Source organism: Rissa tridactyla, chromosome 5 (assembly GCF_028500815.1).
Source record: "Rissa tridactyla isolate bRisTri1 chromosome 5, bRisTri1.patW.cur.20221130, whole genome shotgun sequence".
NCBI lineage: Eukaryota > Metazoa > Chordata > Aves > Charadriiformes > Laridae > Rissa > Rissa tridactyla.
Genome location: NC_071470.1, coordinates 69,594,730 through 69,738,908, shown reverse-complemented (window position 1 = coordinate 69,738,908; position 144,179 = coordinate 69,594,730).

The following is a 144,179-nucleotide window of genomic DNA, read 5'->3' as shown; positions in this document are numbered from 1 at the left end:
CAAAGGAGAGGCTCTCCAGAACACCTTTTGGGCTGAGGAGGGTGCTGCCTGAAAGGGGTATGGGACTCCTCATGGGATGCAAGGGAAAAACACTGGGGTGTGATGATGAGGCACAGGTGTCTGGTGTCAGCAACTGAAGCCTTGCCTCTATGGGGACACCAGATTCAGCATCTCCTTACCACAATTTATCTCTTGCACCTGAGATTGCAAAAGGCTGCTGTAGAAACTCCACAGTGTGTTAAGCTCTGTTTGAGATGGTCACTGGGATAGAATGTGAATCTACATTATCTACCTGGGAAGCCAAGCCTGTTTGGTGTATACAGCACTCACCTGGGTGTCAAGTCTGAACTTCATACCCAGACTGCCAGGTGACCTGCTGTACATGGTGAGTCTCCATACGCATTTATACCTATTTCCTCTACACCTTCTTTCCATCATTTTTCCTCCTGTGACTCAGGGTAGAGGGATAAATCCTTCTCAAGCTCTACGTTTTTCATTCAGAATCACTGAATGGAAAAAGGACTGATTGTCTAACCTGCAGCTCTGAAGTTACAGGAGCTCCTGGTCTACTCTTATCCAAAAAAAAAAAAAAATCCCTTGCAAAACCAAGGAAAATAACTGGTTGCTTTGCTAGACATCTCACCAGATACTTGAATAGACATTAGACAGAGACTTGTGCCCAGGTAATAGAACTAATGCATCAGAGTTTTTTGGTTTTGGTTGTTTTTTTAAAAAGGGAGGTGACAGAGGGAATTACAAGCCTATATGCTGTTTTGAGATCCGCATGTGGAAATCTTCTTAAACTGGCAGTTCCTAAATCTTGGAAATCACCCAGAGATTCTTGTAAAGAGAGATCATTCATAAATTCTCTTCCAGAAACAGGGGAAAACAGTTGTTTTGACTCTGCTTTTTTTTTTTTTTTTAACTGAGGTAGAAAAGTCCCACTCGCTGCACTATTCTACAACGCGTGCCTAAATCAACTGCCTCATTTCCAGGCTGAAAGGAACTTCTTGTCTCAGCCTGACATGGGAGACCTTACAGGGAACTTCCCTTTGAGCATCAGAAAGTGCCACAACCCTTTATTCTCCTCTCTGGGCACCCTGTTGGCCATGGCCTTTGCTCAAGCTTTCAAACAACCAGTGCCAGTTCTGGAGGTTATCCGATGAAATTCTGTACGCTGCTGCCTACTTTCTCTGTAAACACCTGCCTACTTAGCTGAATACTAACACTACATGCTTCGGAGCATGTTTTCTGTGTCTGGGAATTTGGTATCAGGTGGGCATTGTAGCCTGATGTACCGAGTTGGTCACCAGTGATTGCATCCTTAATCCTTAACACATTTAGCTATGCGGACCTTGTGATTTTTTTTTTTTAATAGTAATAAAGAATAAATCCATGCTTTAAAATAGGTAACATAAGTTTAAAATAGCTTCTCATTTCAAATTCAAGTAACTTTTAAAGCAGTTTCTTTCCCTGGACAGCTTTCAGCACAATATGGTAGTACGTATACTAGAAAACTCTTTATTGCATTAAATATAAGCAGATTGAATCTCTTCTGTTTAGCCAAATTGGTTGTCTTCAGTTTCTAATAAATAAGTAGTGCTGAGGTCTAAAATATCACCCACAGTTTGAGATCATTATTTAATCAAAACCTGGATGTAAAGACAGGCACTTTCTTAGGGACTTCTCCTCTTGAAGGTGTAGAGACAAACTTCAAGCAAAAGCTCTCATTTGAGAGATCAGGATCTTCATTCGCATGTAAGATTCTCCAGTTTTGTAATCCATGTATGTATGGTTGAGATTTTTGCAGGCATGTCATGCTTTCAACTGTCAATGGTACAGAAGAAATGAGTGTAGGATCTCCTTGTGTTCTTCTGCTTTCCAGAAGACAAATGAATCTGACAGGACAAAGCCATCGTCAGGCTCAATGTACGTGTCTGTCCAGAATTCGTCTAAGCTCTGTAGTAGGGGAACAGTATTTCTTGATACTGAAACACACCCCACCACCACCTCTATAGTTTTATTTTAAAAAGCCAACCTTTAAAAATGTAGTACATTGAAGAGTTTCAAGGAAGAGCTTGCAGTTAATACTCTACCTCTATAGAGGAGGGATCCATAATTTTGTCTTGCAGCACTAAGTAAGGCTCCGCAGCAAGGGGCTGGGAAGGAGATTCCTCAAAAGTTCAGTGTTTTGCCACACATGCGAGAGGTCTCACTAGAACATAATTTTTTGACTTACCTGTTAAGAATGAAAACAGAACATGGTGCTTCTGGACAATGTGCAGTAGAAAAACTGTACAATCTTCTCTTTAACCACCCCAAGCTGTACAAGCTTCTCTTTAACCTCCCTTCTTTCTTTTTCTCAGAGACTTCACAGTAGGGGAAAAAACTTTTTTTTTTTCCCCACTTACTGATTCACTGGAAACTTGATTTTCAACTCGTCACAAAACAATATTTTACTTTGCTTACAGAAATTGTCAAAATAAAGAACTGATTTCCACCCTCTGACACCTCCCCTTCCCAGTCAGGTTTGTTTCCAGAATAGCCAAAATGGGTTCTGCAGCTGAGGCTACGCACCTGAAGCTCTTTATCCCTATATAACAACCAGTTCTCTGTAGTTACCAAACTTAAAACTGAAGGAAGTAAAATGCAAATTCTCAACCTAGGAGAAAATGTGATTTTGTCATGATTTAAAAATAAATGGGAAATGGGGCATAGAATTACTGCAGTAATTCTATACTACTATTCTATACTAAAACCCCCCTAAATACAGGGGTTTAAGCACTTTTTTGTTATTGCTCAAGTTTCCAAGAGTTTATATGACAACGTTTCAAAGTCAGATGTCTAGGATGTGAGGTATTTCGTGTTACAAGAAGAAATGTAGTGTTCAGAAAGCGCATTTTAAGCACCCGATGCGGGGGGAAAAGGCAACCCCTTCCTGCTGTGGTTGTAGCAGTGGCAGAACACAAAAGCCCCCTCTGTTGTGCTGAGCCCCTGGGCTGTGGCTGACAACAGGCAACCAGAGAGGGATGACTCTTCTCTGGAACATGGGCAGGAGGTGGCAGGGAACACACAGCTGCTCTTTGGGAAAGCAGGATGACTGCTGTAGCTGAGTCATTCCAGAAGCAGTGTATTCACGGCTTAATAAAGGACTTTTATTCTTCCTGGAGAGAAGGTGTCTGGGCCTCATTTGGTGATCGCTGGGTTGCAATTTGTTTCTTGGCTTGGTCTTGTAAAGTCGCGGTGCTCCTCTTCAACAATGGGCAGATGATATTGGCATAGCATTTCTGTGATTTGTCACGTGTAATTCTACTTGTTAAAATGGGCTAAATAGATATACTTAACTGGTATTTGTCTTGTAATTTATACGGCTTTGTAACGTCACCTTTTAAGTCTGGCTTTTGAATTTTATTTACGTTTACAAGAAAGGCTGTCTTGTTTTGAAAGAAATATTTGAGTTATAGGTCTTCTAAGATAAAAGGAACTGAGGAAATTGGAAGATTAATTGTAACGTTCGTGAGATGTTTGCCCTGAATTGCTGAGTTACGTGCCTGCAGTAACATTGTATTTTGTGTTGATCCTTGGTATGTACTTCAGATTGTACTCCTGAGAAGTCTTTTGGTGAGGAAAACTTCTTTGGCAGTGACTGGGGTTTTAGTTACATGAATGAAAATGCAATTTTAATCATTTACATTCATTTTCTTTAAAGTGTGTTTATGCCTAAGGCTTTTAATTCGGACAACCCTCGCGCATGACTCAACACCACCCTGACAATAGACTGTACCCCACAGATGCAGTGGTATTAATGCTGCCTCTTTGCTGTGCGGGTTTTAATCTGTTCAGAGGAGAATGCCTTAAGTTACAAGTTATGGGTGGATTTGGAGTCCTTAATCAAGGAAAAACCTTTTTAGCTGTCCTCAGAAATTTAATTTAGAAGACCAAAGGAATAACAGAAACTTAATTTGTAGCGAGCATTATACGATGCCTCCCTAGATAAGCTGTGAAATATTTATACAGCAGAATGCTATTTTCTGTGGCAATAAGTCTTCCCTATATATGTGCATGTGCACACTCATACACTAACTTTTCGGCAGTGATCCCCAAGCTAGCACTAACCCGAGCTGACGCTTCCATGGGACGCAGCACTGTGCCAAGAAGATATTAGCCTGATTTCTCAAAGCTGTGTCAAGCCTGAATTAACAATTCCAGACTTTAAATAGGAGTAAGCAGCTGAGATGTTGTACGGCTCTGCGTTACCGTGCCATGACTCTGGTTTGAGGGATAGAGCATCGCTCTCTGCAGAACACACCGTTGTATGTTACAGTCCAGGGCTGGTATGTCCACCTCCTCTGATTGTCTTCTGCAAACTTTTGTCAGAGATGAAAAGCAATCAAAAGAACAGACATGCACGTAATAAAAAAAGTTTCAGGTTAAGATGGAAAATAAGAACTTTTCAAACAAGGGGGGAAAATTGAAATGTACAAGTACCTTAGTTGGTTGGTTGTTTTTTTGTTGTGTTTTTTTAATTTAAGAATTATCTTCGGTTTAAGGTTTAGTGTATTTGTTTGTGGGTTTCTTTGTATTCATTTATTCCCCCACGCCTCCAAAAATATGTTTCCCTTCTGGAAGTTTTCATTCAGTTCCAGTCCTTTAAAAAGTAGAAAAACATCAACAACTTCAGCATCATAGTCTGTTGCTTGAGGCAGGTGAAAAAGTAGAGCCAAGTGCTTACTGGCCTCTCTGTCTGCAATGTATTAACAAAAAATTGTAGGACAGAGCCACCTGAAGCTCCTTACACTTTTGAATCTCAGTTAAAATGCCGCAGATCTGCTGTAACTCTATGAAATTAGATTATTGCTTTTTTTCATCAGATAAGAATGTTGTTACAAAGGACAGGAAAGTGTATATTTTATAAATTGACATAGAGCATATAAGCAAGATAACACTTTCAGTGTTACTGCTTAGATTTTTCTTTTCTTTTGTTTGGAAATGAGAATTTAATTCACAAATGTCTACCTGTTACTGTAGGATTTGTAATATTTTCCTTAAATCCTTTTTTGTTTTGGCCCAAATGCATGTCATGAAATAAAAGATTACTTAATGTGCAGCCTCGTTCAGACACTCTTGCAGTACCCTTTATAGCTTGCATTTATGTAAGCTCTCATACTGTGCTATGCAATAATATCTAAATTGCCAAGTTTAAAAAAGAGATTTTGCAACAGTTTGTTCTTCCCTGTGGAAAACATTTGGGACTAGAAATTTGAACATAACTAATTAAAAAGCTTAATTTTCATCCTGTTTTGCCTTTTTAATCTAGGTAAAGGTGATGTTTGCGTTCGGGGTTGTTTTTTTGTTTTTTTTGGTTTTTTTTTGTCCTGATGCAATAGCATAAGAAAGTGGGTATATGTTTCGGGATGGTAAAACTCTCTCCATAATGGATTACTGGGAGAGGTTTCAATTATGTGTTTTTCACCAACTAATTCTGGGTTCAATCATTCCAGCTGGTTTATGATTGCTAGATGAGCTGGACGGAGCTTGAGTCATCGTAGCTGTCAGATAAACTGTTTGAGGAAAAAGGGCTTGAAGGGTGGAAGCAGAAACACTATCATCGCTCTGCAGCCTGCCTCCATGTTGTGGCGTTGCCTTCAAATCGTGTTGGATCCCTTCCAGAAGCAAAACATTACAACAGCTGGTCCCAATTATCCTAACTACAGTGTGTCTACATGCACAAATGGCCAGCTTTTCTAATTTGGCTCTGTGGTTTAATGAATTAGTTATTTAATAATTTGACAGGAATGCTGGTGTTGTGTTTAGCCACTTGCTTCTGTTTAATCTTATCTTTGGAGCTGAGTTCATACAGTCCTGCCATGATCATTGGCTGCTATTGTAATTTATGTAGGTGAGAAAGCAAAATACATTGGCAATACACAGCATATAGATTTTTTTACATTAAAAGGCCTGAAAGTTGGAAATCTCTCACTTGATAACAGTTCTTTTCTTTACTAGCATGAGTTATCACTCAATACAGCTAGGAATACAGAGATTTGGACCATTTTTTTTCCCCAACTCTCAGAAATTAGAATAAAAAATTAACACGTGAAAGACACACCCACATTCTACTTACCCTTACTCATTCATTTACTTTGAGGGATATATTTTCAGAGGTATCTAGATGTGCTGCAGGAAAATCTACCTGTATGAGCTTAAATAGCAGCTTATTCACGCAAGCAGTGGAGAAAGATGCACAGCTGTCACGCTGGCATAAGCAAGCATTAACATTGGCACAAATGAGAAAGGGTGCACATGCCATGAGCACACAACATAAACCTGCAAAGAAATGGTCCCAAATATCTTGCAAATTAGAATATTCACCTCTCTCCTGTCAACACTTGGCTCCTAATAAATCACCAAGAGGTTATAGTTACCAGGCAACCAAAACCTGTTAATTTATTTTGCAAGACCATGAATTCCAGCTGACTTGTAAGGATGAGTAGGAACTGAATGATGCAACTCAGAGGGAAGGAGGGAGAAAAATAGTTTTGAAATGAGATTTTTTTTTTTTAAATGTCACAGTAATATGAAAAGAAAGCCAATTCACATTCCTTCTGCCCTGTATTGTAATGAAAAAGTTGTACTTTGTCTACGGAGGTGCCAGTGGGTCTCTGATGTAATAGCTGCAAATTACAAAAGGCCTTAAGGGAGCTGAAAGCAGGGTGTGGGGGGTGTATATCTGTATGTACTCAATGTTTTCTGCAGAAATAAGCCTGGAACTGTGGGTGGGTCCATGTTCTTTCAGCATCGTGAAGCTGGGAAAACTGGAGCTGTGCTGTGGCTAAACAGGTTTGATCCCACTTCCTGACGAAGGACTTGGCCTGTAGGATTACTAAAGTTTGCTTGAATCAAAGGCTTTTGCAGATGAAAGATTGGAATAGTTGGAAAATATGACATTTTCATGGTTTCATGACATGTGTAGCTCTTGTGTTGAAAGTCACAAAAGTCGTTGGAGTTGAAACAAGCTTGAATTTAGCCTCTCTCTTAGAGGCATGAGGCAAGCTGCTGTGCCATGTGAAAATCAGATCTGATGCAAATTATGAGCTGGAAGCACAGAAAATTCAACAGCAAACTGACTAACAGAGCATATTATTCTCTAAAAATAACTGGGAACAGGTTGCAACAAGGAAGAAAATCATTTCATCAGCAACAAAGAATCTGTTTCTCTAAAGAAAACGAAAATATTTAAATTCAGTCTCTCTAAATATGCCACCATAATAAGAATAAACAACACTTAGCCAGCAGTAAAAATGAGCAAGTATTCTCATAACAGACTTGGGGCAAAGTTTTTCTTTTTTTCCAATCCTAACAAAACAGATGCAGTTAATATCAAATTCCATTCAACTTCCTCTATTGCCCAGCAGAAAACAAACATTGATCAATTACCTGGAAATAACTATACATTTATTATCTGCAAGTTATGTTGCTTATCAGAGTATTTGGCCCTAACTCATGTCATATCTGAGCTTTTTCAATTATTTAAACCTGCATTTTCAACTAACTTGTGAGTCCTTACAGCAAGCTTGGCAGTGGGCAAGGCTTGTTAAAAGAAATAACAGAAAATGCTAAGAGAAAAATCTCACTGCTTGTCTGTCAAAGACACCTTGAGTTTCCATGGCAGCAGGAGTTTGGCAGGGTTAAAAAGGAATTATGGGTTGAAATGCAATCTCTTGAGCTACAGAAATAACTACACGCGGTATTCCCATGCTAAGCATTGGCAATGGACTTCTCTTTAACCTGAGCTCAAGCTCTTCTCGAAGGAGATTATTTTCAAGTGTTGCCCATAAAGATTGCAGCAATTATTGGGTGAATGTAACGTCTATCAGAAAGCGCATAACACGTCGACAAGCCAGAGTTCACGACTTTGCATTTCATGACACAGGAAGCTCATGAGGTCTGCTTTTTAGCTTTCTTTGTCAGTTCACCTCACTGGATAAGAATGCAAATTATTTCCTTTCCAGAGTTCCATCGTAACAACCTTATAACCAAAGATTAGTATAGAAAATGTCTGACTTATATCCATATAAATGAGATTTATCAGAGCACTGAAACTAATATTGGAACTGATGCTCTGTTGACCCTCTCTTTCTGTGTAAACATTGACAGAAGTTCAAGACTTATAAAAAGGAGGTAAAAATGGTATTGTGTCAGAATAACTGGCCTTAGGAAAGAGACATAAATCACAACCTAATGACTCCTGTTTGTGAGATTCTATATTCCTTTCGGTGTAGAAGAAAAGTCCCTTTAGAAGTGTCGCATCAGAGAAATATTTGTAGAGAAATTAAAAATAATGAACTAGAACAACATGCTGAGCAACTGGAAACATTTGCTTGGGAACAAACATTTTCTTTCAAGTAAAACGCATTTTTAAAACAACTCTTTGCTTTTAGAACGGAACACAAAATAATTTTGAACATGTGGGGTTTATTGTGGTGGAAAAGTTAGTTTTTATGCAATTTTAATTGGGCCACTTGCCACTTACTTCAAAGGGGGTTGTATTGACCACAGTACAATCCAAAATGTGTTCAAAGAATCTAAATATTTATTTGACTAAGACCAGAAACTTTTCTCTCCTGTGGATTTACCATACGCGTAAAAATTGCCTTAAGTAAAATGCCCTCTTTTCAGTTTTACTAGCTCTTCCTTAAATATGTATTAAATAAAGCTGACTGTATGAAAGAAAACTGATGAAGTTGCTTATCATGTAGCCATGAATACAAGGGGATCTAATAATGATTACCCAGATAAACAGTTTAAATTCAATTGTTATTGCTATAATTAAATCCTACATGGCAAATTTCCTTGGGAAGAATTCAAATTAGCCTGCAAGGATGTTATTGGAAAAAAGTTATGTAAACTTTAAAGACTTGAAAATTTTCTTAATTATTTCCCATAATTACAAAATTTTTGTAATTACAGGAAATCTTTCAGTGTTGAAAAGTTAATTTGTTTTTTAAAGTTACAGGGATATACTGCATAAAAGTGGATCATAAAAGGTCATAGGCTAAAGAGTGATTTCTTTCCTGTTTCATCAGTGGGTTTTAGTATTTCAAAGTAATAATTTGTAAGTTGCTAGCTAAAGATGCAAAACAAAAACACCTTGGGAAGCCTAATATTGCAATATATGTGAAAACACAAGGACAAATTTAATTACAAATTAAGACTGCAGTATGCAGCAGAAGATTTAGGGAAATAATTTCTGAGCCATCATCAGTTTCCTTATGTGTGGCTGCCAATCTTTAGCTGGGCAAATGATAGACTTTTAGTTCCCCAATGACTTCAAAAAGTAGAAGGGGTTTTTATGTTCTGTGTTTTCTTGTTTTAAAAACCCACAAAGAAACAATAGGTATTGGCTTACTAAATTAAAGATTGGTTTTGACTTTGGCCTACTACAAATTGGTCAAATGAAGTCGATCCGGTAAAATATATCCAAATTTTAGAATAATGGAGGTGGGATTCAATTCACAGTAAACAACCTACATTTTGGTATCCATGTACAACTGCCCAAACTCCTGCTGTCAGTGGTGATATTGTCAGTACAGCTGCAGTGTGTAGGGCATGACTCAGCTGTCCACGTGTAGGTGTTTGCTTTAAGATGAGCTTGCCTCCCTTGCTTGTTTAAAGGGGCTTAATTATAGTATGATGGCCTAAATTTACATGGTTTGAGCCATGTGAAGTGCCCAAAGGTATTCACAGTGACTGTGAAGTACTGGTAGGTGTGACACAAGGCCTTTGAAAGATCTCTAGCCTCCTGGGTCATCAGAGACCGGGCAGGACGCCTTGCAGCAGCTCAGATAGGACCAGCCACCTGCAGCTGAATCATGACCTTGGCATCTACTCTTCCTAACTGCAACTAAACACTTGGTGCGCACATAGATACCTTCACTTTATTATTCAGCCAAATCCAACCTGGGTGGTTCAATTTCTATTTCATTTTTCATACTTTGTTTTCAGCGAAATCATCCACCCACTCTACCAAGGTTAAAAAATAAAACATTAACAAATATTTTTCAGAGGAGCACACGTGGCACAGAAAATAGATGAAAATATCTCCTCACTCCCCTGACAAGCCCTCAAAATTTGTTCAAATATATAATGAAAGACAAACTAGACAAGACAGATTTGGAATATATTTTAGTAATACTTATTTTGATTACTAGCAATAGTTTTGGAGTTTTACTATGCCCTAAATACATAAGCTCATCACCCCAAAAGGAAAATATCTCATTACTTCTCATATGAAATATTGTTGGAACCTGCTGGCTTTGACTAAATCACTTTTGACCTCTTATAATTTTTCATATCATGTTAACATTTTCAGAATAGAATGTTTCAATCTTCTTAAATTTGACATTTTTTCCTTACTTATGCTTATGTTATAAACAAATAAAATAAATCGAACAATTGAAACAAAACATGCAGATGATCCAAAATTAACTCATAATAGCACATTTCAACTGATCTCAAATGAAGCAGATGAAAAATCTTGATTTTGTTTTTCTTTTTCAACTCAATAGCCTGCTTTTTGCATGTAGACACCTAGTTACATATCAGAATCTATAGCCATAGTGTTTCTAACACCCCCTAAAACATGTAAGTGACTTTGTCCTCCTGTGATCTTAGCTAGAGAAGATGGTCCCCAAAATGGCAAAGGCAAACTGTGACAAAGCAGGTACTTTGATTATCTTCCAAGTAAAACTCTCCTACAATAATCAGACTGTGTTTCCTATTCGTGGGTTTACACACCTCGGAGAATCATTTCTCACCACAGTTTCATCTTCTGCCAAAAGCCATTTTATTTCAAACCAAGAAGGCTGTTAAGATCTAGAGACAAAGTAATCCCAAATTTGAACTTGCATCACCTGAGTGGTGTCTTCCTAATTAATTTTCATAGCAATCTCATTTGGGAATAATGAAAAGTAACAACTAGAACATGGCACTTTGTCCAAATCGCCGGAGCTGAGAATTGCTGGTATTTGAAGTTCTGACTTGCACTTGTCTCTGCATTAGCTGTGAGTTACCACTCACTTCTGGAAGGAAGTATTTCCCAAAGCTCATATGGTAAGGGTCTCTATAGCTGGTTAAATATGGATATAATAAATGAAGTCTAAAAAATTTCTAGTAATGACATGACATTAACTATGCCTGCATTCCAACACCTCCTTCCTCTTCTCTAATTTGCTTTTTCACCAGGACTGGTCCCACATCTGCCTTTTGCTACTGAGGTCCTTCCCCTGCACCTTCTCTGAACTTTAAACCTTGATAAGTCTGTATACGACATGCTTAAAATGAAATGTTTTGTTACACCCCTAGGAGGTCTAATGTCTTCTGGAAAAGATGACAGCAGTCCACAGGACTGGCTGGTAAGATCTTAAAGGCTTACCAGATATATCCTTTACATTTTATCATACGTTATATCACATTCATTTTCAAATCTGTTACAACAAACTTGCCACCTGTTCCACTAGCTACTGCCCAGCTAACAGGAAAGAACTTGCCTCCCCATGTTATATTCAGATAAAATTCTATTGTTCTCCGAGAAGAGAAAGTAAATTAAGTCCTGTCACTGTGATAGCAGCATCTTGGCTTCTAAGGAGATGATTAGTGCACCACATTCGAAAATGTCATGGGTTTATTTCTGGGTGATTAGTGATACCTGTGTCAGCACTAACACTGCTGTGGCAGACAGCCTCGTATCTCAGGAAAATTGGGCAAACAAGACTGCACAGCACTTTTCTCTATAAATTCCACTAAATGTGCAAGTAAGAACATTGCCTGCTTTTCTTCAAAATGTGTGTATTTGTCCCAAAGCATAGCTTTGGCAGAGCAGCTAAATACTAAAAGGTAATTTCTTATCTTAATAAACTCTCCTAATTCTAAATACTAAAAGGTAACTTCTTATCTTTATAAACTCTCCTAATTCCCTTATCCTCAATGTAGCTGTGGCAATTTGCTAGGAATGTGCATCTTTGTCTACATATCTGTATGTATATATAGCTTCTGTGCCGCAAGTCTAACAATGTTCAAGACTTATCAGGCTGCTTGGTTTTGTTTGTTTTTACAGGTCATCAGGATAAAAATTTAAATGTGTTATTTCTAATACTGTTTCCTCTGCTGTGTTGTTTGGAACGTATTAGATTTATACTTCTGAGGTGATTCCTGAGAAAACAGGTAGAGATCTGACACTGCAGAAACTTCCCAGGCTTTATTTCTAGCTAAATACATGCTACTTGTGAATAATTGGGGTAGTATGGCAGAGACCTCTCTGTAACTCTGTTTTGAGAAAAGGAGAACTATGAAGAAGGTTCTCAGGGTTTCAATGGCATTTTAAGATACTTTTTTCAGTGGGGTGGTGTGTGGGGTGTGGTATTTTTTCAACTAAGATGTCTAGGAAGCATGTTAATTTGCAATAATGGCTTAGAGAAACATTGTCTGATTTCGCCTTCAGGAGTCAAGTAGTCAAATTTGACTGCAAAACTCTCTGAAAATAGAAATTTGGAAATTAGAAAATTGGTCATTTGATATGTGGCCCCCAAAATAACTCTATTAGTTTCCCCTGCTCTTCTACCCCTTGAAACTTCCTGGATTCCTTTAACTCTATGGTTAAGTGTAGAGTAACTGATGTCCTTCTGAGAATCCTTTATGGCAGTATTATTCCAAGGTAGAATATCTGGAGATTCATTGGCTGTATCAATCTGGAGCAACAAATTTCTCCTGGCTTGACTGAACATCACTCAGCCAAGGGGCTGCATTGAAGGTACCAAACGCAGACTCTCTGAGCCCTTCTGCATTCCAGAGATCCTGCAGCACCTCAGGAGCTGCATTATGTCTCAAGGGCAGGAGCTGGAATGACATCACACCACCTGAATCTGGCTACACGTGCTGTGTGTCCCAGGTTGACACCTGGGCTAGGTTTAGAGGGACAGTCCTCAAAAACTATTGGTGTTTGTTATTTTCAGCAGTCCTTGGTTATAGTCTGATGGATCTGATGGATGAGATTTGCACATCCGTTAAGGGAACCCTTCAGCTGCCTCCTTTTATCTAGGGACAGTCCACCTTCCCTCTTAAACTAAAAGCGCTCACTTTACCCTGCATTTACACCTGCATGAAGTATTTTAACAACTAACAATTTCTATTCAAAATAGACACTGTTAAAGCTTCTGATATATTTCTAGAGTTCCCAGTAAGTTACCTTACTTTTGTTGGTATAGATCGACTTTTGAAAACTTTTCAGACTTATAAACTAGTCCCTACTGAATACAGTCTATTTTGGTATATAAAAAAAAAAAATCATACACATTTCAAAATTAATTTGGTGTTAACTTGCTTCTGCATCTTTTCACCACTCATCAATTTTCTGAACACTCAAATTTCCAGAGACTGTTGCTGGCACTCATTTGCTCAGAGATGGTGAATTTTAGGCTCATCAGCTAAAATGTTCCCACTGCAGTGTAACATGAAATACAATATTGTTTCCAACAGCTCTTCATCAGAGCCATGAGCAGGAAAAAAAAAATAAATTGATCCGGGCAAGGATCTGAAAATACTCATTATAGCTGGGACAATGCGTCCATAGGCAGTTGCTTTGTGTGAATGAGATCAGAGAAAATTAAATTCTGCACATAATATAGCTTAATAATTTGTGCCTATGAATTTTTACCTAACAGCAAGTTCCTCATAGCTCAGAACTGAGATGCTTCATGTTCATTAAGATGTATTACTGCTCTAGAGCTGCTGCCTGACAACACACACTCAGAGCCCAAATTACTTCCTCCTATTCTAATTCTTCCTCCTTTAATCAAAGGAAAACAAAACTCCACATAACCTATATGAACAGTCGCATTTAACAAAGCAAGCTGAAATGTTTAACATTTGAATGTCAGATGCTCACAACAAATGCTTGTTTGCAGTCCACAGATTTTTTTTTAAATAAATAATTGCCTATAGCCAAATTCAAGTAACTTGAAAAATGTTGCAAAACATTCCAGTAACAATGAGGCTTTTCATTTTAATCTTATGCATAACCACATGTGTATTGAGAAAGACTGAATCCACCTAAATATAAGGAAAAAAAAATGCAACATTAGGGGCTTTGAGACGGAACTATGGACTCCACCTAAATTTATCTTCCAATTCTATAAGCATGACATTTCAAGTCTATCCATATGATTTATAGTATATACCCTGGTTTTAATTTATCTAAACAGAAGGTCTGTTTCATAAACATCAAAGATAATGAAAATACCCTTTTAATTAATCTGTTAGAATCTACATGTTTATTCCATACTTACTTCCTTTATTTGTCAACCTCACACATGAGAAATGACCCCTCCTGTGCTGTCCCTGCTTAATGTCAAAGCTGTAGGGAAAAATGTTTATAACGTTAGCTGCATTCTTTCACTGAGGGCTGGCAATTAACACTGTGTCTGGAATCAGAAAACTTCAAAATGTCTTTCATTACTACCTGTCTGGGTGGCAGGAAGGAAATGAAAAGAAGTTTTCTATTCTTGTCACATCTAGTTGCAGGATTTACTAGAACAGACCTTGTTCCAGTTATAGGGAGGAAGATTATACCAAAGCTGCTGATCTGTTTTCAGAAGAATTGTTACAATCCTTGAGAGAAATAGCTGGGAGTAATAGAATTTTAGCAGAAATGAATCTGTTACTAGCTAAGAAAAAGAATTGCTACAGCAAGATAGACCTGAGGTGCCATACTTGCCATTTCAAGCATGGTAGATGAAATTATGTCTAAGAGGAGGGAAAGTATATTGAAAGAAAGTTCTTCTAATCCAAAACTTAAACCCCCTGTGATTTGCCCCCTCTTACTCCTTTGCCGATGGTTCCCATCAAGCAGCTATTAGACCAGGCAACGAATCTCTCTTTTAAGCCACTTCACACTCAAGCCTTACGCTAGCTCAGCTAATCCATGCGCTGAGGAAGAAGTTGGATATTTCATGCTTCCCTGCTACAGCTTGGCAGAAAACATTTTACCCTCTGGGACCAAACCTGAAGACTTGAGGCTTTGCGAAGAATTAAAAAAAAAAAAAAACAACAACAAAAAAAAAAAACACCCAACCAACCAAAAAAACCAACCAACCAAAAAAAAAAAAAAAACCAGCAACAAAACAGGCCCTACTTGGGTGTCACTTGTGTGAGCCACTTGGGTTCATCTCTATCCAGATTACCAGGCAAATGTTGAATCTGCTTTCTCTGGACCTTAACGTCTTCTGTCTGTCTGTGATCAAAGGAGACCAAGACGGGTGTTATCCAAAGGAACATTATTCTATATTGCAAAGACTGGCATGATTTTTTCTGTTTTGATCAGCACAGAAAATAAATAATTTCCATCAGAAAAATAAAGTGCCTTTTGGTTTTACATTAGTAGCTTTGGCATTTTGGTGTTAAAACAATACCTCTAATCCAAAAGAGATGTTGCTGTTGTGGTGACAGGATGTATTAGCATGCCCATGGTAGGTCAAGAGATCATCTACCTCTCCATCAAAATGTTTACAGTGTTAACTGGTGTTTATAGAAAAAAAAAAAAAAGAAAAGGTTTTTTTTTCTGCATGTAATCTCTAAAACCTCAATTTTTTTTTTCTGTGTTCCCAAATAATGGGCTTTAACTATGCTGCCTGGTAAAAGGAAAGGGAAGTACAAGTTATCCTCTGTGCTCTTGAAAAATGGGCATAGACATTTCCCAAAATGCCTTAGTTTATTGGCTTTAAATAGAACAAAGCAGGCAACGAAGAAAGGTATGGGCTAAATCCCAAACCACGGGTGAGTTCACTGTGATGAGTATAGAAATTTCTAGTCAGCAGCCAGTGAGTCACCATGACTGATGTGCCCACAAAGACGTAAATGCGTAAAGCTAAGAGTACTGCCTCAGGTCCCTGTGCCAAAATGGATGTGCTGCCACAGTCTGTGCATACCAGACATAGTATCGACCACGTTACACCCACAAACATGGCAGGACCTTTGCTTTTGATAGAGCTGAAGGGTAACCGGGATGGGCTATGGGCTGAGGACAGTCTTGGGACTGCATGGTGTCGAGCACCGCCTCAGGACAAAATCGAGGTGAGCAAACGCAATCACATTAGGCAGAAAGAAGCACTGATGGGAAGAAGCACGCAATCAGGCCATGGTTTTGTTACGGCTGGAGATGTGCCTATACTCACATATCCCAGAGTGCTCATCTATTTTCATTTGTATGCACTCTCTCCAATAACATCAGAACAGAAATAGTATGAGTTAACTGCACAGTCTTGGTATCGTTGCTCAGAAGGGTCTACTTGTCTTCTGCCTCTCCTGTGAGGTACCTAGTGATGCACCTAATATGTCACTGAACCGGTATAACTGAGAACAAGTAGCTTTGCATCCCAGGAAAATTACTAAGTCTTTACCTGAATGAAGTCCAGATATAGGAACAAGGAAACGTTGCCAATTTTCAGATAAATACTTAGATTTTATCTGAATTCAAGATGAAATCAGTAATGTATGGCTGATGTCCACAAGAGCACTGATGATTCTAGAGCCCAAAGCCACTTGGATATTTAAAATTGCAGGGTTTATTGGCGCTTCCAGTCAAAATATTAAACAGCTTGGTATCCAGGATGCTGGGTTTTTTGGTGTTTCTTTTTTGCTTTATCTCATGTTTGCAATCATGCTTAGATTCACCATAACTTGATCTTTAAAAAAAATTTTGAAAGGAATCTGTGCAAGACTGATAAACAAATATGCAATACAAATGTTAAAGGGGAAAAAAAAAAAAAAAGAAAAAGATAAATTTCTGGATCCCCATGCAGCCCCAACCACTGTGTTGCTCATAAAATATCCGCACCCTGTTAAGTGGACATCAGCTACATAAACAGATGTTCTTGAAGAGAAAAGGAAGCGTTGAATAGTTGACTTATTTTGTTACAGCTCTGCTCAGACTGACAGTTAAAGGTTTAAAGTGTGTTTGCCATGACCAGCAAATTCAGCCAGGCTTTAAGTGCAGCTAAATCCAATAGAAACTCTCAACTTTACACTTTTGTCCTAGAGACAGCTACAGGTCGATAGTTATTTTCTGAGTTATTTGGGGCTAATCAGAAATGCACATGCAGATGTTGAAAGATTGAATTTATACCTCTGGAATGGATTCAAGTGCTTTTTAAAATATATTCTTATTAATTTTTTTATTATTATTTAATAGGGCTGTGGCAAATCTTGCTGACTTCTGAATGAAATCTAACTGTTTGTTGACTTTCAGTGGACTAAGCAGAAGTATCCTAAGGGCCAAGGAATGAAACAGGATATTTATTGTATAGCAAATCAATACTCCTGTACTTTTCTACAACTTCGTTGTAATAAAATATGGTGTTGCCTTATAAATATAACAGACACTACCTTGCTTGCTTGCTATAGTTAGGATTTATTGCAGTTTGAAAACAGATTACTTTTCTTTTTTTCATTTTAAAATGCCTGCTTTTAAAAATGTCATACAGGCAAATCAAGTTACAAACATGCTAGGTCTAAATAATTAAGAAATACAACAAACTTTATTGTAGGCAACCCTTAAATGTATTCCAGGAGAAAAACACCTTTGGCATATTGAAATGCCATGTCTCTAAGCTTTGGAGCTCTGGACCCGTACAGAAGAATGCGGTTGTGCCTTTTTTTGTTTAACTAAGGGAGTCCTTAGTAAGTGGTTGAAATAGTACCGGGCATATTCATTCTGCCACACAATGCCAATCGGGGAGTGTATTTCAAAGACTTAAAATCTTGGGGAGGGCGAGGGGCAGACAAAGCCCAAGCTGCGTTTCGAACCCGAATGCTAAAAACTTTGTCAACGTTTTAAAATTAAGTTTCATCTATTCATATGTTAAGACTTTAGGGAGATGAATTGGGACAGCTGAGAAACTGATTACAGCCTCTTGTTGCAATTTTTCTCTTTGCTGTTCACGTAGCCAAGCTGACACGGCCCCTGCTGAAATACTTCTATCTCGTGATACATGTATCAAAAACGAATAGATAGGATGGTTGATCTTGTGCCTTTCTTGTTCTGCCACACGCTTTTGCTTCGAACCACATGTCATTAATAGAGCTAATGGGATTTTGGCATGGAACCAAAGGGGTGGGAGGGGAGAGGGGGGGTGGGGGGGAGATGGATGGGAGCGAGATGAACTACGGAGAGGAGCACTGCTGCCTTTCTTTGCACTAAAGCGATGTCAGGTTTATCAGGCTTCTCTTTAGTCCTTCCTGACAGGACTAGAGGCACTTCTCTGTATATGTATGTCTCATGCATTCATGAGCCTCTTTGACACTATTGCATCTTTTGTTAGGAGCTGAAAATGCAGATCATTGCTCTACCCTTCCCTCAGCTGCCATATGGCATTGTGGAAAGGGGCCCACAAAGGAAGGAGAGGGAAATGAAAAAAAAAAAAAAAAAAGGGGGGGGGGGAGAGAGAAGAAATGAAACTACCAGCAGATGAAATTGATTTATTTTCACCCATTAGGGAGTAGGGGGTGGAAGCCTTTTGGAATATAAAACCTTCTCGCAGAGCAGGCAAACAGGCTGCCTGCATGACAGCTCTGGTACATGTTAAAAAATAACATAGCTTGAAAATAGAAGCACCATTGTTTTGCTTAACTACTGTAACAAATTTATATGAAATGGAATGCATCATCTAAAGTGAAACAACTGTCAAGGTTGCAGACTTCTATTTTTCCCCCTTGTCTGCAAGAGGTAAAAACCATGAAACCCCAAATGCTACATAGGTGCAACAGTTTGGCATCACTGCATATTTTTCTAAAGTCTCTCAAAATATCTTTGGTCTGGTCTGCATTTTTGTGGAGCTAAACCTTTCCTAAAGTAAGTAGCAATTAGAGCACTTCATATAATTGCTTTCAAAACAAACCAAAAATGTATTCGAGAGAAAGAAGCTTGGCATGTCAATTCTTTGGTTATTTCTCTGTGGGTCGTTGCTTTATGAAACACTAAATAAAATCTTTCAAAGAAATCCAATGCAGCATGTGCTGTGTATTAGCTAAACTAGGTATTCTTACTACACTAGGTTTACATTCCCTGCTGATATGAATAAACACAACTCAATCTGGATTTAAACAATCTCTACTTTTCTAACTGTAGATTGTAAAAAGTTAAAAATGTAAAATATTACCTACATTAACCAATTTAATGAATTTGCTTCCCTATTCTCCTCTCTCTTAATTTTATTGTGGATTTCAGTGAAGAGGTAGCTTTAAATATTTCCATTGTATACTGGAAGATTTGTCTATATTTTGTGAGGTTTGCTCTCAAGATTCTGTTCAACAAGATATACAAAACATGATTAACTCTATGGAAGTAAGTTTGACCCTTTGGTTTCATTAAACTCAGGAGTGGGTAAGAGATCCAGAATCTTGCTTAATCAAGAATTAGGTGCACAGGTTGTGCAGTTAGTTCACTCGTGTTCAGAACAGTGTTTTGGTTTAACTGTTTTTAAGACTTTTTGGATAGTTTATCTCTTTTCTGAGTTTTGTTCTTCTGGATATTTGGCACGTTCTGTTTCTCAGGTGAATATTTTCTTTGTGTGTATGAAAATATTCCTGAGCAAAATAATATACTATTCAATCTTTTCCATTTGCAAATGTCTAACCACAGACCTTTCAAGTAAACAAAGCCACTAATACCTGTTACATGTGGTTTTGGCAGTTGTACGTGTCTGCCCATGAACTTCCATGTTGTTGTATTCCTGCAGAATTTGAACATTAAGGTAATGATCTGCAAGAGCATGGTTTAATTGCTGTCTCTACATTTCTGTGCTGAAAGTGTTAGTTTTTCTAGTCTCCATTTGGAAAATGGAGTCTTTTCATTCCTCCTTTCCTGAACATATGAGGTACTCAGCCCTGTCAATGATGGGGCAGCACGGCGGGTGGGTGGGTGGAAATAGGCAAGCAGCTGCCTTGCAGTTATATTCTGCAGTCTGTACCAGGTTTCTGTTCCCCCTTCAGTCTGAATATCTGTCCAAAGCCCACTGCACTTTGCTTCTAGCTTACACACCCAGATTTTCCATGGGCAAAAAGCCATTCAAAACCAGGATATAGTGAAGAAGGGGGCAGGATATCATGCATGAGTGAGCCAAATCCTGGGCATGTGGGTCAGTAAGTCCATCTGGAAGCCCCTGTACAGGTGCAAGCTTTGTCTTTAAGTTTTATACCAGGATTAGGTGAAGAATTCTTCCAGGAAGACTTCCACTTTAACTTACTTTCTACTGCTTGTTAGTTATCAGAAGAGTGCATCTTATAGATGCCTAAGTAGTGTGATGAAGAGGAGACTGTCTTTGTTTCTGGCTAAGGAAATGACCCAAGCCATGGATTCACTAAAATTTTATTACTTGGGTTGACGCTGATGCAAATACCTTCTTGCTACCATAATGTTTGCACTACAGTAGTGCCTAGACTGTTGGATGGAGGTTTGATTGCTTTGAAGCTCGGAGCTGTGTTATTCATAACTCACAAATACCGTCAGCTGTGAAGTACTGGTGAACATTTTCAGTTATGCATGGATTTTATTGCAAACTTTTAAAATTTCTGACAAGACTGGCTTATTCATCATGTTTGTATTTAATGACACTTTTGTCATTGGTAGAACAAGGAACATACTGTGACTAGTAGGGAACAATCCATACCTTGATAATTATGCAGGGTAAGTATTCATCGGGTTTTGTTACCAATCTGAAAGCAACTCACATAAAATCAAAGTCCATTCACAAATGAAAGAACAAAATCTATGGCAAATGCTAGTCATAACAATAGTTTACTGCTAATAACGTTAACAAGTGTCTGTGAATCATCAATAAACAAAGGTTATAAATAATTTTGTCTATAGTCCTCATCCATTCAAAATTTTATTTGATGTTCCTTATGCCTCAAGGAGCAGGAATGAAAGAGGAGACAGCCTGATCAAGGTTGAAAGTATGCTTGTTATATTCTGTATGGGAAGACTGGGCATGGCCCCAGCCCTAAACAACTGGTTTTGATTCCGTTAAGACTTTCTTTTGTGTCAGCTTTCTTCAGAAACAACAAAGCTGCCACCTTCAAGGGTGAAACACACAACAGTAGGAGAAAATTTTGTGAGCATCCTCTTCCAGACTGTAGAAGTTTCTTCTAAATGAATGACTACAAGTGTGGTTACAGATTTCACTGTTTTCAAAACAGAACATAAAGCTCAGGTCTTCAGTTTAATCTTCAGTTTAATATCACAGTAAAAATAACAATGAAAAGGAAAAAGCCTGAGAACAAGTCCCATTGCCTGTTTTGGAGAAAAAACAGAGCATGCCAAATCCTACCTGGCTCTCTCTGGTATGGAAATGATCATTAGTAGGATACTTAGGTGCTACTTGTGTGGTTAATCCCAAACACCAATTCTCAAAATGCTTTTTATCTGCTGCCTAACTCTGAAACCCTCCCACTGGAGGTCCTTTGTTTTCAGACATTAAAGGTCTTTGAGTTCCATTGCTTGCAGAACTCAGCACCTAGGATGAAGTGTAAGATGTTGTTCCTATCTGAAGGCCTCACATTGACTAGAATTGAACATTCAGTTTTTGGGGGGAAAGTTAAAACTCATACTCCCTACCTGGGAGAAAAATTCTCACAAATTAATTTTTGACTAAGCAAAATGATGAGCAGTCAAAAGTTTTTTCCATTGGGCACATACAATTAATACTTTGGACCAGCAAGAAAACAAACCAGCTTGATCATGACTATCTGGTTAAAACATTCCAGACAAGAAGAAAGGGGAGAGGATAAGGATTTTTGGATACCAGACTCTCCTGCCTGGATGTTTTTTACATTAGTCACTGGAAGAAACACAGAACCTGCACTGAGGAGGAAGGGGAATGTAAGACCTGCTCTCAAAAGAGTTTCCTATTCATGCTCCAGTTAATTATTTCTCTTATGCAAAGTGTGACAGCCTCAACAGCAGGAATAGAGAGTGCTTCCTTGCAGCAGTTATAGCTGTTCCTTGGAGGTGTGGATTTGAGTTCTGCTATGGCGAAGAGAACATTGTATATGGGGGGGCTCTTGAACCCACTGGAATGCTTTAGCAAATGAATAAAACAAAAGTGGATGTAAGTGTAGGAACAGGCAAAACACCGCCACCACAGTTTCTGGCTGTGATATTTTAAAGAAGACAGCTCCTGGTTTTTGAACAGAAAAGCATAGGCACTAAACTTCAGCAGAAGTGCCTACAACTTTACTTGACGTATGTATAAACACTTTTTGTTTGGTAGAGCTCAACACAAAAAAGCTTAAGGGTATGATTAGAAAAACTCAGCTTTAGAGCAGTTGTGCTGAATTAACCACTTTTTTTTTTTTTCCCCTAATTCTGCAAAATTATCAAGGTTAAAATGGAAGTCAAAGCAAAAAATATTAGAAGAAAATTTTAAACCAGTGTAATCACTTAACTCATGTCAATGCAGTAGCAGTTACTTACTTCTACCTTTGCAGAACTGCAGTGGAGCTGTTGAACACTGAACAGTGAGATGCAGGCTCCAACCTCAACCTCAGTAGTGACCAGAAGGGCTAATCTGATCCCACTCTACATCTCCCTGCTCTGCTTTTCATATACATACTGAACTGAGAGTTGTGGCCGCCATGCCGGGCTTCAGATGCCACGAGATCAGATGCCTGTTGGTACTGCAATACCTAAACCCTCACTTGGAAGTTATTTTTAAGAGTAGGATACAAGAAAAGACAAAGAATATTGAGGCATTACCCTTCTAGTGACATATCAACTCACATAAATTTGCTGTCATCTAGGCCTTTTTAGTTAGCTTAATCTCACTAACTTTGTTGTTGGTTTTATAATTTTACAGAAAGACTACCACAAAAAATTGAAGTGATAGGGCTGATTACACTCCTGACAAACATCTAATGCCACTGTCTACAAAAAGAAAGATACCATCCTAACTACTTCCACATGCCTTTATATTTTGTCAGAGTATCACAGTTTATGCTCATTTTAGTGAGTTGAAGGACCGACATACAAATTCAAGATGTTCTCTAATAAAACCAGTGCTTTAAGTACAGACAAGCTCTGAATAGGTAAAATGTACAGATTATATAGAACTATTTAGGCTTATTCAAATCAGGTAAACCTAAAGATTTTCAGAAAGAGTTCACAAGCCAAGATCTAAGAAAAGCATACTAGTTTCTGCTTATAAATGTTAAGACAATATGCATGTAGAGGATTAATTTGAAATCCTAATACATCTGGATGGGACTTAGAAAAATGGATCCAGGAATTATTGTGTCTGGTTTATTGTAAATCTCTGTCTAGTGTACACAGAAAGAGGAAAAAGTATGTATGGGGGAGGCGGGTGATGAGACTAAACAAGGTTTGGATGAATAGGAATAAGCTTTCAGGCAGATCCTGCAGTCGATAAAAATAGCATGGATGGAAAATATGAATGACCACACCAGCAATGTATTGGGTAGAGATGACTACTTGTATTTATTTTTTTTATGTTTAACGTCTCTTGTACCACTTTGTATGTAGGTTGATTTGATCAGTGAGCAACTCTCATCATTTTTCCTCACTTCTGCTATATTGTTTTTTTTTTTAATCTTAGTATACGAAGTCAACATAGAAAGTACTTTGGAAGTGGAGATCTAGTAGAACCACAGGGGTATTTTTCACTAAGTTTCAGTTGCTTATGTTTACCTTCTGCACTGTTTTTACAGTATGTTAACAGGAAATCTATTGCTGTGTACCTGGTGAGGGGAGGAAACAGTCTCAATGTCACTTGAAAAATAGCCCAAGACACTCAAAACCTCCATGATTTTAGCTGAAGGTGCAGGGATTTCATGTTGCAGACTACTGTAAAGTCCCTAAAAATCCCAGAAAATATAAAATTTAACAGTGGTATGAAAGGCTAGTTCTGAAGAAACTTATATATTCAAATGCATATTATAATGCAGTGGAAAGTGTGTATTTTGCACTTTGAATATCTTCTCCTTGGGTTGAATAAGATAAAAATTTCCTGAGCTCTTCCTCTTACAGGCCTGGAGTTAGAGCATGAGATGTGTCTGGCAAGGTGGCACATCCGGCCCGCTGACAGACAATGCGACAGTATCAGCAAGTAGAAACATGGTTTGACACTCACTTCTGATGCAACTGTCACATCAAAAGATTAACCAGAAACGGGCCGACCATTCGAGGCAGGTTTCTGAATTAGCCTCAAGTTTATCCCCCTTTTCTCCTTCACTGGCAGAGGGATTTGTGGTCATAACTGAAGCCTGCTTTAAAAGTCTTTTCTCTTTTATCTGTTGAGAATTCTGACGTTTAATGGACCTGGAAAATTTAAATGAATGGAGGATGTAGATAGCTCCCCTACCAGCTGAACCTCTGGGAGGTATTAGATTACAAAGCAGTAAGAGAAATGTAAAAAAAGTCATTCTCTTGTCTTTTATGACCTGTAAACACCCAACACTAGAGCATGTTGAAAATAAGAGGAAGACAAGACACAGGGCAACAGAGGGAATCAATGCTTGAAAAAAATGTAGACTTTTTTATTAAAATAAATGAAAAAGTCACACAAAAAAACCCAATGAACTTTCCACCCTGTAAGACAATAATTAAACCTTAGAATTAGTTACAAGATCGTACCACTCAAGTTGCAACACTTTGCTGCTGACAGCTGTAGGCTTCATGGTTTGTTGTCCTCTCTCCACTGTGCCAGTCACTAGGAAGAGTCACCCAGGCTGAACCAGTGGGCTGCACAAGGAATCTACAATAAGAATAATGTCCTTTCACCATTTATTTGTATACCCTAGGTATGAAATTCCTTGCCTTCATGCTAGTAACTAGCTACACAGTATGTGTGAAATTGCTGGCGTATCTTTTACTTCTGTTCATAGAATGTCTCTCGTTGAGATTATGCCACATATTTACTTCTGTTTGCTATATTTCCCACATAACAGATATTGCTAAAAATATTGTTGGTAATGTTAAGCGATTAGAAGAGTGAATACACAGCTGTCATGCACGTGCTCATATCTTTGAAGTTCAAAAGCCCTTGATAGTAGAGTCTTCAGACAAGAATCATGAAAGTCTATAAAGAGCTGTTAGTAAATATATGACTACAACTCAAATTTAGGAAGTCTGTAGTCTTTAGATCCCGAGAAAAGGGGTTTTGTATCTTAGGGGAGCATCATTCTAGTATTTGATAAGCCTCTGCTACTGGCCACTGCCAGAGATTTAGCACTAAGTCAAATACATGCATGTTCAGATTGAGCTTTGGGTAACTGATATTTTTGATGATTTATGTACAGATGGCTATTTAGTATTTTAGCCCAGGGAAGTGGTTGAGTCACCATCCCTGGAGGTATTTAAAAGACGGGTAGACATAGTGCTTAGAGATATAGCTTAGATTAGTGATGGTTTTTGTCAGAGTTATGTTGATGGTTGTACTAGAAGATCTGAAAGGTCCCTTCCAACCTTGGCATTTCTATGATTCTGTTTGCAGCGGTGTTTTGTTGCCATTTTGGGTTTTTTTTTTTCCCGAATCTTTAATAACTCATAATACTGTTCAGTAACTACAGTGAGCTCTTCTGCCACTGGAAAACATACAGAAAGAGGCAAATGTTTCACGCACATCAAGGGGTCATGTTCACCATCTAAAGAGCCTTTCATTTTAGAGCTCTGGAAATACAAAATATAGCCACCAAGATACTAGAAATGTCAAAAAATATCTTTAAAAAAAGTTTCATAACATAGTTTCATAGGTCTACAACAGCAGTCGGCATCTGTGTACTTTTAAGATAGATATCATTTTGTGCATATGCCATTATCGTAATTACAAATACATAAGGATAATAAAAAAATTAAGGATTTTTTTTAAAGGATAATCAAAATTTTATCTTCATCTGAACAAAAGGCTTTATCAACTATTTACAGTCACTAAAGAAATAAAATATCTTTCACGTGTTTTAAGATATAAAGCCCTACTAAAAACTACTAAAATTATTTTCCTTTTTTCCTTTCTTTCTTGCATGAATAACCTTTGCTTTTTAATGTTATTCTTCCAAATGTTTTGCCATTCAATATCAGCCACTGAAGATTGTGCACTTTGTCTCAGGTCCCTTATGCTGAAACAAATGCCCTCAGATTTAGCTTTGAACATGCATGTATATGGGATAAATATGCTTTTGTATGAGAAAAGGGAGCAAAATGAGAGATTCAGTCATTATAAATTAATGCTTTATACAGCCTACAGAAAGAAAGTACTCAAAAGAACAACACTTTTAAAGTTAACTTTGCTTTATGTACATACCAGTGGTGACATTATTGTGATGCTGCTGTAATGTCTTGTGAGAAATCATGTGGGATAATGCAACAACCATGAAATTAAAATGGACTACTTCTGTAGAGCAGACCATTATTACGTGGTGTCTTATTTCTCAGAGGGTCCATTATCTCTTCATCACGAGAAAAATCAGGCTCTGCAATGAAGTGCCACAGACTGAGCCAGAGAAGAGGCAGAACAGTAGTGGAAAGGCCATGGGAGTACAGAATGTTAACAGTGTCACATCTCACCAGCCTTAATTTAGTGATCAGAATTTTGGAATTCAGCAGTTTTAAAAAATTGTTTCATTTCTAAGTGCCAGCTGCTGAAGAAGATAAGGGAAGAAGGTAACCTGTTTAAAGCTAAAAACATACAACCCCCAAACCTCTATACCTGAAAGTACTTTAGTTTGTTTTCCAGCACAGCCTTTGAATTTTAATGAAACATTTGGGGAAACTTGTAAATGAAAATGGAAATGCTGCTTTCTGAGAAGCTGGCCTGGCACCACATGTGAATTATTTAGAGACAACTTGTATTGTTTCTGAGCAAAGAAAATGTTTGGGGTTTTTTCTGTTGCCTTAGTCTTAATTGGTTTTATTTCCTCATCGCTGTTTTTAATTCCAAAATCTCTTCAAAACACAATAGCTATGCCTTATAGTAATTAAATAAAAGTACCTAACATAATAGTGGTACTAAAGTTTTATCTGTTCATCTGCAACTAAAAGAGGAAAAAGAAACTTCTTGATAATCTTGACTGATTGCGTTACAGAGATGTGAAAGGGCCCTAATTACAATGAAGTGTCAGTCCTAAAATCTTGCCTCAGAAATAACCTTAAGTACCCCAATATCCAACAAGGAAAACTAAAGAACTGTTAGTCCAAGAAGTAAAGTCTATAACTGCAACAGTATCTAGAATATTTTTTTATTTACTTACTTTACATTTTTGTTTTCCTTTTTACCTCTGTTCTGTCTCGATTTTTTTTTTTTTTTTTTTTTTTAATTCCCATCCTTCAAGCTTTTTCATCACGCAGTGATATTCCTTGACTGGTGTGTTCACGTATTCACACACAGCTTCACTGCTGACCTGAGTTTCTGTCATCTCTTCCATATCTGTATCAAAGCAGGTGAAGCTTCACCTTAACCCTGTTTCTTTTTATGCAAGCAGAGGTATTTGATTTTTGGCCCAGTTCTACTCACCAGCTTCATAAATGGGGTTTTAAAAAATAAGTAGAATAATGTGTACATACCTGGAGTATAATTTCCCAATTTTTTTAAATTTCTACTGGATTGAAATCAGGCTTTATGTCTTATTGCTTTTCTGACATTTAAAATAAACCTAACCCTATACTAAGTAGGATTTCTTCCTTTTTAAAAAATTTATATTAGTATTAATATTTTGATGAAACAGAAGCAATGGCACTGAGTCACACATCTATCTCTCAATTTCCCTGAGCAGGTTTGGAAGTACTTGTATAGAAAAATATATGTCTATGAAAAATTAATGTCAAGGACAATAAAAATCAAACTAATTCTTACTGCAAGAATGGTTTTGCGGTGACCAAGTTTAGGAGAGCTTCATTGTCTCAGAATCAGGATACTAACATTCACGTGCTCACTTTTAAAGCTCACTTTTAAAATTAAATGCGATTGATTCTGCTTGCATATATATTTGTATTGTATGTCAGAGCTAAAATTTTAGAATTCTACTATACGGTCTATGCATCAGGGGGTAGAGAATCTCTTATTTCTCTGAAAGATTCTGTCAATTAATTCTACACCTGTCTGATTCCAAATCTGCTTCTCTTCTACTTCACCTGGCATTCCTGCAGCGCAGGAGTCATGATTTGAAGATGAGACATATTTGGTATAATATTCCCCAGGTATAAAACCTGGCATATAATTTCTTGGTAAATAGATCAACCAGCAAGAAATCAGCCTGCGAGGAGGGAGACAGTTCAATAATTGCAGAATGTATAACTTACACATAGGAGGACAAGTGACAGGAACACACAGTTTGAAAAGTAAAATTATTACGTGTCCTTACAATTTCTATTGGACCTTTCTCTGTCTGCTTTTTTTTCTTAGGTAAGTTGGGAGAAAAAAAAATAAATCAATTTTAGCTCTAGGAAAGCCCTAACCACTAATTCTGTTCACTAGCTGCCAGTGAGATCAAATTAGAGGTTAACGTGTTTGTATAGTTTCATGTGCTAGTTTCATGTGTGTATACATATATGTACATGCACACACCATAAATGGATAAAGTTTCTTCAAATGTTGGAAGTACCTAAGCATGCTATGACCAAGAGGTTAGATTCCAAAGCATACTTAGTATTTTGCAGAAATGAATGCTTTATCAGTAAAATAAAATTAAAAAAAAATATAAATCAGTCCTAAACGTACCTTATACTTGCTCCATTGTTGGAAAACATTTTGGACAAAGGTTTCAAATCTGTATACTTAAATTTCATCTAAAAAACCTACGGGTAACTACTGACTGCACAAAATCATAACTTGATTTATGTAAAGAGATACTTTAGTCACACTTGGTCCTCATAAAGCGCTTCCATTACAACAATGAAATTGCAAGAGATTTTTTTTCCTTTTTTTTTTTTTTTTTTTAAATGTTGGATGTTTATTCTCTTAATGTTAATGTTCTGAAGAACTGCCAGGGCTACCTTGTCTGGTTGAGCCATGTTTAAAGGAAGACAAGAGAAACTTGAGCAGAAGTAGACTTCTCTGGTTGCTGCCCATGGCTTTATTCACTTGCTCACACATAGGGATCTAGTGAAATCTGAGACCAAAAGGGCACCGGTCACCTGTATCGGCTCATGCAGATGTTTTGGGTACCTTGAAATACCTCAGATGGTGCTAGGCTCCCATGTTTAGGCAAATGAAAGCTTTTTTCACTGATGTAACTTCTTGTGCTATCAAGCAAGGACTGTGAAGTATAGCTTTTAATGCAATAGCACTTGAAGAATCCTCAAGCAACCTGGTAATCAGGACTCCAGGACCTTCTGCAGTGCCAGATGGAGCCAGACAAATGCCCTATATAACCCCAAGTGTAGAGATTCACCTAGATTCATATAAACACTGCGTGATATCCTTTCTTTATGTAACTATATAATTACAGCTGGAGTATTAATTTATGGGGTGGTTTTTTTAGCGTTTTAGCATATGTGTTGTTTATAACTGTCTTTTGCTTTCCTGCTTGTAGATCAGTTATATCAAGACAAGGTAGAGACATAAATGTCTATTCTTTAGAGTATACATTACAAGAAAAAATAGAAGTGCACTCATGGGATTTCAGTAAATACAGTTTTCTGGCAGAATAAAATTGCCAAAATATTCTTTACCTAGCGATGAAAAGCTTGATGCTTTAAACTTTGGTAAAAGTATGTCCTGGTAAGATTATTTCTTGCACATACCGAAAGATCAGACTCTCTCATTTTCCTGAGTAAAGTGCCTTGTATCACCTGTGTACCCCACAGCTTTCTGCTTCACATTTCCTTTCTGTTTTCATGTCTATGGGAATGGAATCTGCTCTTCGGTATTCAGCCAATATGCCTCCTGCTGCTGCTGCCGCTGCCTTTGGCTTAGGCCTGAGTTACCATGTCTTCTTCAATGATGCTGAACCACCGTGAGCACGTTCTGCAGGCTGGAGATTCCAGCACACTTCCCCCTAAAATGGGACATCTTGCTGTCTTCTTTCCAACTCATTTCTCACCGGATTTTCAGGTTCACGTAGGACCATTCAAATCTGTTTATGGTAGAATACACTGGGATAACTCTGCTCAACTCAGTGCAGTTTATATTCATGCAAAGATGATCAGAATAGGGATCAGTAAGTTTTTCTGAGGAAAATGCAAGCTGAAGCCAAGTTGGGAGGATTTTTTTCCTGTGTCTGACAAGGATGCTCTACTTCTATGACATCTCCTAACTAATTATTCCTGTTATAATGCAGATAACATTCCTCCTTCATTTAACATTTTATCGGTCAGGGATACTTTTGTTTATCCTCAGTACCCTCTGACAACATGTGCAGAATAACTGTCTATTTGATTCTTAATGCACTTGGTAGTTACCGTGTCACCAAGGACTAAATCCTACATACAGAAGATCAGAACAAAGTCTGAATTTTCAGTGAATCAGAGTTATGCTTTGCTAATGTCAAGGAAGAGAAATGATTGCTCTGTTTTAGACACACTCAAGGAAGATTATAGTTTCAGAATTGCTTTCTCCAGCTGTCTCCCGTTTATAGTCCGTTTTGTTCTTTATTATCTGTATGTTCTGAATGTTTTGCTCCCTTGCTTTCAATTTTAAACATGGTGCAGACAGCTTACAGCACATTGATGGATGTGGAGCTTTAAACTGACAAACCTTGTTCTTTTTATATCCTCTCCAACCCTTTCATTGGATTTCATGCTTTACCTTTGCAAATATTTGTGAAGATCATAAAGAGATCAGGGAGAGAAGTGTTTCAGAGAAATGTTTCAGAGTGTTTCAGTGTTTCAGAGACCAGTAATTTTTTTTTTTTCCTTGTATGATTTGTTCTTAGTGTAGTCGCCATATATTTCACAAAAAGCTGGGAAGCCTGGACATTCTGGAGCTTACACAGAAACCGTGATATATAATATTATGAAACTTGGTACTGACTGAAGTTACTAAACAATGAGTCTGATGAAAAGTGACCACCAGGGAAAGGATCGGTGGGTGACAGAGAGCAGGAAATTAAAACCATTGGTACACTAATAGGAAGCTGTCAGTGCTAAATGATAATGACAGTTCAGTATGACACTGTAAATAGGTCTGGTGGATAATACAAGAAAATCTGTGTAATCATTAGGTTTGAATCCAAACCTACCTCTGCATCTTGGACCAGTTTTTACCAAACCTTTTCTTTCATGAAACATATTGATGAAATATGATGCTTAATGCAATAGACTATATACCTCTGTTCCTTATGAAGGTTACAAACGCAGAGCTACTGAAATAAAAGGATACTGTGTCAGAAAATGGAGTTATGTGGGAACTTTAGAAAATAAGACGTATAGGCTGGATTCTTCGGTTTAACAAATTCATTTAGCACAAGATTTTCTACAACAGGGAAACAAAGCAGCCCGGGAAGCAGCACTGGAAAATTCCCAGTGGGTAGAGGAATGATTACAAAGCTGGTGAAGGTGACTGTGTCAGAAGCTCTTGTATCACAGGGGTGAAAAGAGATCACAACAGGAAAAAAACATTGAGGAGCATGATACTGCATGGAAGATCCAGGGCTGTGTGGCAAGACGCGGCCTCAGACAACCAAGAGTATAAGAGTTACAGACTTGAATTCATACCCCTTCCTTTCTTTTCCTTATTCTTATATTAAGGAAGGCAAAACAATCTCAGGAATGATATTGCCTGATTTGGGGGATTCAAGCTGAAACTTTGTTAAAGTCCAAAAGCATTAAAAATAAGTTTATGATTAAAATCAATGTATGTTAAAAAAAAATCATGCTCATTCCAACTCCAAAATGTAGATATAAATGTACGAAAATTAAAAAGGCCACCAAGAGAGGTTAGTCAGAATGGGGATTATTCCGGTAAAAGTTTCTGTATTATACAGTATATAAGAAAGTAGATTGTAAACAAAAATACTGTAAAAGCGCATAGACAGATAATAAGTTGCTAGACAGGGAAACAGAAATGAACTTAAGTTTAAAAACCCTAGGCATTAAAAGTGTTCTTGAAGCACTTCTTCACATTAAGGATGATAAATGTGTGGAGAAAGTAAAATATACCCTTATACCTGCAGTGAAGCAGACACACGACACATCACAGAATTTCAGACATACACACCATTTTTTGCAGTTTAAATAAAGAGATAATTCACTTTAACCAAGAAGAAAGGGGAAGAGTAGTTCAGCTGCTGTCTCAATAACTGTAAGAAGCTGGCAGCTGAAAAGAGAGGATCTATTTAACAGTTACACCATTGAACAGTAAATTAATCAATCATGGTTAGTCACCTTGCAGCAGCCTGCAAAATGCCTTTGGCCCATCACTTATGTAGCTACATCAAGATATGTACTGCCATATATTGACCAACAGTAGTCTTACATGAAATTGTATTATACTGGGAAATTGAAAAATGAAACCTGTATATATCAGCTCAGATCACTACCTCTTAATATGAATGAAAAAAACCCCAGGGGTCTAAAACTAAAAGCCTATGTGCTTTTGTTCAGAGACCTCTTGAATTAAAAAAAAAAAAACAAACCAAAAAAAACCACATGAAGAGTGTTTGATTACTAAAGCAGAGACAAATCTAAATAAGCAAAACAAAAAAGGAGGATAGGTTGAAGTTACTTTTTTAGTATTCCTTTACATTTCACGCACAAATTTCATGGGACTGCTAGTCTTGTGATTCCTTACTGTATGACAAATTTCCATAACTATTAAGAATACCTGTGGTGTCAATAGGCAACAATAAGAGTATTTCTAAGTTTAAACCTCTTTTAGTTACAAAAAGGTAGCAGCTCATTCCTTTCAGGAAAACCCACTAAGTGGAAAAGATACCGAAGTCATGCTGCTATGTACTCATACTGTGATCGTACGCGCATGCATTCATGTTTTGAAGATGCTGACATTTTATTATTTTAAGAAGGACCATCTTTGGAACAAGAACTACGTGAGCCTGTTTTCTGAGCTCTTTCACTTTTTGTGACAAAAATACAGGGTTGTGGGGTTTTTTCTTCTCCTGTGTAAATGTGGCTTTTAGGGGACCATGACTCCAATCAGAGACCATGAATATCTGTGGACAGAAAATAGGACCAGCTGGTGCCATTGCCTGGTACTTTTTACGTTTTCTTTAGGGTGCTGGTTGGGAAGGGGGGGTTGGCGGAGAGCTACGCATAGAAGACAAGAAACAGAAGTTGTGACTGGAAAAAGACTCAGAATTGGCTACAGCGGCACTCCACCAGCTGCCATTACAATGTGTATTGTGTACATTTGCACGGTGTAGAATCTAATTCAGTTTTACAGTCAGAAAAGAATAGGAGGCAATCACCAAGCATCCATCACCAAACAGCATGATAAATAAGCTGTTATTTGGATCATGTATTTAACCCAGTCAAGAGATCTGGACTGGAAAAAAAGCAGACAGAAAAGACAGGATCAAAAAACCAAAAACCCTTCCCGTGAAATAAAACAGAAAGACAAAGAAGTATCTTCCCTGCTTTTTGGGCCATAAACACTGACAACTATATAGAAGTAATATATAATTACTGTTTATGAGTTTAATCTGAAACTTAAAACTGCAGTATTATGAAGTAAAAGAAAAAAAAACCAGTTTTGTGAGGGTTCTTTGACAAGTTTCCAGGAAGGTTCTTAATGTTTGGAATAGTGAAACAGTTGCTTATTGACAATACTTTGAAAATCATCCTGCATTTAAGCAAAGATACAGAGGGACATAAATGTCTAAAGAAAATTAGTCTATTTTTCAAAAGTAACTTCTGCACTTATGGCCAATTTTTAATGAAATTTAGCCCTTGACAGATCCAGAGAGGTTGCTGGGTAAGTGTTTCAAAGCCATCTATAAAGCTAGATCCTAAAGGATATTATGCACTTAAGCATTTTTATTTTTGTTTTGTGGTATATCTTTGTTTGGAGACATTTAAACAAAGCTTTACTAATCGAGCGCTATGTGTGCATATAGCAGCCAAGCTGGCTTTTAAAATGGCTAGATGTTGCACTCCTCTAATATACCCTTACCGAATTTTCAAATAATCCATTTGCTCTCACGGCACACCAATGCCTTTTAGTATCTTGCACTTGATAGCCTAGCTGAGAGTTCAGTCCCAAACCCAAATAAATCAAAAAATCCCTATATGTGATTTTAGACGTATGATTTATGCATACTCTTAGCATGTCACAAATTATAAGCAAGACACATTAGCTTATTTTACTGTTATTTAAATTAGCACACATTATATGACAGGTGCTGTGAGCTAGGAAAAAAGCAGATGATTACTCCCAACTCATCTGTTGCACAATAATGTCAGAGCCCTGAGGGTGGTAACAGGACCTACTGGCCCCGACCAGCCTCACCTGGGATGCCCACTCACTCCTCCTCTGCCCATGGGCCCAGGAGCCCCATTTAAGCTCAGCCTATGAAGAAGGAGCGTTGGTGTCTGGTCCTTGCCTCCTGGATGGTCCCTGGGTCTGTGCTGCATGTAGCTTCTCTCCCGTGTACGTCTCTCAGAGAGATACTACTGCTTGTCTGTGGCTCCATCTCTTTTCCTTCCTGCCTGGACCCCGTGGAAGGATCTTGCTCCATCCCTTCTTGTGTCGGGGGCTGCTGATGGACCCTATCTGGGCTTCTTTCCCACACGGAGCTGCCCTGTTCCTGCTGTGCCCTGACAGGTAACCTATTCAAGGTAGTCAACTTTGCAACTAAATATCCAAGTCAGTTTTGGAGCAGACATGAGGATCCTAAATTGTTTCAGAACTTGTAAAAGTTATTTTTTCATGTGGATAGAAGGACTGAGAAAGCTGGGGGGAGAGTGGGGTGGGAGGTGCATTAAACTATTCCGAAAGCACGTGGCTTTGCTAGCAACTATCTATTCTGTCTATATGTTTGCAAATACTGTCACTTTTAGTTCAGTAGTCAAAAGAAATCTCAAGCCTTTTCGAAGGGTGGAGGGAAGCCTTCTGACTCAAAGTGATTTCTTCAATTTGAAATGTTTAATAACTATTTCGGAAAAAGTTATATTTTTTAAAAAAATATAGTGCAACTAAAGATTGAAATGACCGCTCTGAAAGAAAAAAATATTGAAGTTGTCAAAATAGAAATATTATTGGGTTTACACGTATTTTTGCACTGAAGTAGTTCTCCAATCAGAGTTGAACAATGACTTTTCTTCTTCTGAAGGTGCACTCTTCAACAAACTTGCAATATTTACTGTCACTTTTACCTGTCTCCCTGACAGAGAGGGCTCTGCTGGGTGTGTTTTGAATGCATTCTTTACACTTTCAAAAGAAACTGCAAAATACTGAGAGATAATTCTCCATTATCATCTGAAACTAAGTAAATATATCAGATGCTTTCTGCCTTGTGTTTTTTGTAAGCCATTATAGCAAGACCATGCTGCTGGTGAACATGGTGCTGAGGTTTACAGTGGAGATTGTGTATCCTAATCCATGTTTCAAATAAAGTTCTACAGGTTCAACATCTCAGGGTTTTGATTTTAGGAATCTATACCCAGCTATCCCATTGCAGAATCTGAACCTCTTTATATAAAGGCTCTATATAAGGCTAAGCTAATTACTTAAATTCTAATACAAAAAAAGGAGGTATTGAGGTAGTGAAGCTGCAAATCCACCTCCTTCTACTGTTTGTGTCTCAAATCCCAATTCTTTCTGTTTATCTCAGGGCTTAAATAACTCAGCATTTCCTATCCCACCTGTCCCCTGTTACACCCAGAAAGGAGCTCCTCCTTTCCAGCTGCCCACTTTCTCATCCTCGTTCCAATACCTTCCCACACAATTTTCCCATCTCAGGCTTCCTTCTCACCAGCCCACTTGAGAGCCCTTAAAGCTCCCCTCACTCTTCAGCACTTCCTTCCCATATTTTTGTCCTGAATTTCCTCCCGCTCTAGTCACATCCTTTCTCAGCTTACAGTTTCCACTACTGCTATGGTTATTTGCTTCCTCCTGTTCTTGCTGGCTGTGTGTAGCCATTATTCCTTCAGCCTTTCCCTAGCAATACTCTCAGGATGGGCACTTCTTCCCATGGCTGTTGTAGCCAGCCAAGTTCTCCTTTTTGCTTGGCTCTCGGAAAGCATGCTTATTCTGCTCTCCTGGTTTTTCATAAGTCTAGTTGTATTTGATACTCATGCAAAACTCAGGACGGGAGTCTGAGGGCAATAATGGGGAAAATGTCAATCAGAAATGAACCTATGAAGGCTTTAGAGCCACTGAAACTTCACACTCTTTATCATATAACATTTGCAAATGAGTTGGGTTTTATGTTTTAACAACAATTTGGAAACAAGAGAAAACTTCAGGTTGTTAATAATAAGTTGCTTTAAATTAAAACCACAGTGCTTTCTGTAGCAAGTTTGCCATTCTAATGAACATTGCTGCTGTCAAACACATTCAACAGAATAGATTTATTAAACAAACTATGAAGATTCGTGGGAATGTGAAAACTGAGAAATACTTCAGAATATTTTCTACTGAATCTAGTTCTAGCTGTTGGTCATTAGTGATGTGACAGACAGGGTGGGGCTACCTCAGCCTTGCTGGCTGCTAGTTGCTCTAGGGCCCAACTAGGGCAGTACACGCTCAGCAAAACTCCATGACGATGCTCTGCGGAGGGGAAGAAGAACGCAGGAAAAGTACCTCATTTCCCCATATTTCTGCTACGGCGCGGAGCGTTATGAAACGACTTGGGGAAACTTTAAGCGGTGTTCGATGACCTTCTATTTCTAGGCTTTCAGGCAGGCCGCACAAGACGCGTGTCCCCTCCCCTTCCTTCCCCCCCCCGGCCCGGCCCATCGGCAGAGCCCCCCCGTCTCCCCCCCCCCGGCCCGGCCCATAGGCAGAGCCAGAGCTGCCGTGCGGGTGCGAGGGCGCCACCTGGCGGCCCTGCGGCCGCACAGCCGTGGACCTGCGGGGCTGGGGAAAGGCGACTATCAGGCTTAGGAGTTCGTGGGGATCCGTCCCACAGCTTATTTCCGACAGCTATAGGGTAAAGAGAACGATACGTAGCACAATTTAGGCTGTAAATTGGTTTTTTAACACCTTTTTGCTAATACGAATTATTGAATTTATTAGTAAGGGTGGGTGCCGAGAACGAGTCTGCTATTTTTTGTTTTGGGGGTGACAACCTCTCTGGCATTTGATACGATAAAATCACAAGATTACCTTAACTACGTGATAGAGGAAGAAGTAGTTAAACTGAAATAAGGTGTTCAGCCAGTGAAGTCAAATGTACATATACATATGTTTTAAAGGCAAATGTTAAACCCCCAGGAAAAGGCATAAGACTCTGCCAAAAATTGAAGCAAAGAAAAAAAAAAAAGTTGAAAGTCATTCTTAGGTACGTTTATAATGAATTAAAAATAACATAAAAGTAGAATGATCTTTCTCAGAGAAACAGTATTTTCAGGTTTTTGGAAGCCTGAAATCTTGAAATTTCTCCAGACCCAGATTCTAAAAAAAGAAATACCTGAAATCACCAAAACGTTCCTCTTCAGGAACTTGCAAACTGAAAAATGCGCTAAATATAAAAGTACTAAACACTTTATTAAATGCAAGGTAAAAATAGAGTATTCAAAAGTGAAAAAATTAAACTACAAAGTGCATGCTTTGTCTCCAATTCCAAATATTTCCATTTCCCTCAGTTTGTTATATATTAACTTATTTACAGAAATGATGGGAAACACCTGCTTATGCACTACAACACTTAAATGTTAATAATAAGTAAAATGTACAGAGGTATGTCTTAAATATACTTAGTATCTATGTGGCTGTGCTCCGAGCTTTATAAACGTATCTGTATGGAAGTCACCGGTACATTAGAAATACCACAGACACTAATAGGGCTGATCAAATAATGTCCAATTCACTCAATAATGAATCTTTGTAGTCTCATTCAGCTGGTTACATAGCTAATTTGATAGTGTTTCATTGATACCTTATTTCACTGAGGACACTACTGACTAATAGCGTATTACCTTTGAGGTTTTGGGGGTTTTCTGGGTAGCAACTTGTTTGCTATTGTTTTCTAATAATAGATAAATCGCTAGCCAAAGAGAAGTGTGCATCATAGACTTACAGTATGTTTATTTCTATATTGAGGGGTCATTATGCCACGTAATTATCTACATTAGGTGTTTGGAGGACAGTCTCTCTACACCCCTAAGGGAGCAGTCTTAGTCTCTTAAATTTGCATATTTGTGTTACCTTCCAACCCCTCACCGCTGACTCTTGCTGTTTGTGTAGTGAAGGCTCCGATTCCTGTTCAAAGAATGTACGGGCAAAAAGAACGCAAATTATCAGGCCTAGTGTTTTGAGGACAAGTCCTACGTAAACCTTTTGTTCCAAGTGTGTTTTTTGGATTTGATTAATTGACAGCAGTTATATCACAGAACTTGACTCAGCGCAAACGGAAGCAACCCCTTTTCTCTTGACCACTGTAGGCTCAAAGAACAGCATCTGCTCAGTGTGTAGACATACAGTTATTTTTGCTCTGCCTACTTGTTTAACCCCAAGAGTCACCAAACAAACTCAGTCATTTTATAGTGGAGAAATACATTTCTCTTTCCTCAGTCATAATCTCTAGTCTTTCCACCAAATTCTATGAATAAAGTATCAGTCTGAATGTTGTTGAGGTTCCCCAAATCAGGTCCGCTAGTACTAACTACTAGTAGCCAGTATTGGTACTTACGCAAAGAAGCACTACACAGAAATTGCTCTGAAGCAAGGTCATCAACTATTTCAATTGGGAAACACTTGGTAATCTCTTTAATAAGATGTAAAACCAAATCTTTTTGGAGAATTTAACATATTATTTAGAAACAAAGAAAGCAGGACGGGTATTTGGAAATGAATTTTCCTTAATTTTTTTCCTAATTTCCTTAATTTCTCTTACTGCAGTTTTTGCAAAGGAGTATCGACACTTACAGTATGTTGGTCACGTTGATTGGTACAGGAATATATTTAGCTGAAGTTATTTTGTAGCAACAGTGGACCATACCCTCATGGCTTTTACAAACGTTATCTCTGGAGCTTGGGCAGCATCAAATTGAGATTTATGGTAAACTGAGAACTTGAAACTCCCAGGAAAATACTAATTCAGTGAGAATTGTACAGAAAAATGCAGGTGTGCTGAGGTGCAGAAAATGCTTCCTGGTGGAGAGTTACTAGCCAAAAGAGCTGAACTGAACCTGTGTAATTACAGTCTATTTCTCTCTTTCAGGAATTACAATGTAGATCTCATCTGTTTGTTGAAGGGAACATTCTGTAGTCTGGAGACTTCTTACCTGTCCGGTGGATGGCCTGGCAGTGGTTTGATGACCTTTTTACTTACAAAGACATCCTATGGACATAAGTGTCTCTCATGTGTATGCCACACTCCCAAACTTCTATTCTTTGAGCTGCTATCCAATTACCATAGAAAAGCTGAAATTCCTTATCTGTGTAGTTGTTTGGTTTTGCCACCAAATGTCAACAGGTGTCTGAAGTTCTGGTTCTGAACTACACCCCTTTTCTGATTGACCTAAACAACTTGCAATTTGGTTTACGTCACCATTCACAAATGCAACTTCCCCATCTATGAAAAAAATATTCTTTTCATTGCAATTAGCACTTATGGGAGCTGGAATGTAATCAAGTTCCCATAGCCACGGTAGCTGACAAAATCTAAGTTTAAAGATCCTACAGGATATGCCTGAGCTAGTTGCATAGATAGTAAATGTTAACAAAAATTAAATAGTACTGAAGGCACTGAGAAATGAGGTAGATGCAAAATCCGACATTTAAGAACACACTGAACATGAACATTATTTGAGAATGTTTTTAGACTTAAAACCTGTGGTGGTAGTTCAGTAACGTAATTTTTATACTTTCTGTGTGGTGAGGCATAGGCAACTAACACTAATATAGACTAATCTGACAAGGCACAAGCAAACTTCAGCCTGAAACTATAAACAAACTAGGATACAAACTAATGAACCGTTCAGCATTTGCTAAAGTACTGTCTGTTCTGGACTACTCACTCCCACGTATTCAGAGTTTTATGGAGAAAGTTTCCAGTATGTTTCCCCTAGTAATACAGAGATTCAACGGAGACTGAGTAATTGAAATTGAAGACTGATGTTAGCATCTATTAGTGCCTCCGAAGAGATGTATTGAGCTTTTTCGGAGTCACTCTCTACTTGTACAAAATTAACTATTTTATTCTGTAATTTGTTACAAATTGTATAATGCATACCCAGTCTTCCCGGTCTCCCTAAAATGATAAACCAAATAATTTGAGGTCTCAAATCTTACTAAACAGGGCTATAAAAAAATACATAATGAGAAAAGACCAAATATACTCTTAAATGCATGACTATAAGAGGTAGATGTAGAAAGCAAGATGAACAAATGGAAGCCCTTTTCCTCAATGCAAATATTGATGTATCTAGGGAGGTTGGTGGAGAAAAAATCAACAAGTTTCTGGTCACCTGGCCATATTTTCAGGTATAAAAAATGGCATCATGGATCACTTTGGAAGAACTGTATTACATGTTTAAAAAAAAAAAAAAAAAAAAAAACAAAAAAAAACAAAAACAACAACCCCAAACTAAAAGAAAACAAACAACAAACCCACAAACAAATAATAATAAAAAAACCAACAGAGGACTATATTTACTATATTATTAAAGTACTACAAAATCACTTCAAATTGGAATGTCATGCCCTGGGAGGGTGGGGAATAGAGCCGGGGCTTTCCAACTAATTTTGTAAGTGGTACTGAAAACTATGGAAAATCAGAGGAAAATACTGCTGTGTTATTACCATATAGAAGGTGACTTCAGCTGAGTGTAAGTAGGCTAGGACAACATTAGCAAAGAATATAACACATAGGCTAATGCATCATAAACTTGAATGTTATGAGCCACTAATGAGAGAATTCAAAAACGGGAAAGCTTTTCTCGTTTAAGCCCTGGATGAAGATATACTAATGAAAAGCCACTTTAAGCGTAGTTGTAAAGTATTCAAATGTAACACTTTAGTAGAAGCAAAAGAAGTCCACCTAATACTGATTCCAAGTAAAAGTAGAAACTAATAAGGGTATTTATGAATAGAAAATTAAAGAATCAGCTAAAGTAGTTAGTTTTTGCAGGTGTCATGCAGACTGTCCAGGGGGATGCAGCAAGTGAATTACTGGGGAGACATTCTGTACAAACAAAAGGGAGGTAATTAAATTGTCATTGGCAAAGAACGCTGTGGTCACCAAAAATATAAATGGATTCAAACAGTGCCTAGTCAAAATTCATGGGAAAACGTGCTGATCAAGGGCTATTAAACAGTCATCTGGATATAGCATCTGTCTCAAAAAAACATTCAGAATCATTATTTCTCAGCAGTATCAGTAGAAACAGGAGAAACTGATAAATAATTAGTTACAAATTGCAGGACCTGAATGACGTTAACACAGAAGTTTTACAGCTGACGATACATCCTGAAGAAAGTACGCTTCTTTCTCCATAATACAAGGTCCTCTTCCATTACAGAACTGTTTGTACAGCAGCGTGTGTCGTTAAAGAGTGTTAAGGTCAAACCTGCCTCCTCTAGGTTTCTAGGATATGCCTAGAAGATAGATCCAGCTAAATGCTGCTGTCTTCACTAAGCCTCTGGGGGGCAAGAGGCTTATTCTTTTTTCCCCACCATCACCTCCCTACACACTCCTTTAGTAAAATGGTTCCTCTGTAGAAAAATCAGCAAAAAGGAGCACTATTTAAATTAGATTGGACTGAAAGTGTTGGAACAGACCAGAGGTGCCCTGTATCCCTTCTTGGGCGCAGTCTTGAGAATAAGATTGAGGTATGTGACACTTTGTTTATGAAACTACTTTGCAGATTAGTATTTCTCAAAATCCCTAACTTTGTTACATATACGTAATGGACTGTGATAAGTATCTTTTAACAATACATAAATATTTTTTGCTACTAAATATTTGTTTTAATATGTGATGTAAATTGCACACTGAATGTTTATCACTGGTAATAGAACCTTTATACTTTACTAAAACACATCTTGGCCTGTGAATAAGAAAAAGAAAATCTAAGCTGAGTGACAGGCAAGTTCTCCTTTCACCCAGACAAGAACTTATGTAGTGCTTAGTTAATTAATTCATACTCACTTTTTTCCTTGAAGTGCTAGTCAGTAAGTGCCAATGTCTTATAAAAAAAAGTACACACCAGTGACTGTGAAAGCTCAGAAGAGGTGTGACTGCTGGAAGCCCAAATAAAGAGGAAAATGACATGAAAACACATTTCCTCAGTTCTACAGGTGGTGGGAGAAACTTTAGAAGTAATTTTGCTTTGCGGAGCAACTCTGTCCCCTCAAATTATATGTATTCATCGGAACGACCATTTCTCATGCTTGAAGATAGCTCTGCTATTCTCTCTCTGAAAAACACTCGGAATATAATACCGAGTGCTCGTTATGATAGAAGTGGTGTCAAGTCCCCTGACTTTACTTATTCTTTATTTTAAGCCATTTTATTTTTGAAAAATTGTAGTATTTTAGATTAATTCAGCTTTGAACTGAATGAGTTTGACTATGAATGGCTTGAACTGGGGGAGGGAAGGAATAAGGAAGAAGAAGGAAATTACATTATGTGGTAATGGATGCATTTAACAACAAAAGGGTTGTCCTTTTGTATCAGGAGATGTAATAACTTTATGGCAAAATTACTTCAGGGGACATATAAAAGAGCTTCAAGATAAACCTTTTTTTACTGAATTTTGTTCAATGTTTTAAAGCAGGAGTTTCTAAAATATGCAATGTATGCATAACATGCAAAGGAGGTTTTGCTAGTTACATGTATTTGGAAAGACTTTAAAGGCACACAGGTCTGCACCAGCTCCTACTGATGTTTTGTGTGATTTAACATGCTGTAAGTCATCTCTAAAAGAAGCAAGAATTTTTAAGATTAATAGAGATACTTCATAAATCTGTTCACATTTGGGGACTTTGTTGCATTTTAAGGTGGCTAAAAAGCTTTGGTATCATTTCCAGAGCTCTTCCTATATCTTATCAGTGCTGCGTGGCTCTTAATTTGAGTCTTAGAAGTTCCCCTTTTCCTAAGGAAAAGCCACTATTTTTTTTATTAGACACAAAAACAAATACATCATTTGCCTATTAAAAAAAAAAAAATCCATATTTTTCTTCTCTGTATGGAAATCTCATTCTCTGTTACTACAAACTTTTTATTGTTGATACATGTTTCCTGCTGTGTAAGTGTAAATTCCAGTTTAGGGCCAAGTAGTTCAAGGAGCATGAGTTGAACTTTAATCATCTCCCCGTTTTCACTCTGCTACAGTATGTGAATTTAGCTATTTCAGCATTATTTAAGGTAATTAAGTAGGAAGGTTATGCTTGATGTTTGCGCTAGTTTCAACTAACCCTGGTAAAAGGAAGTTATCAGACTTTGACAACAAATCCCACATTTTAGATTTGGTTTTCCCAGTGATTAATTTAAAAAAGGAAACCCAAATGAAAAAAAAAAAAAAGAATTTATTTCCTTCCTTTAATGCTAGGCATAAAAGCTGAATCAGTTCTTCCTTGTAGATTTCCCTCTTAACACTATTTTAGAAGTATTCTTCAATTATAGCCTTCGTCATGCTGCCAGAACTGATGTTGACAGCTGGATAGCTTTGCACTGGTATCACAAAATGTATGTTACTAAGTAATAGGCTATAAAAATAAATTGATATTCAACTTGCAAAAAGATCAGGCACCAGTGAAGACTTCTATACCAGGTACTCTAGAAACTTTACTTATTTATTGTACACATTATACCATAGAAGAACAGGAATTAATATAAAAGGGATAGCTGTGTGGATATTTAGAAGGAGTACTTCCCAGGAACAAACTATAATATAACATCCATTCATTTTGAATAGGTAAAAGCAGATTTTTATCTAAGTCAGCAAAGGGGAAATTTAATGAATAGAAATTCAAAATGAAGCAGATCTGAAAGGTTATTAGCTATAGAAATCAGGAGAAAAGTATAAAAATTACTTTTTTCCATTTTTCTAATAATTCTGACTGCAAAATATATTTTCCATAGGACTTTTTCTTCACACATATTGATTTGAATTTAATCTGTATCCAGTTTTCCAGCAATACAAAGATTGTGATAGAAGTACAAAATTGTTATAATACTATTTCGGCCCTGACAGGTATTCTGTGATCATTAATTGCATGCCTTTGAAGCAAGTTCCAGCCTGATAGGTGCATTTGAAGAGTTAACTGCGCAAATGAAGGAGGAAATTTTTGTTGTCCTTTTTTTGGTTGCAAAAATGCCAGAACTGGCTCAGAGAAAAACAATTAGTGTGAATAGGAACAGGAAATGAGAAAGTTTTGTTGCTATAGAAACATTACCTTTTCTTGTAGCTCCTTTTTCTGTAATTATCACGTGAGCAGTTTTTTGTTCTGAAATAAGAGAAATTCTCATCTGAGTACATCAAAAATATATCCCTGCATTGCCACTCACTTGTACAGAAACTTTCTAGTTACAGAAATGATAGAAAAAACTTTAAACCAGTTTTAATCTAATTAGAAAACTTGTATTCACTTTAACCTTATCTTTTTATGCCACCCAAGAAGCGAAGTTTTTCATATGATATACTAATAATTAGGTTACTTTATTACAGACATCAGTAGGTTCATGACCTAAAATCTTGAATCGGTCTGCAAGCCCTTTATAAAATCCTGCTCAGCCTCAGAACTAAAATATTAATAGTATTTATAATCCTGCCTGGGACGGTTTTTAGAAAAACAACATATTCAGTCACTACAAGATAACCACTTTTAGTGTATAATGGAACCAAAGACACCACCATTGTTATCTACCCTGAATAAGGGCATCTATACAGCACTGTAATAAGAAACAGTATCTACTGTTTGCATACGTGGTCACTCTTCCTTATGAAAGAAACCCTGCAGAAATATGACATTGTGTCATATTTGCATTAAATGAGTGTGACAGAAATATTAACAGAATTTTTTCCTGAAAAGGAAGTTAAAAAAAGAAGTCAGCATCTGGATTCAAGTAATATAATTAACTGTATTCTCATCACATACAAACTGGTATCACACGATATCATACTATGTCCTAGACTAACCTGTTGCTTAAGAAGATCTTTACCAGAAAGTATCAGTTGGTATGTTTGGGAGTTTTTTGCCTTGGTTTGGGGTTTTGTTATTATTTATTTATTCCAGAAGTCTGTCCTGATTTCTCAGCTCTTAATTCTTTCCCTATGCCCTTTATTCAGATGCTGGTTGCTAAAGGGCATTAATTAAATAACTTTCGCCCACAAGATTTAATGTTGCTGTTTGTCTTTTGACTTTTGAGAGCAGTACCATAAGATTGTTATCAGAACAACCTAATTTTTTCTGCTAGAAAATATCACTTTGAAACAGACGTTTCCCAGGAGGACTTTCATGGCAGTGAAGGTTTGCTTATAAAATAAAGACCATGATAACCCATGGGACTGTGACCCTACTTTTCTCTGGGGAACCAAACCATTAAGTGGGAATAATTCCCTGTGTGACTCTGTTGGGGGTGCCGTCATCATACTGCTGATTGGACAAATGTGAAAAACACTTTTTAGAGTGCAAGGCAGAAGGCTGTGTACTCTCAGGCTTGAAAGTGTAGTTACCTCAGGGTTTTACAGGACAGCTGCTGTGTCTCCTTCTCCACAGTACCTGTAAGCGATGCACCCGCCTCTTACCGCCATTTCTGGGGTTTGGGGGCATGGCGACAGGCAAGGGGCTGTTAGCTAGCAGAGAGCAAATGAAGAAAATTATTGCCCCCAGTTTTCCCGGCTCCTCCTTTTTTCATTCTTTCTTCTTAATTTTAAAGCGTGTTCTCTGCTCTGCTGCAAAATTGGTACAATTTGCAGAGATACCGGAGGAAATAGCATTTTACTCTACTCCGTCTGTCAGGGCCTCAGGGCTGCTCCCTGAGGGGGAATGAGGTGGGAGATGAGGCTGCCCCCGGCACCCACTCACCCATGGCTTCCCCCTATGGTGGGCAGAGACAGGGGCTGGTAATGGGGATCCACAACGGCCCCCAGCCCTGTGAGGGGGTGGGCCAGGCCGGTGGCCCTGCTGGGGACCCCAGGCAGGTAGAAGCAGGGGGAGCCGTGGTGCAGCTGGGCATCCTTATGGCCTGCTGGTGCCCGCGGGGCCCTGAGCTGTCTTTCTGTGTGTCATTGGTAAGTAGGGGAAAGCAGACAAGTAGTCTCATTGTGGTAAAAACAGCAGAAAAGTGAAATGGCAAATAAGGCCTTTTGGCTTACGGTGCTCCATAAAGCCACTGCCCAGTTTTCAGTTCTGGTGCTAGACATCCCTGTGCTGCTATTTAAGCTACCATGCAGACATTTGTCTCCTCTGAAACAGAGTCCTGTTAATTCATGACACTAAGCAGACATTTATCAACCAGCTAGACAACGTGACCTAATCAAACTTTCAGGCTAGCATGGAAAAGTCAGAGTGGAATTTAATTATTCTAAACATTGCACACGGTATGGGTGTTCTTCCTGAAATAATGAAAGTTATTTTTCTTCAGGAAATGAAAAGACACTGGACTCCTTCAGACTTCAGCAGCAATGGATTGAAATAGTGAACATGGTGTCTAGTGATGAACACAGAGTTATAAGATCTCTTTCTATCTACTGCCTGAACAGAGAAGTGACTATAAAAGTAGAGAAAGGCAAGGAATGTACCAAGGCTCCAAAAGAGAGGTTGCAGTCTCTTTTAGTAATAGTCTGTAAGTATGTTACTTTTCTTTACTCTAAAGCTGTGAATACTTTATTTATATACACATTTTCTTGAAAAAAAATATTTGAATGCTATTTTTCACCTTGGTTAACACTTGCGGACTTCTCAGATAATTCTGTGTTCACTGAAAGAGTTTTTACTATGACCTACATATTATTTTCAGTAAACTTCTGAAGGTTTGAAGACTAGAAATTTTAATTATGCTGTTGGTAAGCAAAATTATACAAGGCAAAATTATACAATGCAAACTTCTAGGGAAGCTGCATCAAAACATAAAAAAGGGAAGATCTTAAATAAGTAAAATTTCATAAATAACGGTTTTGTGGGTTTTGTTTTCTTTTCTTTAAAAAAAAAAAAAAACTCAAAAAGCCTATCAAGTTGTTAAAAAAAAAAAAAAAAATGGGGGCCAAATCAAAATTTCATTTAAAAAAAAAATCAGTTAAGAAGAAAACTGAAAAGAAGTGGGCCCATGCGAACCTCATGAGGTTCAACAAGGCCAAGTCCAAGGTCCTGCACCTGAGTTGGGGCAAACCCTTGTATCAATAGAGGCTAAGAGATGAAGGGAGTGAGAAGGACTTGGAGGTACTGGTGGATGAAAAGCTGGACAGGAGCTGACAATGTGGGCTTGCAGCCCAGAAGGCCAACTGTACCCTGGCCTGCAACACAAAAAGCGTGGCCAGCGGCTCGAGGGAGGTGATTCTGCCCCTCTACTCCGCCCTGGTGAGACCCCACCTGGGGTACTGCATCCAGCTCTGGAGCTCTCAGCACAGGAAAGACATGGACCTGTTGGAGCATATCCAGGGGAGGGCCACAAAGATGATCAAGAAGGATGGAACAGCTCTCCTGTGAGTACAGGCTGAGAGACTTGGGGTTGTTCAGCCTGGAGAAGAGAAGGGTCCAGGGAGACCTTATAGCGGCCTTTCAGTACTTAAAGAGGACTTACATGAAAGATGGAGACAAACTTTTTAGCAGGGCCTGTTGCAATAGGATGAGAGGTAATGGTTTTAAACTAAAAAAGGATAGATTTAGAATAGATAGAAGGAAGAAATTCTCTACACTGAGGCTGGTGAAACACTGGAACAGATTGCCCAGAGAGATGGTAGATGCCCCATCCCTGGAGACATTCAAGGTCAGGTTGGACGGGGCTCTGAGCAACCTGATCTAGTGGAATATGCCTCTGCTCATTGCAGGGGGGTTGGACCAGTTAGTTAAATTCTTAAGGGAAATATTACTTTTCAACATTTCAGGAGCATAAATGTCTTTGTACCTATTCCTCTGTACCATCGTAATAAGAAGGCGTATTTTAAATTGCAGAAAATGTCCAGTTTTTTTCTTTTTTTTCAAGGAAAAATTATGTTTATGCTTCATGTTAGAATAATGATTGCTATATAATCGAGATTGTATACTTTTGGTGTGGGATATAGTAATGAAAATAGTCATAGAAACCATGAGTATCTATTGAGACAATCTCTTGCATATTAAGCAGCTAACGTGGGACTTCAACGTTTACGTACAGAATATTCTTCCTTTTTGTCATTTTACATAAATAAGGAGAAAAATGTATAGGATGGTGCAGGCTGCCACTGTAGTTTCAAAACAAAACGTTATTCACATAAATATTTTGGCTATGACCATGAAATAAAAACATACAAAATAATACAGCGTTTCCAAGAGGAATTGTCCTCAGGCCCATGTGTGAGGCTGAGATAACTCCAGTATTTCTAGCACCTGAAGGTACAAATTAGCTTTGCTTTCTGCTTACCGATTTACCCAATATTTCATACTGCCTAATGGTCACATGAAAATAACTTATGTTTATGCCTGGAATTACAGAAGAGATGATATTTAGAATGAAACTGTACCCTATATGACAGCTTGTTTAAGTAACAAAATTTACTATGCTCAAAAGGTAGATATCTCATAGGAACGCACATCACCAGTGCCTCAAAGTATTGCCAGTGTCAAGCATTTTGTAATGTATCTGCTTTTGAACAGGCTTTCTCTTTGGGTTTGACTGTCTGAACTCTTTTACACCAGGGTTGCCTGCAACTTTAAAACTCCTTCAGTCATACTGCCACATCTCAGTTTTGTTATCTAATTTCAGGGGGTGATATGAAACGAAGCCAAGAGGGAAGATTAATGTCTGTCGTCATCATAATCTGATCCAGTTATTTAGAAGACATCTGTATTCTCTTGGACAGAAGTAAGTGGCATACTAGCAATATATGTCACCAGTTCAGGATAGGCTCTAGAAAGTTTGACTGTACTGGTTTATTTATAACTTTCATGGTAAAAGCTGTGCTGTTCCATATAAAGCAACTGTTGGACTGCCTAGTCCAGGAGCTCTCATGACTGCCATAATTGCTGATGTAGCAAGACAATATGGGTTAAAAACTCTAATTGATGGGTTTCCCACTTGCTTAAGGACAAGAAATATTTAATTTCAGGGACTGCAACAAGTTTTGCTTGATACTGTATGTCTTTTGTAGAGCCCTCAGCAAGGGTTTTCATTAACATATTTCATGCCTTGTCATAAAAACAAGTATTACATGCTCCTTTCAAAAGCAATTCTCAGTCCTCTGCCTACCATCTTGTTCCAAGAGAAGTCCCTTATGATATTTTTTTCTCTCGCAGCATGAGCACTGCTGGAGATCCAAATGTGCCTGAATGCAATACCTTTGAGTCGCACACCCTGATGTGGCCATGACATATTCCCCTGCCTCTACCTCTCTGCATACGAATGACTGCCTTTTTTTTCCCTCACTGTTAAAGACGCATGCTAACAGTGGCTTCTGTGTACCAGAAGTTGTTGGCTGGCTAGAAGAGTGAGGGGAAGTTCAGTGCACAGTTTTCTCAGTCAGACAATTGCTTTAACCATTTGGCCATGGTCCAGTAAATTAATTTCAACTAAATGTGTGTTCTCTCTTCCTCTACTTTCCTGAAACGGAGAGGTTCAGGAAACTTGAGGCAAGACCCTTTTCTTACACTTACAACACATTTGCAGAATTATTAATAGGTCTAATTGTCAAACTGGATTCATTTATAATGCTAAAAATTGATGCAGGACATTTAAGCATGTTTTTAATCCCAGGATAACATTAAGATCATTTTCGTAAGTAAGACATTTATGCACAGCTGCTAGTGGCTAAAAAGGAAGTCATAAACAAGCTGCTTGCGTATTCTGGCACAAGCAGAATATCTTTGTATTTTGTGAGTATAAGTAGGTTGGTGGCTTGAATTGTTAAAAACATCAGCAGAGTGTAAGCCCACAGTCTTGCATTTTGGAAAATATTTTTGTTATAAGTGGACTGTGAAATTAGTAAAGTAGGGGATTTATGAGATTTTGGGGGACAGGAAGAAAAATATGAAATCGAAGACCTGCTGTGTTAATTGTGCAATGTAGAAAAGGAAGTGTAGAAATGACAGAACAGTCATACTGCATACAAAAGATTTGTTCCAAATTTTATGTAGCTGCATTTATTACTGGTTTGAATATAGTTAGCAAATTACAGAAGGCATTTACCCTCAACAGCATAGCGAACTTTGAAAACAAGGAAGACTTTTGGCTCAAAAAAGATGGTATCATGCATGTTTCAGGAAGACAATTAAACAATGTGTTATTTGAGTGTTTTGTAAGGGATTCAGTGCTTGCAATATATAATTGCATATATTTGATAGTCTGCCTATATTTGAAAGTGCCCTAAACTGAAAATAGTGACTTAAGATGCCTTTCGTTTTAGGTAAGATGCATCATCAAGTTACTTGGAGATTTTGAAGTATAGTATATGGGTAGGAAGAAACTTAAATGCCAGAATAGGTCTAGTCTTGATCTTTTAAAGGATTTGGAGGGTAAGATGTCATCCTTGGAGGGTTGTTTTCTTCTGTGCATTGGGAAGATGTTTGGGATACACTGCAGACATACGTATGTCTTCTAGGACAGGGCAGCTGCCCAAGGGCTAAATCTTGCAAATGCTGCATCATGAATCAAGACAGCCTTAGCTAGTGTGTCCTTTTTGCTATTCTACTGCAAGAACAGATAGCATAAATATAGTTCTAAAATTTGGTATTAATAGCATAATGTAAGTGACTCAAAAGCCAACAAGAACTGGTGCCTATGGAGATGTTTTTTGTGATACATTTTGCAAGATATTTTTTAATCAACAATATTAAGCATGGAAAATAGGAATAATTGATTGCTACATCTGCAATGAACTCTACACATATATATCCTTTATGCCACATACTGTATTGCGACATTAACACCAAATGTAGAAGTAGAGCAGGATGGTAAGACAAGCATATAGAACCTCTATTCTGGGATTTATTCCCTTGTCTAACATTTTCTCATTTTTAACATAAGATGTTAAAGATATAAAACAGTCACACATATGATTAATAGCACACTATTTGCCTTTCACAGTGAGATTATTAAAAAAAAATACATAAAACAAAGAACTATATATCTTAACCAGTGTTAGAAAAATCACCCTCTGGTACTAAACACTTTGACAGACACTTAGGGGAAAAAAAAAAACAACATTAGAACTTTGCTCAGTCATCAAAATTGGATGTTTTTATGTCAGTGATACCATTGAAGCAATGGCAAAAGCTAGGCAGGGTTACATTACGATGTGCTTGTGGATAAAGGGGTTTTTGGCTTCATGCCTGACTGTCTCTTTAGGTTGTTCGCCTAATTCTCTCTGACTTTCTAAAGAAAACGATTTCAATGTAGTTTTCTCTAACTCTGTGAATTACAGAGCAACCCCTCAGAGTAAGAATATTAGGAAACCCAGGGCCTCAGGATCCATGATTTTAGGAAAACTTAGAAGTCAAGGCTGGATGTTCAGAGTTACTTCATCAAGAATGTGTTTTGTCCTAGGGTAAATGGTTGAAAGCTGCAGTGGTCCTCTGACTTATTTCCTGAAATGAATAAAAACAAAGTCTTAAATATAAAAATTCTGTGGGAAACAACATACTTTCTTCTATGTGAGTTTTACAACACTGTACATGCTAATGAAGAAAAGACCTCTAACTGGAGTATTCCACTTGACTGAACCCTTAGTTATTAATCTAAGTATTGTATTTCTTTAAGTATAAGTATTCCCTTAATTTATATATGGTCTGTTTCATTTATTTGATTTTTTTTTTTCTTAGGCTCTCTCCTTTTGTTTGTAAACTATAAATGGGAGAAGCGTGATAGTAGGAGGCAAAAGATAGGTTGCTTAAGGAGAGTTTTGATCAGATGTTTACATGCGCAGTATTGTGTGTCTAAATCTATGTCTACTTAATCCAAACCTGAAGATAAGGTTGTACTCCACATGCAGCCACTGTGTTTCTTTGGCCAGTTTAAAAATCAGGGCATTAAGGTGTCTGCCTCTGGCCACCACGCTGAACAAAATATTCTCAAGGTTTTGATTCTGTAACAGCTCCATCGCTGTGAGACCTATAACATGTCCTTTGATAAATTTTATATTTTGGAATTATTATTGTAATGATTTTCCTACAAGTTTTTGCGTTGTTATTCTAGTCTTTGTTGGGACTACATAAAAAGCATCCAGTGTTTCATTGCAAGGGCCTGTAAGGGTAAACTGCCATCCTTTTCCCCAGGCAGCTCTTTTCAGATGTACCAAAATGCCCATGGAAGGACAGGCATGACCAAGTGCACATTATTAGTTCTGCTTCTGGCCTGCCTTCATTCAGGTTACTCTCCTTCAACTGTTCTACTCTCAAAAGTCTCATTAAAAGTGCTGGTGTTGGTCATTAGGTTTGTAATGCGACATCTGAGATTAATTCTTGGCACATATGGTACTTGAAAGCTTTTACACATTTTAAGAATGTCTGCATTCCTTTTTAAAGTTTTTTTAATAGCTATCACTATCAACATTTTGTGACAAAGAAAAATATGAAAACCCACTATATTGAATGCATCTGGTTTGTTCCTTGTGACAGGTCAAAACCAGCAAAGGGAATTGTCTATGAAAGCTTTTTTTTTTTCTTTCATAAAACAAACAAATAAACAAAGCTTCTTTCTCTGTGAAAGCTTTTCTTCCATAAAAGTTTTTGGTGGAAAGTCATGTTTTTCCTCCTATAGGCAGGGTACTAGCACCAGTTTGATCTGTCATAAAAGCAAATAAACAGAGGATTACTTGTTCCTAAAGAAAGATTTCTCTGTCCCTCCAGCTCTTTCAAAATTAGCAACATCTTTCCTGCTCATATGCCAGATCTCTGGGCAGCACTTGCAGCTGCCCTGGAGATGGCACTTCCCAGCATGTAACACTGCTTCACCTACAGTATCCTACGGGATAACAACATCTGGGCTTGGTCCCTAACCTAGAGGGACTGGTTTTCAGAGCCCTCCAAAATGGAAAGGACAATGAAAAAACAGCTTTCTTCAAGTGGCTATTTCCTTTCTTCTCCCTGTTTTGTGGTTTGGGGTTGTTTGGTTTGTTTTTGTTTGGTTTTTTTTTGTTTTGTTTTGCATTTTTTTTAACCGGATTAGACATCTTAAAGTATGGCATGCTGTTTTTTACATCACTGGAGACAGTGTTTGTTGAGGTAGCCTGCAGTTACACATGGCATCTCAAGTATCGTTGCAAAATTTTAGCCATCGTGTGTTGACGGGGCTGACCCAGATCCCATACAGTCACCAGCCCCATTCTGCCACCAGGCCTGGGCAGAACGTGCCTGTCACAGTGCCCTGGGGGCACTGCTGGGCTACAGGGCTGCTTGTGGATGTGCTGCAGCCCCAGCAATGGCCCTCACCTCTGGGCTGTGTCCAGATCCTGGTCCCAGGCCCTCAGCTATGGGGTGGGTAGGCTGGTGGGCTGCCTGGCCCATGGTCCTGCCCTGTGGTGGGCTACATACCTCTGGCCACTACCCCTGGCGTGTCAGCCCTCACCACGCCTGGATAAGTACCTACCTCATGGAGGTACCCTTACTGCTAATGGCCGACGACCTGCCATCACTATCTGAACACAAATTATAGCCATAATTTTAGTAAAACCCTCATAAACAGCAATTTCAGTAGCTGCGTGCATGCATGGAGGCATGAGTAGATGCCATTTGTGTTGTGCTAACAATGTTTGTTAGCTCTGTTATGTGTTTGAGAATGCACAGTGGGATCCCAAAAACACTCAACATTCACAATTTGCTGTCCCCATTTTAAATTCTTCATGTCAGTGTCAGTGATTTTTAGTGGCCTCATCCTGCAGCAGTGAAATAATGCCAGAGCTGAACAATTCCTGTACATTAAAATTAAAATGGCATACTAACATGGTAAGAAAAATATTGCCATTACACCATGCTTTGCATTTTGTTTGAAAAGCTATTTAGACAGAACATTTCCAGAGTCTTCACTCTTTAAGCAAGTGTATTTTTTGGATACATCTTGAAGACTTCTTTCAAGTTGTGAATCTGGCCTGAGTTTTATGCGGTGTATAGAGGAATTATAGAGGAGATAATAAAGGGTAGGAAGATTATTTTTCAGGAGTCGAGCTTGGTATCTTGCAGGTATCAAAGGGTCAAGGACTGGCCAAAGACACAATGCATTTTTCTACCCGCGCTCTGCATTTCAAAACTCCTTGGTGCCTGGGGACCTGAAGCAGTGGAAAAATGGAGTGCTCATAGACTTAAAGCATCACGTTCCACCCAGTTTCTGCTTTGAGAGCCTAAGGTTATACATAGAAATTTACTGCAAAAAAAAAATATTTTTTTTACACTATTTTCATCAAGCATCCTATCAGAAGCTTATCATTAGGAAACTGTTCTTTGTTCTAATTCACCAGTGGTAAAAGATGGGTGTGTATTTATGGGGAGATACTGAGGTTGAATAGTGCCCAAGTCCACAAAGGTAAGTGGATGCTAATGCTTCCTTTAACTTATTTTCTCCAATGCTTTTCATGTTTCTGTTTTAAAGCTGTCAGTGATTTAATAGCAACCAGAAAAAAAAAAAAAAGGAATATCAGTATATAAAATCAAAAGACCTGTCAAAAGTAAAGAACAGAGAAAGTTACAGATTCCTTAGAGCTCGTTGTGGACTTTATTGTACTTGATTTTACTTGAAAGCCATTTAAATTCTATGGTGACTGATGGTAATATAAAATTCAAAGTAATAGGTTAATGTTTTAGATGTTTCCAACTCCAGATAAATTTGGATTAAATGTTTTGTTTCAGGTCTCATTTTTCTCTTAAACAATGGGAAAGAAAAGGCAATCGAAAGTTTTTAATCCCAACTTAAAACTCCTATTAAATTATTTGGTTTTATAATTTCTGATATACCTTCAAAAAGCTGTATTTACTTTATAACAAAATCTTTCTTTGTATTCAAAAAGAAAATTTTTGCAACATAGATTGTCAAAGTCACCGCTCGTGGTGAAAGCAAAATTGAGCTCCTGGCTCTGGCTGCTAGGCTGAGAGCTGTAGGAGTTAACTCTGTTGATGATAATGAGACTGAGCAGGCAGCAGATGCTCACGTGCCTTTACAATCCAAATCTACCAAAAAAATTCCTCTCTCAGAAAATTTGAGGAATGTCTGGCACCCTGGAGATAGCGACAGACTCTGTATTAGCCATATGCCACCTGCTAGAGCCATTGTTAAACAAACCACAGGATTTTACAGCACTACACAAAGTTGCTTACTCACAATGAAACTTTGTCCCACTTCAAATTTTATCATCTTCCCTTAGGACAACTTTTTAAACCACAAGTCATGCTAAGCTGTAAAAATAATGAATCTATTACAAAATATTAAAGAAATTCATGGAGGAATATTTTATAAGATGCGCTATTTACAACCATCCATGCATAGAAACATAGTGTTTGCTATGCTGTTATTTTACCTGTAAAAGCTCAAATACTATACACCTATTGTTTCACATTTACAATTTCAACATCTGTTTCCTTAAAGGTTTTGCAGGGGCCTGTTGGTGTTTTCACGCATTAGCATGTTTGATGTGATTCTGAGCCAAAAATCTATTCTATAAAATATGCAAAGTTCTTCATTTACAAAACCTGTAAAATAATACTTCACTGTAAAGAGAAACACTTTTGAGAGCTGCAGAATTTATTGTGCCTATCTGTGATGCTTTGCGTGGTAAAAAATAGAAAAGGAAAAAAAAGCATATTTTTCATCTAGTCTGCAATTTTAGAATAAACAGATAGAGAAAAAAGAAAGCATTGCCCAAAAAGCTCAGAAATACCTGATCCTTTCTGAAAAGAGGAATCTTCAGTTATGAGCTTGGAAGCTCACATCTCAGAGACTAAGTCATTGGAAACTTGGGCAAAAATGCTCTTGAACAATTGGTACATATTCCTGAGCATATGTGTGTTTGCTTTGCAAATATCACAGGAAAAAATATTTGGTGAAGGAAACAAATACCATTCATATGAAGAAGAAAAAATATCTCTTTACGTGTAACAATGCTAATTCCTGTGATTTGAGCTAAGAAACCCTTTCAGTTTCTATTGGGCAAGTGTAACAATACTGAAATAAGCACTCTAGTCCCCATTTAGGGGAGTATTTAGAGAGAATCCAAGAATGATCTGGAGAATAAAAAAGCTAATATAGAACTTAACAGGTTGCAATAAAGAAGCTTCACGTGGCTTCAGATGGCTTCAGATGATCCAATGGCCCAATTAGATTCAGAGGTAGAAAGGGTTTGAATCCAAGAACTGTGTGGAAAAGGCCCATTGAAAAAACACGAGAAAATGTCATCATCCAGAATCACCATGGGAGTCTGAGACTGAAAATCCGGCTTTGCTTCCAAATGGCTGAAAGTTCCTAATAGCCTGACACATTGAATATTCCTGTCACTCAGAAGCTGAATGTGGCTTCATGGCTTTGGTTTGTCTTTATTTTATTTTTTGTTTTATTTTTAGTTTCATTTATTATTTATTCATTCATTTATTTTTATTTTATTTTTTTTTATTTAAATACGGGAAGGCAGGAGGCAGGTATGGCTTAGTGCTATAGGCAGTTTAGCATTAGTGGGGAATTCATAAAGTGTTTTAAGTCTTTTGAAGGACTAAAATACATATAACTCTTTATTTAAAATTTAAAGCTTCAGCCAATTCTGAGTTCCCTTAAGTAAAAGAAATGACAAAATATTTTGTGATGCAACCACTGTAATTCTTTCCTCAAAGAGTCATAAAGCTCAGGTGTAGCACTTGGTAAATACAGACATTTAATTTCTCTTCATTTCCCTTACTTAGTTTGCTGTATTAATCTCCCTTTCTACAGCTGAGGTGCTGAAATTTGTTGGAATGTATTTTGCAGGAGTTTTTGCCCTGGAATAACTTGTTCAGATTCATTTCAGTAGGAAAAGATTGAGGCTTATATATTTTAGAGTTTTAGCTCCAGCATGAAATACAACCTGTTTGTTTTATAGATATGTTCAGGTTTTTTTAGTGATGAGCAGAGAGAAAATAGGGAAAAAAAAGTACTTGTTTATCTCTGGATTCATTCTAATTTTAAATACTCTCTCAACTTACTACACAAACATTGTAAGAAGCTCCAGCCTTTGCAAGAAGGCGGGTTTTTTTTTCTCTGTGTATGTTTTTTTGGCTTTGGGTTGGTTTTTTTTTGTGAATAAAAAAGATTCCAATTTTTCTGTTAGGTAAGATTATTTTGAAAAATGCAGAAGTAGAAAAATAATTATTGTTAGTACTGACTCTGTTTCTGAAACATATATTCATGACTGTTACCAACTCCATCTTCAGTTGCACAGTTCAGCAAAACTGTAACTAAGAATCACTGGAAATATACCGTAAAGCTTATACCCAGGAAGAACAACGTTGTCAGAAATATGCGTGGATATTTTTTTAACATATTTAGGCTGGCAATTATAAGATACTGTAATAATAATCCTAACCATTATTACAAGCAGGTACAATGCAGTCTTTCAGTAGATTAGTTAGGGGGAAAACTCCACTTATTTGTTTTAAGATAAAGTTGATGTGGTTTTGAAAAAGTTTACACAGTGCATTACCTGAGATAATAAGGTACTGCTCATTAAGAGACAGAAAGCTCCTGCTAATCCTGTATTTCTAAATACACTTGTATTTCTTTGTACTCATTCTCTGATTATGCTAAATAGCGACTATAAAGAATGCGTTTTGCCTTTTGAGTTTTGAGGTAGCTGCTGCTCCAGAAGCTTATCATATTCACTTCAGAACATGCAAAGTGATATACATAGCACAGAACTGCAAATCCTATACGTGCACTATTTGGAAAGCAGTGAGCGCTTCTATCCTTAAAAAATCTTGAGAGACTCATTTTCTAAGGTTTGCTCAGCTGCAAGACAGACAGATAGGTGCTGACGCCAGCTCTCTAGTTTTACTCTAATGGAGATGTTCCACTCTGCAAAGCATCATTATTGCTTCCATTATATCTTTTCACCTTATACCTACTGTGCAGAATGACTGATTCAGGAAAATTGAACTGTTGCATGAACAAGAAAATTTTTCACTTGTTACCTTCACATCTGCTCATTCACTATAATACCTACACTAAAGAATGTAGAGTTACGATTGCAACTTATCTTTGGGATTCTGTACTGATCTGGGTTGGTATTTTATTCTGAATGTTTATTCCACTATGCAGAAAACTATTTCTGACCTCATTTCAGAAAGCTGAGATTCAGCACATTGGGTCTCGTCAAGTGGCAACAAGCCACTCCAGTTCCTTCAAATCCTTGGTTAGCAGGGTAGCCTTGTAAATTATTTTCCTCCCATTTTCTTTTCTTTATTCTCTCTCACATTCACAAGATCCTCCCATGCTACTGCTGTTCTAATGCATTCCCTCTGATTCTCAACTATGTTATTCAGACCCTCCTTTTGGAGGTCCACATTGGGACTAAATAAGACAAGTATAATAAAGGTGTTTATTAAGCATGGTCTTTTAAATAGAAGTGCCAAACATTTTTTTAAATTAGGTTTTATAACATCTGGACACTGACCATTCCTTTGCCTGTGATAAATCTCTTCACCTTACTTCTGGAGTGTGTGAACTGTAATAAAATATTAAATATTGAATGTTATATTTCCTTATAGTATTCTAAAAGATTTCATATAAGTAAAACCACAGAAGATGGTTATTAAAATGTCTCAACTTTTGGGTGTGATTTCAGTAATTTCTCCTTGATTTATATCTTTTTATCTTAATATGCTGAGTTATTCACTCCTTCAGAAGCTGACAATGAAATTAATATCAATAATTTTTTTCTTTTGGTTGAAACTATGACAGCATAAAAGCTGTTTAAATCAATTGTGCTTTTTTAACTTTTTCTTCCATTTGCAATTATGACAGTGATAGATATTTACTTTTTTAGGCAAAGGCATTGTGAGGGGACATTTATCACAGCTTTAAGAAAAGTTCTGAGTGATAGAATAGAATTGTATTACCTTTGAGACGTCTCTTCAGGTGGCTACTAATTCCCTTTTTTATTTTCTTGATCTTTGCAAAGTTTCACCAAGAATACTGAATAGATAATATTGCTTCAGATTGTTAAGAAGGTACAACTGATAGATACAGCTTTCAAAAGTCCCCATTTGTCATGTCAGCTTTTCTTGTTTGCATTTTGAATTGCAGGATTAGTAACTAAAAAGTGCCAGAAAATATAATATTCATAGCACAGTTATAATTTATTATTATTTTTTTAATATCAGGTAACATCTTAACTGACTAGGAGACTCTCTGCTATCTTGCAGGCCTACCTCTATTTCTGCCTTGTAAATGGAGTCCGGTTCAACTTACTAAAAAGAATGTTTATGTATTTTATTTCTTCTGAAGTAAGAAGACTAATTAATTAAATTCTAAGTCATAATCTGTATAATAGCCCTTAACAGCTTAATAATTTAAGGTTTAAGAATGGGCAGTTGAGTCTAGCTAGTCAACGTGTTTGTTGCGGCTGTCGTAACACATCCCCTAAGTGACAGATATAGCACAAGTTCTCTGGCTTTCGTGCTCATTGGCAGACTGTCTGCCTAGGAACTGGGAAAACAGCGAGACAGAGAATGCTTGCTATTAGATTTCATAGGGCATCATGCAGCAAATAAAAAGTGTCAAATTCTGTTCTACTTTACAGAAACTGTAGAATGTTACCCAAGAAGACATAATGAATCAGCGTACATGTGTATAGATTGAGTAGGGGAGAGAGATGAAAGTACTGAAAGAGGTTTAATTAGATGTTCAAACACACCTAAGCTGATGTGAAATCATATAGTTTCTAATTTTATGTTAAGAGAGTAATACTTCTTTATAAAACTATAAAATAAAGAAAAAAATTTTAAAAATTTCATCATTCTGGTCCTAGTTAGCTACTTCATAAAATTATCTTTTCTTCTTTTTTTTTTTACAAATTGATAATCTTTTATTTTGTTGTAATCGTGATTTTCGTCATAGATTATAGTTATAAATATATGCCATTCTTAAGTTAGAATGGGTTGTCTGAGTCTCTTGTCTGAATTGTAAGTAGCCATTTCAGCTGCTTCAGCTATTTCACAGATAGACAGGGTATATCATCTACAGAACATCATGACTGTTCTCTTTCACTGCAGATCTTGGCTTCCACAAAAGTTGCAGTAAAAGCATGTTGAAAGTGTCTGGATACCTATTTGCAAAGATAATGAATTCTTACTGACCCCAAAATACTATTTTCAGTAAAAAGAATTGAAGAGTAATGTTTTTACTGATAAAGATAAGAAGCGCAAAAAGTTCAGTTTGCATATTGCAATGATTAATGCTTGCAACATCATTTTAATTATTTTAGACAAAACCATGAGTTGATGAAGAGGAAAGATTTTGTTCTGTCATCATTGTGCTCCGATGATCATGATTTTAAATTTAAAATTGCTGTACTATTTTTTAAACCTACTTATGCTGTTTATTTTAAACATAAAGTATAATTATGTTTCTCGATAATATTACTCCAGAAAGAACAACTAGAGTGATAAGAGGAAGACTGACAGGAAAAAATGTGTCAGTCTTACAGATTGTATGTACTTCATAATTGAGGGAAAAAAAGGGTTTGCAGGAAGCACAAGGAAAGCTTAAGGAAACATGACTTCTCTACAATCTTTAAAAAAAAAATCTTTGTAAGTATCGCTGAAAGTAGGCAAATGCTCCTAGAAAAATTATCTAAGAAATTGCTATTCACCTTCAGACAGAGCTATACATACATGATTTTGGTTCAAGGTTTAAAGATAAAACAAAGTTGGAAGTTCTTGGTAGTGCAGGAATTCAAAGGCATAAAAAACTTTTATACAGTATGACCCCGCATAGTTGATGCTAACCAGCTCATTTTTACTGGTTGCTGCCATCATTACAGCACTGTTCAGCTAATAAACTAACAGTATTTGGCTTCAGAAGTGTATTCCCAGTGGATAAACTGGGGCAGAGCAGGGAGACTAAGGTCCTCAGGATTAATCCTAGCCACAAGAGAATTAAAATGTCTTATGTCAGAAGGTATGCTATGGTTCCTTTTACTATGGAGGTAGATCTACAAAACAGTATTTCCAGTGAAATGTTAGTATTTAAAAAATGAGAGTTCCAGCCTTTTTGTATCCTCCTGAAAACATAATTTGAAACATACTTTGTACAAACAAATGTACTTTGACCTGATTTTAAACTGCTTAGGTCTTGCAAGGACTGTAATATGCTTTCTCCCTTGCCGTTTTATGTGCACACAAACATAAAGACATATCTAAAGAAACTCTGGTGCTGCTCAAAAGAAGCACTGAGACCCACAATTGGGCAGAGCTAGACAAACAGCTTTTTTCTGCCACAAGGGCATATTGCTGGCTCATGTCCACTTGATACATCAGCCTTTGGATTAAATGCTCATTTTTCCTTGTTCTGGCTGATATGGTTCTGCATAAAATATAGAAGGGGCAAAAGAGTTCAGCTGACTAAGCAGAGCAGTAAGCAGTTACTGTGGAAACTAGCATTGCTAAACCAGGTTTGTGTGGGTATTTTAAGAAAGCTTTTACAATTGATGGTGAAATACAGATCGATAGGGGATTTGAAACTGGAAAACTTTTAAAGGATGCTGTTAACAAGTTAATATCATGTGATCCTTTCATTTAGTCTTTTCCTGCTCACCAGAAGATTACATGGTGTTGCAGAAGATCAGTCCTAAAGCTGACATTTTGATTTCTAACCTCTCCTTCTGTCCATTGTTCCCATATCAAATATGATCCATTATGCCATAAAAGACAGGTCTAGATTTCACAAACAGGACCAAACTTAAAAGTTAGCTTCAAACGCAAAGGGCAGTTATGTGTCGGAGTTTGCATAGACAGCTGACTTCCTCCACATATCTAATACATGTCATTTTCATCACCAAAAGTCAAAAGATTAATTGGATTGTGAAATGAAAAACTGGAAAGTTAGGAGATGCCAGATTTAATTTAAAATCTGCTACCACCCCGCATATGCTTTATGTTGTTTACAATAGGACACCATAAGCATATCTTCGATGTTGTCATTGCACCATGTGGGTGCTGGTTTCACTGCTGGATGTCTGAGCTCCAGCTGCTACAGCAGTAAATGGCCTATGATCTCCTTACTGATTGTTCTGACATGGGGGGTACATTTTTGCTGAACATCACGTACAAGAAAAGGAATACGACAAATTTTAATGTCAGGAAATGCTGGTCAGAAAAGGTGTTTCTGTAGCCTGAAGGCATTCCCAGCTGCCACTACTTGCTACCGACAGCAGAGTTCTTAAAGCTTTTCCGGCAAAGAGGGTAATCTTTCCTAAAGGAAAGTAGCAGGCAAATTACATCAAAGGATCACAGCCTAGGCTCCTGGTATGTTTTGGAATATTATCTAGTGGAATCATAAGTTGGAGTTGCTACAAAATGAGTATCGGTGTTAAGAGGACGTGATTTCAGATCACAGAAAGCCTGGATTAAAACTGGTTTGTCAGATATCAAATCAGGTGTCAGGTGACAGTCATGACAAAATATCACCCAAACCATGAAGTAATATTTCATTAACAGTCATGCTTGTTCATATCTGTACCTTAATGAATATCTGAGTGCCTTTGTTTTAGACTGATTTAATAGCAGTATTCTTGGTAAATAATGCATACAACTTCTATTTATTGAGCAAACATGAAATGGTGTAGAAGTATGCAGTAACAAATAACTGTCTATATCATATAATACATTTCATAGGAATTCGTGTCTTCTCGTAAGCACACAGGAAAAGCTTAGAATTTCAACGCTCAAGGTAAAAATATCACAGTATGTTATTAACCCTATTAATAGCCGATGAACTATTCATGAATTTGAAGCTAGAAAACAACTAGAGAGGAGTAGTAATGCTAATTTCTTTATATTGAGAAATAAGCATTTCTGTGGAGAAAAGTCTTACCCAATAAGGACATGATCAATAAAAGCAAGGAAGCCTATTTTTCTGTTTATTGTTATGGTCCCAATTACCCACTGTTCCCCTCCTCATGTTCCTTTTTTGCATGTCTGGGCAAGCACATACTTTGTGTCGTTCACAGCTATGCAAATATTGACTTGCTAATTAGTTCAAGCATACAGAAATGAAATGTAAGACCAATTTAGAACGTGTTTTTGTATTTGTCTGCCAAATTACAGTTTTTACGTTTAATGAACATGCATTCTGCTATCCTACAAGTTAACCTTGTAAAAGGGCAGTTTCTCTGAGTTGCTGAGTTGTGCTGTCTTCTTTTCCTTTTTTTTTTTTTTTTAAAAATTTTCCTTTTCTGAAGGTCAAGGGTGAAATGCACACACAGTCTTTTCAGATCACTTTGATTACAGCTTATCAGTGAGACCTGAGAATGCTGAGTGGCTTTAAAGAGGCCTCCTCAGCTGGTATCCACCCTTTTTACTTACCTTCAGTTTGAAAGACCAGCCGGCAATTTCGCCCAGGACAGCCTAAGAAAGGACATCAGAAAATAATACTCTGTAACATCAGGTTGTAGTGCACACTCCAATTTTCTTAAATTTTTATATGTTTTAATAATCAAGCCTATTTTTACTGTTTTTCTTTCTGGTGGAATATTGAAACTATAGAAAGAGATCTCAAATGCCATTTTAAAGGAAACATATCATAGGTAAACACACTTTTAGATAAAGGAACTTTTTTCCTTTTCTGTGGTAGAACTTTTTACTTAAGTAGTTTGTGTTTCTTACAGATTTATGATTTGATTGCATAGCTTGACGATTGATAGACATATATCATTTACCAGTACTGCTTTTCAAAATGGCTTGTGTGTAGTAACTTGTTGATGAGACTGTTTTGTTAACTAACCAGCTATAAGGTTTAGCTTTTCAGTGTACTTTGGTGATGTAGCTTCATTTTTTAAGGCTTGGTTTTCATTTTTGCAGACTGATTTCTTTATTTAAGCTTTTGACTCCGAGTTATTTAAAAAGCAACTAGACTATTTCAATAGTTCAATTTTCAAATGCTTCTCTTTGACAGTATCGCATACGAACTGATTAAGAGGCTAGTCTGAAGTATTTGGCTGGTGCTATTTTACATAATTTGTTAATTGAGATATATATATTTAAGCTGAAGACTTTGGCATTTCAGTAGTCATGCATCTAGGAAAACAATTTATGAATCGAGACTCAAGTATTTCTTGAGTGAAACTCCTTTTGTATAATGATTATGTGTTGTGTTAAGAAGTGTTCAGAAAATGTAGCAGTGCAGTTTAATAACACAATAAAATACACAAAACGACACTTTGTAAATTTTATAAATTAATTTTCCTATATTAATACAATTTTAGAAACAGGCAGAGCACAGAGGCTGTGTGATAAAAGAATGACAGGACACTTGTTGTTCCTGGGGAGGCAGGTAAGATTTCATTGTATTGAAGCATATTGCCCAAACCTGGAGCCAATGGAACTAAATGTAAAGAAATAATTTTCTCCAAACAGCTAGTTACTGGAGTTCTTTCTTCCTTTGTCCTCCTTGGTTTTTAAAATATTTATGTATTTATTGTTTTCATGACTTCTCTAACATCTCTCTGATTTGGCTATCAAGATAGTATGGAAGACAGTGGCAAAGGCCACACTATTGTCATGGTAAACACTGTATATGTTGCATGCCCCTTATCTGCAAAACCACTTGTCTCATCACAGGGGTCAGGCAACATTTGACCTTGGTAAATCCATGTTGGCTGTTCTGAACGATCATTTCATCCTGCGTGTGCTTGGAAATGACTTACATTTGCCCTGTAAATATCCAGGGGACTAACGTGAGGCTGATCCACTCGTAGATCCCCAAATCCTCTTTTTTGCCCTTCTCCACGATGGACATAATGTTTGCCCTTCCCCCATCCTCAGGAGTCCCCATCGCCATGACCTTTCAAAAATGATGGAGAAAAGCGTGACAATAGCATTGGCCAGCTCTCCTGACACATTCAGATGCATCCCATCTGGTCCCATGGGCTCATGTATTTTACATTACCTCTGATGTTATCTGATGCAACATCCCTCGTACACAATTATTGTGCTTTAAGGGGCTGGATTTTCACAAGGCTACAGCAAATATTTTTCTCTAAATAGGTGATAGCACCTTACTAGCTCTTCAGTTTTAGAAGAAGTGTACGGTAATTTTGTTTTGAATATATGTAGAATGATGTCATATAATGATATCATTTATACCAGTGGTTGTTGGCATGTTATGTGATGGTCTGGTATTGTGGTTGAGTTTGGAATGCAATTTATCAATAGAGGGTATGTCCTGATTGCTTTCTGCTTCTTTTACTGAGTGATGAACTGGCAGTAGTTCTAAATTCAGTGAAAATGTGAGGCGTTATAGGTGTACAGGCTATGCTGTGGAAATTGGTTTTCAATGCTTTGTCTTTTCGTCATTATTTGTTAAAACTGCTACCACTCAGTTCCAAATAAATCTTTATTCTCTAGGAGCATTTGTAAGAGCTATAGATTCATTCATTTTGCATATTGTATATATAATTATATATGGATACAGAGCATTTTTAGGATTAACACTCTCTATTTTTTGTTTTGTTTTGATACAAATGTTGTGACTGAGCCTTCTCTCTGCAGTTAGGTAGTTATGGTCATATATAGCTATATGCCCCATCTGCAGTAGGCACAGTATTGAATACGGTAATGAGATAAACTTGTGGAAAGCTGTTTTTATGAAAAGTGTACTTAAAAAAGTATAAAGTCAGACTGAACATTGTGTGCAGTGGACTAGAGGTAACTGAGATGTAGAGCAAACCAACTAGTGGCACAGAATGGCTATGCCAAGCCATGTGCAGGAAGATGAGCTGTGGGGAGATTAGTTTAATGTAAACTTTTTTCTTAGCTGCTAGGTTTGATACCTTTTTCGCTTTATAATTCCTGGGGTTTTTTAGAAGTTTAAATATTTTTGTTTCTTATGTTCTGGAAAGCCCTAAGTACCACCAAAAAATTCTGTCTCTTATTATTATGAAACCTTTATAAACATATCTAAAAATTTTCTTAGGTGTTATACAATAATATTTTCAGTGTAACCACAGGAAATTCCTAGATAAAAGCTCTAGTAAGTATTAAGTATACCACAAATTTGGCTTACATTGGTGTACGTAGCTTTTATGATTACAGAGTTGAAGAATGTAGACTACTTGTGCATCTTTAAAAACAAAGTTTACATACGCTGTAAATTACATTTTGTTTAAGTATTTTTGAGATTTTTCTTTATATCAGGCACGACTTGCACAATAGCGTGCCTTTCGATATTGCGAGAAAAGAGGAATCTGATTCCCTTAATCTTTCCAGTTCGATACCAGATTTGCAGAATGCATACATGAATTATTTATTCACAAAAGAATTCTGATTTATCTTGGTGGGACGTTTCAGGATGTCAGAGAAGGCCATTGGGGACTGATACACAGCAATTGTGATTTTTTTTTTTAATGTAATGTGCCAGGATATGTAGAGATAGGGCAAATACTGAAATGGTAGTACAATCACAAGAGGCATATTGCAAATGGGAAATACGACATTAAACTGGCCCGAATAATTTGAGTGCAAAGTGAATGATAGCATCATCTGGTATCTTGATAGTAAAGATGCAATAATTCAGCATTGGCTGCACTGTGCTTACTGATAACATTTCAAATCAGATACTGTGTGGCATTTAAGTATCTGCTGGCAGGGATTTTCCATCAAGGAATGAAGACAAGCAGAGAAAATCTATAGAAATCTTACACTGATATAATGGAACTATTCAGCACAAGTGTTCTATAGATTTTTCTATAAAAAAGCATTTATATTCTATTTTTCTTATACCCATATTTTAAATGTCCCCATTTCATGTTCTCAAAAAATAAAGAGTTTTAATATCCGAAACACGTTGGCATATACTACTTGAAGTATACAGGACTTTTATATATGCAGCCCCTCAGAGTCATCATTGAGATTGGGAAAGAGAAGAATATATAATGATTTCGGTGCAATTGTGGTTGACAGCAATACTTCTTTAGATATTACAGCAACCTACCTGGATTGCTATTGTAGCTAGGTAAAGGTGCTTAGTATAAACATACCACAGTTTCCAGCCAATGAAATATTAAGTAAATGATAATGTGAACACGGTATTAAAGTATCATATATCTCAAATACTACACTCCTTGTCAAATGCTCATTGTGACAGGGTTAAGTACACATTTATGGGAAAGGAGCCTGGGGGTTAGTTGCCATATCAGTGCCAGCTGGGGTGGTCTGTGCTCACTGTTAAATCACATTGACTACTTGATTTTCTGAAGCACCTGGCTTTTGAAAGATGTCTGGCATATTGTCATAGGTAAGAGGCGTACAGCTTACATAAAAATTGTTGTTGACAAGTAAACAGTCAATGTTGTCACTGATTTATTATCTCAAATAATATAAAAACTTAGAACTTTGAAAGACGGGTTTTCTCACAAGTAAAATCTGTTCTATCGTACTTCAAAATTGCAAATTTTGAAGCACCAAGTTCTCCTTTAGGCAAATGATTTTTGTGTAATTCATTTAATGTAAGTTCGAAGACTAGCTCATTTATTGATTATTAAAGCTGTCATTGAGTCCAGGATGGAGATCCAGAAGGGTCTGTGCAAAAGACATGAGTGACTGAAGCTGGAAATCAGGATGGAATGACGGGGACATCCAAGGAAGGGAAATTGAAAAGAATTGGAGAGAGAGGAAAAGCCAGAATCTGTACTTTCATTCATATAAATGCATCTATCTACCTTATAGGTACATTCAAGTCTCTGATCATTTTCACTAAAATAATTTCTTAACCTTCCAGCTTTAAGGGATGTGTAAAAAATGCTGTGGAAATGTAGACACAATGGAGTTACTCTTCCCATTAGAGAATTCTTTATTAGGGAGGATAAGTGTTTTTACTGAAAGCTTTCAGGCTACAGAGTTCTTGTCATGAAGTTTTGTTATCTTCCATCCACATTTAGTTACAGGTAAGTATCTGTATGAGAAGTAATCCATTTGTAAATTTTCTGGACTTCAACTGTGCTGCTGGAATCAGTAGGTACAAGTCTTGGTTGTTTTGGGTGGGGTTTTCTTGTTTGTTTTTTAACAGTGTGAAAAGTAGAAATAGAAAACAGAACCACAGAAAAGCAAGTTATGTATGTTATCTTTTTTTTGAGATTTTCTGCTTTTTAAAACATACTTGGCATGACAGAGAATGTGGAAAACAGAAAGGGGAAGAAAGGAAGAGCTGATATGTATTTGGCTTTTACTGAATTTGTTAAGCTTTCAGCCCAAAGAAAAATCCTGTTGGCAGGTTAGAGAAAATTGTACTTCAGTACTAAACATAATGCTTTTATAGGTCCACTGCTTAATCTTTTTTTTTTTTTTTGTGCATGCTTGTGCCTGAGGCTTTCTCCTCTTTATCTCATCCCTGATAGAACTGTCAAGACTGATCAAGTTTCCTAAACACACGTGAAAATTGACTTGCTCTCAGTTCCACCACTATTGCCTTTCAATACTTATGTATTGTCTCTTTGCTCGGTTACAAGTCCTCTGTCTTCATGGCAGGTTTTGTAAATCCAAGTTGAGTACACCAATACTAGCAAAGAGTATCATCATTCATTCAAGCTTGTTTAGTCAGTTCGAGAGGCCATCTGCATAAGCTGTGGAACTTAACTCTCGATCATGCGATGTCACGCCCTCCAGCTCATCTCTCCTTGTGTCCAGTTTCAGAGCATGATGGAAAGTGACACTGATTCCGTGTCCCTTTGTGTTACACCAAACCCTGACTTGAACCAGCTGCTTGATTTTCCAGCAATGCTGTGGTGTGGAAAGATTCTTCCTATGTCGCTTTTACAATTGTAACTTTGGTAAATTGTTGGTCTCCCCCAACTCCAGTACAGAGGATGCATTAAGTTTTCCTCTATTCTGTTCAGGTTCTCAGCCTGTTCCATTACCATAGAATCCAAACGCCTAAGCCACTTAATACTATAATACCTTCAAATGGAGTCTAAGGGGATTTTTTTGTAGCATTTATGTAGCAACAGAGATTCTTACACTCGTGGAAAATAACTGTGACATATATGCAGGAAAGCAGGGCGAAGGTATAGGACACCATGAGAAGTACCAAATGAAACCCAGTTGGTACGTCTTGGTTATAAGTAATATGGTAACTTTTTTCTTTAGCATAAAAGAATTCTTACAAGCACAGCAGTGTGAATCTTTCAAATGCAAAATTATTTTATGGAAAGAAAATGAGAAGCAGTGTAGAAACAGATTCTTTTGCTAAGGGCTACAGAGTACAACTGCATTACATGCTATATCTATATTTGGTATTAAAAAGAACTCAATGATCCCCTTAAAGCCTTTTTTCTGACAAGATTTTCATTAAAACCCAGTTCTTGTTATTAAGCACATCATTACATAATTAAAATTAAATAAGTCTTGGGGGAAAGTAATAATTTGACAAAAAAAACCCCTTGATTAAATTTCTTCTTTTGCTTTGAATAGGCTCGTTCAAAGAGAGATTCCGTCTGAGAAATAACATTGTAACTTAAGCATGTTTTCATTATCTTACTTTTTAAATTTATATACTCAGAGGTACCACATGGATATAGCAGCTTGAAAAATCTTTAAATTATTAAAGAAACCATTTGCCCAAAGCTTGTATGCCTTCATATAACCACAGTGTGTTGTCATGTAATATTCAAGGCATAGATTATAGCAATTGGTCTTTGGTTTGCTAACGTTGCCTTCATTGGTAGTTGTATTGACTTTTAAAAAATAGCAGACATTAAGATTTAATTAACATTTTAAAAATGTCTTCAAATACCAGGTACATTGGACTTTAAAGCTTTTTCTTCACTACACACAGCTTTAAAATGTTAGACTCAAGGAGGAAAGGGGAAACCAACTGACTACAGACCGTCTACTGCAGGGTGTTGGACATCCACATAAGACCATGGGTTCAGGACTACATGTGAGATGAAATGGATCTTTATGTTATGGTTTACACTGTTTTTAAGGCCAACCTATCTCAGGATAGTTGGAAGTTACATGGGCTGTCTGCAGTGGGCAAAGTTGCTATAAACAGATTAAAAAAAAAAAAGAGCTTAAAAAGACCATGCCTAACAATGTTTTTGAGCTGGTGAATGAAAAACTATATTTATCAGTAAATATGTTGGTATATTTTTGAGTAATGCTTTGTTTTTCTTCTTGTTTTGGATTTATTTGGGTTTTTTCTAGAAAAAAGTGACAAAAGATAAAAGTAAGACTTTTTCTGAAAATCTATGAGTATACTATGACATATGAAGAACAGAGTGAAAAGTGAAACAAAAATTCACAGTCTGAATTAGTTCAGGCATTAGATTGTGTATGTAATCCTCTTTGGAGAGAGATTATAATTCTGACTGTAAACTTTTCAGAAAATGAGATGAATATGTAATGACGATTTTCCTCCAACACAGCTTTATTAGTTCTCCTGCCAAACACAAGTTTTATCCTACACATAGGACAACAACTACTATAATTTATTAGTGTTGTTCTGGTACAGAATAATGTAACTTCATTGCAGAAAACTCCTGTGCCAGATGACAAACTGGGTCCATGGTAGATCACTCTCCTAAATTTGAATTTTCATTCTTACTATTGGTTGTCTGTTAATCTACCCAAGTGAAAAAAAAACCAGACCTTTCCTATCTTGATTAAAAAGTTTATGTAGAGTCAAAAAACCCCTCAGAATAACAATAAGTATAGCTCAAGTTATCAAGATGCTACATGGGTCATTCATATTAGTCATTTAGAGTGAGTAGTCACTGATCACATGGGAGAAATGTTTTGCCCTTTTTCTTTACAACTGTGGTTGGCATCCTTTTTGTGTTCAAAGAAAAGATTGGTGTGTAGTAATGCACCAAGCTTCATTTGACAAGTAGATTCTGCTGTAGAAACCATAAAAGGTCTTGGTCTTTATCCTGAAGATTCTTACAGTTTTGGAGACTTCTTACAGAGTGCCTTGTAGGAGCTTTTTAAGTGCCATATGAACAAAACAGCACAACAGAAAAGTTTGGTTGACCTAAATACATAATTCCAACAGAGTGAAAGATAGGGAGCTTTGAGCAACCTGGTCTAGTGAAAGGTGTCCCTGCTTGTGGCAGGGGTGTCGGAACTAGATGATCTTTAAGGTCTCTTCCAACTCTAACCATTCTATGGTTCTATGATTCTATAGCTAACTTGCTTTTGCTATATCACACCACTTATCTTGTGTGCCCTCTGTGGAGCATGTTAGTTCATAGGGTGATAGTTAGTTAATAGAACAGAAAAAAACAAACAAACAAACAAAAAAACCAACCAAACAAAAAACCACCACTGAGAATATAAAATATTTGCAACAAGAGAGCTCAAATCCAATTGCTTTTTCTGCTTTGCATGGTTCCTTCTACAGCAGGTATGCAGGACGTCTGTGGTGTTTATTGTTCCATACTCTAAATACCAGCATAGAATAACAAAATCCTTTTCTCCTAGTTACCATTAGCATCTGACAATCAAGTATTTATACAGTTTTGTAACATTTTGTGGCAGAATACTGTTATGTCAATGAGGCTATGACATTTCCAGGCAAAAATTATTAGGAAAAAAATATGCTTGCTCTGCAGGCAAAGTCACTTCTCCTGGAGACTCTACAGCAATTTAATAATTTCGTGCTGCTTGGGAAGGGAAATTTAATTCAAAAATAGATAGAAATATAATGGTTCATAGTCAAGTATCAGACCAACCTGAAGGCTTGCATTGAAAATTCATAATACTTTGCAGAATATATATCGAATAGATATTAGATCTGATTAGAGATCTAATATCAGGTCTGGTTAGAGACTGGTGATACTAGCTTTTTTTATCATCTTTACAGGTTAGCACTGATTAGAACTGATGCACTGATCAACATGATAATCGTAGTTAAGAGTTACAGGAAGCTCTTGAGATGTCTAAGATCTGAAAGGAATCAGTAATAATATAAATAAATAAGCATAAGCTTTTCCCATATTGGTCTCAGTCTCAGGGAGAGGAAATCAGTGGATGAAATTTATCACAAAAGCAGACTGCAGCTCTGGTAAACTGTGCGCAGTGTTTTGCACAACTACAATGAAAGTGGTGTGAAGGAAAGTTCACAGTGCAAAGCATGCATATTGCTAACAGACTTGCCTCTGGCAAGCATTAAAGCACTCCTGGCCAGCAACAGTGCAAATTAACCATTTGGTCTTTCATATTTTTTTCCTGACAAGAGCTTACAACCCCCTCACTTCTTCCAAGATGAACAAACGATTGCCTCCAGAGGATCTGGTTACTTTATCTTCAAAAGTGTCTCCCTCACAGTTGAAGTCAATGACAGCAAATGTAAAGCATGAGGGTTTTTTATTCTGGAGACTGGAAAACATCCAGCACTCCAGATATTATTACTAACGGATAGCATCTATCTGTTAATAGTAATAACTGTTACTTATTACAATAACTATCACTCATTAACAGAAGGTAATACTAAAATTCAAAAATGTTTGAGTAGCTTTTTGGGACAATGGAAAATTGTTCAAAACAAATGGATTATCTGATGTTTTCTACATTATCGTATTTCCAGGGACCAACTTTCTCTTTAAAGAGTTTTTGTGTGCTTTAGTCTTGACAAAGGCATCACTTTGGTATTGTAGTCTAATTGTATTATTCTATTTATAGCTTTTATATACATATGTTTATATTTAATATTCAATTGACAAGGTATGGTTCATCATACAAACACTATTTCTGCTCTTAGCTGCAGCATTGGGCAGTATGTAATAAGATGGATGTCCCTATTTAGGGTCATTCTGTGGCTTCTAGCCACTCTGAAATTATTTTGAACTTTTAAAACTGCTGAGAAAAAAGCAAAAACCAAACAACAATTTAAAGTTTGCATCACAGTAGTTATTTTATTATTTTACTATACTAAACAGGGAGGAAAAAAAGCAGTCTATTGTAATTTTGCAAACAAAAGAACACAGGAAATGTTACTTCTCCAGTTTAATTTGAAATATAATCCGTCTAAAATTCCTTTTAAACTAACCCAACTCTACGGGGTTTTGTAAAATGGATTGTGTTACACAGAGTAGGACTCTGGATTAGTCTGTGGCCAGTCTACCTTACAGATGGACTTTGGAGCTCGGCTGTGTGTCTGGTAAATCTGACCCTGGAGCAAACAAACTGCACGAACCCTATAGAAACCTTTGTAGCGGAACTCAGAGGACAGCAGCTCTGCAGCAAACCAGACATGCCACACTGCAGTTTCAAAATTCTTCTCTTGGAGCCCATTGTAACCCTACTTTTAACTAAAGGACATTTCCCAGCTTTGCTGTAAGGATCTTTGGAAGCCAAAAGTGCAGCTAGAGCCAGGCTCCCCCGTGTTTCTAGGTGGATGAACACAGAGCTAAGGGCTCAACTTGTGAGACAGGCTTCTAGGAACCATGGCCAAAGGGTGGTCCATTTGTGGTAACTCTGAGAGATGCAGGATCCAGGAAGCTGCCTGGAAAACATGAGTGAGAGCGCAATACACTAGTATCTTCAGCATAATTGTAGCTATTACACTTTGTGTTTTTTAAGTGAATTATGCTTGTGTTATTTAATTTGAAAAGCTTAAAACACATCTTTATGAAAAACAAAAGAAACTCACTGGAACATCTTATGAAACCTGAGATTTCATAATCCTTCAAATGCTTCTTCATTCTTCACGTGATAAATGATGCCACATGTGATCTTGGAAGAAAAAGAAATCATAGCACTATGTTGAATACACATGAATTTGCAGTCATGCAAATGAATACTCAAGTTTGAAGCAGAGAGAAGCAAGTGCGTCTTAGAGGAAATGAAGGGCTTATTAGGTCAACATTAATGATATTAGGCTACATAAGACTACTTTCCTATCCAGTGAAAACTTCTATTTTGCTACAAAATTACAGAATCAATATTGGTTTCAATAACTCTTCAAAATCTCTTAATTTTTACAGAAGGATTAAGCAAATAAAACTCAGCTCATTTCCCACCAGTGCAGATTTTAGGAAGGTAACAATCTATGGCAATCTGATATTTTTATTAAGAACTAACTGTCACATTTTGACATTGTCATTATGCATTTTCAGTGAGTATTTAGCTGTACGGATACAGGCATAGATACATACCCACATAGCGCATGCAGACAAGAACTGAAACAGGTGTGCAGGCAGGACAGAAGGAAAAGCTTTCTCACCTTGGGTACAGCCAAGCAGTGTAGCACACTGCCCAGAGAGCTTGCGTGGTCTCTATCCTTTGGAGTTTTCAAGATAAAGACAAGATAAAGCTCTGACCAACATGGTCTGACCTCAAAGGTGACCCTGCTGTGAGCAGGAGGCTGGAGAAGACACCTCCTGAGGTTCCTTCCAACTTGAATTATCCTCTGATGCTAAGATTTTTTTTTTAAATGAGTCAGATGGGTTGAATGCTGAGAATATGACACCTGAAAATTTTCAGTCCTAAACATTCTTTGCTAAATCTTCCTATTTAGGCTACATTAAACCAGGACAATTTGAAAGAGTGAGACCTTATGAAAAGCAGACACAGTATTATAAACACTCTTGCATATGTTTGTAGTTTGTGTATTGCATATCTCAAAGCACATCAAGGACAGCAACAATCTATTCTCACAGACGTCTTCTGTGAGAAGACACACAATACTTTGCTGGCAAGTTAGGCACAGTGACTAATAGTTTAACTTCTTAGAATATACAGTTATCTTAAAATATAGAAGAAAACAACACATCCATTTTATACCATTAAGCCTGGAATGCTACAAAAGTATAGTTGTCACCTGATTGCAGTAAAGCTCTCTACTATAGACTACTTTGATAATTCTGGGATCACTAATTGCAACCAGAAATGTCAGCTGTTACTCCTTTTACTAACTAGAATACCCCTGATTTTCCAAACACAAAGAAAAGTACAAAAGTAATGAAATAAGCGTAGTGTCTGGGTTGGTCCAATTTTCAGGGAAGCTGATGCAACCAAGCCAGAACTTCAGTGGATCTATTCAGCAAGGAAAAAAAGGACTCCTTCCAGAAGAGAAGTCCAGTCTGAGTCATTTGAGAGTTTGTTGTTGTAATGATAACTTGGTGACAAGGGAAATAAGGTATAAATTAAGGTAGTTCAGATTGTGCTGGAATTATGATGCAGCAATAGCATGGCTATTGTCATAGGCATATCATCCAAAGTTACCTTGGGACAAGAGCGAGGGAGGGTAAATACCTCATATGAATTTCCCACACTTTTGTGCTGTTTCAATATTCCCAGAAACCTTAGAGAGACTTTAGTCTTCCTTATTTCTCTATATGGCAAGTACAGGCCAGGCTACATAATCTAACCTTCTGTGCACAGAAAGCACCTTAAAAAAGGCTGTGAAACTCCTACACAGTTATTTTGAGTTATAGAGGATAAATACTTTCAAGCTGGAATAAAAACTGGATTAATTTGTTTTTCCTCTCTGGTTCTGACTAGTGTTTAACTCAATAATTTAATGTTATTTAAAGCAAAGCCTTGGTGGGTTGTTATGTTAACTTATTTTCTGGTTTTCATGACCTTCTTTACCTATGGGTTGGTTAGATTTAAGTGCATTTACGCTCTAAGACAAAAAAATAAGAAAACATTTCTAAATGTTGGACGTGGGCATTGTGGGTCCTCAGCTGTTCTTATCGGCGATGGGTCAGAACCTAGTATTTTACTTGAAGGTACAGCCAATACTGTTGTATCTTGTTCCCTATCTCTGGATAACCACATAGAAGTCATACACCATCTTGGTGCACAAGTGAAACAACATTTAAAAAATCTAATCCCATACAACACATTTCTGTATTACTTTCTTCCTACTACGACCCTCTCTTACTGTAGAGTTAAATAAAGTGAGGCAGAATGTGGTTTTATTTTACAACTTTAAAAATATTTAATTAGTATTTAAAACATACTTTTTATGTCTTACTTTAAAAAAATAAAAAGCATATGTGACACCTTCAGAAGGTAAACTTATTGCTCTTTATGAAAACAAGCACCAAATACAGCTTGTTCTAAGCTTAAAGCATGTTCTTTAATACTTCAAAATAAGGGTAGCTAGACTGTATTGTAAGGAATAGGCCATTATTTTTTAGAATTCGTCTTTGTTATGAAAAGTGAGGAGTGCTGCAGCATTTCAGTATACGATTCAAATACTGCAGTAGTGAAAATGTTGACTTCAGACCCAAGACTCATCAAAGAGAATTTCTGAACAAGTGCTGTTGGCTCCCCCCAATGGTAGGAGGTTACTATTGCTGGGGCCATGGTTCTAGAGAAAAACCTGTTATAGACAGAAAAAGCTATCAGAAAGTACCAACAACTTTATAACTCTAGGGCATGCTTCATCGGTTTCCTTATTATGTACTACTTAAGAGAAAAAAGAATCTTGTGGGATTTATGACTTGAACGGTTAAAAAAGTCATGAACAGGGGATTCTTTTTCCATTGAAAATTAAATCTATTTGAGTGTGAGGAGAAATACATTTAATCAATGTATTTCATCACCGATGAAATGTATTTTCCCACCATCAGAGGTGAAGAATTTAGAGAATGTTTAGATTATGAAATTTGAGCTTGTGTCTGTTCTACTGTAGATCAGTACTACAAAGATAAATTTGCAATGTATTTTGTTTTATCACTTAAAATAGGGCAGTTATTTGCCACCTGTGTGAGAGAACACTTGAAAAGCAACTCATCAGATCATTTTATTAAATACTAAGCATGGCGTACAAACAAACTCAAATGTTCCTCATTACTGTTGAGAGAAATTTTGCGATGTAGTTCCCACTAAACAAGATAGAGGATATTCCTTATCTCTAAATTTAGCATCTGGTCAAAGACTGAGAATATCAAGCAACTTCATGCCATTGTAAAATGTGAGAACTAAAACCTATTTATTATTTTCAAAGAAGAACCTCTTTGCTGGCAATAGCAGACAGCACTTTACAACATTGAATGTAACTGATGTTACTAAGAAAATACCAGGTAAAATGAGAAAAACCCCACAAACTCAATCAGACAAATAAAGAATCATTTTAACTGAAGATGATTGTCTTCAGAAGAGCCTTGCACTACTTAGAATGCATTAATCTCCTTCAAAGCTAAACATATTCTAAGTAACTTACCAACTCCTGAATAGTAATAATCACACAAATTCCTGGTGAGTAGCTAAAATGTGTATTTCTTTATTTCTATGAAGATCTGCAGAACGAAAGATTACTGAACTGAGAGTATACCTACTTTCTAGTTATCAATATGTATAAGCAGTCATATAATCAACTTTTTAACCCAAAGGCCCTTGCTACTTTTGTTTTTTTCCCTTTTAAACATAATTTTATTACTGTCATATGAGTGCTAATATTTGACTGAGGTATACAGACCATGGTACTTCTCACAGACTCCCTGATGATCTTTCTCAGATACATTTTATCAAGCATTGATTACTTTTGCGTGTGTTGGGTTTTGAAGGTTGTAGTGTTATCTTCTGGCCCTCACCTCTTTGTTCCAAACTTTTATCCTGTATATCCTGAAAGTGCTACTCTGATGTATTTCATCTCCTGACCTCTAAAGGATAGCTATCAAAACATGGGGTTTTTTGTAGGATTCTCAAAAGAATGGACTTTGTAATAAATGCTAAATTTGAGTGCTACGCAATTCATTGTAACATTGCTTGTTTCCCATGACCCTTCAGTATGTCTTTAAGAAGTTAGACTTCTCATATGTATTGCATTTTTCATCTTTTCATGTTTTAAACTTGCTCTCTTAACCACCAAAGCATGTCAGCTATTGTATGGCCAGCTCATCCAAATGAATAGACTGACTAAAGTGATTCTTACTCCTTGTTCCATACTCCCTTCTCTGCAACGGATACTTGTTTTCTGGCTAGTGTGTTGGGTTAGACTTTTGGGTTTGTTTTTTTTTTCCGTTACACAAGTATGTTAATAAATTAACTTTGTACATATTAAGTCTCACATATGTTCTTCAGGTTTAGCACTTCAGTTCAGACTATACCACAAGAGCCTTAACATTTTTTTCCCTAGGCTAAACTTTCCCTAAGTCCTTAAGCAGGGGCATTGGTTTTGTTGGTTTTTTTTTTTCCTACTTGTCTTTAATGGTTGGATCTTCTTTTTCTTCTGTACTAGGAGAACCACAGAAATATTTAACTTTCTCCAACTATGGAAGAAATCCACTGTCATTACTGATGGCTTTATTGACTTCTTCCTTTTCATGATTGGTATTGCGTATTTACTGAGGAGAGGAATATATGGGATTAACATGGGTATGGTTAAGGGAACAAAATTAGTTAACTCTTTAGAGAATCCCTCTGTTTCTCTGTTGAAGTTGCACAGAACGTAAGATTGATAGCCTTGGACCTCTTGAATTACTTCCACAGCCAAATAATAAAGCTCGTAATCCAAATACTGCTTATGCCCTGTGTACCACATATTTAAATTTACTTCAGTTTATGTAGTATAACTTACAAAGCATTTCTGAATGTAAGGAAAAACAAGCAGACAGCCAAAAAATCCCAACATTAATGACTCACTAATGAAGACTGTAGGCTTTTGTGCTAATTGAAGCATTCCTACAATAGGAAGTGTAATAATTGTTTCTACTGTGTAAATTTCGAAAGGCTTATACTATTCAACACTCTGTAGCCATATAGTAACAGAAAATCCTTGCATCAAGAAACTACAGCCTAATGTTCCAACAGTGCAGAGATGGACAGTAGCTCTTTAAACATATCAGTTGTCCTGTTCTCATCAAGCAACTAGGTATTATTACTTTCATAATCAAGCTCTTCCTGATGTTATTCATGGCAACATTATCCCTTATGCCATATGTTCTAGATTAAGTATATCTGTTTAAAAAAAAAAAGTGATGTATGATGATCTCTCTGCTTTTAATGGATCACACTGTCATTCTGAAATAGTTGATACCACATGTCCAAGTCCTACATCTGCATTTCTCTTCCATTTTTAAAGCGGTTTCCTGGGTTTTTCTTCTCTACCGGTGCACCAAGATTCACTACTGCCTCCTACAATGCACTTGAGTCTCCTTCCTCATTGCTGCCTTCCGTTTTGGGAATTCCCTGAAAATAATCCATAGGGTTACTTTCTTCTCTGTTCTCAAATCATCATGTTCAGTATGTTCTAAAGGTGCGTGAATGGAAAATTAAATTTCATGGGAGAAAAAAAGGTTGTTTAAGGGTTGTGTACAGCTTACTTTGACATTTTAAACAACAAAAATCCATGGAGTACTACACAATGAACACCGAAGACAAGTAGAACTAATGCTTCTGAAACTTAGACTTTTTGTGGCTCAGACAGTTCACTTTCAATTAAAAAAAAAAGCAAACAGTGTTTTGAGAAGCAAATGTCATGGCACCACTGTGTGTCAGAAAACTAGAGCTACTGAAAGATATGTCTTTCTCTCCTCTGCAATCTATTATTGTACCTCTCTCGTGCCTCTTAGCACCAAAGATGAATCTAAGAGAACAGGCACACACAGTTAACTGAGAGAATTTGATCTTTTCCATGTAGCTTAGTAAGGAGTAGAACTAGGGTCCAAGCAGCAACATAGGGTTGACAAGACACCTCATAGAACTACTATTACTTTGACATAAAAACATATTTATAACTTTATTAAAATCGTTTAAGCTGAAGTAATTTAAGCTTCCCTAATTTTTCTGTGTTTCTGTAATGGCTGTGGTAACCTACATGAAAAATAATAAAATCACCTCCCTTCCGTATCTTTGCAACAAAGTTGGTTTTCTATTCTCTGCTATTCTTTGATTTTGGCTGCCTTAGCAACTACCTTTTCTGCCAAGTTACTTCTGTCAGTAATGTGGAGTGGTTACTGAAGGCCACAATGCCCGAAAAAGGTCTTGAGAATCAGAAATGTCTTTGAGTAGTTGCAGGTATCTTATTTATTTATTTTAAACTGTCCATAGCGAAAGACTTGATTCGTTCCTGAACTTGAAGTTTGTGTAAGGTATTGAAGGGGCGCTCTGAGATTCTTTCAGGTAAAGGAAGCAATTAATTTCTTTAGAGCTGCCTTGGATATTTTTTTATTATCATTTTCACAATCTGTTCCTTGTGTATACATAAGACATTTTTTATATGCTCAATATGTTATGGATATAAATAATAGTACAGAGTCAGTCAGGAAATACATACTCAACAGACAGAAAGCATGCTCCTAGACAAGACATGAGAGCAAAGGTACAGGTGGAATGCAGATGTGATCTATCCAGAAATTGCATCTACATTCAACTTACAGTAAACAAATTCTTCTGTGGTTAGCTAAATCATAATAATTTAAATTAGAAATCATTTTTGGAGGAAAAAAATCATCAACCATGAAAGGAAACAAAAAAAACCCAACACAGGTGTGTCCCATGTTAGAGTATAAAAGGTAATATTTCTGGCAGCTGGGGTTAGCAGCCATCCTTGTACATTACCAAATTCAACCATTTCTAGCTGAATGTCAAGAGCTATGATTATCTGTATTCTAAGGACAAAATGTATAATGTTCCTACTTGCGCAATGCTGGCATTAGCTAATACTACAGTATAAATCTCCCTCCCTCTCTTTGGCTTCTATAAATTACTAGGAGAACTAAATTCTCATGACAGCCCTATCAGAGTCGGACCTGGCACCAGCAGACCTTTCTCAATGCAGTTCTTCAGTCTCACCTTCAAAATGCAATTCCTGTAGAGATGTCACTGAACTAAAATGTGATATGCAGAGACCTCTAGAGACTAGAAAGCTAAACTACACCTAATGACATGCAGATATAGTTCAGTGGTGCGTAGTAATGAAATCACTTGGGGACCTATGAAGCGGACTCTAAAAAGAACAAGGTAACATTCAGACTGTTTTAATTTCTGTGGTAAAAGTTGTGTTCTCGAAAGTGATATACTTTAGCTTATTTTCTTTAAAGGTAATCAACAAAGGTAAAATATACCTCGTTTTTATGATTTACAAAAAAAACCAAACACCAAACCCTAAATGCATTAGATGCTTTCCTTATGTAAAAATACAATGTTAAATAACAGAATCTTCAAAATAGCTGTGACTTCAATTATTATGCTGCAAGCTCCTGAAATTTGGAATTCATTTGTGAACCCATTGATATATAGGACTCTGCTTGTTTTTCATTTGCCTGAGGTCTGTTTAGAGGATGCATGTTTCAACATTGTCTGAGAGATGCCACAAGGTTCCGGTTGAGTTCAAAGCTAATTACAACTCTGAAAGAGACCTTTGCAGGATTGTCATTAGCCATGCTTATAATTCAGACCAAGGTGTTACCTCATTTATTTTCCCAGTGAGCAGCTCTTGATATGTTTGACCATGGAAAAATGTGCTCACCTTGAAGTACACTGGAGCTTGCAGCTATATCTACAGCTTAACCCCTGTGCTGCTGCTTCTGTACTTTATTGTGCTATTCAGTTCCTCCAAGTTCTCAGCTGTGTGCTGTATAGAGGTCATCATTTCAGTGAGTCCTTTTTTTTTATGTCTGTTTGAGCACAGGGAATTTGACTTAGAAACAGAGAATATATCTTTGGCAATAATCTTTGGCCTGAAGTGGTCTTTCACACAATTGTGACAAGGTATCCTCTAGGTTTTTTCTTAGGCCTTGGTTGTGGAGGTACTGCTAATATTGGGCATTTCAAAGTTCTGATTCTGGAGAGAAAATTGTGGTTTTGCTGGTTATTGAAAGACTATCATACAGATCTAAACCCAGATCCTAATTATTTCAACAAAAATTGTTGCCACATTCAATCCACGCAAAAGCAGAATTGGCTAAGCCAATTACAAACTCTCTATGAAGTATGCAGACAGGCAGAGTTAATTTGAGAATTAAATGAGAGCTAGATGCAGGTAGGCATCTGTGTCTGGCGTTTCAGGTCTAAAATACTTGATAAGCTTATGTTTTGCTAACTTTACTTCATGGAGCTATCCCTGTCTCTGGCAATTTTGATTGCTAGCATGGAAAACTGGTGACTGCATCAAAGTAAACAAAGATAACTGTTGACAATATGAAAGCAGACAAAGTAGCATAATCCTAAATTTCAACTCTGGACATCAGTTTTGGTTTGGGATCTGCAATGTTTTCCATACCACAGCTACTTTTTTTTGCCATTTTCACCATATGCATTAAAGCTATCATGTGCATGTTAACGTTTGTGATTGCATTATACCTACAATTAAACTTTAGAAGTTTATTCTTCAAAACTCTTTGTCCTTCAGGCATAGGTTTCTGAGACAAGGATTCTACATTCACTTAAGAAGTGAATATGAATATCTAATTAATGTCCAAGACAGCTTGGGAAGTTAAAGGTCTTGATCTTAAAATCGTATAACAAAAGCAGAATTTCACTTTTTGATACTTATCACTCTGTGAATTAGACTTTCTTTTTTTGTCTAGAAAAATAGAAGAAATAAGAAGCAAGGCTATTAATCTGTCCTCAAATTCTCCTATGAACATAATTTCTAAAACTTCTCTCAAAGAAACCTACCTAGAAAATGAACTTGCCCAATAAACGTTGACGACCAAATACAATGTGTGGGAGGGAAACTAATGTGCTGGACTATGTCTAAAATAGTTTATTAGAGTTCAGTGGACGTTTTTCTCCCAGAATATTTAAGCCTTGCTGAGGGCAGTCTGGAAGGTACTTTGTGGAGGCGGTCTGCCTTGAGATGTATGTACATAGACACTGCAAAGGTAGAGGTAATTTTCATAGGCTTTCAAAATGCATTTCAAGAAATCGTGTGTGTACTGACATCCAAACTTTCAGGGTCACTTCTCTGAGAACACTCATTTCATGCTACTAGTCTTCATGAACGGCAGCAGTGCTCTTCAGGAGAGAAACTAGTGCGTTTGATACATGCTTCTAGTGATTAATTGTAAGGTGCATTGACTTTAGCTTAGCTTCGAGCATCCAACTAGAGGTACTGAAAAATATGCTCATTATTTTGCACATTTAAGTACTGATCTGGTGGTTGGGGCGTCATTCCCTGTCAGTTCTTGTGTTCATCTACAGTTTCACCTGTAACTAACTTTAATTAGATGCAGTGGGGCTTAAACAACATTTTTTAAAATGACCCTATGTTTTTTACTTTTCCCATAAAGTTTACAAAAGATGCACGTGTGGGAATAAGAGGAAACGATTTTCACCCTTCCTCTTTGCCCACCATCAAACCATCTTTTTGGGGTCTTTGTTTCTGTAAGTTTAAAACAGGCAAGAGTTCAGCCTTCAGATTAGGAGAGGAAGACATCACTGAATTGATACCTTGATATCCTGGCGTGAGCTTTTATGAAATATGAAGGTCTGTGGTATAGAAGTAAAAAAATCTAGCAACTCTTAAGTATGGTTATAAAATGGCTTTTCTTAAAGAAAAGAAATATAATTGGATTGTGGAGTTCTTTTTGTTTTGTTTCAGTGGAGTCTTCAGAGTTAATAACCTTCAGGAATAGATATTGAGTTAAAAAGACGAGCTTAAAAAAAATAGCTAGTGAGAAAGTTGAAAAGATATCTAAATACTCATCATCCTGAAAAATAAAAATAAAAAAAGAAATATTAAATGAATGAACCCAATGAATTTTTGGCAGATTTCAGTTCAGGATCAGTTACCATCTATGTCAAGTCTTTACAATAGTTACACTGGGGATATCCTGCTGGGTGCTCTGAACATCTCATCTGCCAGATGAGAATGTCCCAGGTAGATAAAAATTTTGCAACCAAAAATAAGAAAAAAAAAAATTGAGCTAATCTGCCCCATTTTCTCCAGGTTTCCAGGTCACTGTTTTAAAGTATTTTAAGACAATATCTTTTCTTCTTACTTCTTGAAAATACAGTACTGGAGTTGAAAGTCCTGGTTGCACTTTGTGAAGGGACTAAACTATCTATCGCATTTCTGATTCGTTGTCAAGAAAGTCCTGTATAGGTTAGGAAAAACTGAGTAGGAGTCTCACTCACTTGTTTAGTCTTGATCTTACAGCTTATGTAGTCGTTTGAGGGAGACCCAGACTGTAAATAACGTATAGTTCCAATAGAGTAATCTGGAGATCTGTATTTAACCAAGTCACTCTCTGCTTCTCTGGGTGGCTTGGACATACATGCATATGCAGGAGCACCTGAATATATCTGCGCATCTATCTTTTGCCTAAGTTTGGCAGAGTGGGAGATCAGAGAGGGGAGCACACTGCGATAAAGTGATGCAAGGCATTATGAACACAGAGCAACAGAAGTATGCCTCTAAAGCCTACTCGTAGGATCACTCAAAACTGAAAGAGGCTAAATTCCTGTTCCAGTCTTCACAATTTTCACATTAGGCAGATGTTGAATAAAATGTGACAAAAAATTTGCAAGGCCAAGGGGGGAAAGAAGGGAGTCTTATTCCCTAGATTAATAATTAGTCCCTAATCACTAGGCTTAGCAAGTTTGTGCAGCTTGCATTTCTTCTAGTCCAAAGCTTACTATGTAAAAGGCAAATATTTCTACTGCCACTGCCATCAATCATCTGTCCAGCGAGGCCTTCAATTTTCTATGTAGTTTACAGTGTATTGCAGTTTTACTTAATTCAGAATTTAACTAATAGATCTTATTTTATTGAAGTAAGAATGAAAAAACTGACACTATCACTGAGGAACAGGAAGCTGTTCCGTAAAAAGCTGTAGATAAAGAGAAAATACTATTTGAAGTTTTATGGATAGATACCTTAAATGCATGGAGTCCGGTGACTTTTGGAACTTCACCAGAACAAAACCGATGGATTATCTGCATTGGTTGCCCAATTTTTGAGAATGATGAAATTCAATGAATGAGCTAAGGATGATGACTGTTGGCTTTCAGGCAGGCTTTTTAAGAGTTGATGAAAATAATTCAAGACATAGGTCATTTGGCTTGGTATATTTAATGAAGGAACAGAATTAAAATAAACAATTCCTGATACATCCGAAATAAGGTATTAAATGTTTGGCTAGAGTTAGGTAACTAAAGCCTAACATGGCAGTAATATTGCAATAAGATGATCATGAGCCCAGTTCTGGGGTTGTAGCTAAATGTCAAATCAGCAAGATTGCAAGTTGAACACAGTGTAAGCCTACTAACACCCATGTCCAAAGTCAAAAGCATACCTCAAATGAAAATAGATAATGTACTGACTGTAAAATTGTTAGCTGTTTAGGCTGTTCTGGAATAAAAACCATAAATTCTGAGCTAAGGTAGAAGATGTTCTCCTCCATCCTAAATATATTTATCTTAAGGAGATTCAGGTTAAAGCTTTCTGTTATCATTCTATGGCATCACATCATAACAGTAGCCTCTTGCTGATTCTGAACTAGGCTTCTATAAACCTATTATTTCTACAAAGCTCTAGAAGAGGAAAATAAATAAAAATATCCTGTGTCTCAGGTAACCATTATGCTATATTTACATTTAGCGTCTCTAAGAGGCCTCAGTTCTCAACTTGAGAAAAGCCATCTTTTCAAGAAGGAAATGCTTTGTTGCAATATTTCTGACTTGCAGAAGATTTATTGCTGTTGTATTGTATTTTATTCAGATAAAGATTCACTGATTTTCGTGACTTCAGATAGTCTTAAGAATTTAAAATGAAAGAAGTTAAATGTCTGCAGTGAAATTTCAGGCAAAGATCTTAAATATTTGAGTTGACTGTATTGCAAATGTACCTGCAGTAAATGGAATCGCACTGTTGGTAGAAAAACATAGCTGTGAATTCAGCTCTACCACTTTGTTGTGCTAGCGGTTGTCCCAAGCAATTCATCCTAACCTACAAGCAAATTTATAAAGGCAAGCCATCAGCAGGTATAAACGTAGCTTGTAGTCTTATTGATTGAAGGTTAGGAACTTTTTAACATCAACTATTTTATAGCAGCTCCAAAACCCCAAGATAAAGACTTACGAGACTAAGCTGCAGAATACAAGCTACCTTGTCAGCCACAGGACAATGCAATTTCTCCCTGTTTTCTCTCGCTCCACTCCTGTTTCACTTCATAATTTTTTCATCCACACTGGCCACAAAATGAGCATGTTCTGCTTGAAACAAACTTTTAAAAAGTGCTTGTTTTCATGTATTAAGTAAACTGGTACCAGCAAAAGATAAGAGAGATCTGTAAGGCCTAGCATGATGGCAGTATGGCAGCCACAGCTTGGATGCTCCTCTCTGCCTTGGACCCCTACCCCTTGAGTTGCACGCATTTTGCAAGCGTAAGGCACAGCAATTGCTGAAATTAGCTGCTACTTCTAATCCTGTGTCCTCCTTACGTTTATGCTCACAGTCTCCATCCCCTAAACCAAACATAACTGCTTGCACTGCCTCACTATAGAGAAAGCTGATCAGGTTTGTTTTGGATAAACTGGTAAGACAAGGGTGTAGGGCTGATGGAAATATGACCTGCTTCTGATAGTACAGCTGCTTGAGGTGTTATCCGTGTTGCTTACAATATTGCAAAGTGAATGCACAAGCCAGTCTTCAGAAAATTATAGTGTTTAAATATTTGCAAAGACGTAAATGGAAATAGAAGATGGCTGACAATGGAGAATCGCTGCAGTGGATTTGCCCCAGTGAAATGCTATTTTGCTCCTTTGGCAGCAGATGCTGGAGATAGCTTCTCAAAGATAGAGACTGGCACAGATGCTTTCTTCTGGATAAGTCTTTTATATGTTCCTTTTTGACATAAAAGTTCTGTTACAAAGTATGGAGTGGTCCTCCAAGGGTTATTTTGGTCCAAAAGAATTATTTCAGCGTATAAAAATCCATTACTCCTGTGACAGTTAGATTTGCTGCCATTTGAAAAACAAACAATCATAGAAATGAAACATAATTGCATGCACTGGAGTTGCCAATGTAATATTCCATAGCTGTGGACTTGAACCGTGTTTTACAAGTCCATTCCTCATGACAAAAACCAGAGTTGATGAAAATGATTCAGTCATGTGTATGACTAGAGAAAAGCAGATGCCGCTAAAGCTGTGTACTCCCATGCATGCATGGTTCTTCAGTGTTCTGCAGTAGTAACCCAGAAACTTTTAATAGTCACAAGGGAGAAATTAACTGAAGTGGAGAAAACACTGATTGGCATATTAATTGTAAGGAACTGGATGAATCAGACATAGGAAAGGGGAGTATCTGGCTGCAAGAATGTTACCGGAATAAATCTTAAGTCATTTAATTAGTTATCTTGGCACACAAGAAGGATGGTGTAAATGAGATTTACTAATGACACAAAAGCTGGAAGGCCTTGGCTTGACAGAAGAGAATGAAAATGTCAAATAAAAAACCTAGAGGAACTGAGTAAGAAAAGTGGGATGAAGTTAAATACTATAATTATAGATCGCATTTGTATTACAGGTGAGTATCATTCATTCTGCTGTGAGAGTGACCAACTTAATTTGATCGTAAGAAATAAAACGTGATAAGTCTAAAATTCCAAACTTATTGCATAGGATGGATGTCTAGCATTAACTCTCTCTCTATGCACTCATTCACCTGGAATTTCTTCCAAATGCTTTTCTATGCCTCTAAGAAAAGGCTTCCTAAGGATAAAGAGTTGTCTGTCAGGTGTCTGCTGCGTGGCTGCAGAGATATTTGAAGCTTTTAAAGACTAATGGTGGTGGATAAAATCTCTAATTCTTTCTGCCTACCCAAAACAAATCTGGTTTTGCATTGCTCTATGTCATCCTGTCCCCTCACCCCATCTATTCAGTGTTTTCCTATAGTTATCCAGAAGCACTTAGCAGTCAGTCACACAGGGACCAAAACTGTATGCCCACTAGCAGGCTTAAAAACCAGAGAATTAGTTTTTTCCATGTCTTTGTGAAGACGACTAGGCCTTAGGATCACAGCTAGATCTGAATGAACAACCTCTGTGCACCCCTCCACAACCCGTATGACTTCTGGCAGAACCAGCATAGGTTAATTAATTGAACTGGAGGGTAATTAATTGAACCGGAGAAAACACTGATAAGCATATCAATTATAAGATGGTGAGAAACAGGATGAATTTTTCTTAAGAAAGTCTTAGCAAAAAGGCTCTAAAGTTAACTTGGAAACCCTTGTTTTTCCCCACTAGAAACAAGCTTTCCTCAAAATTAAGGGTACAACAAAATATTTCTTTTAATTTTGTAGTTTAATTATGTATTTTATCTTAAAGAGTTTTGATTCTATATTATGAATATGCAGAAAATGAAGTGTTTCAATATAGAAACATAAAGATAGAATCAAAGTTCTCAAAGCACGGAAGAAGAACATTTTAGAAATTATATAGAAAATATCTCTTGTGAAGAAAAAGTTCTTGTTCTTTCTTGATAGAAATTTCTTTCTCCCCTTCTCCATTTTTAGAATCGTTCCAAATAATAGCTCACAATTAAGGAAGGGTGTTGTAATGGTATTTCACTTCATTACGTCAGACATTTACATGGAATATGAAGTATGGAGTGGGGGATTGCTGAATGGCTTAATTTAAAAATCGTGAATGTTCCTGAAGTGTTGCATTTCATGTTATGGGTAAAAACCAGAATGAGAAATATTTGCTGCTAAGGGCTGATGAGGATTTTTAAAGGAGAGTGGCATTCATAGCACTGTAAGTATGTTGAAATAGTACTATAGAGTACAAAGTATAATAATCCTGTTTACTAAAAAGGAATGCAGAGTGTGCAGTAATGAGACAGATGCCAGCAGTATAGGAACCATGGGCACTGAGAACAACCACGTCTTTTTTTCTAGTGCAAAATATTTTAGTTTCATTCTTCAGAATCTGTTATTAAAAGTGTTCCGTGAATACCAAAACACTCTCTCCAGTCGCTTTTGTTTCCCACTTTTCAATTTATATACTTCAGAGGAATTGATTTCCTTCTTAATGAGTCAATTGTAATCAATACTTGCAATGAATTATAGCCATGTTCTTCAACATTGCTCCACAGGGAGATCTACAGCACACAGAACAGTCTGTTGAGCACCCAAATTGTTTGCAATAGATTATTGAGTACTGCGAACTTTTTCCTGTGGGCTTAAGGTTAAACAGTTAAAAAGAAGCTTCACTCTCACTAAGGATTGGAAAGTGGCTTTTAGACAACCGCTTATTGCTAAAACCCATTATCATAAGTGACACAATGGCAGTCATTTTGAGGTTGGAGAATTAACTGTAAACTTGTAATACCCTCAGTAGCAAGTTTTGAGCACCTCTGTCCGTTAGCCAGGACTTCAGTGAAGAAAAAAAAAACAAAACACAAAAAACCCCACCATCAACTAAAGCCAGAACTGTACTGACATTGAGGTGATTCAATACAGTCTTTAATGCTCTTAGATCATGTTTTTAAGTACTGTAAAATAAAGTATTGTATTTTCTATTGTTTATTTACCTGTTTTGTCAGGACTCCATTGGAATGGAAGTAATGAGACCTTTTCTTTGCTTACTAATGAGAATTATCTTTTCATATGAACTCAATTGCTTTCAGCATCCTTATCAACAATTACCTCTGCATAAGGGCATCTTTCCATTATGGCCTTTCCTTATTTGTCATCCTAATTAGACTCTTCTTTTCAGAAGGCTTCTAAGAGATGAAAGAATGACATTGACATAATTATCAGTCTCTTTTTAAGGAGCTGCCTACCCACCAGGTAAATTCAGGATACCATACCTATTAGCTATTGCACATGGAAGCACTAAAACTCCAGGTTTATTTCAGCAAAATGATACAGAAATAATTGGTATTGTGCCATTAAATCTCATCATTAAGTTTTCCTAAGACTGTATCTGACAAATGGAAAATATAAGCTAGTTACTTGCTGATTATTTCAAAAATTGTCAGAAGTTTGACTCCAGACTGCATACAGTGTTTTAGAAGCAGGATATCCCAAAATTTCCCTGTATAAAAAACCCTACCATGAGTTAGTAAATAGATCTCAAAATTTAAAGAAGTGGTTTTTTCAGGGAGAATCATATGGGATGAAAATAGATGAGGACAGAAAAAAGAATGAAAAGTGCTCACTGAGACTTTTTTTTCTTCAAACCAAGTAGGAGCAGCCAGTTGTTTGATGCCTAAGCCTGTGGAACTCAGGGGAGAATGGAAATGTCAGTGAATCCAGGTTGAAGGCCTGGGTTGGTATTTGTTTTTGCGAAATAAGAAAGCTAGAGGCTTTCAGTGTCTTGTCTGGGATTGCCATCAAGCATCCTGTTTTTCTTATCTGCTGTTCCATTGGAAAGAAACATTCAGGTTGATTTCCCTCTCTGAGACAGCACTCTTAAAAAGACCCTCAAGAATTTAGTAATGTTTATTCTTGGCAGTGTTGGGTTTACTCCACAAACCTCCCAGATGACGTTCTTCCAACTGCTAGGCATATTAGTGTAGCAAGAACTTAACACACCTGTTGCATAATCTGTAAAATGCCACAGACCTGTAAAATGCAAACAATACTCCTGTTTTGAAAAAAATTAAGAGTATAGTTGGCATTTTGGAGAATGCCAAACATACTTATCTCCAAATGATTTCCTTTTCCTTAGTTAAGTATCTAGTACTCTTATCTTTCCAATGTCCCATGGTGTACTGCCTCACTTCCACACAGTCAGTTTCTAAAACTCAAAGCACTTCAGCAGCCAGAGCTGTCAATATCCATGGACTTTCTGTGTTTCTCTGGGGACCTTCAGCTACCATGTTCCGTTTCATTTTTCTGCCTTGATAACAGACATATAAATGTAAGCAAACATACAGGTGAAAACAAAAAAAATCCAGTGAATCATATAATATTAATTTAATGGTAATAAGCTTTTATTAGAAACAGATTTCTTTTTTTCTTAGTCCTTTAATTACTAATGAGAGCATTTACAGAAATAACTAGAAAAATTATCTAATATTGATTTTTTTCCATAGTCTAGAGAATGTGAATCTGAACTCTGATGCTTTGTGCATCGAGATTTAGTCATTTTCCTAATTTTCATCACAGACAACATTAATAATAAAATAATCCGTAAAACTGTATTTTCTATACTTGAACAGCTGCAAATACTCTTGTATTGTAGTGTGCCGATGTCCTGTGAAGTTACAGAGGAGACCCATACCAAGAGACATAAGCATGTATGCCTCTAATCATACTCAGTATGAGCCACACTGAGTATGATTACTCAGTATATAATATTTTCTGCCATCCTCAAACAATTGAAAGCAAACATGGTCATTCAAAGTGTCTAGAGTATATATAATTTTGACATGGAAATTTGTGGCATGTAAATGCATATTAGCAGACTGTCCTCCCTTCTTCCTCACAGACAAAAAACATTGTGCATGTACCCCATCAAACTCCATGCTATCCTCTTCCTTTCCATGAAATGTGGACAAAATTTAAGCAAGCTTGAAGCTGAGCCTAGCTCTTGATTGAATCCAATTTAACTTTACAGAGTAATTCCACACTTTTTGCTGCTAGAGCCTAGCTAGCTGTTACATCAAAAGGGGGATCAGAAATCATACCTTCCAGATTACCTTTCCTAAATTAAACATCCTCAAGGAAGTTATGTATATTCCAAACTGTTAAATCCAGGAAGAGGTGTCTAGATTGTAGATTAAATAGTTCTGTCTCCTCTGAAGATTAACAATTCCACCAGGTTTCTAAGTGTTGGGAAGGAGCTATTCACAGCTTTTGTTGAATTTATAGGTGTTGAATATGAATGGTAGGTAGTTCAAGATTAAGAACACAGAGATCATGTTTAACTTGTCTTTCTATCTGGGGAACAGGGTTCATTATAATAGCCATTTAAAAAAAACCCAAGTTATTCTGTAGTGTCTTGGGGTACTTTGATTAGTTCTGCTTACAATTTCTCAACAGCAAAATTACCCACTTTATAATATTTCTTATCTGAAATTTTAGTGTAACATACATAGAAGATGATGTACAATTTATGCTGTATGGAGGATGAAGCTATAAAAGTTTAATGTTTAATCATAGTTTGATAAATCAAAGTAACATCATATGTTCATTATATATGTTTATACGTCGTCATAAAATATTTTATACTTAATGTTTTCTGACTGCTCATAACTTACTCGCAACTCTTAAATGACTAAGAAATAGGAAAGTATACTGTGAAACTAATCGGCAGAAAAAAACTGAGCCTGCTGTAACATTCTGTTCTGCTATCATAACAATTCTATAAAGGTAACTTACCACCTTTTTAAAGAAAATGAACCCACACAATGAGGCTCATATCTATGCATCATGAGGTTTATCAGCACCCAATTTGCCTGGGCACAACACTCCAACTGCATTGGCAGGACCATAAGGCAATTTGAGGTAGACCAAGATATTTCCACCAAAACCTTCACAGCATATAAGGCTGTCACGTGCTGAAGTTTTTTTATCCGTGTTTTCATATGTTCATGTCAGCTATTCATTATGAGTCCAGCTATACAAACATCACTATTAGAAAATTTAAGGATAAGAAAGCAAATGCTGCAGCAGTAGCAGAGAATTTCGAAGTCCTCTTTTAATTTGCATGGGTAGATAGATGAGATATTGATTGTTGCTAGTGAAGGACAGAAATTTTTCTATGCATTACTTGGGTAAATCTTAAAAGGAAGCATATACACCAAGGATATATTTATGAAAAGGTGTATGAGAGTTATGAGTTGGAGCCAGTCTCAGGTGTGATAGAGTAGAAAGCGGATGTTGACTGATGCAACTGAAGCACATGGAAAAAATAGTGATTATCACAGAAACAGCAATTTGACAACCACAAACATCTATCAACATATGTATGGTTTTGTTTAAAAAAAAAAAACTACAAAAAGTTACCTGTGCAATTGTTCTAAATTTCCACCTCCAAATCTCATCACCCAAAATCCATTTTATTGTTATTAATTATATTATATTTAAGACAATTCTTCTGTTTAAATTACTTTTAAAGCTATAGAAAGAGTGCTGAGAGATGTCTGTTTTCTGCTCACCCAGTTTGATATAAAAAACTATGATTTGGGGGGAGATTCATATAATATTTTGCATCACTCTAAAGGTAGGAAATTTATCATTTTTACAAAGCAATTCAAACACATGACTGACTATTACTAGGCTTATAAGGTCAATATTATTTTTGAATGACTGAAATACAGATATATGTCTACTACAAATGCATGCCCGCAATCTTTTTAGTGAGAGTTAAAAACCATTCAGTCCTATAAGAGTGATTTAAAAAAAAATGCAACCAAAAAAATCACCATACTCAGAGTTCTCATTTAAGGTACGAAATTGGAAGAGGATTAGCAGGAGGAAAAGAGAGTCAGAAGGCATAAATGGATCACTTTGTACTAAATTATTTTTCTATGTAAGAGTGAAAATGTGGGATTCCTCAACACCTTTGGTATTTAAGGCCAACATTGGTGATAAATAAAGGAAGCTGAGGGCAGGCAACTTCATGATGAATAAAGGGAGATTTGTCCTTCGAGCAGCAGATCACAGACTTCTGGTACTCCTTGCCAAAGCAGTTGTAGATGCAAAAAGTGTATATGGCTTCAGGAGGAGAATGGGCAGTCACTTAAAAAAGGGCTTCTAAATGGAAAAAAACCCCAAAAATAGGATCATCAGATTCCTAGCGATGAAGATGATCAGAGGTTAGGAGAATATCAGAGGGGAAGTATTCTTGCTGCCTTCTTACTCTTTCCTACACATTTTCATTTGGTTAATGTTTGGGAAGGTTATAGGAATATAACCCTTGGTCTGTACTAGTGAATGTGTTCCTATATTTTTATGATGCAAAAACCCTAAACAGACTTAGTGTATCTTGTACCACCCCTAAAATCTGCCCAACTGTGTGTGTGTAAAGTGGTCAAGCCCATGTTTAGCATAATGAAGTGTTTGATTAGATGTTATCCAAGTTAGCATCCAGTACAGCTTGGAACATAGATAAACCTTATCTCATAGAATCATAGACTAGCCCAGGTTGGAAGGGACCTTGAAAGATCATCTGGTCGAACTTTCATGGGAAAGGAAGCCTAGATGAGTTTACCTAGCACTCTCTCGGTGATTCTTGAAAACCTCCAGTGTCTCTAGGGAGGTTGTTCCAATGGATTGCTCTCACTGTACAAAACCTTTCTTATATCAAGATGAAACCTCTCCCAGTGCAACTTGTACCTGTTACCCCTTGTGTTCGCCACATGGCTCTTTGTGAAAAGACAATCTCAGTCCTCTTTGTAGCTTCCCTTTAAGTACTGGAATACTGTGATGAGTGTGAGCCTTCTCTACTGCAGGTAGAAAAGACCTCACTCCTTCAGTCTTTTCTCATAGGGCATTTTCTCCAGCCTGTTAATCATCTCAGAAATGGTAACCTCAAACTATTGCAAAAGGTTTCAGTTTTAATTATCTCAAAGCAAGCCTAAGTAAGACTAAGTTTGGCAAAAGGACTTTGAACTATAACTTTGAATTCTTTCATATTACTTTCATTATTATCAACAAAATACCTGTATTTACTTTTGTCCCTCGGACACAATTGGGGTCTATTTTTGCCGTATTAAAATTCTTCTTTTAAGTTTCATGAACTTTAAAATTGAATATGGAAGGTAAATGTGAAAAAAGTGGTATGCAAATATCACTGTACGTTATGAGGAGAGGAAGACAGTTTATGGAAATATATGTCATTGTGCAGACACTGTCTCACAGCATTTCTGTGGCTGATACATAGATGCGTGTTTGACTAGCAAGAAAGAAGGAAAAATATTTGGTCAACTGATATTAATGGTGTATCTTGCATTTACAATGCTGCATTGCTCACTGCAAATGAAATAATTCCCATCATAGCACCAAAATGTCTGCTCACTGCTCAATATGCAGAGGTAACTGGGACAGGCAGATGGTTCAGGTAGACATCAGCCTGTTGCTGTTGTTCCCTAATATATTCTTCCTCTCATTTACGTGTTATTGTCTCCTACTGTCCCTCTCTAATAGAGGGGGAAACTGCGCACAGCAGGAACTCAGAAACCCTGCACTTTGACAGTATTTCGTTTTTGTTTGGGAGGATAAGAGTAAAGGGAGAATTTCACTGATTCGTGATTCATATGACAATGATAGATAATTCCTGCTGAAAAGTGAACTATTTATTTGATAACAATGTGCCATTTAATAATAACTCAGCAGGGAAGTGAACTAAGCAGCATATTCATCAGCAAAGGGGATTCCCAACCAAGTGATTATCTGCTTTCCAAATTTTATATTGAAAGCAGACTGCTGTGAATCACCGCAGTAGCTATCATTACTTGCAGTCTATGTAGGCAGCACTCCCTATGCACTGTGAATATTTATTGTCATAATGAGAGACCGAGTCATCTAATAATCTCAATGCTAGTACTAGATATCCAGCATATAATAACAACCTGTAGAATTTGCTGGTGGTGTTGTTGTTGTTGCTGAGGTTTCAGGGGTTTTGTTTTTGTTTTTAATTCAGGGAACTGATCTGAATTATTCAAAGGCAGTAATACAATCTATTTTATGTGGCTGAGCCAAGTCCTATTTGATCACGTTCTCTTCCTTTTGTATTCTGTTTAAGTAGAACTCATGCCATGGAGCTAAATATGAACCACGTGACAGTATATCCTTGTAAAGTATTGCATGCTGTTGGGAAAGCTGAAATTCTTATTTCTCTGAAAAATAAGACAACAAATTCAAAGTGTGATTGTTTTACTGAACTTGACAAAATTATTATGGAATTATGTCAAGCATAATCAATCTTCCTCATAAAGCTTGGAATGTAAACGATAGCCCTAATCGTGCAAATGCCACCACCTAAGGGTGACATTTACACAGATCTCTCCAGCAGCATCACTGCTGATGAAATCCACAGAAGTGCTGGAATTTACAATTACAGACAATAAAATAAAATAAACAGCTTTAAAAACACTGGAGTATTCAAAACTGTAGGAAAAAAATGCAGATGTGAAGAATAACTGGAGGTTTAGATTGGATATTAGGAAAAATTTCTTCACAGAACGGGTTATCAAACATTGGAACAGGCTGCCCAGGGAAGTGGTGAGAAATTGCCATCCCTGGAGGTATTTAAAAGACAGGCAGACGTGGTGCTGAGGGACATGGTTTAGAGGTGGTTTTGGCAGTGTTAGGTTGGTGGTTGGACTCCATGATCTTAAAGGTCCCTTCCAACCTAGGGGATTCTATGATAGCTAGGGTCCCAAACACTTGGCTATGGTGTTTTATAGCTGAAGCACAGGACATACACAGGCCACCAAGAAAATGTGAGAAATGGTTATCAGTCTGTAAAATAAAATTTTTAGACCAACCAAAATGAACAAGATATCCCACTGTAATAATTTCCCACCCCCCAGCTTTTATTCTTGACAGATAACAAGTGGGGTGGTCAGAAGTCAGTCTGACTTGTACAGACACCCACACAATGGCTGAACTGGACTCTAAACCAATTTGCTTCCTCCCTTTTTTTTCACTTAATATTGAACAGTAGTGAATAAATTTTTCAGTCACTGAATTAAATTGCAGATAATTTGGCTGTTCTTCCTCCCAAACAAGAGGGTCGGGTTGTTTCAAGATGACTGTATATAAGGGATTTTTTTACTTCGAAAACAAACTCATGATTTAAACCAGTTAAAAACAATTGAACTTGAAATAAAACTCTTTCCACGCAGCAGTAAGTTGACGTTAAGAAATGAAGCCGTATTTTTTTGAAGTTGAGACTATTTTCTTATGAATTTCAAAATGTGACTGCGTATGTTTTCTGTTTACTGTAAGACTTATCTTTCAATACAGTAGGACAGGCAGGAGGAGATGGTAATGATCTATTTTTTAATAATGAAATCGCTTGTCTCTGATTGCCATGAGAAAAGCCTCCCTTAGAACCAGTACTGTATGTGGCAGCACTTCTTCGTGTGCTGCATTACAGAATGGTAGGATTTGGCTGTGCCTACACTAGGTTTGGATTTGACAAAGTTATACATTCAATTAACTTAAGTAAACTTGTCACTCAGAAGTTTGAAACTGATTGATTAAGTGAATAAATAATCTGTGTTGTTTTCATTAGTATCACATTTTCCTTGCATACTAAATTGGAAAAGATAAACTCAGGAGCACTCTAATGAATTGCTAGGAATATGCGGTAGTTATCTAATGGTACCTTTCCTTTGGAATGCAATTTATCTTCTTCAGTTTAATTGACTTGTTTAGTCAAATATCACACTGCCAAGCAGAGCTTTTGAAAAGATATTTCAACAGTTTACTAAACTATGAACTCATACATATCTAATGAGACTTCAAAGCAAAGCATAGTACACGCGTGTGGTGTAGTAGGAACTGTTCCAAACAGAAGAAACTCTTAGACAAGGGTAAAAGAGACTATTCTGTTTTGAAGTTTTCTTGTTATACAACAATGTATATCCTTAGCAGCCTTTGAAAAGGAGACAAAAAAAAGAAAACCTGCAAACAAAGTTAATTCCTTACCATCAGGAAAGTCAGACACCTTCTTCTGGCCCTGAAATATTTTTCTAATAAAGTAAGATTATTTCTTTTTTAATTTGTAAAAGTTAAAAGAGGAATGTCTCAATTAATTGTTTGGTTTTTTTTTTCATAACCAATATCTAATTGAAGTCCAATGAAGATTTTTGGCTGACATTAACAAATATTTTAGGTATGTCTTGATTACCAAGGAAGACTTTACGTTAATGAGATAGCTAATGAATTTTTTTTTTTATCAGAAGAGATAAAACACTTCAAAATGAAAAGTTGAAGGAAATATCACTTAGACTATACAACATTAATTGGGTCTTGTTTATTTTGATTAAGTCTATGAATTTTAGTTCCTGAGTGCTTTTAAAAAAAATAAAATTCAACTTTCTTAACTGTAGTGACAAAAAGCTTAAGTCTCAAGATGATAGATTGCACATTTTCAAGCAAAACTAAAAAATATTTATTAGTATTTGACTTTTTATTTTTATATATTACTTATATATCACAAATATATGACTATTTGACTTTGTTGGGATAGATATGACTAGACAAGTAGTTGACTGAGCAATGAAATTTTTAGAAGATGGGGTTTGCTTTGTGTCTCATGGTTAGGTTACCCTACCTAATAAGAGCCAAACTCTGTTCAGTGAGGTATTCCTAATCTCTCTCTTCCATGTATGTTTTTAATAATATACCTGGCCTCACACTGCAGACATACAGGAAAATGTGTGCAAATTTTCCTTGGTGGAAGTACTAATCTGTTTCTGTCTCTCAAGTTAAGAAGTAATTGTCCAACAGATTGAAAAGTTATTGGGCAGAGAAGAGACAGACCATGTCTATAAGCCTTGTTTCCCTAAGAAACCAGTTGAAAAGTCTTCATACAGATGTGATGGCTTTTATAAGGATTCAATCCGATAAAATATTTGAATAAATACTACCATCTGCAGTGCAGATCTACATCACATATCAGGTTCTTCACATGCTTCCTACAGGGTTTTTGTCCCACAAGTTAAAAGATTCTCCTGTATTCTACACCTAGGTCTCAATCTTTTGCATCACTCTTCTCTGCAGAGCAACAGACACAAGGTATTGCTTGTAACATTTTTATGTATCAATAACACCTTTTCAGTCATAGGATAATCTTATGGCCTCTTGCTATCCAATTTAATTTTATATATTTACTTTTAATATTCAGATTCTCTAGTGATGATCTGCATGGATGCAGTTCTTCCCACTGACGTGGAAAAGAATTCATCCTGAAGATCTAGAGAAGTCAGAAAGTTCTACGAGATCTGAATTGTGATAATACACAACTTGCTACATTTTCATTTGGAGAGACTGGCCTTTGCCATTGCATATTCAACAAAAAAATTTAAACAAGATAAGAAAGGTCTTTGATTAAAAGATGTTGAGGGTTTTTTGTTCCCTTGTTTTGACTCTTAAATTTCCTCTGAAGAAAAGGAGGCATTATAATGACAGTCACCTTTGAATTGCCATGATACTTAATGCAATGTACGTAAGGGCAATGTGACTGAATTTTCAGTTGGAGACCTATACAAATCCTACAAGTAGCTGTTCTGATAAATACGCATATTTTATCATTACTAATACCCATTTCATTGCCTAAGTGAGGGTGCATGTCAGTGTTGGTTCCGATCTGAGCTGTCACTGAAGTCAAGTGTGCTCAGATGGGTTCATAGCTCAGATGGGTTTACAGCTCAGATGCGTAACAGACAAAACTTCATCAAAAATAAAACGCTTTTTCTAATCAGGAAAAAAAAACATAATTTGCTGTGTATGTTATATTTAGCTACTAAAAGCAAAGGTCTTGCAACACAGTTACAACAGTAAAATAAATTTTCTATACTCTTGTACTGATTAAAAAGTTTGTCATACATCTTCACCTACAAAATGCAGGGAAATGTAATTATGCAATTTGATTAAAGTCAAATCAAGTAGGAATAGTGATGCAAAACCTGCCAGAATTCTTGTTTGATCCTTTTGTGCCTAATAGGCAAAATGCTGAGTGTCAAAAAAGGTGTATCTCCAGCAACCAGAAGTATTCATGCTCTGTTCTTGATATTCTCCTGTAATTCTTATTTATTTTATCATGAACTTAGGAATGGAATTCCTGAAGAGTGTTAAGGTAATCACCAGAATAGGGTAGCAAAGTTAGCTGGACAACTTTGTATTTCCATTAATACCTGGATAACAAGCTTTGACTGCTAAATAGAACATAAGTACCCGACCCTATTGAAGTTAATAGAAGTTTTGCCATTAATCCCTTTGTGCTCCAAGGGCACAAATCCTATTATAGTTGTATCTGAAAAGTTATTTCACAGATTTCCTGATGTAAAGTTTACTGTTACACAAGCAAATGGCATTGTGATAGCCGGCCTGAATTTATTCTATCAAGTTCTGTTCTCCTTTGAAGTCTGTTAATGATTTATTTTCTGCCACTCCTGAATCCAGTTTAATGCACTATTATGCATGGCTGATGTTTCAGATGTATTACATCACTTTTTGCAAGACTTAGGCTTTACGTTGGCATCAAGTATTGTCTGGCACAATCCATTTAGCTACTGTATTTCAGTCCCTAAGCTTTTGATGAATCTGGAATCATGACTTAAATATTTACCATTTTCTGTTGAAGTGTGTTACAAGAAAGAGATTATGCATGCAGAAAGTGTATAGGGAGTTTGAAGATAACAAATGATACATCAAGCACAGCCTAATGTGGTTTTACTGGAGTAGAAACAGTGGTAATAAATCACCTGCCAATGTTGATAATAAAATACTGCATTGGCCTCCATCAGCCACAAGAGAAAGGTTAAATGTTATTTCTCACAATAACCATGTGGTCTTCATTCCTGACATATTTGATACTAAATTCTGTCATTATTTTCTGTAGAAACTGCGATCTTTATAAAAAAATATTCCATTAAGAATAAAACCTGATGCTTGCTAACCTCCCATATCCCTGAAAAACCTTCATCCATTTTATGGTTACTGTACCGTATAAATTGTCTTCCATTTTGGGGTAAACACAGCCTGCTCTGCCAAAGTCAGAAGGTAAAGCTTGGAATTCACCGTGACCAGCTTTGGTTGACCTTTGATGATTTGTTTCGTAGCCGTGAGAGTTTTTCTGCGTAGTTTAGTGCTTAAGGCAGTTAAGAAAGGCATCGTTAACCTTTACGATGTCATTTATTTATTTATTTTCTTGTTATTGTGAGATGACTTGTTAGACAGCGTAGAGAGGGTAGAGATGGTGCAAGTTTCTCTCTAAATCTCAACAGGAAAGGCCCCAAAACAAATGGTTCAATAAAATAACGGATTTGATAAGACAGAATAAGAAGAGGAATATAGACAGTGAGTAACTCTTATGTCTCATCAGATGTTGGGCACCCTGCGTTCGTGCAGCATGGGACGGACCCCGCATGTATTTTCTCCTGGCACGGTGTGCAGACCTGAGCAGATCCTGTGTGTGGAGAGCAGCTCCCCCATTCAGGACCTTCGAGCTAATATATAATTCCCTTACAAGAAAGCGACCGTATTCCTTGAAGACGTTCTCATGAGAACTTCTTGCTGCGCTTTCAGAGGAAGGCCAGCCGAGCAGGCAGTGGGATGGCTGATCTAGTTGAAGATCTAGTTGAAGATGTTCCTGCTTACTGCAGGGGGGCTGGACTAGATGATCTTCAAAGGTCCCTTCCAACCCGACACATTCTATGGTTCTGTGATGCCTGGTACCCAGTGGGAGCTGCCAGCAGGCTCCTCTGCTTCCAGGCGCTGGTTGGAGTTACTCTGCGGCCAAGGGGTTTGTGCAGCACATCCCAGGCCTGCGCCTGCTCGGGCTGATCATCGTGGGGACCGCTGACCCCTAGCCATGCAATGGTCTCTTGGTCAGGATCAATACAGATAGTTCCTATACAACCTCGATATTACCATAAAAATAAAATAAAAATAGACTAAGCTATTACACCCCATCTCAGCTAAAAGCAAGCTCACTGTGGATGTTGCAGAAATAACCCTTAAATTAGCGGATTTATGCTGACTATTATGTAGTTGGTATGATACGTAGTAAAGGGTCAATTCCATTTTCCCACAGATGGCAGTTTTGGGGGACAACAGCCATACAAAACCTGGGCAAATCGGTTCTTTGATTCATATTCCTACCGTTTCACCTTTCTATTTTGACAGTCTATGATTTTATCAGTGTAGAGCTTCTATTTGCTATTTTAAATGCTTCCATTCTAATTTCATATTTATTAGTGTTTCAGCATTTTTTCCATATATTCTCCCTTGTTGGTTCCAGGGACCACATCAGGGACAAACCTGAAAAACAATTAGGAACAGGATGTATGCAAGAGAAGCTCATCAATCTGTCCTTTGCAGTACCGTTGTCTTCCAGGTGCATGTTTATTGGGCTGACCCAACCCACCTTCTCAAGGCACAGCACACAAATATTTTCCAGCAACAGCATTAAGCTTTTGTCATAGCAAGGAATTTTACTGAACATTCAACAGCATTTCCCCTTAATGTCGAAATACTGTTGATGATCCTGCAACAGTATTTCCTATGAAGAATGTTTTTATCCCTTTTTCTCATTTTCATAGCTATGACATAAGGCTCAGTCTACTATTTCATCTTATGATGCTATGAGCCGCATTAGTAAAGTGAGTGAAACATCGAATTTTTGATCTCTCTAGTAAAGTTGCTGGAATTGGCATCTGCAGAAAACTGGCCCTCTTCTTCCAAACCAAGCCAGTGGAGTCAAACCCCCTTTATACTTCATTTCCCAGTTTGCACTACATCGATCAGTCTAGCCATCTCTCTATTCATGACTTAGCTAACAAGATAATTTAAGATACTTTTATATCCTGATCAGTGTATGAATGAGTAACTGTGTATAAGAGAGACTACGTTTGTGTGAGATCCAGCTGAGAACAAAGATTAATAGGAGAAAAATGAGAACAACAAGATAGAAAGAGAGGCAAAATCTTCTTTGCAGAGTGAAGGAAATGCGAACAGAAAAGACAAGGAATTTAAAACATAACACAGGCTAGAAGTTGTTTAGTTTTCACCAGAAGTTAAATGGAGGACATTGGGTTTACAGCGCTATAGTAAATTAGCGCAGTAAATGGACCAAGTCCATATATGCTGTTAGAAATATTATAATGCAGTTCTCCTGTAGGATTCTCAGATGCTCCTAAAAAGGAAAGAACATTTCTATTTTCCCTCTTCCTTTATGTTTTTATTCTGTATCATATTAGAATTTTCCTTCTAAAATATATAAAAGGAGACTGACTGTATCTCTTTAATACCACTCCTTGCATCCTCCTTCAAAATCCTTCTCAGAGCTCAGAATTCTCATTAGGGCCATAAATGAGAGCAAATATGTAATTTTTCATTTACAATATGTTAGTGTCTATATTGCCTGTGATCCTGGAAGTGTCTGGCTTTGCAATGTTAAGTTAAATTTTGCCAGATGTAGTTTCAGTTGCTTAAACATCAGTTTATTATGCAAAAAAAGACAGATAACAAAAAGCAGTGAGAAAAAACAAGCTATAGAGTGAAGCAGAAATTAATAAGACAGATTTGCACTATAGATGCAATAAATGAGACATTTAATTCGGTCTATGACATTAGGGAAAGAAAACCGGGTACCCAGTTGTGTATGTTAAAATTTGAGTCAAAATATCTTAGTGTCTGATTATACCTTTTGTAGAAACCTCTGCTTAGGTTTTAGTGAAAAGAAGTGAACTTATGTACATGCTGCATAACGGGTACAGTTTCTTTGTTGCAATTTGTAGAAAGGATGCTTAAGATCATTAAAAACACAGCTTTGATATTTACTAACCTCATTTTAAACAGATAGCTATCTAGGGTACCCCCATATTCAAATTAGTTTACAAGTCTTCATGGCTTCTTAATTATGCCTCTCCGTCATCTTCCTAGTCTCAAAGGCAGGAAAACCTTGATTAAAGGAATAGCAAATTTTTTTTTATTATTATTATTTTCAATTTTTTTTTTACAAATGGAGAAAAGTTTAGATTCTTCCCTCAAAAAACTCCCAGCCTAACAGGTTGCACGCTTAGAAAGCCAGGCTTTTATTTCACCTGGCATAAACTTCACAACATTTATTAACAAATTGGTCTCCATGTTACCTGTGAAATTCAAATGTAAGAACTTACATTGCCAGAAATTATGGAGAAGGGAAACAGGAAGTTCTGCTGATAGTCCTCATTAATAAAACAGTTCAAAGGCTAAGCTATTTTTCTTTTACAAAATTGCTTAAAGCACTCTGCCATTGATCATTACAAATGCAAGTGTGTTAATGATGGGCATGCCCTCTGCATGAGGGCAAAAAATTATCATTTTAATTTGATGATACTGAAGTCTTTGAAAATTCAGTTTGTAGGATTTTTTCTTTCCAATTCATCATGCAGGAGAGGAGTACATAGCTGAGAACCATTCTGAAAGGGTTATTTTTTTTCAAGTGATTATTTCTGCTTTACTTTCTAAGATCATTTTTCACCATCTGGATAGATCTCATCTGACTTCTTTTACTTGGTAACTTTATTATAGTCAGGGTCCTTTGACATCAGGACACTCCTACCCTGATTTTTAATCTTCGCATCCTTCTTGTGGGAAAAATGCTCAAATAGCTTCTCCAACCTGAAATCTCACTGGAAGAGAAACAGTCTGTCATACAAGATCATTTGCACAAATATGCTGCAGAGACTGGATGATGTTACCGTGATCATAGAAAGGTTTGGGTTGGACCTTTAAAGATCATCTAGTCCAACCCCCACTGCCGTGGGCTGGGACATCTTTCAGTAGAACGGGTTGCTCAAAGCCCTGTCCAACTTGACTTTCAACAACTCTGGGGATGGAGCATGCACACCTGCTCTGGGCAATGTATTTAACTGCCGTGCTGAGAAGTCCCATGTTCAAATCTCGTTGCTCAGAAAATGTCCCCTGGTTATTTTATTGAAAATAATATACGAAAATGCAAAATGATCTCATCATTCACTGAAGGAGGAGTTCTCAGTTTGCTCTGTTACGGTGTTTTTTTCTCCAGTACGGGCTATCACTTCATGAATTCTAGTTTTCTCCCCTCTTCTTCCCCTGCCTTGGGAATTTAAGTGCATAACTGTTCAATATCAGCTGTCTTACCCAGTTTTTTCCCTTGTTTTCTAACTTGTGATGTTTATGGCCACCCTTCCATCATCACTGTCATCGTTATTCAAGGCTCTATTACCATTTGAATCTGATACAGAGGATGAAATACAATTGTGTTAATACAGAATAGAAGATGAATGCAGTGAAGTGTAAAGTGGAATGGAGGTCTCAAAATCTTGCATCATATCCTGAGACAGCAGGTTACAACATAAGATGGCAGAAGTTTCATTAGAAGTGAATTGCGGGGGGAGGAATGGAACAGCTAAAAGAGAGAAAAAGGAGAGAGCAGGAAAGGGGTGTAGATGAGATGGCTTCTTCACAAGATCCTGTTTTATCATTTAATTATTTTCAGCTTGTTAGACAAAATATGTTTTACTTATGTTATGCAGATGACATTTGTGCCAGACTTAATTAGGCTATTGGAGTCTGTCGCCAGTTTTAATCAGGTTGTCAAAATCTAAATTCTCCAGAGTCATAATGTAAACAATTCACAACAAGCTAGCAAGTACTGTATGAAACATTGAAACATCTCCAGACATCTGTGAAGCCTTCGGTTGCAAAGCTTCCTATTTTTTTTTATTTTGGGTTTTTTTTTTTAAATGTGGAACTCAATTGCTTCTGCAAAATTTGATTGAAGGCTCAAACATTGTGAATAAATATCAGTTTGTTTCCAGGACCTTTACAAGATCCTGGAAAGAGCTTATGCTTCATATGGAATCCATGCAAAAAGTGATGTTTTCAGGTAAGATTTATTCACAGTTTTAGGGTATGTCAAACTCTAAGAGGAGAGACTTTTAATGTAGCCTTTTGAAGAAACATGAGATTTATTTTGCAGTTATTGAGTGCAGTGCCCAAGATTCAATATCGAAACAATATTTCTCAATTCACGAACATGCACCAAACTCTTTGTAGTTGACATTGTTTACATCCTGAAAATAAGAGAAGATATATTAGGTTTTGGTTTTGTTTCAGAATGTTGGGCAGTCTTGTTTCCCTTATTGCCATTATTAGTAATGGAGTCTAGCAGCAACTACTGACTTGTGGGTTAAACACTTTACATTTAGACCTTAATTCAGAACTTTGGAGATTCTGTGAAAACTATAATGATGTTTTTATATTCCTCATAGAAGCAAGTTTATGTAATTTTCTACAAGGCATACTTCTCTTCTAAGAAAATCCACTAAACTTTTCACTGAAGAATTTAATCCCTTAAAGCACCTCTTGACCTTTTTTTGCTTTAAAACTTACGCACGGCTACCTTTTAGATCAATAATTTATCTGTCGATCGCCTCAGCTTATTTTCAGTCAATTCACAAATGGAAAAATAGATATAGTTTATTTCATAGACAATTCACTACTAGATCCAGAGAATATCAATGAACATATACGATAAAGCTATACCAGTTTTTTTAGCTCTGAAGGAAGAAAAATTGGAGACTTGCCATTGGCGTATAGAGCTGTATGAGTTAGAGCTGCTTCCAACTGAGATACGAAGGGCCAGAATCAGTGTTGGAATAATTTGGCATGATTTCATTAAATACAAGTGGACTTGTGCCCACTTATATCAGCAGCAAATTTGAGAACCGTATCCATATGGCTTCTACATTTATAATGGAGAGTCTCCAAATCCAGTAGACCAGAGATGGCAAGGATTAATTCAAGCACATAATTTTTATGTGCTTTATGTGAATAAAGTAGATGTTCTTCCACAAATGTGCATGAAAAATATTCATATACCTTTAGCAACTATTCTCAAGTTACTTCTTGAGTTATTAGCTGGATGAATTCTCTCTGCATTTTGAGGGGGAAGAGCCTCTTACCTCACTCAAATGTGAATGAATGGAATGTCTATAAACTTTAATGGAAAAGTGTTTATAATTCATAATTAGCTTGTAATTTTTTTTTATTTGTTATATGTCTTGAAAGTGTGGCTTGTTATTTTCACCAGCCTACATGACTTTCTTCAAAACCTTTCTTTTTATACTTTCTCTTAAAGGTTGGTTGGGTTTTTTTCTCATTTATTCGAGTTTTACATGCTCTGAAAATAGTCAATACGTGTGGAGGTGCTCACCATTCTATTGTTTCTAAAATAATGTATAGCCCTGTAGCTTTTATCCAAGTCCATGTGCAGTTAATTTCTCGTTCCTGCCTCTTCCCATCACACACTTTGCCTGTAACTGTGTCACATATTATATCTAAGGACAGGTATTACAATTCAGACTTCACTTACCATCAAGTTGCAGTACATACCTTCCAAATGTGTTTGCATATTAGAGAAAATAAAAATGAGTTAATTTCTTCCTAAAGGATCTTGAACAAATCAGAGTACTATAGACAGTGGTGACTCTCCATAATCCATATTTAATTTAATTTCTAAAGTGATACTGTTTCCTAATTCTATTATGCTGCTTAAATATTTTGGATTTAGCTGAGTTCATCATTCTTTGCTGTGCCAAATAAGCAAAGATGGGACCTTGCTTATGGGCCTATTAATGTTAAAGGGTTGCTGGATGCTTACATGAAACACTATGTACTGTAACTACAGGGTTGGTACCCAGGTTGCAAGAACTAGCATTACAGTTGACACAGGTTGACAGTCACTTGTTTTCTCAAGAAAAAGGGCAACTGACAAAGTGTGTGGAGACTGAACTATGTTTTTCCCCTGGAGTTTTCCTGACAGGTAAGGTTGAGATTTGCAGAAATGTCAGGAAGATGCTGATGGCCAGAGGATACATTGCCTATGGCTAAAAAGGATCCTGTGTCAATCCCACTCTTTTCACAGATATAACATTATATTCAAGACTTTTTTGTTTATACTTTTTTTCTAAGTAAGGGACAAAAATATCGATGGAGATCTGTGAAAAAATATTGGTAGTTTCTGTAAAGTTCCTTTTGACTAAAAAACCTACTTGTTAATCTCTGCAAATGCTGTATCTCAGGAGCTGAATTTTGTTTTAGTCTTCTCAATGATGGTGCCAAGTAAGTTATGATCTTGCAATATTAAATTCTTACACAGTTTTACATTTAATTAAATAATAGGATTTAAATTATGTAATAATGTTTTTTTCAAATTGAACAATTTTTTTAGTTCCTTTTCAGTCTTTTATTTTTTCCCCTACAAACCTATACCCTTTCTTACTGATGTTAAATATAAGTCTTTAATTCAGACTTGACTGTGAAAAGTCCACGTTAGTAACACCAAAGTCACTTTTCTGCTATGCTGTAGAGAAACATCTTTCAAATAACTGTGTATAGTAGGAAAACCAAAGCTAGATGTGATTTCTTTCCAGGGACATTTTGAAGTACACTGGAAATATTTTCCAAAGTAGGAATTCTTTGTTACATTTTTTTTCCTTCATTTTGCTCAGTGAACGCCTCTAAATTTAACTAAACTTGTATAGTAACTTCTATAAAATTCTTTTTGATCCACTGAGGCTGGTTGTTTTGAATTCTTTTTGGACATACTTTTGCATACTTTTTCATAAGCCCCAGTGAAAGAAACAGTAACTATGAGTTTATAAATATCCTGAAGGTTATCTACTTGATAGTATTTTTTACTTGTTTGACAGTTGTGATGGTGTTTCTTTCAGCTCATGTTCACGTAAATATAGCTCCTGCTTGTAACACTGGGATGCTTGGATAGGACATTGTTTTTTACTTCAGTTGATATGGCAACTGGGGCTCATGTCATCAAAAAACAACCAGTGTCCCCTAGGAAAAAAAAAAAAAAAAAAGAAAAAGGAAAAAAAAAGAAAAAAATGTGAAGCATTTTGAACAAATCAGAAGACAAGGACAGTGGAAAGAGGCATAAGAGGATAAGCACTGTAGCTTCTGCCAGAGAGATTTTATTGCAGAGACAGAAACTGTGTAAGTTGTTCAAGGACTTGCAGAGATACTCTCAGCTAGAGACTCAAATCTTGTAAAGAGTCAGGGAATACCGTTGCCAAGGTAGAGAAAACTCTGTGGTCCCTGTCTATTTGGAAATATCTGGTCTCTGGTGACTTTAAAATTGTTTTCTTTACCAGTTCCAATACTTAGAGCTTGGGAGAGTTAGTTTCAAATCTTCCTTCTGTTTTATTGGAAAAGAAAATAGAGCCAAAATTTTTACCCATTTGTAATATGGTCTAATTTATTTGGGTATAGGGAATATTAGTGTGTTTTTCTGTCTCTCCTGCAGAAACAGTTTTACCTAAAGGAATATTCCTTGAGACAGAGAAAATTACTTTGTAGCCATTTTTTTAGGGCACCTATATGAGAGATGAAACCCTGGGCTCTTTTTTACGTTTACTTAGTAATAAAACACTTTACTGCAATACAGAGCTCATGCAGAATACCTTACGGTCCATTAGCACTCAGCAGAAAAGTGGCAGACCTCAATTTCTGTTGTGAAGCAAGTAAGCAGACAAACATGAACTTAGTCTCCTTTTGCAAGCTAACTGTCCTGTCCTCTCCTCTGGGAATGTGTTATTTCACGTTTCTCTCTGCTGCCTTTTGAAGATTTTTAAACCCTGCTGCTCATTTTCAATTAAAGTTCTGTAAATCAAGTGTTTAACTCGCCTTCCGTTTCGGTGAGAAATTCTGAAAGATGCTACTTCCATGTCAAGTCAAAATAAGTTTTTAGATCTTTTTTTTAGTCAAAGACCAAATAGGGAAAAATCAAGCTGTTGTGTAATCTATTGCTCCCATCAGAAGGAAAAATGAGTCATCTGGCAAACTAAAGAGAGGGTTGGTTTTTTTACAAGGAGAGTAAGCAGGTTGTACGGAATCCAGCAGTATCGCAGCGTAAAAGTCAGCTGCAATTTCAGCTGTAGGTACCGCCTAAAAGCTGTCCACCCTCTTGACATTAAAGATCAGAATTTGATAACTGTACTTGACTAGTTAATACACAGATATTTTAGGTAACATATGGCAGGACTAATAGATATGATTACAAGTCTAAAGAAGTGAAGGTTGTTGGCAAAAGATAAAGCAAATAAAAATGAATGTATCTTCAAATCTTGTATAACACGGTTGAAAACAATTGTAGTATCATCCAGAAAACAACTAGTGTATTTCAGTAGTATTCCAATTATTATAGAATTTTTAATTAAAATAAGTAAAAAGGGTTTGTTTTACCTATTTGTATGAATACAGTAATGCTTTTTATTTTAGAAAGAGCTTAAACAGAAAAAATAAACATTTGGGTTTTTTCTAAGCAGAAATCCAGGTAGGATATCCTCTAAAAGTAAAAGTAACTGGGTGTTTTTTTGCAAAAATAAGCCCTTCTTACTGAAAGATTTCTTTATAGAAGTAAACATCAAAAAAAAATAAGCCATTTTTTCAAGTATGTTCTTTTGAGAAGAAAAAATATCATCATGTAGGTTATGTTTTAACACTACTTCAAGATAATTATGTATTTATATGCCTTCTTCCAACACCAGAAACATTTGTTAACATTTCAGAAGTAAGTGGAGCCCTACTACACATGCGGAATTGAAGTCTGCATAGTCTGCTGGAACACCTGAGCCCTCTAAGAAATTAGTTTTACCTCAGGTGCTGCTGATTCTTCATCAGCCTGCTCCAGTGGGAGGGCAGAAGGGGAACAGGGCTGCTCCATGTGGGGAAGGGAGCTCGGTGGGCAGAGTCATGGTGCCCAAAAGGGTACCTGCTATCAGTGTAGGAGCAGAGCATCAATTCCTAGTTGCCCTATTACGGGATACGCTTCAAGATTTGTCTGATGTGATGCATTATTTGTCAATGAGATTTATTCTAGCTATCTGTTTGTGCAACGTGTTTCCAGTTTTCTTACTTCACTACTAGTTCACTTACAGTTCACATTGCCGAACTTCTGGGACTCCAAAAAATGGTCTTACATGGTCTCTTTTTGTAGAATACCATTCAGTTACTGCCTATTCAACCTCAATTTCTGCCTGTAGAGCAGCCGTCTGAAACTTCTCTCTGCCCATTTTCCATATAGAGCTTAATCTATTGTTACCTATTGTCTCAAAACAGAAAAAAAGGAAACTTGATGGAGAAAAATGTAGAGAAAATTGAATTAGAGCAAGAAATATAAATAAAGTATGTCAAATCTTTCTTGAGAGAAAAGGGACCACACTGGAACAGAAAGGGAGTGGAGGTGAAGGTAGACACAGATGCTTTTGATACAATATTAGAAAGGACTGTGAATACATACAACCCCCAGGGAGGTGAGTGAGAGGTGAAATGAAGGATTAGATGCTGTAAGCCTGCTGGCATGGGAGGAATGAAGTCTGTGGAGGACAAAACCGAAAAGGACCAGCAGCTGCCCTGCTCATTTTGTCTGTAGAGTATTAACTGGATTGTTTTTATTGATAGAAGAAAACATTTCATGGAAAAATTTAGCATCCAAAAGTCTGTATTATAATGTGGGACCTGAGGTAGGAAATATCCCTAAAGCCAATCTGTTGTTTCCACCCTCCCCTCAGTGTATCTAGCACAGGTGCTTTGAGTTGGGCCACCTGAAAGGGGTAGTTAGCAGATCAGGCAGCTAATTTAAACAGACCCTCAAAAGCCTTTGTAGGAGATATATTGGTGAGAAAGAAGGTTTTCATATTTGCCTGTGAAGCTGCCAGTCAACAACAAGAAAAAAGGAGTTCTAAGTTTACTGGAAAGCTTCCCATAAGGTGAGTCTGATGGCTTAAGAGAGTTAATAGCAATAAAATTAATAAATGAAGCTGAATTCTGAAGAATAAATAATGAAAAAAAGCTTTTATGTAGGTAAAGCATTAAAAAAAACTGAGGTGAAGTTACAAAAAATGTTTATCTATGGAGTTGTTTTTTTTTTTTTTTTTGCTTTCACAGTTTACTTTTCACGTCCTGTGCTGACATGTTTTTATGTGTGTATATGTATCTATATATCTATGCTTTTCTAGCTTATAAATGTAGTATGAGGTGGAACTTGAGCACAAAATTATTTGATTTCAAAGGAGTGTTCTGAGCTGTACTTATCTGAAATGTCACAACAAGTATGAGGATATGTGGCTGTTACCTAATACCAATAAGCAATGAACATAAGTATTTTAAAGCTTTGAATTAGTTTTGTAGGTAGATGAAGGGTTCCAGTAACCCAGCGCTCTACAGGAAGAATGAGTGCTTCTATGGGCTTTTCAGAGTTGCTTTATTATTATTTTATACTTCAGGCTTTTTCAAGCCTTGGAAGATGAAGTTTTAGTAAAAGCAGAGGCTTTCAAAAGATACAGAGAAAGGGAGAAAACAGAACCTTACAGAAAGCTCCTTTCCTTTAGCTAAGGAGCTGATGCTGCTCTCCCTCAGAGATAAGTCTCCACGCTTAATTTTATGGTGCTAGCTCACTAACTGAGAGTACTTACTTCTGGGAGGCCTAAGTGGAAACTGGTACTGTGTTGCCTTTTGGTCATATCTATATGCATTTTGATCATGTGTATATGCTTATCAAAAGAAATATTTTTACTAAATAAATGTTCCTTGAATTGCTGAGGATTAATGATGTACTCCAGTATCTGAATTTGAGATACTCAAAAATCTAAGGGTTAGCATTGAAGTGTCCGGAACTTAAAAGCTGGCTGAATGTTCAGAATGGTCCTTATGGCTGATTTTTGTAATATAGATGTGTTTCTGAGGTAATAATACTGCTTTGTAATAGAATACATAAATATAATGTACTGACCAGGGTAAATAGGGGAAAATATTCCTCTATTCCTCCACTTAAAAGAATTGGAATGCTATGTTTTTTGCAGCCTGCTTTTTTTTTTTAATTACTTTTGTCTGTTGCTCTGCCTAATTTGAAGTTTTCTAGCTGATGTATTGTGTCAGGGATCACCGAAGGACACAAGATAATTGAGTTACTTTCTTGAGGGAGAGTTTTTCTTCCACTAGGAATTAGATTTATGCCTTATGTGAATTTGGTAGCTTTTGATGTATCTTTATGGTATTCATATAGAGATGTAACTGTGTAATTTCCTTTAATCCCACATAAAATATTAATTTTGTGCTCATCTTTCATCTTTACAGTGTACTGCATTTATGACAAAAATTCAAGTGAAGAATTGGAACACCCTGCTTTTCACAGTACTACCTGGATTCAAGGTAAATCTGTTTCTTTTACAGTTCAATATGGCATCATTGATTGTGTCTAATTAACTGGAAATCTGTATTTTCATACTACCGACAAAACATGAAAAAATTAACTGAAGCAGAGAAGCGTTGGGGAAGTGAGAAAGAGAAAAACTTTTATGAATGGCAAACACAAAAGGTATGAGCTCCGATGCTTAGTTTACTGTAATAACTATAGCAGACAAGTATTTTTTTTCTGCGGTGGAAAACTGTCTGTAGAGAGGTACATTCTAAATTGTTTCTAAATATATTCTTTCATCAGATACAAACTGGTGAATTAATACTGAGTTTGTGAACCTCTTTTCTCACTCCTTAACATGTGCAGGCTTACTAACTTCTAGCATTCAATTCAAGGTGAAAATTGTGACATTAGTTACAGCTGGAGGGATGTCAATATTCCCAGAAGAATTCTGAAAGTACGCACTGCTCTATGTTAATGCCACTTAACGTTCATTTAAAAGAAAAATAATCTTTCCAATCTTCTCAGGAGGGACTTGTATCTTTTTCTCCATCCTTTAATAAGACTTTTTGAATGTTAGTGTAATTAAAACAGAGAGATTACTTAAACAGTGACTTTCAAAATGATTTCAATTAAAAATAAACTGAGATCATGGTTTATTTTAATACTTTGATTGCCATTGGTTATCACAGCATTAGTAGCAATCTTCTCTTGACGCTGAAGATGATGTATAAAATCCATGGAGTATTTAAAACGAGAGAGCTCCCAGCACATACCGGTGCCATGGAAACCAATATTTACTCTGATATATCAAGTATAGCCTGATATCTGGATTTGTCAGTAGTTTCGCATTTTATATAGGGAAACATGCACTCATCATAGCATGACACTACAATGAAAAAAACTGGAATAAAATCAAAGAAAACCCCACATCATTAGATAGAAACAGTGAAGAGTTGTTGCTCAACTTGCAGTATGTGATATTTAGTAGTACAGCATTTAGCACAGTTGTGAATGTGTTACTGCTGGATGAATCCCTACAGTCAACATCTTGGTAGTGTGCTGCTTCAGGGACCAACAAATGAACCCTCTGCTATGTTCCTTTCTTCTAAAAACACTATGGGGAGTCACCAGTTCTCAGTGAGCTGGGTAGAGGAGGGAGGGAGTTGGGTTTTCTGCACACCTGAGGAGAGATGTGCTATCTAAGCCATGAAACTACTTGATTACCGAAGGTTTACACCTGCGGCTAACCAATTGCCATTCTGACTAATATATTTCTACAAAGATGGAAAGCATAGCTAAAGATGAGACTGAAATAGTTTTAATTTACAGAGGAAAGGGGAACTTACACCTGCCCCCCTGGAAAAGTTTTTGTATATATTATTTTTACTGGGTTTTTAATTAGCCTGTAGCTGGTGTAAATAGTACTCAGAGACACAGACACGCTTCAGGCACCTACTTAAAAGAAAAGTAATAGTTTCCTTTCACACTGCATGTGATGACAATGAAACCCAAATTTTTAAAACAGTCGCCCTTTCTTTGAGTAGTTTCATAAAGTATTCACTGGAAAGCCATTCTGACTAAGAACAGCTTAAATCACAACTACTTTGGCATTGTTGCCTAATTTATTGTAGGCGGGCTGCAATAAATGGTGTGTGCAGGTGGTAATAAATATTTAAACAATAGTTGCAATTATGTATGCTACTTTTTATTCAAAACAAGAGAACTACAAATGGGGTTTGTGTGCATTTTTTTCTTTTCCGTTACTTCCATATGTCTGGTTGGAACTAGATGATCTTTAAGGTCCCTTCCAATCCATACCATTCTATGATATGATTCTATGACTGATACATATAAGATGGTGACTGAAGGACAAAATAGGTCAATAGTTGTAGCAATTTTCTATTTGTTAATGGAATACGATATGACCTATTTCAATGAGTATTTCAAAAAGTGTGGCACAACACAAATGAAAAATCAATTGCTTTCAATATGTCCAATACAGCTTCAAGCCAGCAAGACCAAGTCTAGGCTCAAGAAGGCTGAATTGTTCTCAGCCCCAAGCGCTGGTTAAGTAAAAAGGAAGGTCTTGCTTTTCTATGCAAGCTGTGCACAGAATAGTGCGTACACAGAGATGGGCTTGAAAACCTTACCTTAAATGTTTTTCTCTATGGAATATTCTGGCAATTACATCAGTTCTTATCAAAATGAAGAGGACCATCCTGGTGGCTGCTTTCTGACAGCTAACTATGTTGGAACTATGCCATTTAAAACTTAAGATTGTGGAAATACAATTGGGACGTTAAGACATGTTGATGTTGACCAGTGCTATAAAGCAGAGTCCCACTGACTGTATAAAGTAAGAAAGTTCCAGTATAAACAGATGACTTAAATGTCTTCTGAAACTTTAAGCAAAGTGTAAAAGTTTGCTCTGTCTGGTAACTTACAGCATTCTCTGCAGCGTTGGCAAACATCTACTGAAGTCATCGTACAGGGATGTGATTTATCTGATTCTTAACTGGAGGGGCCTCTGAAATTAGACACTAAATCAATGACTTTCACTCAAATGACTGACTTTTATAATAAAAACTAGTGGTAGATTTTCGGAATGATTGACGTTTCAGAGACTCATGGTTGTGGGTAGAACTTCTGTCATGATATGAAATTTTTTTTTCTTTGAACTGAATGCATGTTTTTAAATTGCAGAGCTTTCACGTTTCTTAACCCTGTGTGTATAACATGAAAAAAAAAACCAACCAAATAAACATTGAAGTTATGTGTTGAATTAGCAGTGAAAAATCAAATGGCTTGATTTCAGTGTGACTGAAATATCTACCAGTTTAGTACAAAACTGTTTAAAAGTGACTAAAGTAGTATTACTGACTTTTGCCCAATGTGAAAACTAGGGATATACTCATGATTCTTCTATGTTCAGATTAAATCATCGCTCTTATAATGCATATCTCTGTTTAAGTTTCCTCCATTTAAGGTAAAAAAAAAAAAAAAAGTGGGGGTGGGGGAGCGGAGGAGGAGGAAAGAACTGTCAGGCAGATCATGGCACCCTGAGTTTAGGATAGTCAAACTGAATTGCTGCTTTGAATTTAGCTGTTTGCAAATTCTTTAAAATAGGCCTTGGCTTTCTCTAAAACAATTTTTCATAAGTAAAAAGATAATTATAAATCTTTTGTAAATGTCCTCCAGGCTTTGATAATTTTAAGCTTCTCAGCAAGTAAGTATTTGAATATTTTATCTAAATGATGAAACAGTTCCAATAAATTAAAATTATATTTGCTGTCTGACTTCATGGTATTAAAGGTAAAAGATAAGTAGCATAAAACTTCATACAAATACATTGATTTCAGCGTTGACAAGCTTTCTTTCACTTTCTTATGCTTTATATGAAGTGCTGTGGCTTTAACGTACTCTGCACCTTGAACTCATCTTTAATTAACTCCTGCATCTAATTAATTATGTATTTATCAGAATGATGACCCACCTGCTGTCTTTTGACATTGCTAAACACATAGGTAGAGTTGTCTCTTTTTAATGTCTCTCTGTAAATTCTGTGAAATGTGGGGGGGGAAAAAACCCCACAATAATATCACAAGGTCTTAAATTTAGTGAGTCAATGACAGCTGTTCTTGCTGCTCCATTTGTACAGCCCCGAGCCTTCAGGGTTATTGAGGCAGAGCTCTGTGGAATAAATAGAGGATGTAACAAAAGTAAGCATCAGGATGTCAGCTCAACAAAATTGTCAATGAAAGCCTTTTTCACAGAAGGCTAACAAGTAAAACACCTGCATGTGATGACACTAAGGAAAATGCCTTGGAGTCAAATCTGTTGGCTTTAAGTTTTGCCAGGTCTGCTCGGTCATGCACTCTGAGCCCTTTTCCAAGAGAAGTGTGTGTAACTGTAGGAATTCACCTGCTGTGCTGCTCTCTTCTTTCCTTACAAATGAATGGAAGAACTGATTTCCATTTCTCCCATAAAATGCGTGATATTTAGCCATCCCAAGTAGTTTGATTTCTTTTGGGTTTTAGTTTTTTTTAAATATTTAATTATGTATTTAATATATTCTTTTAAAGTATTCTTTTTAAAAAAGTAGACATATCAGAATTTCTCAGTGATGTAACAAACTATTTGTTCTGAGTGCAATAAAATACAGAACAACCATTGTCATGTGAGGATCGGTTAGTTGTTTTGTAGGTTTCTTGGTCTGTCCGTCAACTGAGTTACTAGTGTTGGGTATGGGTATTTTGCCCCAAATCAGATGGAGGGTGCTGATTCAGTCCTTGAGTTTTCTAGCTTTAGTCATCCTGGCTTTTTGGAAAACAGCACAAGCCCCTTCATTTTTAAACATCAGCAAAAACTTATCCTTTAGTTGTCTTGTTTACTAATCTATTATTTTCAAGTTATACTGCCCAAGCATTGAGGGGGGGATTTTTCAGAACTGTGTGCAGGTGACCTAGCAATGCAAATCATCTATAGGTATTTAGTGCTGGGAATGCTCGTGTCCTGATTTGATTTGATTTGAATATTCAAGAAATGTTTTGTAGCTTATCTGACCAATTGCAATAAACTGCAGAGTCAGAATTTCTATGAATGGTTAATCATGCTTTTTGATACCAAAATCATTGAAATAACATTATCGCTGAATGATAATGTATTAGGAAACAATTATGTTTATGGTCACATAAAATGTGCCTGAATCACTGCTTCACTTCTCTCTGCCCCTTGTTGATTCTTAATATCTGTGTTTTTCATAGCCTGCAGGTTTCTCTTTTGGCTAAATAAGGGAAATGTCTCATTTAAGACAAAAGGATGGTACTTGTGGCTACAAAGGTTTCTTGGCATGTTCCCCATGTAGTTAGAATTTTCCTGTCTTTCTTTCTACTGACTCAACCCTGTGGCAACCATTTAAATCAACTGATTAGTTGTTGGCCAAAGGGAATAACATTTTGGCAGAGAAAGCTTTTTCTGTATGTGCTGCATATGTGAGTGTGTGTGTCTGTCTCTTTTCTTAAGAATAGTTTTGGTGAAAAAAGGGGCAAAGAAAATGTAGTGTGAACGATGGTCTGTGTGCCGTCAAAAACACCTGCTCTGGGTTCCGATTTCAGTACTTCAGAGACAGCAAAGTAGAAGGAAGAAATATGATGCGTAGTGTCCTATTCTGTCACGCAGAACAATTTCTGTTTAGGTATCTAGTTATTTTACACCCCAGGTCTACAAAATACTAAAATACATAACATTCTGAGTGGAAATACACTAAAATCAACAGTACTACACTACTGAAATAGATCTGGTATAAGTGAGAAAAAAGGACTGTAGTAGTGATGGGAGGAACCAATTTAAATAACCAGGGGTAACCAAGCTCAAAAAAAATCCCAAAACTTTTGGATATTCAAAGATGCTTGCTAAACTTTCAGTCACAAAATAGTACTACTTCAAGGTAAGCTTATCTATTCCTTTTGCCACTGTCTTCAATATTTAGTCATAGAAAAAATAGCTAGCTTATAAAAAATAAACTGGGTTCATTTGATCTTTGCAACAGGCAAACTCATTTCTCTTAGTGGCTGAACAGATTTGTTTGTCAACTAAGTATATTAGAATGGTAGTACCACTTCTGTTCTTACTGTAATTCAGTCAAAAGTAGCAAGTTAAAGTAATGAGTAGTGACAACACTGAGTTCTGAGTCTTGGCAGGTGGGTATTTCAGCAGGACATAGAAACCCAACAGGAAAAAACATTATTTCTTAGCCGAAGAGGATTCTATTTTAAACTGAGAACATATTTTCACGTTCTAGCCTCTGTCACCTAAGCTTTTTTAGCTAATTTCCCGTTCTTGATAAGCTGAGGAGGTTTGAGAAGCTGGCTTTAGCAACACTAATAGCTGAAAATAACTTGTTTAGACTCTCCAGATGTATTGGAAGTATTTAGTAATCTCTGCAGGTTTGAAAGTTGACAGGGGACAACTTCTGTTCATGTGAGATTTATAGGGCTATAGCTACTGTAATATCGTTGGGGGGAGAAAAATGGTCACGTATTACTGATGTAGACTTTTTGTGTTACATATCCTAGTATTGCACAGGTAATCTGTTTTTGAAGAACAGTAAACTTATTTTGAATTTTCCTTTTGGGTGAAAGACTCGCAATATAGCCACATTTACACAGAAACCATTCTTTTTCAGCTGTGTGGTTTTATTACTCTGGGCAAGGGGAAAAAAAATATCAAGGTGGCTTTGAGATACTTTTTTATTGTAAGTATCATAATGGTCTGTGAAAAACGTCACCAAGACTTTAAAGTGGAAGGGAAAAGGTAACAGGTAGTAACTTCTGATAGGTGACAATTAAAGTGACTTAACAAGTCCTAATTAAGGTTATTTATTTAGAAGTAAAATTTCCTGACACAACTTAGTGAATCAGATGCTTCTGACTTGCAAAGAGGAAATTGTTAGACCTCCAGGCTGTGATCCATCAGGTATGGCTGGTGTCCCTAATGTCAGGGTTTCTACTCAGCAACTCAATTCTTGCAAGTAGGTATTGAAGTTATTGAAGAATTCTGTTTTTCTAGGAGCAGTGACTACTGCAATGGAAATAGGTTTACGAAGAGTAGTTCGTTTTAGAATAAAAGACAGACACAGAAGAGGCATAGCTGGACAAGCAGATGTTTTGTCAAACTACATGCATGGATAAGAAGCAAGTGCAGTTTCTTAACTCTGTTACTTTTCCATAGGTAGCATATTCTTGGACCAAAAGAATGACCCCACTCCTGGGTCTAAATGATCTTTTATTGCCATTTTTACAGTCTAATGGTCTCTTAAAGTTTTGGTTCAAATAACTGTAATTTTAAATTGGCCATCTTTCACTACTTTTCCTCTTTCCTTCCCACTCTCCTTGCAGAGTGCATTGAGATTTGTCTATAGAAATTATCTCAAAATATATATGAACAGTCACTTATTTCAAGAAACTCAGTTATGGTGCCTAGTGCAGTGAAGCAGTCCCTTTAAATAATCATTCATATATGATGTCCAACCTGGTTTATAATTTTTAAAGCCTCCATGACTTTCATATCTATTACAGGATAAGGTCAGATACTTTTGTAGGTACAGACTCTGCAAGTGCAGAGAGTCTTGTGACTTAATTATGTCTTACAGAGGTCAATAGTGCAGTCTGTAGAGTTTCATATTTCTTGGGTAGAGTGATATATACATATATATATGTACTTACATACATATATATATATGTATATATGAGTGTGTGTGTATCTATACATATACACACACTCACACTTCCAGACAACTCCTTGCTAATGATCAGGTTTTGTACTCCAGGATTTTTTTCAAACCTGCAAATACTAATAATGTTTCACTTTGATTTCAATATATCAGGTTATCATTTTAATGGAGAACTGGAAATGTGGAAAGGAAAGCTTTCTTTTCCACTGGGGGAAAGCCTGTGTAATTACAGGCATTACATAATATAATCAGCTTTGTCTGGTAATGAAGTCAATGGGTGCAGTGAAATTTAAACTCTTTGGGTATTTTTAGAGAAGTGTTTTTAAGTACTGGGATCAGTAGATGAAGCAGCTTCTCTTGGTCTAATCTACTTTTTGATCAGAGCTAACATTGATAGTGTCACTTTGCAATGAAGAATCAGCTTTCTTTTAAAAAAAAAAATAAAAAATGTTTAATGCTTTATGACTTTGACCAATGAGCATTTCTTGGTCTAATTTTCTTGTCTGATTCCCCTTCATGCTAATTACTGGCTTCATATTTAGCTTGATCAACATCTTTCCATGGATGAGAGGAACAAAGTCTCCGAGAAGCTCTAGGAACTGGGAAGTGCCAGAGCCACATACAAGTATTACTAATCCCTCAAATTTGTACCTGTCAGTGGCAAATAGGTGAGAAACTGTCCCTAGCAATCCAGTTGCTGTCACTTCTTGCAGTAGCATGTCACTTGAATTCTGTAACAGGACCTTGCCAAAGTCAGACAGCAGTGCCTTTACTACCGCTGTGAAAACCTGTAACATGGCATCTGGTGGCTTGCTTTTTCCTTTGATGTGCTAAAAATTACTCTGTATCCAAATGTAGAAATATGGAAGACTTATCCATTTTGAAGAAAATAGTAGCAGGTTAACATTTCTGTAGCCACTTTTTTAGCATGCCTGTTTCTTAGACAGTGAATCATAAAAATAAAACTAACAAGAGGCCAACCAAGAAAACCAGCCCACAATGGCTTGTTTCCTGACATGTTTCAAAATCAAGAAGTACTCTTATTCATATTTTCAATTCTTACTGTATTTTTAATCTAATTATGGTATTCTGTTTAGAACCTAGATATGCTCTCACACAAGAAGACCTTGTCTCTTCTCCATAAACATGTGTTTTAGCTGTGGAGTAATTTCTTTTTCTATATATAAGACCACTCCATCACTTTGTGTTTGAACTTTTTGTTTTTACAAGCATTGAACGTGTGCAGACCCCACTTTTTCTTTTCGTATACAAAGAACAATCAGTCTGTGACCTGTAATAGATACTTATAGAACAGAAAATAAAGAAAAACTGAGGACATGTAATATCTCCTGTGAATAGGCTGCAGCTGAACAAAAATGATTTTTAGTCTTTGTGGATGGAGGATATTCTTTATAAACAAAACTTCGCAATGGGGGAAGTATAACACAGGAAGTCGTGACTAAATTAATTTGAATCTTGGTGTCTGAATTCTAGCTGAGCCTTGACTTCCCCCATTTTAATAGTAGGAATAAAACAACACAACTCTGAAGCTAATTCTTGAATTAATAGCCTCTCTGTATTTTAGAGGAGTCTTTCCTGATGTTATTGTTTAATGTTTCCTGTTACTGCCTTTTTCATGAACTGTTTGGTAGAGCAAGGATGCGTTAAGAACCAACAGAGAGGGGGGAAAAAAAAATTGAAAAACATTGCCCTAAGAATTGTTAAGAGAAGCGTAGGATGAAGCTACAGTATTTATCTACTTAGAAATGCAAGACAACTGGTATTTGAAGATGTCACTGTATTTATTGATTTTTTTTTTGCATGTTCTTGTTTATTTTGATGTACTTTTCTTTTGAGAACAATATCTGCATGCATAATAAAAGCATACATTGATTGATCTGTCCGATTAGAATGATGTATAATTGTATTAAGAATTGGGTGTTGGAATGTGATGGTTTATAACACATGGGGTTGTAAGCTGTGGTTAAGACTACTGTAGGAAATAGGTTGTGAACATTAACCTTTGATGTCAAAAGGGGACAGACAAAGGCAAGAAAAATGCAGCAAAAGCTGTGGCCTTGCTACTGCAGCCAGTATGTGATACCATCAATACAACAAAGTTGCATCCGAAACTTGTAGATCTTGTTTCTGATTTTTAAATTGAGCTTTACCTGTGGTGGTTAGTTAGAAACTTGATAGCACAAGTGTAATTCTAAAATCTGCCTAGTTTTTTTTTTTTTCTTCAGGAAAATTCAGAATACAATTAGTCACCAAAGCATTGTCACATTTATCCCAAAGAAACAGGAGATTGTAGAGAGAGTGGATTCCTATTCACAAATTTTCTTCCCTTCCCCTCCGTCGCCCCGTGACTTCTCCCTCAACTCTCTAATCGGCAGTTCTCTTCAGCTATCTTAGTTACTTTTGAGATCTCTTATTCTTCTCTGAGATATTTTGATGAATAATCAGTCTAAAGTTCAAAGTTTCTATCTTAACTCAGATTTAGCCATATTGCAGGGCTTATGGTTTTGGGAATAGCAGTAGATGAAGAGTGCTTTTCCAGACAATTTAAAAAGGTTTGGTTTGTTCACCCTTCCTCCACCACAAGAATGTTTCTGAAAGCTTTAATTTACCCTTTTGAATAATTAAAAAAAAACAAACCAAACAAAAAAAATCAAACCACAACTTCCAGTGAGTTTATGGCATTTGCCTTTAAAGAAAGCCAGAAGCTCACAGTGAATTTCCCTCACCCTAGATAAGTGCTGTTATGGAAGCGTCTGTATTTGTCAGTCTTCATAAATACTTGCCAATTCTGGTCTTGAGCTGAAACATTCATCCTATACTGGGCAAATGTTGTGTTTCTGCAAAGCTTTAACTTTATTCATAGGTCATTTGTGACTTAACTCGCTATACTCAGTGCTCTTAGTTATCTACCTGGCTAATGAGGTGTGGTGGTAAACGCCATGTCATTGTTTCAAGGATATGGTGGTACTTGTGCTGGCCAGAAATCTTGGGTATTTCAAGAATTCACGTCTTTTAGCATGGTAAAGCAAACTCTATGGAACATGTCGCTTTGTTTGCCCCTACCCTCCTGCCCCGAGGCTCAGGCTTGGCAAAACTAATTTGCCAAGCTCTAAGCAGTAGAGTGGTACTTTCTGTCTTTCTACATAGTTAAGTCAACCGTAAGTATTCTCATGTTGATATAGAAAATGGCAATTGTGTATTTAGTTTCCACAGGACTAGAACTCTTTATGATGTTTATTTCTTGACTGATATTCTGAGGAACAACGTGTGGCTGAATTATAGAAAAAACTTATCTATTCCAATCGTATCTATCTATTCCAATCATGTCTTCTCCCTACCCCTTCTCTGCCTCAAAAAAAAAAAAAAAAAAAAAAAGAGACAAAAAATGTCCAAGAAGTCCTCACTTCCCTTCTCTCCTGAGAGTGACAGGTTTGCTCTCTCACAGGACACTTAAACCTGTTCTTTGGTTTGGAGGGAGAGAAAAAATTAAATTATGATTCATAAAAGTAAAACTTCTGAGTTCTGTCACAGATAGCATCCAAAAATGGTTACAAGAATGCTATGAAGACCCTTCAACAAAATATGTTTGTTAGATTCTAGGAGCTGACTGGTGTGACCTGAGTGATTTCTTACACGTATACCTAACATGAAGTATGTAGCTCCAGGCAGTGGAAGATATGAGACAGGGATGTTATCACTGAGCTCAAACAATGAGACTTTCTGTGATGCATGGGGAAAGATTGTGTCAGAGATGTCTGATGTGGTGCTCTTTCTGCACCTTGCTTTTTCTACAGAAGCTTGCTTCCTGGCATGTTTAGAACTATGTTTCCTAAAATAATACTGAAATATGTTTGTTTTGTTTCTATATTATTTGCTTTTAAAGAGTTCTATGTATCATTCCAAATTATCACACTTTCTTAAGTGTTAGTGACTGCATGAAAAAATAAAGACAAGTATTTTCTTTGCCTTGAACTTGATTATTAAAAGGCATTCATAAGATTGAGCTAGGGATTTTGAGTACAATGTCACTACTGACACTAGTCCCAGACTTCTTTAGAGGGAACTCAAGATACAAGCTTTAAAATTTAATACTGACATAAGCATTTATGAGTGTTTGGAAGATTCTTTTTAAATTGTATGTTAACGTTAATAATTCTAAGTTAAGAAATCGGCTTTACTGGCCTCTCTTATAACTGAATACTGATAAAATACTATCCAGATGGCCATGCATCTGTCTCTAGCTCATGATGATTCTGTTAATAAACTTTCCTTTCTGCTGGATCCCAATACGAAATATCTATTTAACGTAATTTTGAATCAGAAAAGAACTTTATCTTGTCAGTTAATCATAGGTTAGGATTTGTACTCAACAGAAAGTAGGCTGAAGATTTGATCTCCTAACAGATAGTATGACTGCCTACGGATTCTGCTTGTTCCAACAGTCAAAATTGAATGAAACAAGTCCTGCAGAAATTAGTAGAGTAGGTGTGCCTGCTGGAGACTCCCTTTTAGGAGGGGAAGCAAGTTCCCTGAAGATTTGGGAAGGGATTGTGATAAACTAAACTTTTATTTTGCTGCAATTGGTGGCAACATTACTTTTTTGACTGACTGCAGATGGAATTAATTTGCCAGTATCAGGTAAACTAGCTTGTTGAGCCATAATGGGTAATCCTCTTATGCCCCAGAAAGAACCAGCTCAGCTTTTTCTTCTGTTACACGCGAGGTGCTCAGACGTTGTCTCATGGAGCTACTGGCTAGCAGAGTGATTATTGATGCTACAACTTGGTATTTGCCTTTTCATGCTACGTGTGATATAAATTAGAATACAAAATAAGGAATTGCTTTCCTGAGTACTCATTATGCTGTTACAAAAGCATGAAAAACACATTGGTTTCCACTTCCTGAATGTAAGAATGATGTTTATCTTAAATACTGCATTATTTATTAATACTTTAAGTATTTAATCAGCAAAATAACAACTGGAAAGCTATTCTATGACTAAATAGAAGATTATTTCTGATTAAATGTATGAAACTATATGCATCCATTCCACTAATTTGTTATATGGTTAATAAACACATAAGCATTTCCCTACAGTTTTAATATTCAGATTAAAAAATAAACTTCCTCTGCTGTGTCCAGTACATTAAAACATCTTTATTGTTAGTTCTTTATAGTATGCCTATTTTACAGAAGCTTCGTAGCTGTTCTCAACAATAGCACCCTGTAGGGTAGTACTTTGACAGGAATTACTGGGTTAGAGACTCGCTGAGCGTACTTTATATTTCATATGCTAGAAATCTAGAAAAAAATCTTAAACTGTTTCAAAAGACATCCATGAACAAATCGTGTTTATTATTACTTTCTGGTTCTGTCTTCACTACTTTAAATAATTTTTCATCAATTGTGCACACTTAAGCAAAGCTCCAAGCTTTGCCAAAAAGCCTTACATCTGCTCTCTTCTAACTATGTGTGGGCCAGAGCACAATAACTGGTTTTGAGTGAGAACAAACACTTGGAATATCTATCTATTTCTATGTATTGTGCTAACCTGCTAACCAGACAGCCGGTGTGAGTTTGGCTGCCTTGTTTGCATTTGTCCTAGTGTGGGCTATAAGACTGCATTGTGCTGTTCCTCTAACAGCCATTCTTCATGCTACCAGGTTTTTGTTTGGCCATTATACATGTTAATGATATGAAAGACTGATCTCATTGTAAGCGTACACAAATGAGACTAGATACAACTCAAAAGTACTTGTTGACACAGATTTCTAACATATTAAAACTGAATGCTCTTCAGTTACAAAGTTGTATGTATCTCAGCTAATTTTTAAATGACTTGTAAACTGTTCTTTTCAACTGTTGTCATGAAGACACTTGTCTGATGAAAACCATGCAGCCAGGAAAGAAACAATGTAACTTCTAGCATTCATTTTCAAAGCTGGCAAAAATTCCATTTAATTTTTATATTTCCTTATTGACCTTATATGGAAATTATGCATTGACTTTTTGGATTAAACTAATCTCAGCAGTTGTCCATATGTTTGCTATCCTTGTCCCTACTGTGAAGAGGCTGAATCTTCCTTTTTCCAAAACTGAATTAAACCAGCACATTCTGCTTGTTAACAGAATATGTGTGAAACTTGAATGTCTTTCAAGAGCATAGAGGTAATAGTCAGACTTCTCTAGAAAACTATTATAAAACTATGACGCTCTTTTGTAATGATTTGTAATTTTTGTTGCTAAAAGCTTTTGTTTTTTATAGAACACAAATGTATTCAGTGCTTTCTGTCAAAAGTAACACAAGAATGTAGAAAAGGAAAATTAAGAATTTTCTAATACTTGAAGAATGGCTTGAAAGACAGTTATCTCTTTTTGAGTGTTGTGTAGAAGAAATACAATTCTTCAGGTGACTCTTGCTGTTTTACACTGTGGTCATTAGCATTCTGCAGTTTTTTGTTTGGGTAGTCTGTTGCGAGCAGATCTAAGTATCTCTGTGAAAACCATCTAGTTGCTTGAAGATAGCTTTTTTTTTTTTTTTATATTCACAGAAAAGCAATCAAGTGTTCTGCTCAGCATACTTTTGTGAAGCTGGTGACCCCTTCCCCTTCCCTTGAATACTCAGGTCTATGAATAATATGTTCCACATCAGCACATCTATGAATCAACTTCAGTGTGCCTTGCTTTGAGCTCACTCTTGGAGAGAATATAAAGTAAGTTTAACAGAGGTTGTCATCACCCAATGGAATCACATCAGGTCATGATATATGATAAAATGCAGACTTTTTTTTGAGGGAGGAATCAAGGAGAGAAAAACTTGTGGGCGTTTTAAAGCAGTGAATAGAGACAACCTGCTTATTACTATTTCCAACACCTCAAATGAACCGTATATTCACACAGTGGGTGTGAAAAAGCTCTTTTTCTAAAAAGATATGGAGAATAAGTATTTTAATCCTACCTGGGTTTTTTGTTCATGGCCATTTCCAATGTGCAAACCTACTAGTATAGAAAGTAATAAATTCTATGTATCACCTACTGATCCTTGAATTTGAGCTTACGGTGCGATGAATTTATGTATCTCTTTGAATTACTGATAAACTTGGATTTAGGTCTAAACTAATGTTGGTTCCTACTTTGCATGCCTTTAGAAAATTACGAAGTTCTGTAGGCGAAGCAAAACTGTTGCTTGTCCAAACTCATTGTCAATATTGTCTGTGTTCTCACTTACATTAACCTTCAGATGTCGAGAAGGAAGAGAAAATTAAAACTTAAACATTGCCTTTTGTAAAAAAACTAGTTTGGGTTGATACTAAAGTCTGAAAGAACTGGTCTGCAGTCTTATGTGGATGCCAAATAACCTGCGGACGCGGCACCCAGAACAAGCCCTGGAGATCTCATCACTCTCGCTGGCAGCAAACCATGGGATAAGTAAACAAGCCCTAGCTGCACAGGACCTGGGCCATGATAAAAGGAAGAAGAGGAGAGAGTGCTGATGGCCAGCCGGGTTGCTAAAGATGAATACTGGTGAGATAGGTGTACAGTAATTTCTCTTGAAATACGAATAACCCTTTCACATGTCATAATCAAATGACTTTAAACTTTATGTAGGATCTGTAACATGACAAGTCAACACCACTTGACCACCAATAGTACTAAGGGGGCTGGTAAGACAAACCTGGAAAAAGCTCTGTCCTTTCGTTCCTGACTTGTCTTGCTCCCACCCTTTCAAAAACCCAATTCAGATACAGAACACGGGCACTTTGTCTTGTTTTGGTCAGTATTTTTACTAGTGGGTGACTGGAACAATATTAAATTTTTGCTTAAATAGTTATATGCCTGAAGTGCTTCTTAAGAGGTTGTTTAAAGAATTTCTTCATGTGAAACTGTAAAGTGTAAGAGTTCCAAATAGTGAATGTGTGTTGCTAAAGGACTTACATGGACCTTTTCCCTTACCCTCTGGTTTTGTTCTGTGTATCCCCCTACAGAAGCAGCTGATGCTACTTTGTACATTGATTAATCTAAGTTCATACCAGGAAACTCATGATACTTATTTTGGTCAGAAATTGGATGTCTTTAAAAAATTGTAACAGCATGGATATCAGCAAAAAATTAAGCAAAGTATTTCTGCTTCACTATAAAGTAATTTATTTGATGGAAAGAAGAATAAATGCTTCCATAGTATTTTAATTCCTAAGTTGCCTCCAAATTCTGAGAGGACTAGATCCATGCTTCTTTTGGAAGTGCTGTGTGTCTAGTGGTAGCTTTTTTCCTGTTTCTTACATGTCTTCATTGACGCAGTGTGGACGGATTTCTGAAGGATACTTATATGCTGTTTCATTATCAAATCACTGGTGTAAGTAAAGATTGCAGTAATTCTTTGTTTAAAGCATTGTTTCAGGTTAGAAAGTGTTGTGCTTTGTATGTTTTGGCAGATGAGTGTAAACTCTAGACTACTTGGAGTGCTTGGTTTCTTTTTTGCAAGTGGTTTCTCCAAGAAAATGATTTTGTTTTCAGCAATTTTAGGCAAGCTTATTTTGTTTTATAGGAAATTCTTAAGAAATGATGAAAGCAACAACCAGAAAATATAACTACTTCTTTGGTTCTAGGCATTGTTGTACTTTCTTGAATTTCCTGCAGCTTTCAAACTGTTTGTGAAATACGTACTCTATGGAACAGTTATAGGAAGGATGATTAATCTTTGCCCTTATTCAGCTGGTGTTGACTAAATCTGAAATATACATCTGAACTTTTCCCCAGTTTATGCTTCTGATAAGATTTGGTGGTGGTGGGGAGGTGCGATCATCAGATTGATAGAAATTTTATTTCAAAAGAAAAATATTTCTGATTCTGATCCCTTTGCTGTAAAGGTAAATGGAAAATCTGTATATAATCTTTGTGTATCAGACTTGTTTCACTATGTGAATATGTAGGATTACGTGATACTAAAAGAATGTTTCCATAAGGCTGAGACTGAATTCCTGCAAGTTACTGAGCATCTGTATGTGAAAAAGTTAGTCTTCCTCCATTCCAATTTCCATTTGATGCTACTCAGTACAGGTCTTAAATGCATTAGGAAACCTGGGAACCTGATAAATCTTTAACAAGCTTGTTTAGGGACTATATTTCCATGGTATGGACTTTTTTAAAGCTATATCTTTAAGCAATGCAAAGAATACACTTTTCATCCTGACAATTAGCAAGTACTTGGCTTACGTTTTTCTCTACTTTGAAAGTTTATGGTACATATATTTTATTAGTTAGCTGATGGAGTAGCTTTTGTGGCAAGAGCAGATGACTAAGAGTACTTTTTTCTCTTTAAGAAATCTGAAATAGTACCTGAAACAACTATGATTTAGATCACATATGTAGTTTTACCAGGGTTGCGTATTACTAGAGGAATCTTGGCAAAAGCTACAAAAACTTTAAGCAAGGTCTATGTTTATGTGGCCAAATATTAATGGATGTACCTATCGTTTGCTCAAGCATGCTAGAAACGCTGCCTCTCAAAATCTCATTTGGGGGTGTATGTAGAATTTGTAAGTTAGAAATAAGCAGCAGAACTTTAAAAGTCTGGTAATTAAACATAATTATACCTTAGAATAAAGATTGAAGTATATTTGGAGAAGGGGGATACATTTCATATGTAGGAGTACTGGGCTTTCTTACAATCCTGAATGCATTGCAGTAAAGTTCTTCACTGAACGAGTAGGTTTTTTTTTTTTCCTTTATCACCTTTGCTCTTTCTAAGATCGTACACTTTTATAGTGTGTATATTAGCGTGTATTATCAGAAGGTTGTGTTTTTCTGTTGAATTTTAGTCCTAAACCTTGATCTAGACTCTCAATTTGTTAGTTTCTACCCCTTGAATGTTCTGGGGTTTTTCTATACTTTTTATTACACCTCTATTTGAAGGAATAATAATGGATGAATATATGCTTCTATAAAATACTATATTGTCTTTATGAAAGACATGTTCACTTACTATACTCTTTTCTTTCATCTTAAATGTCCTGTGTATAGCTCAATCAGTTTCTTAGAAAATGGAAAAAATGGGAGAAAGCAATGATGTTTGAGATTTTTTTTTTTTTTCTTTGCTCTCACTGTGACATTTAATAACGATCACCAAATTCAGTTTTCCATGTTACCAGTCTAGATAGTGAGCTGTTCAGGACAGAGTTTGTCATTTATTTGCTTATTTCTTGTGCATCTCAGGAACCTTTTTTGTTTGGATGTCATTAAGATTGTTGTGATCTGCTGTAATGTAGTTTTACAGTATTTTATACAACTAATATGTGCACGCATACTTACCAGGAGTGATTAGTTTCCCAACTCAATACTTATATAGTCAATACACTGCTGTAGGTCAAGCAAATGACTGCACAAGCCTATACACATGATAACTAACTGTGCACGTATGTAAATAACGCATGTGATCATACCAGTGTTTTGCTGCAACTAACAATTGTAAGTGACTCCAATGTCTAAGAAAAGAAATTAATATATGAGCATCATTATTAATTTTGATCATGACCTTGCTGCTGCTACTGCAGCTGCTATTTCAGCCGTTCAATATGAATGGCTAAGAGCACTGGCCACTAGCAAAATCTGTTTAAAATGTTCATTGTAATTCTGATGTGCCCTTCTAAAGGGTTTATTGCTGACTGTGCTTGAAGATGATGCCAGGAATTTTAAAACAGCTTACTCTAATTTTTGTCTGTTTCTCTGAAATGTTTCAGTTGTCTTCCTTTTTCTTCCACTTCTTCACAAGACAAGTATAGCTTGGGTACGGTACACTCTGAATGTGGACTAAGGGCCAGATTTTTTCGTGGTGATTTATAGATAGAATGACAATTCTAGCACTAGATGTAGCGCTCTGAAAGCATGGCATAATGCACGAACATATGGTATCTCAGTCTATGAAGAGTACCCTATTGGTGGGGTGGAATAAAAAAATGAAAGTATATGTGTAGATAAGTTTGAGTAAAACTGTTGAAGAGGTAGGAAGAAACTGTGAAAAGAATAGAAAGACGAGGTAGTAATGCAGATAGCATGCTTGAAATTTTTCCTTGCAAAATTCTTCCAAGCTACTTTTATGTAGTATGCATAAATTGTGCAGTCTAAGTTCCAAGGATGAAGGAGTACTCTATCTTATTCTCAGAATAACAAACTAGCAGTTGAATACTGCACATCTTCAAATTGCCCATTTGGGAATGCATCATCCTTGTGGTTTGACTGGTATGCTTAGGAATACAGAAAGAGATCGATCTTTGAATTCATTTGATTCTATGAGAATCAGGGTAAAAGTATATATTTTTACAGGACCAATTCTCACTGCTTGTTGTGGTGATCTACCATGCCTTATGTCTATTTCAAGGTCACTTGACTGTCATAACAAATCTTGTAAAGGGTGGTATGCATATCAACCATTATGTAAATTGATTAAGACTTGTAGCTTTCTGTGAAAATTCTAGGAATTCTTTTAATTTTTTTCAAACACTTTTCCCTTACCTCCATACTTGTAACTTTACACCTTTTGGAGTTTCAGTCAGACTAGCCCACAAATTTCTTAGGTTTTTGTTTTAAGTTCAAGTCAAGAAGTTTTGAGGGATTGTTTTGGAAATAAGTAGACTATCTGAATTTGATGGTGAAAAAGTTGAAATTTCTGTTGTAAGAGACATAATTAAAAGAACTACTAAAGAGCAAAATTTCAATATGGAGAATGAAGAAGTGTGTTTCAGTTCTAAGTATGTTCTACTTTTCACTTGGAAGGCTATATAAATGTAAAGGTAATACTTTTTGAAATTAATTTAGAAGATAGGGGAGCTTTTTTGTATCTTTTGATAAATTACTAAATTTATTGGTCAAAAATGCAAGAAATTAGCAGCAAGGTTTTGCAGATCACTCTACTATATTTCGGTGATGACCTGGAATAACCTGCTTTGGTATTGCTGGCCTTTTGTGACTGGGGAAGTGCCGATGAGACAGAACTGTGCCAAATTACTAGCTTTTGCGTTGGTGTTTTCTTTTTTCCTGCTGAAAAATATCCACAGAGTACTGCTTTATTTTTATAATAGCACCTAGCACTGCCACAGGTGGCAAAATGTGCACCCGTTCCTTGTTAGTCAGCCAGCGTTCTGCCTTGTGTTCTGCACTACCTGAATTAATTACTAATGCTAAGGCACATTTTTCTCATTTCATCTTATGATTATTCCTTCATAAGTCTGGTGTCTAATTCAGCTTTTGACATAAATATGATGGCAGAGGTCCAATGTTCAATTAAGATGCATCTCCTGTTAACTAATGGTTGAATTCTGTGTTCTGTAGTCAGGTCTTTAAAGGTTTGAGATGCTCTATCTGCTCTGGCTAAATTCCAGGCACCACAGCTGTTTCTCTCCTTTGTCTCTAAGCCTTTGCTAATCCTTTCTTAATTTCAAGTACAGTTTTGCCCTTGTGGTGAAGAGGGGGCAGAACATACCCCTGGCATTGTAGATCCTCATGACTTTTTCAGTGTCTGTGTCACTGTCTCCATCAGCATCTTGATACAGCTTTTTCTTGGAGGTCTTTGAACCAACAAAGTAATTGGTTTTTCAACAGTTCATCTCTTTTTTCTTCTTTTTTTTTTCCTTCTACTGTAAAGAATATCAGATCTTTGATATCACAGGAAGTATTGTCCATTGAACAGTGCAGTTGGATGATTTTGGGTTACAGCGCTTACAAAGACTCGAATGCATTTTGCAGATGTGACTTTCTAGTAGCTGCACATAAGGAAGGCTATATGCCCAAAAGAGGGGAACAAGTCATCACCTTCTGCTACTGTCTCAAGTTCCTTGATACGATTATTGCTATCAGCTCTTATTGGTAAAGTAACCTGAGATACTTTTCCTGTTCTGATTGTTGCTAAGATTAAGTCTTACTGAACTTCAGAATAGCGGGAACGTGGCAGAGAGTCTGAATACTTTTGTTAAAACTTAAACCAGCGAAAAAAAAATTATTTTAATATTTTGTCAAGAGATTGTTCCTGCTGATCCTTATTTTCAATAAGACTGGACTTCAGTTTCCTAAATGGGATTCCTGTATGGGAACGTTTCACTAGCTGGAAATTTAAGACTTAAGCATATGGAAGTCAATAAACCAATGTGGTGACGTAGCATATTCAGTATGCAGTAGTGCCACTTGGACAGATCCTCATACTTTCACACAGATTGTAGTTGAAGTTAAAATTAAGTTTCGTTCATATCTTTTTAAATGAAGCGCTTTTTATCAGAGGTTATGTGTACTAATTCTTTATATTTTTTGTCTTTTGCCATTTAACTTGTATTCTAATACAGTGATGAGAGATCTCAGCTTAAGGTATCATAACTAGTCAGATGATTCCAAATTGTGTGTGGGCATAAATACAATCGTGACATCATTTTTCCTTAGGATTGGCAACTCTAGGTCCTGCTGTCAAGATTTTTCTGTGATGGTGGTAGGCTTAATCAGGGAGGGGGAAAAAAACAAACAACACAATACCAAAGAAAACCACCCCAAACCCAAACCACAACTATTCCAGGCTTTTTTATAATTGATGGTTTCCCAAATAAATTTTGGGACTACCTCATTGAACAGAGAAGAATTGGATCAAACTTAAACTGCTGAGGTGGTTTTTAGATGTTTTTGCTATCCATTATTACTCATGTCAAAAAAATTATAGTTTAAGCATGCATACTTTCCTGTCTGGAATGCAGAAATCAAAAAAGGAAAGGGAATTTTGGATTTAATATGGAATAATATATTAAAAAATATAAACAAGTCTTTTGTGTGTTTCTTAAATTCTAAATTTTGTGAGGGTTATTGTCAGTGGACAAAGGTGTTCCTTATTTCCTTCAAAACTATCTCAAGGCAACTTTTAACATGGCAAATACATGCCTTTGAAGCTAATGTAAAACATATATCAACACACTTATAAATTCAAGCTTCTCCGCTGCTCCCTGAAACATCCAGGTACCTTAGTTGTTTGTCTGGGTTAGAGAACTATATTTCTTTTTGTTTTTTTTTTTTTTTTTTTTAAATCTTCCAATGCAGAACTCCATATTTATTGTTAAACCTTTTAATGAGGAATGAATGGATTGTTTTATCTCTGTCAACTTTTTGTTTGGGTTCAAGCTTCTATTCATCATTCTTTAAAATATTCTTTCTTGATCTGTTGGACATCCTGGTATGGAGTACTAAGTGTATGAAGCTGAGATAATATACGTGTTTAGATCTATTCAAAAGCCTGAAACTCTAGTTCTTCACTGTTTGTCTAATAGTCCTTGTTACTTCTTTTCCAGTGATGAGTTAGCACCGCGTAAATGGAAGGAAAGGGGTTTTCTTTCCCTCCCTCTTTGGATGTCAAAGAGACATGCTGTATGGCCACAGCATTTGTCTTCATGTCTTCACATAACTTCCAGTGCTGTGCTCAACTATGTGAAACTAAAACCAGCTTACAAAATGCTTTTTCTTTCTGTAAGTGCTGACAATACCACAATACACATGCCAAAAAAGGTCCTGTGTGATTCCACTATCACTGAGCCAGTTCTAAGTAAAGCTGCTTCCTAGAAGTATTCTCTGACTGTGCTATTTTCCAGTGGATTACTATTCCCAGTCAGGTCAAGCTGCAGACCTTAGGTAGAAAATGCAGGGTTCCAATATTACACTTAAATGATTGAATACTATTCAGTAAAAGAATTATCTAATAAAATGTATTTTTGTCTATTGTGGTTTAACATCTGTCAGAAATGCTCCTTTGTTTTGTACTTTTATGTAACTGATAGCCATTACCAGCTTTTTTGCCTAAAAGTTGCTATGAAACTTCTGAGAATAATTTTACTTTGATATTTTTTCCTTCTTTCTTTAACTTAATCGCTTAAGCATAGGTCTGAAATTTCAAAAGCTGCCTAAGCATTCTGAATGCCCAATTTCCATTAATTTAAAATCCTTTAAGCGGCTTTGAAAAGTTTAGCATAAAGACTAAGTCACCCTAGGGTGACGTTCCAACTCTGCTGAAGTTGATGGTAAAATCTACATTGACTTGAGTGGGACTTGGACATTTCCATTACCTGCTGGTGGGGATAAGGCTCTAAACTAGTCAAAAGTCCATTAATTTGACAAAACACTGAAGTACATTCTCAACATTAAGGGAGAGAGTATCTGCTTATTTTAATGAGGCTAATCTCATGCTTAAAGGTGGATACTTTACTACTTCCACAAAATTAGAGAGTGAGATAAAGTGACTTTTGGTCTCGTTATGGTTGGAAAATTTGCCTAGATTGTCAAGAGGCACAGTGCTGAAGTTGTGTTGAACCAAAGAGGATTTGAAATTCCTCTTTAAATCTGATATTTTCTTTTCCTCTCTGAACATAATTTTTAAAAGGGAAGGTCAAATCGTCTCAGAAGAAGACATTCGTCTTAGGTGGGTAGTGGGTGTGGATAGCAATAACCATTTAAAATGCAAACTTTCAGGGGGGGAAACCCCACGAAAATTCAAGCATAATGTAATAGAGAATGTCTTTTTAGTTGGAAATATTTTGGCTTATACAAATCTACTTCCTTACAAAAAGTTTAGGAGGCATAACTGAAGTCACTTTTGAGGGAAGTAAACTACATAAACTCAAATAAATGCCACTTTTTATAAGCCCCGTTATGGCCAGTGTTGTTGAGTAGCAATTTTGTGACAACTATGCATGTGATTTCTTAACATGCCTTCACTAAACCTAATGGCCACTGCATTTCATTATCCTCTGAAGTATTAAATAGCAAAATTCTTTATTGGATTTCCCTTCTTATTAAGGGACATCTATTTATTTAGACTCTATGTAACGATAGAATTCTTATTTTATAGTAAATATTTTTTCTGTGACTTATGCAGATCAAAATTGTTGAAAAGCTGAAAAGAAAGAATGTTAACCTGTCCTTCAACTTCTATGGGGTTTTTTGCACCTGTTTTCATTGTCTTGCTATTTTTAAGAAATAATGAAACCTTCCCCCTGCCCCCCAAGCTAACACAAAACCAAACAGACCCCACATTCAAAATGAAATCTTCAGTTATTAGGCTCATTGAAGCATAATTCTGAGTCTGTAAAATGAAAGAAAAGAAAGGTAACAGTTAAGCTATCCATTACTAATCTGAGGAAAAAATCCTGGAATGACAATGTGACTAATGAAAGTGCTAGTTTAAAAAGATCTTAGCCTCAATTAGACTATTTCATTTACATTCTACTTTTTGTTTGTTCTGCAAAATCTTATAAAATCATTAAGAATACGGTCGGGTTGCATTTTAAGTTCTGTGATATATCTTTATATATTGGAATATAATATTGACAGTGTTTTCATGTACCTACCTCTTTATATTTGTAACTTCCAGAGCCCAATTTCTCTGCCACTCTAACTCTATAATTTATAACAGTTCTGCATCAAATAACAATCCGAAAACCAAATAAAAGCATTTCTCCACCAGTTTTCTTCTTTTAATGTTCATGTAATTAATAGTATTGATTAGTGAATTTTTTTTTTCTGTTTCAGTATATTGTCCTGGTTAGAAACTTAAAAGGTGCATTGGTAGAGATAGTTCAGCTTTATTTAGAAGTAAATTAAAAACATTGTTTAAAAAAAAAAATAAAATTAAAAATACAATTATCTATGTTAAAGAAACCCGTCTTCAAAACTTATTTGGTTTTGTTGAATTTGAAGGCTGATTAAAATGAGGAAATACTTCAAGTGCTACAGCCTTTGCTGGTTTTAAAATGAAATCAATGAAAACTGAGTGTGTTTTCATGCTTACGTGCTTTCATGATTTAGAGCCAAAAGTGACATAAAAAAACTCTGGAACAACTTTTTTGTTGGAACAACAAACTCTGGAACAACCTGCTAGGAAAGTTTTAGCTAAGATCTACATAAAGCTGGCAATATCTATTTTGTTTCAGCTTGAAGCTCAAACATGAAATTGTTGCTTGAAACTTCCCAGACAAATGTGAGATGTTAAGTCTAGATGAGCAGTACTGAAGTTTTGAGGACTGTTTAAAATAACCAAGTTTCACTTTGAGAGTTGTCTCTCTTCCTGAAGTTTTCCTTCCATCTCTTCTATTATAATTTATTTTTATGAGCTATCAGTAAAATACATGGAAATGTCTAATTTTTAAATGACTGAGATGTGGGAAGGAGCACTCTAGCCTATATTTTTTGGTTTCCTCTGCATCAGGTTTATGGCTGGTCAAATTTATTCCTTTTTCTGTAACAAAATAGAAACCAGGTGGTTTAGAGCTATGTGCAATTATACCCAGAGTATCAATCCTGCATAAAATCTCGGCTCCACTAGCATAAAGCATACACCTCAGGCTTCTAGGCTGTTAGAGATTTTTCTCTTTTTTTTGGTCCTTAATTCTGCTCTAGTAACAAAATGGTACTCTGACTCTTAAGTCTTTGATTTATCGTGGAAATTTTCCCTTTACCCCGACCTTCTTCCTTTTTTCTCAGTTTAGCTTATGAATGAGGATGCTATGGACGAATAGAAAGACTAAAAGCTCTTCTCAAAATGGTGGCTATATAATTTTGTATTGAACAATTTTAGAATTGAATGCAGCTTGAAAACAGTTGAAGTTCAGATGCCTATTTGAAATTTGATGAATCAAGTCTGAAGGAGAATGTATTCCTTCACGACACTAGCAATGTCATTAGTTTGTGTGCCAAATATTCCTTAAATTTCTTTCTAATTGTTTTAATAATTAAAGTTGAAATATTAATATAATAATTACAAATAAGTGTGTGTAGTAACTACTTCATCATTTTTGTATTTTAGGATTCAACAGAGCGTTTCATCTTATTGAATTTCTTGCAAATCTGTTATTACTTCTGAATGCAATACTGAATCTTTGAACATGTTCCCTGCTGTGGAATTAAAGATCAGTCAATGCCTTATAATGAATCTACTGTCTAACAAATAATACTTTAAAAATGTGATAACATTTTGGATTTCATTATTAGAAAATTATAAATGTGCATTCAATTCTTAGTGAAGTTAAATGTATGACCAAATGGGATATTTACATGCTTCCTGCTGATTTAATTAATCATCATCATTCTCTTCATCATCATTCCCTTGGTTCTACACGTGTTTCATACTGAACTTTAAGTATTTCAAAATTATTTTGGTGGTGAATTTGAGCACTGTTGCTGAGGATACTTAGAACTGATCTCAAATTACTAGACCAGAGAGACCTAAACCAAGGTTCCGACTGCACTTTATCTTTCTTTCTCAAACTGAATTTTAACTATGTCTTTAGGTTAAGCAATGCTTACCTCTTCCCTCTTTCTGGCACATGCTTTTTGTTTACCTAACATTTTGTGACACAAAACTGAAAAGATGAAGAATTTCTTGTATGAGAAGGCAGATGTTAATATTGTTTAATAGGAGAAAACATAGTACATACTGGATGCAATTATCCCATTTCAAGAGCACAGTGACAAACACGCAGAAAATAGAGTAATGGGCTACTCTTCCAGTTGATGGAATATAACGTGCATCCCTAAAGTCCTTTCCTAACTTTAAGTGCTAAGCACTTTAGAGAGGAGCTGTGATCTTGAGATAAAGACACAGTGATTCACGTCTCATGAGTAGCTTTCATTCTAAATGTAACTTCTACTTTAAAAATGAGCAACGTTTACACCTATTTGCCTCTTAAGACTAAACTGTCTGCAGAAAAAGACCTTCACTTCTCTAGATATTTGTCAGTGCTCGAAAGGCTGAGGTTGTAACTTGTAACAAAAATTGTAACACGTCCCTAATTGGAGAAAGTGAGCTTACAAGGAAAGACTTGCTGGGTAACAAGTCTAGATCTCTTCTGTTGCAGAAATTCATGTTGTGTTAACAAAACTTACCTTCTTATTTAATGTAAACCAGCATGTTTCGCTATGGCTTCTCTTGCTGTTCTACATTCTCCCTCCTAGGACAGGGTAGAAGTCACCTTCCAATTTCCAATCTCAATGTACTACTTTCCAGAGCCTACAAGTTTTTCCCACTTACAAGACTTTCCACTTCCTAAATTTTATTTTTCCAAGGAATTTAGAGAGGCCAATTCTTTCAGTCTTTAGTTTATTGTTTTGAAATCTTCTAGGCTTCTGTTGTAAAATATCTGTATTTCTTTTATTATCTGATAACCCCTTTTGGAAAAGCTTCAAACATGACAAGCAGCCTTCTTCAGAGCTCTTGCTACTTTTGTTTAATAATGCTTCTTCATGATATGTGTACTTGGCCTTGTTCCAAGAATTTTATTAACAAAATTTAGTTTTCCATAGTAATTCTCTAGAAAGATAACCTGTCAAACTAGTTAAAAAAAAAAATCCAAAAGTTTATACCTTTAGATCTGAAACTAAACTTTAAAGAGTTCCCCCACCACGCGCACCCCTGGTTAATGATTATTATAATAATGGAATTATAAGAAGGAATCCATTGTAACCTGGATTCCTTCTGCGCTCCTCTCATGATGATTTAATTGTTATCTTGGTAAGTATTTATGGTATGTGATTTTTGACATTTGACTAAACAAATCCTTCATTAGCCTTGCATTTGCATATCAGATATTGACTGGCTCACTGTCCTCTCTGAGAAGTGTTTCCTGCTCATTTCTAGCTCCTGCTATACGTTTTTATTCTTATTTTTGGTTTTTCTTTATTGTGATTCACATACTAGATCATTCTGTATGTGATGAGTATGTGATGTGCCAAACACTAGCAGACTAAAGTATTTGCTATCCGAAGTACTTCATGTCCTGCTGAAAATCTGTTCAGATAGGATGTTCCTAAGACTACACTTAAGTTCTTTGGAAATCTGTAACAAAGTATTTTTGGACAGAGGCCAGTAGCCTTTTGGGGTGTTTAAATGTGATGGAGATAAGGAGATGAAAGAGAGAAAGAAGGAACAAAGGGCAGACATTTACACATAATCTGTTGGAAGGCTGATAGAAGACAAAGATGGAGGGATGGAAGTAGACAAAGGATTTTATGAAATGGGAAGAAAGGCAGAATAATTGCATAGGGGCAAAATGACTAGGAAAGATCAATGTGAAGATACAGTCCAGCATGATTTTTCTTCTCAATTTTAAAACTTTTAGGACTACTATTCCGGTGTAATATCCAAAGATATTTTTGTATACTCTTTTTTTTGTGACAGCCTATCTGGGAGAAATGTGTAACATTGCTTTTCAGTGACGTTTCTCTATTTATTTGCCTGTGAAAAATGCTTGTAAGTGGCCTAAAATGCCACTTAAAAAGTACGAGGGTTAAAAATAGTCTGGAAAAAAAATAAAAGATGCAAACCCCCACTTCTGTGATCTGCAAGTCATTCGGAATCTACATGCAAACCCCAAACTGTGGAACAGAAGAACTGGATTTGCTTGTTGGAAGTTTAGATTAGATTCATATAGAGAGAAATATAGCTCAATGTAATAAGAGCTTGCTATGTGGTTTGCCATTAAGCTTTTTGCAGTACATAACTTGGAAGTGTATGTTCTTTATTAAAGCAGTCATGGCAGCTTAGAGAATTTAAAATTCATCTTTTGTTTTTATACTCTATCTGGAAGTTAGAAAATATTTTTTTTAAAGTCTGTAGTATTTTTTTTATGCTGGTTTCTGTTCTGCAGAACAAATACATTTGCAAAACTGCTGTCCCTTGACAACAGGAAAAATTATTGCAGGAATGTGTCTCTTTCATTGCCACTTCTTCATGGCATGGAAATACTTGTACAGGTTCCTTTCCAGTTCGTCCACTTTTTCCCAGAGCAGCAAAGGGTAACTACTTTGACAACTAACTCCTTCATGTCTCTGCAGAAAGCTTAGCAACAGATGGTTTGAAATTCCACAGTGCTACATTAGGCTGCTGAGCTACAATATGTCTGCAGAAAGGCAACGATCCACTACAGTGAGCAACTACCATTGTAGCGTCATTGCCACACAAAAGCGTAAGCATCTAAAAATGGACATATGCATTTTGGTGAATCACTTAAACTCCCAAGCAGGGTCTCCTTCAGAATTAACCTGTAAATGTACTTTCCTTGTAACTTAGTGTGACAAATTGATTGATAATGTGTGGTAAATGAAGAACCTCTTTGAGCTCGCTGAAATGAGACAGATGAGTTAAAATAACTTCGTCTGCTAATACAAGACAATCGGAGCATATTTTCTTGTATTGAAGGTTTAACGATATCTTCGAAGTGTGTCTGTTTGGTCTTTCTGTGTGATACAAACGGAGAGTCGGGTTCGAGCAGAGCAGCAGCTGCCGCTGTTTCTCCAGGAGGTGGTAGCATCGCTCTGCGCTTCTTCAGGCAGCCGGGTCCTCCAGCTGCAGCAGACTGGTACCCATCTCCTCTGTCACCTACAGCCCTGTATTTATATACGCCTTATTCGTACTCGCGAGCCATACCTTTTGTAGTATTTATTATATTTAAATATGTGAAAGATATTTTTTTTTTGTAAGTTCAAGGTTTGGTGGTTTGGGGTTGGTTTTTGTGTTTGGTTGTGGTTTTTTTTAGCTTTAGAAGTGGACATTTTTCTTCATTTTTGTTGCTCTGCAGGGATTTTGCTCTTGATTCAGTACTTGAAACAATGACTGCAACACGTACACAAAATAAATTTAGCAAATGCAAAGCCACAGGTCAACAGTAGGAAGTAGTCCTAGAGGACTTTCTGTTTGGATTTAGGCTCCAAGGAGGTGTTACCCTATTGTGCAAGTGAAGAAGCGAAGTGAATTGCTTGTAAGAACATGTTGCACATGTGCACGCTGCACAATGCTGCTTTCAGCCTTGGGAGCTGTGTGCAGGGCACTCCAGGGCTGTGAAAAGCCTGGCAAGGCTGGAAAAAAGGACCTTGCTCTGGCATGGGGGGGGGAAACTGGGTGTGGTACTGGGAAGGCTGAGCCTATTGCTCAGCACCCAGAATTTATTCTGGGTTGATTCCTACCATCTGATTCATCAGTGGCAATGGTTGTACCTGACTGTCAGTCCTGACAGCAGCCTATTTCTGAGCAGCAGAAAGGCCTTCCCACTGGGACAAGCTGCAGCAGAGAAAATGTTTGTTTTCCTTCCGTGTTTACTTAAACCTCACAAACCTGATAATAACCCTGATATTTTCTTACGTGAAAGGATTAAAAGGAAAATTATTTATTGTTATTATGAGGAAGTCATACTGAGGCGAACAGTATGTATGAAGCCTGCCAACTGATATTTTGAGAGAGGAAAAAAAAAAAGGTTTAAAACAGGCTAATCAACACTAGCTCAATAAAACGACCACCTAATAGAGTATGAGGTAATCTACCTAAGAATAAGAGAGAAGCAAATTCAAAGCTGGTTACCTTGCTTAATGAGGATTATCTAAGGAAGCAGAGCTCCAAGTGGCCTTTTGAAATGCTGTATTTAGAAATGAAACAGTAAGGAAGATTCTCAGTTGTTATTACAAGAGCAGTTTATAGATGAAAAAACACTGTGTTGCAGATTCTTGTGCGCTGTGTACTTGGGGAATATTAATGTGAATGATCCTTTTCCTTTAAAGGGCCTTAAGTAATAAGGTTTCTCCAGATGCAGATGGGAAGTTATCTCCAGGATGGTGTGCAATGACAAATTGTTGGCATGGGTGGGGAAGGAGACGGCTTCCAGCCCGGAGCAGAAACAGTGTACCTGGTATTTTAATCTAGTGTAGTTCAGCTGTGTGGAAGCTGTTGTGGGCCATTGCAACGATGATGGAAGACACTGACTTTTTAAAAATGGTAGTGCTGACGCAAAAGTGGACTTCAGGGCCCTGGGTTTCTATTGAGAAGAAGCTATAGACTCTGGCTTCTGTTTCCCTGCCAGAAATCTAGCTCTACTAGGATTTCATCATAGCACCTTATAGCAAAGAACTGGCTTCCTATATCTGCACAGCCACAGGGCAACTGTAGTGCATCACTGCACTCAAGAATGAATAAAGTCAGTTCAGTTGCAAGGCTGGGCTGGTAACGTATTAAACAAAAATCTCTCGACAGCCTCTTTTGCAAGGATGTTTTTTTTAATGTGTAGCCATTTAATATTACAAGTTTTCAAATGTCTTGAAATTTAGACTACGTGCTTATTATGTATGGGATTGGTATCTGCATGCACACCTTACCACACACAAATAATAAATTAAATACTTGATCAGTCTGTAAATGCTGTCTTCCATATTGTGCAACTGCAACAGCTGCAAATGTCACTTTTTTACCCGTCTCTGTGGCTAAAACTGAAAAATATGCCCAGTTTCTAATTTTTGAATATAGTAAGAGTAACAGCCATGAAGGCATGTACACCTGGGACCTCTAATTTTTTTTTCCCCATATTTTCTTAGTTTTTTCTCTCTTCTTCCCATTCTACTGTTCCCTTGCAGCATGAGTTCAACGGAAACAGAGTCTCGGGTCTTCTGCCTAACGGGGCAGTCCACAAACACAGATAAAAGAGCAAAGCAGAGCTAGGCTGGGTTGCGTTACTTCTCTACATCATGTTTTACCAAGAAAGTTTCAAGTTTCCACTGCTGGCTGAATCAGTCTTGCCTACTCAGCACCCCCTACTACTTTCTGGAATTTAAAGAATTTAAATTAATTATATCTAAATCTCCTTTCTGTGTGTAAATAGATGTAATACTTTGTAAACATGGGAGGCAGGTGACGTGGAAATCTGTTTGACAACAGTAATTGTAGCTGTTTTCTTTTATTACTCATGGCTT